This window comes from Gossypium arboreum, chromosome 5 (genome assembly GCF_025698485.1).
Source record: "Gossypium arboreum isolate Shixiya-1 chromosome 5, ASM2569848v2, whole genome shotgun sequence".
Classification (NCBI taxonomy): Eukaryota; Viridiplantae; Streptophyta; class Magnoliopsida; order Malvales; family Malvaceae; genus Gossypium; species Gossypium arboreum.
Genome location: NC_069074.1, coordinates 1,827,629 through 1,946,703, shown reverse-complemented (window position 1 = coordinate 1,946,703; position 119,075 = coordinate 1,827,629). Strand labels below are relative to the sequence as shown.

General features: G+C 32.7%; 10 protein-coding genes, 1 long non-coding RNA gene and 1 other non-coding gene across 13 annotated transcripts; 5 read left to right on the top strand and 7 right to left on the bottom strand.

The window, feature by feature from the left end:
* The first annotated feature begins 19,484 nt into the window (after positions 1-19,484).
* LOC128292824 (uncharacterized) lies at positions 19,485-20,219 on the top strand. Its single transcript, XR_008282760.1, has 2 exons — positions 19,485-19,572; positions 20,045-20,219. It is a non-coding gene; the product is annotated as an uncharacterized LOC128292824 (long non-coding RNA).
* Positions 20,220-26,320: 6,101 nt separating this feature from the next.
* Positions 26,321-28,343, bottom strand: LOC108488876 (E3 ubiquitin-protein ligase RSL1). The gene is made up of 2 exons (XM_017793155.2): positions 26,961-28,343; positions 26,321-26,473 (listed from the first exon to the last, which is right to left on the bottom strand). The coding sequence occupies exons 1-2, from the start codon at positions 27,893-27,895 to the stop codon at positions 26,392-26,394; spliced, it is 1,017 nt and encodes a 338-aa protein (XP_017648644.1). The 5' UTR covers positions 27,896-28,343; the 3' UTR covers positions 26,321-26,391.
* Positions 28,344-28,425: 82 nt separating this feature from the next.
* On the bottom strand, positions 28,426-31,203 carry LOC108487154 (uncharacterized). Its single transcript, XM_017791417.2, has 5 exons — positions 30,951-31,203; positions 29,748-30,711; positions 29,310-29,510; positions 28,968-29,163; positions 28,426-28,884 (listed from the first exon to the last, which is right to left on the bottom strand). Exons 2-5 carry the CDS (start codon positions 30,615-30,617, stop codon positions 28,700-28,702), a joined length of 1,452 nt encoding a protein of 483 aa, XP_017646906.1. The 5' UTR covers positions 30,618-30,711; positions 30,951-31,203; the 3' UTR covers positions 28,426-28,699.
* A 713-nt stretch (positions 31,204-31,916) lies between these two features.
* On the bottom strand, positions 31,917-35,744 carry LOC108489679 (suppressor of mec-8 and unc-52 protein homolog 2). The gene is made up of 11 exons (XM_017794375.2): positions 35,494-35,744; positions 35,229-35,369; positions 35,066-35,115; positions 34,778-34,892; positions 34,589-34,637; positions 34,375-34,464; positions 33,873-33,941; positions 33,666-33,789; positions 33,153-33,511; positions 32,560-32,943; positions 31,917-32,469 (listed from the first exon to the last, which is right to left on the bottom strand). The coding sequence occupies exons 1-11, from the start codon at positions 35,538-35,540 to the stop codon at positions 32,185-32,187; spliced, it is 1,713 nt and encodes a 570-aa protein (XP_017649864.1). The 5' UTR covers positions 35,541-35,744; the 3' UTR covers positions 31,917-32,184.
* Positions 35,745-36,461: 717 nt separating this feature from the next.
* Positions 36,462-39,366, bottom strand: LOC108487135 (eukaryotic translation initiation factor 3 subunit K). The gene is made up of 8 exons (XM_017791387.2): positions 38,976-39,366; positions 38,364-38,420; positions 38,076-38,126; positions 37,899-37,961; positions 37,373-37,423; positions 37,230-37,296; positions 37,027-37,109; positions 36,462-36,917 (listed from the first exon to the last, which is right to left on the bottom strand). The coding sequence occupies exons 1-8, from the start codon at positions 39,099-39,101 to the stop codon at positions 36,714-36,716; spliced, it is 702 nt and encodes a 233-aa protein (XP_017646876.1). The 5' UTR covers positions 39,102-39,366; the 3' UTR covers positions 36,462-36,713.
* A 12,063-nt stretch (positions 39,367-51,429) lies between these two features.
* LOC108489178 (sucrose synthase) lies at positions 51,430-55,807 on the top strand. The gene is given in 13 exon segments (NM_001330054.1): positions 51,430-51,475; positions 52,124-52,230; positions 52,331-52,457; positions 52,548-52,699; positions 52,789-52,981; positions 53,140-53,571; positions 53,651-53,824; positions 53,909-54,025; positions 54,122-54,288; positions 54,392-54,616; positions 54,709-55,272; positions 55,371-55,509; positions 55,594-55,807. Coding segments are annotated over 12 exon segments (2,418 nt in total). The 5' UTR covers positions 51,430-51,475; positions 52,124-52,132; the 3' UTR covers positions 55,624-55,807.
* Positions 55,808-59,416: 3,609 nt separating this feature from the next.
* Positions 59,417-67,911, bottom strand: LOC108489537 (uncharacterized). Its single transcript, XM_053027836.1, has 11 exons — positions 66,705-67,911; positions 66,029-66,305; positions 65,727-65,912; positions 65,075-65,209; positions 64,488-64,952; positions 61,700-63,988; positions 60,964-61,169; positions 60,710-60,865; positions 60,241-60,472; positions 59,683-59,995; positions 59,417-59,520 (listed from the first exon to the last, which is right to left on the bottom strand). The coding sequence occupies exons 1-11, from the start codon at positions 67,460-67,462 to the stop codon at positions 59,513-59,515; spliced, it is 5,025 nt and encodes a 1,674-aa protein (XP_052883796.1). The 5' UTR covers positions 67,463-67,911; the 3' UTR covers positions 59,417-59,512.
* Positions 67,912-71,440: 3,529 nt separating this feature from the next.
* LOC108488991 (auxin-responsive protein SAUR76-like) lies at positions 71,441-72,039 on the top strand. The gene has a single exon (XM_017793232.2). It carries the CDS (start codon positions 71,495-71,497, stop codon positions 71,864-71,866), a length of 372 nt encoding a protein of 123 aa, XP_017648721.1. The 5' UTR covers positions 71,441-71,494; the 3' UTR covers positions 71,867-72,039.
* A 1,042-nt stretch (positions 72,040-73,081) lies between these two features.
* On the bottom strand, positions 73,082-74,414 carry LOC108488016 (protein SMALL AUXIN UP-REGULATED RNA 12-like). 2 transcript variants are annotated; one of them, XM_053027837.1, is made up of 2 exons: positions 74,221-74,414; positions 73,082-74,005 (listed from the first exon to the last, which is right to left on the bottom strand). In XM_053027837.1, exon 2 carries the CDS (start codon positions 73,946-73,948, stop codon positions 73,457-73,459), a length of 492 nt encoding a protein of 163 aa, XP_052883797.1. In that variant the 5' UTR covers positions 73,949-74,005; positions 74,221-74,414; the 3' UTR covers positions 73,082-73,456. The 2 variants fall into 2 exon arrangements, with proteins under 2 accessions (XP_052883797.1, XP_017647825.1); XM_017792336.2 differs by having other exon boundaries at positions 73,422-73,956.
* A 1,612-nt stretch (positions 74,415-76,026) lies between these two features.
* On the top strand, positions 76,027-76,099 carry TRNAA-UGC (transfer RNA alanine (anticodon UGC)). The gene has a single exon. It is a non-coding gene; the product is annotated as a tRNA-Ala (tRNA).
* Positions 76,066-79,429, top strand: LOC108487510 (uncharacterized). The gene is made up of 8 exons (XM_017791866.2): positions 76,066-76,421; positions 76,659-76,740; positions 76,955-77,022; positions 77,689-77,807; positions 78,476-78,582; positions 78,807-78,856; positions 78,933-79,015; positions 79,096-79,429. Exons 2-8 carry the CDS (start codon positions 76,683-76,685, stop codon positions 79,208-79,210), a joined length of 600 nt encoding a protein of 199 aa, XP_017647355.1. The 5' UTR covers positions 76,066-76,421; positions 76,659-76,682; the 3' UTR covers positions 79,211-79,429.
* Positions 79,430-79,568: 139 nt separating this feature from the next.
* On the bottom strand, positions 79,569-82,537 carry LOC108487509 (probable flavin-containing monooxygenase 1). The gene is made up of 5 exons (XM_053027838.1): positions 82,026-82,537; positions 81,670-81,910; positions 80,618-80,796; positions 80,164-80,516; positions 79,569-80,076 (listed from the first exon to the last, which is right to left on the bottom strand). Exons 1-5 carry the CDS (start codon positions 82,488-82,490, stop codon positions 79,734-79,736), a joined length of 1,581 nt encoding a protein of 526 aa, XP_052883798.1. The 5' UTR covers positions 82,491-82,537; the 3' UTR covers positions 79,569-79,733.
* Positions 82,538-119,075: the final 36,538 nt, after the last annotated feature.

Below are 119,075 nucleotides of genomic sequence, written 5' to 3'. Positions count from 1 at the left end.
TTACTTTATTAAGCTACCGGTAGTCGATACATAATCTCAAGGACCCGTCTTTCTTTTTCACAAACAGAACCGGAGCACCCCAAGGTGAATGACTCGGTCGAATAAAACCTCTATCAACAAGCTCTTGCAACTATGTCTTTAACTTTTTTAATTCTGTAGGAGCCATACGATATGGAGCTATGGAGATCGGAGTAATTCCTGGAATCAAATCTATAGAAAATTCCACTTCTCTTTCTGGTGGCAATCCTGGTAATTCCTCTGGAAACACATCGGAAAATTCACATACCACTGGAACTGCCTGTATTTTTGACTCAGATACTTTGGTGTCAAGTACATAAGCCAAGTAAGCATCATACCCTTTTTTGACATATCTCTCTGCTGCCATTACCGAAATCATATCAGATAACCCCTCTGTTTGATCAGATTTAACCGGGAGCAACTCACCATTCTGACATTTTAGCACAATATATTTTTGTCTACAATTTATTACCGCATCATGTTGGGTTAACCAATCCATGCCCAATATCACGTCAAATTCATCAAATGGCAGTAACATCAAATCAACCGGGGAACAATAACCTCTTACCATTAGTGGACAATTTTTACAAATTTTATCCACCAACACAGACTGGTCCAGGGGGTTCGAGACTTTAACCACAAATTCAGTAGGTTCAACAGATAAATTTTTAATAATTGCAAGTTTAACACATATATATGAATACGTAGAACCAGGATCAATCAATGCAGTAATATCAGTATCAAGTAAAGAAAATGTACCAGTAATAACATCGGGTGCTGAGGCATCTTCTCTGGCACGAATGACATATGTCCTAGCAGGTGCTCGTGCCTCAAGCCTACCTGCAATATCTTTTGTAGCTCATCGACTACCACTGACATTACCGGATGGTCGAGGTGGTCTACCTCTCGAAACTGGATTACTCAGCTTCGATATCTGTTCAGCTTCTTTTTCACCCCTTTCTGGACAATCTCTTAGAAAATGGTCAAAAGAACCACATCGGTAACAAGCCCCGCTCTTTAATCGACATTCACCAAAATGAGCTTTATTACAGTTGTAACAGTCAAATTATTCAATGGTGTCGGAAACAGTGATTCGAGATCACTAAATCCGACGAGTAATTTTAGAAAATTTAACAAATAATAATTATAGGCCAAGCACGAACTTAAAAGAATTATTTTTTAATTAGTGAATTTTGCGACTTTAAAAGAATTAATCAAGAAATTAGGGTGAAAACGAGGTATCGAGACCTCAGATTCATAAACCGAGCCATAAATACTTTTATAAATATTTATGGAGTGTTATTAAGTTAGTATTAAAGTTTCGTTAGAAAATTTTAACGTTTGGTTAGTCAATTAATTAAAAAGGACTAAATTGAAAATAGTGCCAAATTTATTAAATTGTGATTAAATAGTTTAAGTGATTAAAAAGGAGGGATTTAAAAGGCAATTGGACCCAAATTGTATGGACTGGACGGTTGGGCAAGAAAATCAACAAAAAAGACAAGGATAAACAAGGGCAAAATGGGAAATTTTGTAAATTAAACATATAAAACAAGACAAATTTGAAAAATCTAGAGATATCATCATTTTTCTTCAGCAAAAACGCCATGGGATGTTTGAAAGCTGCTGGTTTTTCATACTTTGACATATGTGAGTTCAATTCTTGCCCTTTTCTTTGATATTTTTATGTTTTTGTGACTTTTACAATTAGGTCCAAGTGTTAATTCATTAGTTTTTGATTTTATGAACAAAATTAAAAGCTATAATTGATAAGTGTTGGCTGTTTATGATGATATAAAATAAATTTGAAGCTTTGATTTTGTTGTTTGATGATTTTATCAAGTAATTTCAATAGAAATTGATTCTAGGACCTAAATTGTGAAAAAGTTGTGAATTAAGGTTTAGTGTTAAAATTCTGATTTTCAAAGGTTGTGTAATAGTTTAGAATGATGGAATAAAATGTTAATTGAGAAAAATTAGCTTAATAGATGGGCTAATTGAGCAAGGACTGAATTGTATGAGCTGTGAATTTTAGAGGAAAAATGGTAATAAACATCTTGAACTAAAACAGTTTTGGACAGCAGCAGTAGGTTGACTTTGAAAAATCACCATAAATTGTATAAATTGAATTATAGGATGAATAAAATATGAAATTAAATCTTATTGAGTCTAGTTTCTTATAGAAGAAACGGTGTAAGCAATTAAATTGTAAATTATGAGATATAATGAATTTTGTGAGACAAGGTTAGAACGAATTCAGGTTCCCCTGTTTTGACTTTGGAAAATCACCAAATATTGGATAAAATTAATTAGAGGCTCAAATTTATATGCTTAGAATCCTTAATGAGTCTATTTTCAATAGAAATCAATGGAAACATTATCCGAGTTCTGTACTATGATATAATTAATTTTTAGTGAAGAGAGGTCAGAACCGTAGGATAGTGAAACAGGGGAAAATTAAATGCATAAACTGTACTAATTGGCTAGACCAAAAATTCTGAAAATTTTATGGTGGAATGATATGTGAGTCTAGTTTCAGGGAAAATTTACGGATCTTAATTTCGAGCTCTGTAGCTCGAATTATAAATGATTGAGTGACTATGACTCGTGTGAACAGCTTGATGTGAGCATTAATAAGTAAATTGTTAAATTGTACTTACAAGAATGTTATATACATTAAGGATGTGGAATGGAGAGGAGGAGGAGGAAAACAAATGATATATGTTTATAAGAAAACAGTATGAGAATGATACATATCATGACATGTATATATATGACTAGTTTCAATATGATGCTTGTTGGGTTTGAAGTTGGATTGAAATGTCTAAGGCAAGTATTTTATTCCGCGCATCTGAAATGTGGTATTTTATAAAGATATGATCTAGCTTTAAATATATATGCTTGATGATTAAGCTGAAAATATTTGGTAAGATGATAATCATGGTATAAAAGTATAAGTGGTACCATAATAGACAAGGTAAAATGAGTATGAGAGACATATGTATGATGACATACAAATGCTATGTTTGTAGTTTAATTGAGAATGTTTAATCATTAAATGAATACCATATTATATGCTTTTGATTTTGTATAAGTGTGTAAGAGATTAAGGTCGACCAAGGCTTGGAAAATAGCTTAGATATTGACCACACAGGCAGAGACACGGCCGTGTGTCTCAGCCGTATATGGAACACGACTTTAGGACACGGGCGTGCGATGTGGCCGTGTGCCCCTAAATTGATGATGATGTCATAAAGAAAGCTCCACGGACAAGGGGCACGGGCGTGTCCCAAGCCATACAAGTGTGTGAAATCCCACGGCCTAATCACACACAGGCGTGGGTACTGTTCACAAGTAAACTTTTAAAAAAAATTAATTGCTTAAAAATTTTACGAGAAATCAGTTGAGCTCCGACTTGATTTTAATGTTCATGTTGGGCTTCAAGGGCCTAAATAAAGGTCGTTATATATATATATATGATCTCAGAAAGTGAATAGTAATGTTTCGATTAATCTGTAAATGTTCTGTATGTATTGGTAACACTCTGTAACCATGTTTCGGCGATGGATACGGGTTAGGGGTATTACATTTAATGGTATCAGAGCTATGGTTTAGTCGGTTCTCGGACCAAATGTAGTATATGTGAAGTCTAAAAACACATGTCATTAAAATATATGATAGTGTGATATCTATCGACTCAAACGTAGTATATATGAAGTCTAAAAACACATGTCATTAAAATATGTGATAGTGTGATATCTCTCGACTCTAATGAAATTTGTTTTACTTATAGAAAGAGATGTTTTTCAACCAAGCTAATTCTGATAATGCTAAAAGCGATACTCAAGTATACGAGTAGAAAGTTGATTATGATGAATCGGTATAAAAAAAAAAAGAAGCATGAATAAATGTTTTATAATATATGTCGATGATGAATATTATGTTATATGTATTATTAAAAGCAAATTATATTACTACATGAAATATTATGTTGATGACTAAATTACAAAATATATGAAAGTAATATATGAAGTACATGATAAGGATTATTAGAGAATTATGAATGAATAGTGAATTTTGAAATATAGTACATGTATTGAAGATACGTAAGATATAAGTATATGAATTATTGGTACAAGGATTAAATTGTAAAGCATGTAAAAGTATTATGCGAAAGGTGTAAAAGTGATATGCATGTATGAAATAATTTGCCCAAGTAGACAAGATTAGAACTACTAGGATGTTAAGGGACCTCAGCATGCTCTCTGATTATTAGCACGCTAGAGCTCTTCAATATTAGCACGCCGTTGTTTCTCGATTATTAGCACGCCGTTGTTGCTCTCGATTAGCACATTTGTGCTCTCGATATTTAGCACGCCGGTGCTCTCGATATTTAGCATGTCGGTGCTCTCGATATTTAGCACGTCTGCTCTCAGATAGCACTTGATTGCTTTCGCTCATTAGTGCATAATAATGCACCTCTGCTTAAGTCCTGTATATCCAAGTGTTCTATCTAGTCTATCGGGCCTCTCATAAGTAAAAAGTAAACAATTTTCGTTATAAGGTAAAAGATTATCCCGATTAAAAATGTTAGTTATGATGAAGCAGAACTCGTAAAAGTACAGATAAATGTTTTATAATACTTGAGAATAATAAATGTTATATGAGAAAATATATGAAAATTAAATTATGAGGCTTTACGATCTATACCCCTTTACTAATACAGTTATATGCAATGAAATTCATGAGATTTATATTGATTAAATTCAGAAGCGGAAAGTGAAAAGCTCAATGATTGAACATTTGATAATACAGTCAGAACTGAGAATGAGTTAATAGGTAAAGATGGGTTCTGAATAGAGACATCAAATTTTTCTGAAAACTAGTTGGGATATACAGTACCATTGTTAAATAAAAAAGTTATTTATAGGAAAATCGATTTGTTCAAATATGGAATTTACAGAACGATTAACTGAAAATTTCTTCCGAATTAATTTCTTGAGTGAACTGAATGATGTGAAATTATTGATGACTATACCAGTCAATGAATTGGTAAATGAATTGCAAAAATATTTGAATATAGCTATTATTAATAGGTATATTACAATAAAATTTTTTTGTTGGGGATTTTATGGGTGTCTTATATATACTGATATTTTCAGAAGTATATGCAACTGTTCATGTTTGGATGCTATAATCATTATATGGAAAAGGTTAGATAAATATGCTAACAGATAGAAATTGTCGCAAGTCTGATTGATTCACAAGTGGTATTACTCTATCTTTCTTGGTTATCCAAGTCAATATATGTGATAAAATACTTTATACTAAGATTCACATGATATTATCTTTTATTTTTGTTGGTGGAAACTCTGAATGGTGAATGTGCAATGTTATTCTTCTGGACTCTCTCTGATATGTTATCAATTTTTATATTATTCAATATAGACCATATCTGGGATATGGCATCAGTGTGATATGTGATCTGTGTAAGACCATGGCTGGGCTATGGCTTCAGTGTGTGATATATGACTATATGCAAGACCATAGTTTTACTATAGCATGGTGAAAACGAAGTACTCAATCCCGAAATTGTTCCCTAAATTGATTAAGAAAGGTAAGTGACAAATGGACTTAAGAGATTGAAATTGATTAATTGTTGATATTGAGTTGAACTAAGTGAATTCATTGTTTGAAATTATAGATGGCATAAAATATTGATAGACTATATAAGTGTATTAATTTTGCTTGAAGTGAATTATGTGAAAACGATGATGTTATGTTAATGATGAATGTCAAGTCATATGTGTGTAATTATGAGAGTTAAGTTAGAGGCTCTACGACCTCACCCCATTACCAGAGTTGTAATTATGACAAAATTTCATTAGAATTATGTTAATAAAGTCACATGTGTAGAATTGGAAAGTATAGTGGTGAAGTGATTAGTAAAGCATACAGAGACGAGAATAGTTTGAAAAGTAAATACAGTTCTGGAAAAAGGTATTAGAATGTTTTAAAGATAATTCGAGGTATGTAATGTCATGGTTAGAGAAGAAACTAATTTCGGTAAATTGACTTATTCAGATATGATGTCTAAAGAGTGTACTTACCGGAAAATTCTTTTGAATTGATTTTTGTTAATGAATGAAATATTATCGGATTAAGGATGACAGAATTAGTCAGATGAATATGTGGCTGTTCATTTTCTGATGAAATTTTTATTGTATAAGAATGCTAGTTAACTAAAATGTTTGATAAGAGCAACGTTGGTCTGATTAAATTATGATTGGGACTTCTTCATTTTTCTTTGCTAAACTATTTTGTTATGTTTGAGATAAAAGTAAATGGTGAAATTCATGTGAAGCTATTATTCTGTTTTTACGGGTTGTTACTCTGCATTATATACATATTGGAAAATCTTGATTATTTTGTGAATGTTGATCACATGATTGGCTTTATTTGATGATGATTTTATTCCAACCCAGTTAAATGCCAAAGTGGGGTTTTCTTTGTGAAACTGAGAAGCTCAGAAATGTGATAATGGGTGGTAATCTCAATAAGTTTGGAGCGAATTTATTTCTGATGTTGAATTTCAGGTCGAACATGATTTTTGTTATTATTGTTATCTCGAGATAGAATGTATGTATAGATGAATCTGAAGTTTATATAGAAGTTTTTGCACAAGGCTCAGTAGTAGTTAGTCTGCTCATCCAAGAGAGATAAGATGTGCAGTTATGTGAGTTAGTTGTGCTAGTGATTGTATGTGTTTAATGATATTTTGGGTTCATATTCAGACATTGATTTGTAAACAGGTAAAAGACAAGAAACCAAGTGTATTTAGTACTAATTCAGTCAGTGATGAGACGAGTAAGTTATGAGATAGAATTGCCATAGATTCGTATCGGGATTGTCATTCTCTCTAAAAAAAAAGATGTTATTTGATTGTGGTTGATCATTCGAGAAAGAAAGATTCGTATGATCATTTCAGTATGTACAAAATTTTTATTGAACAAATCAATTGAGTATAAGTAATTATGAGAGAATAAGTGAGATCTTGATGATATGCTCAAATCGTATGCTACTGATCTAAAGGTTATTGGAAAGAGATGTTTGAGATTAATTCGGTTGTGATTCTGAGAAATTCTGTGGAAGTTTTTCATGAGAGTTGAAAGCAACTTTTTCTGGTAAGATTTTCGGGGACGAAAATCCCTAAAGGGGGAAGAGTTGAAACAGTCAAATTATTCAAGGTGTCGGAAACAAAGTGATTCGAGATCACTAAATTGATTTAGTAATTTTAGAAATTTTAACAAATAATAATTATAGGCCAAGCGCGAACTTAAAAGAATTATTTTTTAATTAGTGAATTTTGCGACTTTAAAAGAATTAATCAAGAAATTAGGGTGAAAACGAGGTATCGAGACCTCGGATTCATAAACCGAGCCATAAATACTTTTATAAATATTTATGGAGTGTTATTAAGTTAGTATTAAAGTTTCGTTAGAAAATTTTAACGTTTGGTTAGTCAATTAATTAAAAAGGACTAAATTGAAAATAGTGCCAAATTTATTAAATTGTGATTAAATAGTTTAAGTGATTAAAAAGGAGGGATTTAAAAGGAAATTGAACCCAAATTGTATAGGCTGGACGGTTGGGCAAGAAAATCAACAAAAAAGACAAGGAGAAACAAGGGCAAAATGGGAAATTTTGTAAATTAAACATATAAAACAAGACAAATTTGAAAAATCTAGAGATATCATCATTTTTCTTCAGCAAAAACGCCATGGGATGTCTGAAAGCTGCTGGTTTTTCATATTTTGACATATGTGAGTTCAATTCTTGCCCTTTTCTTTGATATTTTTATGTTTTTGTGACTTTTACAATTAGGTCCAAGTGTTTAATTCATTAGTTTTTGATTTTATGAACAAAATTAAAAGCTATCATTGATAAGTGTTGGCTGTTTATGATGATATAAAATGAATTTGAAGCTTTGATTTTGTTGTTTGATGATTTTATCAAGTAATTTCAATAGAAATTGATTCTAGGACCTAAATTGTGAAAAAGTTGTGAATTAAGGTTTAGTGTTAAAATTCTGATTTTCAAAGGTTGTGTAATAGTTTAGAATGATGGAATAAAATGTTAATTGAGAAAAATTAGCTTAATAGATGGGCTAATTGAGCAAGGACTGAATTGTATGAGCTGTGAATTTTAGAGGAAAAATGGTAATAAACATCTTGAACTAAAATAGTTTTGGACAGCAGCAGTAGGTTGACTTTGAAAAATCACCATAAATTGTATAAATTTAATTATAGGATGAATAAAATATGAAATTAAAGCTTATTGAGTCTAGTTTCTTATAGAAAAAACGGTGTAAGCAATTGAATTGTAAATTATGAGATATAATGAATTTTGTGAGACAAGGTTAGAACGAATTCAGGTTCCCCTGTTTTGACTTTGGAAAATCACCAAAAATTGGATAAAATTAATTAGAGGCTCAAATTTATATGCTTAGAATCCTTAATGAGTCTATTTTCAATAGAAATCAATGGGAACATTATCCGAGTTCTGTACTGTGATATAATTAATTTTTAGTGAAGAGAGGTCAGAACCATAGGATAGTGAAACAGGGGAAAATTAAATGAATAAACTGTACTAATTGGCTAAACTAAAAATTCTGAAAATTTTATGGTGGAATGATATGTGAGTCTAGTTTCAGGAAATATTTACGGATCTTAATTTCGAGCTCTGTAGCTCAAATTATAAATGATTGAGTGACTATGACTCGTGTGAATAGCTTGATGTGAGCATTAATAAGTAAATTGTGAAATTGTACTTACAAGAATGTTATATACATTAAGGATGTGGAATGGAGAGGAGGAGGAGGAAAACAAATGATATATGTTTATAAGAAAACAGTATGAGAATGATACATATCATGACATGTATATATATGACTAGTTTCAATATGATGCTTGTTGGGTATGAAGTTGGATTGAAATGTCTAAGGCAAGTATTTTATTCCGCGCATCTGAAATGTGGTATTTTATAAAGATATGATCTAGCTTTAAATATATATGCTTGATGATTAAGCTGAAAATATTTGGTAAGATGATAATCATGGTATAAAAGTATAAGTGGTACCATAATAGACAAGGTAAAATGAGTATGAGAGACATATGTATGATGACATACAAATGCTATGTTTGTAGTTTAATTGAGAATGTTTAATCATTAAATGAATACCATATTATATGCTTTTGATTTTGTATAAGTGTGTAAGAGATTAAGGTCGACCAAGGCTTGGAAAATAGCTTAGATATTGACCACACAGCAGAGACACATTGTGTGTCTCAATCAGATATGGAACACGACTTTAGGACACAGGCGTGCGATGTGGCCGTGTGCCCTAAATTGATGATGATGTCATAAATGTAAAGCTCCACGGACAAGGGACACGGCGTGTCCCAAGCCACATAGGCGTGTGGAATCCACACGGCCTAATCACACAGGGCGCAGGGTACTGCTCACAAGTAAACTTTTAAAAAAAATTAATTGCGAAAAATTTTACGAGAAATCAGTTGAGCTCGACTTGATTTTAATGTTCATGTTGGGCTTCAAGGGCCTAAATAAAGGTCGTATATATATATATGATCTCGTAAAGTGAATAGTAATGTTTCGATTAATCTGTAAATGTTCTGTATGTATTGGTAACACTCTGTAACCCTGTTTCGGCGATGGATACGGGTTAGGGGTATTACAACAGTACTGGCATCTCGGTTTAGGAGTGCCAACATTGCCAACACTGGTCACTGATGGAGTAGAAGGCCTTGGATTAGTGCGTTGAGAACCTCGCTCTTTGCCCGAATACCCAATGGCTAAAGTAGAACGATTCTGATACTTCTTCAATTTCTTTGAAGCAGAAAACTGGGATTTTCCCATCGGTCTTTTACTAAAAATTCGAGCTTCCCTCTCAGCTTGTTTCTTTTCTTTGCTCAATTCTTCTGCTTTATAAGCTCTCTCTGCCAATGTAGCAAACTCTCGAATTTCAAGAATTCCAATCAGTAGTTTAATGTCTTCATTTAACCCTTCTTCGAATCGTTTGCACATTTCAGCTTCTGACTGTACCCATTCTCGAGCATATTTAGTCAATTGAACAAATTCTCTTTCATATTCAGATACTGATCTGTTACCCTATTTCAACTCAAGAAATTCTTTTCTTTTCTGATCGAGAAACCTCTGGCTGATATATTTTTTTCTGAACTCGGTCTGAAAGAATTCCCATGTAATTTCTTCTTTCGGAACAACTGAAGCTTTAGTATTCCACCAATGGTAAGCTGTGTCTTTTAGCAGTGAGACGACACATTTTCATACATTTTTCTGGTGTACAAGATAATTCCTCCAAAACCCGAGTAGTGTTTTCTAACCAGAATTCAGCCCGTTCGGCATCATCATCAACTGCTGCTTGAAATTCTTCGGCCCCATATTTTCGAATTTTATCTACTGGAGCTTTCCTTTTCGATGATTCGGGACTGTACCTTGTGGGATCTCGGGAACCGGTGGAGGAGCAGGAGGGGGAGCTTGAACTTGCTGCACTACAGGGTTAGTTCTTAAGTATTGATTAAACCATTCATTCATCATTTGAAAGAAGGCTGTTTTTGCCTCCTCTCCTCAACCCTCTGTCTCGGGCCTTCTACTGCTAGTTTTTTCTCTTTGTACTGAAGCCGGAGTATGACTCCCAGCTTCCTCAGATTGAGCTCAGTCGGATGACATTACTATAAGAAAAACACATTTTAAATGGTCAGGAGATATCACACTATCAATAATAATTTAAATGGCATGTATAGCTAATCCTGTAGTTGCTACATCGATCCTAGAATCGTCTAAACTGTAGCTCTGATACCAATAAATGTAATACCCCTACCCGTATTCATTGCCGGAATAAGGTACGAGGCATTACCGGAGTTTACGAATTAAATTTTTTTTTATATTCAATATAGCCCCTTTATAAATATCTAACCTTCCCTACAATATTAAATCGAGACCAATCCACATCAACCAAATCAATTCAACATATTTTCAAGATAAATTCATGCATATTTTTAAGATAACGTCATCACATATCTAAAACCAGGTTTGTTAACCATACTAATGGCTAACTTTACATTCATTTCACGTTAACATTTACTTTGTTAGCTTATACATGCCATTGATTTCCAAAATAAAGTTTCTTTATATACCGAAATCCTGAGGTTGACAGTGTGATGTGTCTCCGACCAAATCCGACCTCCGAGCTCTTAACACTACAAAACAGGGAAAAAGTAAACGGGGTAAGCACTTTGTGCTTAGTAAGCTCATGTAACAAAAATTATACTTACCTAATATTTTCAATACAATATAATAAACATTCATATATCCATTCAATACATTATTACCCTAACATGCACAAACTCAACATTCAAGTTAGTACAATAATTTCCATGTATCAATAATATATATACCATGATTGATGAGCTCGTCAATATCATGATTTCCATTTCCTTGTTATTTTTCCATATTTATCCCGTTGAATTTATCGGAATTTCGATGGATTTTCAGAGGTACACATTTATTGTACAATTCCAGTCCGTCAATTCATATTCATGTGCACATATCCATTTCGAGAGCACACTCATGAACCTCAACCTTGCGGTGGGATTACCGGTCAAAGCTAAATCCCATGCAATATAAACTCATAGAGTATTGTCGGGATTGCCACCCAGGCTAAATCCTCGCAACGACAATTACTCTAATGAGCTTGGATCCAATTACCAGTCCAAAGCTAAATTCAGACCTAATTGGATTACCCGTCCGGCTAAATCCATTTTACACATATTCTTTGGAGGGCTATATCAGATAGGATTACCCGTCCGGCTAGATCCTTTACCGTCAATTCCTTTTCAAAGATCCATCGAATTTTCCTTTCATTCAAACGGGATTTCTTCCCATTCTATGAAATATATCAATGTTTCATAAATTTCCATATAATGAACATTCAAATCATATTCATATAAAAAACATGCATTTCAAGCATTTAAGAATATAATTCAAGTTACACGAACTTACCTTAATACTTGTTTGTAAACAATAAAAATCTACTAATCTTGAACTTTTTCCTTTCCTCAATCTAGCTTCGTATTTGAATCTTCTGGATCTTAATAAATAAATTTAATTATCAATTTAATACATTTCATGTTCATATGCAACATTCTCTATAATTCAACTATTATTTATAGTTCATTCAAAACTATCTACTTGAGTCATAGTCACTAAATTATTTATAACTTGAGCTACGGAAATCCAAACTAATATCCGTTAATTTTCCCTGAAACTAGACTCATATATCTTTTTACCATAAAATTTTCAGAATTTTTTGTTTAGCCAATAAGTACAGTTTATTCTTTAAATTCACCCCTGTTCTACTGTCGACAGTTCTGACCCTTCTTTACTAAAAATTAATTATCTCTTCATACAGAATTCAAATAATGTTCTTGTTTGTTTCTATTAAAAATAGACTCATTAATAATTCTATACATATAAATTTAAGCCTATAATTGTTTTTCTTAAATTTTTTATGATTTTTCAAAGTCAGAACAGGGGAACCCGAATTCATTCTGACCTTGTCTCACAAAATTCATTATATCTCAAAATTTACAAATCCATTGCTTACACTATTTCTTCTATGAGAAACTAGACTCAATAAGTTTTAATTATATATTTTTTTCATCTTATAATTCGATTTCTACAATTTATGGTGATTTTTCAAAGTTAGTATACTGCTGCTGTCCAAACTGTTTTTGTGCAAGCTGTTTATTACTATTTTTCCCCTAAGCTTTTAATAAATGATAATTTCGTCCCTACTCAATTAGCCTCTCAATTGAGATGATTTTTCTCAATTAACATTTTATTCTATCACCTTAAACTAGTTTACAACCTTTAGGAATCAGAATTTCCGCAATAGACTTTAATTCCAAGCATTTTCACAATTAAGTCCTAAAAATCAATTTCTATTGAAATTACCTAATAAAATCATCTCATAAACAAATTTAAGCTTTAATTTAATTCTATTTCATCATAAAATTACAGCACTCAACCATGGTGACTTTCAATTTCATCCATGAAATCAAAAACTAATGAATTTAATAGTAGGACCTAGTTGTAAAAGTCTTAGAAACACAAAAATTACAAGAAAAAGGCAAGGATTAACTCACTTGGTGCAAAAATTATGAAATACCAGCTTATATAACCCTCCTATGGCGTTTTTAGCTGCTGGAATTGAAGAGAAATGAAGAGAAATCTAGATATTTCCTATTTAGTCCTAGCTTTATTTAGTTAATTTTGCAACATTCCAATTTTACCCTTAGTTTATTAATTTTTCTGCTGATTTCATACCCTTGCCGTCCAGCCCAAATAACTTTTGGGTTTAATTTCGTTTTAAATCCTTTCTCATTAGACTCTTAAGCTATTTAATGATTCTAGTAACTTTTACACCTATTACAATTTAGTCCTTTTTATTTAATTGACTACCCAAACATTAAAATTTCCTAACGAAATTTTAATACCACATTAATAACATTTCATAAATATTTATAAAATTATTTCCGACTTGGTTTTACGAGATAGAGGTCCCGATACCTTGTTTTTACTCAATTTCTTCAATAATTTCTTTTTTCTAACTAACCACTAAATCGGTAAAATTTTTCTATCAATATTTTCATACGATTTTCCTATCATATCAATTTTCATGCAAAAATATTGAAATAAATTTCTCTTTAAATCGAATCTATGGTTACGAAACCATTGTTCCGATAACCTTGAATTTAGGCCATTACAACTACAAATTGTTTTATTAGTGCATTCGATCTTGTTTACATGGCAATTGCATTCGCATATCATGGTTTCAAAGTAAAAAATATATCTCTTGCACTTGATATTATTATTCAAAAGTTTTCAAAAATAAGGCAATATTTCATGTTTGGAAATTCGAGAAATCGTGCCCTAACAAGCTGGGTTTCGATTTACCGTTTGACCAAATAACCGAATATCTTTTTGAAATTTCAATGCATGAGTTTTGGAAATCATGAGATGATCTTGGTTTCGAGGTTTGCATTGTCGTATCCTAACGTACTGGATGTAATATTTTATTTCTTCGGAACAAGAGAATCTTAGCATCCAATTCGAGTATATTCAAACACTTTAAAATGGGATTGTATTTTTAAAATCATTTCAAATTTTCGACATTAGGATATTAATTAATCAATTAGATACCAATTTTGAGCGTTGCGAGGGTGCTAATTCTTCCTCGTACGTAACCGACTCCTGAACCCGTTTTCTTGACTTTCGTAGGCCAAAATTAATATTTTAAATCAAAACATTTTATTAGGTGATCCGATGACTCCATATTTTGTTTTAAAGTCGATTCCCGTTTTTTAAACTTAAAATGGTTTATCGCATCATTTTTCTACTTGAATTTGTTTATATCGTTTTTAATTCATCAACATTTAACATGTATAATATTTAACAAAAGTTTTGAAAAATATTTAATATATATAAATATTTACAAATATCAAACGAATGATATTAAATAAATTACATATATAAAATATTCATGCACAAACCAATGCACAATATTCCGATAAATGTTTTTATTATTTAATGTAAAATTACATTAATAGTTATCCAACTATGATTTTTTTTCCTTTTTGGTTACACAATTTTGAAAAGCTACAAAACAATCGCTCAACTATTTAATTTTGTCTTTTTTTTAGTTACCAACTGGCTAACGTTGAGATGGAAACACCAAAAAATCCAAGATTTCCGCCCAAAAATCTAAGATAGTTGAGGGATGAAAAAATAAATTTACTAATAGTTAAGTGATCATCTTGTAACTTTTTATAATTAGTGACCTAAAAATAAATTTATTAATATTTGGGTGACTATTTTGTAACTTTTCATAATTAGGTGATAAAAAAAATAAAGTGGTGTAACACCCCCTACCCATATTCGTTACCAGAATAGGGTACGAGGCATTACAGGAGTTTACGAATTAATTTTTTTTTACTCAATATAACCCCTTTATAGATATCTAACATTTCCTGCAATTTTAAATCGAGACCAATCCATATCAACCAATCCAATTCAACATATTTTCAAGATAGATTCATGCATATTTATAAGATAACCTCATCACATATCAAAACCAAGATTTGTTAGTCATACCAATAGGTGACCTTACATTCATTTTATATTAACATTACTTTATTAGCTTATACATGCCATTTATTTCCAAAATAAAGTTTCTTTATATACCGAAATCTTGATGTTGATAGTGTGATGTGTCTCCGACCAAATCCGACCTCCGAGAGCTTAACACTACAAAATAGGGAAAAGGAAACAAGGTAAGCACTTTGTGCTTAGTAAGCCCATGTAACAAGAATTATACTTACCTAATATTTTCAATACAATGTAATAAACATTCATATATACATTCAATGCATTATTACCCTAACATGCACAAACTCAACATTCAAGTTAGTCCAATAATTTCCATGTGTCAATAATATATATTCCATGATTGATGAATGATTTCCATTCCCTTATTATTTTTCCATATTTACCCCGTTGAATTTCTCAAAATTTTCGATAAATTTTTAGAGGTACACTTTTAGTGTACAATTTCTAAGTCCGTCAATTCATATTCATATGCGCACATTTCTATTTCAAAGAGCACACTCCCGCGAACCTCATCCTTACAGCAGGATTACTAGTCCAGGCTAAATCCTCTGCAACGATAATTACTCTAATGAGCTTGGATCTGAATTACCAGTCTAGGCTAAATTCAGACCCTAATTCGGATCACCCGTTCGGGTTAGATCCTTTTTACCGTCAATTCCTTTCCAGAGATCCATCGAAATCCATTCCATCCAACAGTGATTTATTTTCTTTTTTATCAAATATTATCAATATTTCATCAATTATCATACAATGAATAAATCATATTTACATCAATAACATACATTTCAAGCATTTAAGAATATAATTCAAGTTACATGAACTTACTTCGATTCTTGTTCGTATACAAAAATCTACTAATTCCTAACTTTTTCCTTTCTTCGCTTTAGCTTCATATTTGAATCTTTTGGATATAAATAAATAAATTTAATTATCAATTTAATACATTTCATGTTCATATGCAACATTCTCTATAATTCCATTATTATTTATAGTTCATTCAAAGCTGTCTACTTGAGTCATAGTCACTAAATTATTTTTATCTTGAGCTACAGAACTCAAAATTAGTATCCGTTAATTTTTCGTGAAACTAGACTCACATATCTTCTTACCATAAAATTTTAAGAATTTTTTATTTAGCCAATAAGTACAGTTTATTCTTTAAAATCACCCCTATTCTGCTGTCTGACAGTTCTGACCCTTATTCACTAAAAATTAATTATCTCTTCATACAGAATTCTGATGATGTTCTCGTTTATTTCTATTAAAAATAGACTCATTCAGGATTCTAAACATAAAAATTTAAGCCCATAATTATTTTTATTCAATTTTTTATGATTTTTCAAAGTCAGAATAGGGGAACCCAAATTCATTCTAACCTTGTCTCACAAAATTCATTATATATCATGATTTACAAATCCATTGCTTACCCCGTTTCTTTTATGAGAAACTAGACTCAATAAGATTTAATTTCATATTTTTTAAGCTTCTAATTCAATTTCTAAAATTTATGGTGATTTTTCAAAGTTAGTTTACTGCTGCTGTTCAAAACTGTTTTAGTGCAAGCTGTTTATTACCATTCCCCCCCTTAGCTTTTAATAAATAATAATTTTGTCCCTACTCAATTAGCCTCTCAATTGAGCTGATTTTTCTCAATTAATATTTTATTCTATATGTAACAGCCTAATTTTCAGTGGTGTCTGAATTAGAGGTTTGAGATTATTAAATCTGACGAGTGAGTTGAAAATTTAATAAATTAATACCTATGAGTCAAATGTGAATATAGAAGTATTTTTGAATTAGCGAATTTGGTGATTTAAAAGAATTAATTAGATAAATTGGGTCGAGAATGAGGTATCGAGACCTCGGCTTCATAAACCGAGCCATAAATATTTTTAGAAATATTTATGGAGTATTAGTAAGGTATTATTAAAATTTCGTCAGAAAATTTTGACGTTTGGGTGGTTAATTAAATAAAAAGGACTAAATTGAAAAAGGTGTAAAAGTTACTAAAAGGATTAAATAGCTCAATTGTCAAATGAGGAAGGACCTAAAGTGCAAATAAGCCCAAAGGAGATATTTTGGGCGGCAATAGCTGAGAAAAAATCTGGAAAAAGGTGAAAGAAGGGCAAAATTGGAAAATTACCAAAATTAGCTAAATAAAAATGGGATCAAATTGGAATATCTACAATTCTCTTCATTTTTTCTTCATTATCATCAGGAAAAACACCATAGGAAGGGTTCTATAAGCTATTATTCCATAATTTTTACACCAAGTGAGTTAATCCTTGCCTTTTTCTTATAATTTTTGTGTTTTTAAGACTTTTACAATTAGGTCCTACTATTAAATTCATTAGTTTTTGATTTCATGGATGAAATTGAAAGTCATCACGGTTGAGTGCTGTAAGTTTATGATGAAATAGCATGAAATTGAAGCTTTAATTTGTTTATGAGATGATTTTTTTAGGTAATTTCAATAAATTGATTTTTAGGACCTAATTGTGAAAATGTTTGAAATTAAAGTCTAGTGCTGAAATTTTGATTCCCAAAGGTTATAAAGTAATTTAAAGTGATAGAATAAAGTGTTGATTGAGAAAAATCAGCTCAATTGAAAGTGTAACACCCCTTACCCGTGTTTGACGTCGGAACAGGGTACGAGGCATTACCGGACTTAATCACTAATCATCGTATAAAAACCGATTCATAATTTCACTCTAATTTAAAAATTTTTTAAACTCATTCATGTTGCCCCTTAAAAAAGAGCTTACAAGGCCCATATCATGCTTTAATTCAACCACACACGTAGGCAAGTATGCACATTCATAAATTGCATCATTTAATTAATAACATAATCAAGACTATCTACATTAAATGACTTTATATAATAGAGACCTTCAAATAACATAGGTCAGTATTTTAAGCCAATTCCTAGCAACTTAATAACAATTAAACGAGTCTCCATACACGCCAAAGACTTAAAATACTTTAAAACCTTTATATATCGATCAATAGTTTGATAATGTGATTTAACCTCCGGCGACCTCCAACTCGAGCTAACATCTTCGACATATTGAGCTTGGAAAGCTTGAAAACCCTAGCCATGGCTTCCCCCATGTAACACCCTTCGCCCGCATCCGACGCCGGGACGGGGTTCGAGGTGCTACCTGACTTTTACTAACACTTCCATACTAAACAGGGCCATGAAATCTCAAATAATTAAAAACTTTTATTTTCACATACAATCTGTCCCATATACGGGCTTACGAGGCCCAAAACATACATCCGGAGTGGTTCGGGACCCAACCAAGAACTCATGAAAAACTTAAAAAATCTCTTGCATCAAGGCTTCATATGCCCGTGTGGGTATAGAGCACACGCCCGTGTGCTAGGGACACGCCCGTGTCCCAAACCCGTGTCCAAAAACCTGGACAAACACAAGGCTATTTTCCAAGCCATTTTGTCACACTCACAATAGATACACGCATACTTATACAATAACATACAACATGGCAAAATTAGGTACTTAAACATTCCTAACATGTCATGATTATGGCAATTTCACATGCAATAGATATCATAGATTTTACTCACATCTTTACCACATTCATACTATAATCATTATAAACTCATCACATAATACCATAACACATGCATGCATAATTAAAATAGACTTACAACCCCGTAATCAAAATAGGCCAACACATATGGTTAAAGCCATATCACATACTCTAATATTTAAACTCCTATACATGCCATAGGTTCAAAGTACTTGAAATCACTACACCAATAGCGTTAGCTTGACAATGTGATAATATCTCTGACGGTGTAACAGCCCGAATTTGGGCCTAGTCGGAACAGTGGTTTCGGGACCACTATTTCGAGGCAAGATAAAATTATTTTAGTATTATTTTATGTGTTATAATATAATTTTATAAGTGCATGTAAATTTTGGTAAGTTAATTTTAGCAATTTCTAGTCTAATTTCGAAAAAGGACTAAATCGCGTAAAAGGTAAAAGTTGTGTTTTAATACCTAAAGGTGTTAAATTGCCTTGTATCTTAAATTGGGGTATTTAAAGTGAAATTAGGCCATTGAAAGTGTGATGGCGGCCATGGGAGACAAAATTGTTGAAAAGTCAAAATTAGGTGAAATTTGGTCACCAATTTTGACTAGTTTTATTATTAACAAATCAAAAGAAAAAGCTATCATTTTTCTCTTCTCCTTCACCGAAATATGCAGCAAAGAAAGGGATTTGAAGCTGGAAAATTTCAGCAACATATTTCCCTTGCTTGTAAGTGATTTTAATGTCTTTGCTTGATGATTTTTACATTTTTGGAACCCCTAAAGCATGAGCTTTCATATGAGGGGTCTATTTTGCAAAATGATGAAGAGTCTAGGGTTTTTCCATGAGAGTAAATGTGTTGTTTTCTGTGTTTTTATGGAAGATTATGAGTCCTAGTTGTCTAATAAACAACTTTTGTGAAAGAAATTGAATGAAAACATCTTAAAAAGGGCTAGATTGCTAAGTTGTAAAATGAGTTGTAAATGTATGAAATAGTTGAAATTATGAGTTGCTATAGTTATGAAAATGGTTCATCTAGACTCAAGGAGTAAAGAAATCTGATAAAAATTATTTTACGAGCCTAGGGGTAATTTGGTAATTTTGGCAAAATATAGGGGCAAAATTGTAAAAATTTCCCAAGTGTGTCAATGGACTAATTTGATCAGTACATTGTTTTAATAAGTTGAATGTGATATTTTAGATGATGAAAATCGAGATTTGGACCTAGAACAGAAAGAAATCGATTAAGGGATAATTACGTCTTTTTTTTTCACCTTTGTGGTATCGAGGTAAGTTCATGTGTAAATAATGTAGCATAATTGTTATTTTTAAGTTATTGATGTTAAATATATGATATGCTGGTTTCTATCATGAAATATATGCTTTGTGGTTATTTTGAATAAAATGCAAGTTATGTGTATTATCCGTTAAATATAAAGTGCTACCGAGTATTGGTTTCGGTATTTTACTAAGATGGCAAGGAGATGTATTCGAGGAAAATCCCGTTTGAACCTTAGGAATAGATTAGGATACAAGTGACATGTCACTAGGATGGTTGAGCATCCGAACTCGTTGAGTTGAGTCCGAGTTCACTTATGGATGCGAATGTTCGAACTCGTTGAGCTGAGTCCGAGTTCGTGAGATGTAACTAGGCATCCGAGCTCGTTGAGTTGAGTCCGAGTTCACTTATGGATGAGAAGGCCCGAGCTCGTTGAGTTGAGTCCGAGTTCACTTATGGGCGGGTTACATGGTAGCTTGGCTACATATGTGGCACTTATGTGCAAACTTTCCATGTATCCGAATTATATTTCGATGTGTTCAACGGGTAAAATTCTACTCAAATGGAGGAATACTCGAGATGAAAGGGACGTATTGGTAAATGTTGTGAAATGGATACTTTGAACAGGTATGTACTTAACCCTCGAGTTGAAAACTCGACATAACAACAATATGGTAAGATGGTAAATGAAAATGTGATATGAATGTCTCGGTGATGATTATACAAACGATGTTGTATTAATTTTGTGAACAATGATCATGAATAAGTAATTTAGCCTTGACAGATTTGAGTTACTGCAGTAGTGTAACTTTGAAAATACACTAAAAATAGTGGAAAATGAGTTAGAGACAGAATAAAATATGGGATTAAATCTTAATGAGTCTATTTTCACATGAAAGAAACAGGGGAAGAAAAAGAATTCCATATTGTGTGATATTTGAATTCTTGTGAAACAGGGTCTGAATGAATTCGAGATCCCCTGTTCTAACTTTAGAAATTCACCAAAAATTGTACAAAAATTATTAAGAGTCATACCTTAAATTCATGGATTCCTTATTGAGTCTATTTTTAGGGTAAATAAACGCCATGGTTGTTGGAATTTTGTACAGGGAGAAATTCGGTTTGTAGTGCACAGGGGTCAGAGTGGTAATACCCCAAAATAGGGGAGACTTTAACTAATAAACCGTACTAATTGGCCCAACCAAAAATTCTAGAAAAAAATTAGTAAGTAGACATATGAGTCTAGTTTCAAGAGAAATAGACGAGAACATTATTCGAGTCTTGTACTATGAGATAATTGAACTTTAGTACAGAAGGGTCGGAACTGTCAGACAGTGAATCACGGGTAACTTTGAGGAATAAACTGTACTATTTGGCTTAACCAAAAATTCTGAAAATTTTATGGAAGAAAGGAAAATAAGTCTAGTTTCAGGGAAAATTAATGGAACTTAATTCGGAGTTTCGTAGATCTAGATATAAATAATTTAGTGATCGTTGCTTAGAAATACAGCTTGTAGTGAACTTGAGAATATGTTGTAAACATTGATAAAACAAGTTAATGAGTGCTTGTTGTTTTCATATGAACTTACTAAGCGAAAGCTTACCCCCCTCTTCTTTCCCATATTTTCTAGAGTTTCCAGGTTAGCTCGGGTTGGAGGCCGTCTCATTAACTTGTTTTATCAATGTGATAATATCTCAGGTTAGCGAAAGCACTCATTAACTTGTTTTATCAATGTTTACAACATATTCTCAAGTTCACTACAAGCTGTCTTTCTGAGCAACGATAGCTTTTTGTTTTTGATTTGTTAATAATAAAACTAGTCAAAATTGGTGACCAAATTTCACCTAATTTTGACTTTTCAACAATTTTGTCTCCCATGGCCGGCCATCACACTTTCAATGGCCTAATTTCACTTTAAATACCCCCAATTTAAGATACAAGGCAATTTAACACCTTTAGGTATTAAAACACAACTTTTACCTTTTACGCGATTTAGTCCTTTTTCAAAATTAGACTAGAAATTGCTAAAATTAACTTACCAAAATTTACATGCACTTATAAAATTATATTATAACACATAAAATAATACTAAAATAATTTTCTCTGGCCTCGAAATAGTGGTCTCAAAACCACTGTTCCGACTAGGCCCAAAATCGGGCTGTTACACCCCATGCTAATTTCTGCCTCCATGAAAAAGATGAGTCAATTTTGGCTTTATTTTTCCTTTTTATTTCTTTTAATTACCAAATGACTAAAATGCCCTTAAGGCATTTCTTTAAAATTTTGTCCTATTCATGCCCATTTTTGTCCAAACAAAATATAATGGTCCAATCAAGTACTTATGAATTAGAACACATATTTTGTAACTTTTTCAATTTAGTCCTAAAAGTCCAAGTAAGCATTTTATCAGTAAAATTACTTAACGATATTTTTACACAATATTTTAATCAATAAATAAACCTTAAAAACTTAATTGAAATAAAATTTTCGACTTTGAATTTGTCCGTTTAGGCCCTAAATCGGGATGTTATAGCAACTTCTGTAAATAAGCCCTAATAGGTAAATTAAACATGCAATCTATAAAATTTCTTATCAATACTCTAACACATGCATCTAATCACTCGGTAAATCATAAAAATTAATCGAAATAAACTTTTCTATCTCAGATTTGTGGTTTCGCAACCACTATTCCATTTAGGCCCTATTTCGAGATGTTACAGAGAGGCTAATTGAGTAGGGACGAAATTATTATTTATTAAAAGCTTAGGGGAAAAATGGTAATAAACATCTTGCACTAAAACAGTTTTGGACAACAGCAGTAAGCTAACTTTGAAAATTTACCATAAATTTTAGAAATCGAATTAGAAGATGAAAAAAATATGGAATTAAATCTTATTGAGTCTAGTTTCTCATAGAAGAAACAGTGTAAGAAATGGAATTGTAAATCATGAGATATAATAAATTTTGTAAGACAAGGTCAGAATGAATTTAGGTTCTTTTATTCTGACTTTGAAAAATCATAAAAAATTTAATAAAAATAATTAGGGCTTAACTTTATATGTTTAGAATCCTGAATGAGTCTATTTTCAAGAGAAATAAATGTTAACATCATTTAAATTTTGTATGAGGAGAAAATTAATTTTTAGTGAAGAAGGGTCGGAACTGTCTGACAGCAGAACAGGGGTGACTTTAAAGAATAAATTGTACTTATTGGTTAAACCAAAAATTATGAAAATTTTATGGTAAGAAAATACATGAGTCTAGTTTCAGGAAAAAATAGCGGATTTTAATTTGGAGTTCTGTATCTCAAGATAAAAATAATTTAGTGACTATGACACAGATGGATAGCTTGAATATTCATACAAGTAAATAGTGAAAATTATGGATAATGTTACTTACAAGTGTGTTATTTATACTAAGAATGTGGATGGAGAGGAGGAGGAGGAAAATATACATATATATATGAATAACTTGTGTATAAATTGATCACATGCCCGATTATAATCGATAAATGTTGAATTAGAAATGATATAATGTTTTATTTGGAATATTTATTATGAAATTATGATTATTGCTATAATACAAAAATTGAACTTGTGAGTTTATATAACTAAATTTTAGTGACCATTTGTTAATATTATTAAATTTCAATATTATTTTATGAATGGTGATTAATATTTATGTATGTTAATTGTTGAAAATAAGTAAATTATGTACAAAAGTTATGAAATTGAACTGAGTATTTCGAAGGAACGGATCGCAGAAAATGAGTACGATCTTTCAGTAAAAAAGATGAATTGATAGTAAATTACCCAAGTAATCCGAGATTCAGCATTTGTTGCTAATTCTCGTGTTTGCTTTCTGTTTAGCTCTTACGAGCTTTCGTTAACTCATATGAGTTTCAGTTAACCCTTTTAGGGTTTCAGTTCAGCTCTGATGAGCTTCAGTTAGCCTTCGGGCTTCCATTTAGCACTGTGCTTCAGTTAGCCTTCAGGATTCCGTTTAGCACTTGTGTGCTTCAGTTAGCCTTCGGGCTTCCATTTAGCACTTATATACTTCAGGTAGACTTTGGGATTTAAATCACGATGTACTCAAATCCGTAAACCGTTCCTTGAATGGACAAGTTGGTAAGTCGTAACTGTAACGTGTGGAAAAAGAAATGTAAGTAATTATGTGATTTCGTCATTCAGAGATTGTGTTTGACAGGATATGTTAGTAAATTATGAGTATGTGAATCAAAGTGACAGAGTTTAAACACCTAATGAGGTTGAGCTCATTTACATGAATTTGTCATTTGAAATTGTGATTGACAGGAAGAAACAATGAATTGCATGCTTATAAATGGTTACACATAATTATTTGAAAAACAAGAAAAATGACGGTTATTGATATATGGAGACATGAGACATTGATATATGAATGTGGAATATGTTTGATAAATGTGTTCATTCATAATTATGGAATTATGTACCTCATGTGTGCTATTTGCATAAAGATGATATTTCAAATACTTTGGTGAATAAAGCTTAAATATGAAATAGTATGAAATCAAGACAAGTTGTTATGAAAATATATTTAAATTATCTGTAAGTGCTTCGTACTCCTCGGTAATACCTCATACTCTATTCCGACGACGGATACGGGTAGGGGGTGTTACACTATAACTTTAAACTACTTTATAACCTTTAAGAATCACAATTTTAGCAATAGACTTTAATTCTAAAAATTTTCATAATTAAGTCCTAAAAATCAATTTCTATTGAAATACCTAATAAAATCATCTCATAAACAAATTAAAGCTTAAATTTCATTCTATTTCATCATAAAATTACAGCACTCAACCATGGTGACTTTCAATTTCATCCATGAAATCAAAAACTAATGAATTTAATAGTAAGACCTAGTTGTAAAAGTCTTAGAAACACAAAAATTACAAAAAAAATAGGAAAGGATTAACTCACTTGGTGCAAAAATTATGAAATACCAACTTAGAAAACTCTCTTATGGCATTTTTGGCTGATGAGAATGAATAAAAATGAAGAGATTTCTAAATATTCCAAATTAGTCCTACTTTTATTTAGTAAATTTTGTTATTTTCCCATTTTGCCCTTATTTCAGTAATTCTCCTGATTTTTCTCAGCTTATGTCGACCAAAATACCTCCTTTGGGCTTATTTGCTCTTTAAGTCCCTCCTCATTTGACAATTGAGCTATTTAATTCTTCTAGTAACTTTTACACCCTTTTTAATTTAGTCCTTTTCATTTAATTACGTACCCAAACGTTAAAATTTTCTAACAAAATTTTAATACGACATTACCAACATTTTATAAATATTTATAAAAATATTTCCTACTCAGTTTTACTAGATCAAGGTCTCGATACCTTGTTTTTACCCAATGCTTTCAATAATTCCTTTTTCTAACTAACTACTAAATCGGTAAAAAAATTTTATTGATATTTTAATACGATTTTCCTATCATATAAATATTCATGCAAAAATATTAAAATAAATTTCTCTTTAAATCAGATTTGTGGTTACGAAACCATTGTTCTGATAACCTTGAATTTAAGCCATTAGAAGTGGTGTGACTACTAATATAGTTTATCTTATTATTTATTATTATCATTTTGGCCAAAAGTTAAAAATTTTATTTTATTTAATCTTATTAATGCACCAACTGATGAAATTAGATGAAATGAGTTAGTACAGAGAAAAAATTTAACCAATGCACAAAAGAATGTTGATTACATTGGTTTTTTACTTCAACAAGGCCTACCGGCCAAACCTGTGGAACCAACTACCCTCTCATCAATTTAATATCAACTCAATTGTGAAACAATTAAAATTTATTTATTTTTATAAAATAACAAATATTATTTTAAATAATGACATAATTTTATATAAAATAAATTTTACATAAATTTTTCATTCACATCATAAATATATCATAAATTAATAATATTTATATAAAAAAACAAAAATATCAATTTATGCTACCTGCATAAGTCTACAGTAGTATGGCAGTGCTTGGGTCGACAATCTTTCCAACAAGTGTTATGAATTTAATGAATTTGGAACTTTACTTTTACGTATAGGAAAATACAATAGTTTAAAATGGTAGATTGCTTTTGCTGCTGCATCAAAGTGTTACGTTTTTTTAAAACATATATAAAAAATATATAATAAACAAAAACCATTGTCAGAAATATGATTAGATTAACAAAGAGAATACTCTGCAGAAGGAAGCATATATATATACGAGGAATATTAACGTTTACAATTGTAGCAATAATGATGATGATTATCCACTTGGGTTGTTCCACAGTCGTAGCAGAAAGCACCTCCACACCTGGTTTTACATATAATCATCAAAGATTAGCAAAGAACAGAACATGCAGCACAATCGATGAATGTTCAGGGTTGTTAGGTAATTAAACGAGCCTTCAACAATATTAAGGTATTATTTTCGTGTTGAGGTTTTGTCTGAGTCTTGCAAGTCACCGATGAAAAGCTCTTGATGGAGAAAAGAGATGACCCAACATGAAAACGATACATATTATTATTATTGACGGACAGACCGGCTGTCAGACGACCATATATTCAACACTTTCTCCCAACGAGATCGGCCCCTCAACAAGGTTCTTTTCATGAAAAGTGTCAAAGCAATAGAGTATTATAAGCCAAATCTTTTTGAAAAATCGTAGGAAAAACACACACACACACACATATGTGTGTTAATGCCATCAAAATCCCTCATTCAAACAGTAGCTATCAAACCCAGAATTATATGCCTGTAAAAATGAAGGGGAAAAAAGAAACCGAGAACCAAAGCTAACCTGCATCTCATGAACCTACAGCCCTGGGTTCTCTTAACGACGAATCTACAGTTTGGGCACCTAGCCCACTTCTTTTCTTTAGCAAGCTTCATCAACATAATATCTTCCTTTTCTCTTTCATCTTTATGCAACCTTTGAAATTCCCCACATTCAAGCTCAGCATGCCATGGAACTTTACATTGCGCACAGAAAAGTCTCCTACAATTCGGGCATTCCGATTCCTTCACGGCCTCTCCTCCATCATCGATCAAAAGCATAGAACAATCTTTGTAAGGACAATAAAAACTTTGAAGTCCTAAAACCATGGCCTCGCATAAAGCATCCCCCCACCTATCAAAAACTTCTTTAGGGAGTATATTGCGACAGTACTCAGGTTCTAATAAACCCCCACAGTTTTCAACGGGACAACTTATAGCCGTAATCCTGTCTTGAAGTTTAGACGCCACGTATTTGATCATGCAATCCGTACAGTAAGCGTGAGAACAGCCTTTGATGTTGAACGACTCGTTAGGTTGCTTGGGTTCGATGCAGATTTCGCAGGTAAAAGATGGGTTTTGGTTAGTTTTGGAGTTTGATGACTCTCCTGCTTCAGTAATGGAAAGATGAGAGAAGGGTTTCTTTGTTTTTTCACGTCTTTTACCGAAAACTGTCTTTGGGGGCTGGAAATTAAGTAAGAACAAACCATCATCGTAGTTGTCGAGATCGATGAAGTTAGTATCGGAAGTTATGGTGGAAAGCTTGATGGCAAGTTGAAGGTCCCTTTCTTCACTGTATTGCTCGACAGAGATCGCGTTAGTCTTGGAGTTGCCTTTGCCTTTGCCTTTGATGGGTGTAGAACAAAACGAATCGCTTTCAATGTCAACGATAACGATATCCTTTGAAAACCCTGCTCTGCTTCGCTTCTTTATTGAGATTTCTTCATCGATGGTAGCCATCAAGAAAATGGTAGGCTTTTCTTGAATTTGAACCCCGTTTTGCTTTAGGGGATTGTTTTTTTTTTTTTTCCGAGTGGTTTTCTTAGCTCTGCCTTTTCCTTTATTGGTGTTCACATTCACGAATCACGATGCGACATACTCGACTTGAGATACTACCTCCTTGATTACGTCGTTATTGTCGATAAATAATAAAATATTACGAATTTATGAAGATTGGCTTCTGTTAAGTAAAGATATAAACAGCATGGAAACTCTTCGATCACCAAATAGGCTGAATTGGTCAAGTCAAGTAGGGTTGGTCATTGTAAAGTAGTCTTACTCTATTTGTGTCTGAATTGAATACACAAAATTAATAACACTATATATTTTTCAAAAAAAAATTATTTATTTCACTTTATTTAAAGGTAATACCTAATCTGATATCACTTTTTAATATGACTTTATCTTAAGAATCAGCTACATTAATAATTAATTTTAAACGCAACTAAGGTTTGTTTCAAATTCAATAAAAAATATGAATAACGCAGCTCTAATAAAAATATTGCTTTCACATTATTTTTGATATGTATATAATCTTTTTGCAAGGAATAAGAATAGAAATATTTACATAGTAACTGAATGGTTTGTTTGACAACTGTAGATACATATTTGACCCAATGCCCACTCGTCCACCAAATAACAATCCATCATCCACATGCATATAAACTATAAACCATAGAGTCACAAATCATCCAGGGCAAGAAATGCACCATGCACTCAAGCTGTTGCTTGTTTCACAAGCTGCTTCGCCAAATAGTGCCGGAACTAAAAGCGTAGGCTGGAGTACAGGTTATGTAGTGCAGCATACAAGGGCTCAGCAGCTTTTGGTCTGTCCACGGTCCCCAGTAATATGTCGGCAGTGGTGAGATACGGATCACCATAGAACCGTAGGTTGGTATCCATTCTTGTTGCAACAATGTTCCCTTCCAATGACACACCAACAAACGCCCCTGCAAAATTTGCAACAAAACGGATTTGTCAAATCCACTAACTAGTCAAAAGAAGGGTATATTTACATTGCAGGATGGAATACCTTTGCTACAACTATAACTGTAGCACATGCCGGACCCACTATCCCCGGCTCGAAGATCTGCTTCCAGCACTCTCCCCACAGGTCCTGCAGCAGCACTGCAGCCAGCACCTAGAGAAAAATGCATTCGACTACAAAACGTCTTCACAGCTTTTGAATCATGAAGCACAATTATGAAATCCATGAGCTCGCCTCCGATCTAAGAAACACATAAAAATAATACTTAGTTGATAGATTATGCATGTAAATACTTGTGCAACCTGGAAGGCAATTGACCCTTAGCTGCCTGGCCTAGACATGTATATTCAGCTAGGGTAGGTATATTTTTCTTGATTAAAAGTTCACCTGAGCACCCCATCCTAAACCAACAGAGCACAAAGCTGATGGGGCAGACCATGTTCCATCTGACCTTCGAGCAATAACAAGACCAGTCCCAAGTTTATATGCAACAAGAACTCCAGCTTTAACAACAGTTAAAATAGCTAAGCCTTTGGCTCCTCTCAAGACAGCCCATGGTATAGATCTCTCTGGATTCAACCTAGCAACCTGTCCAATTCAAAAAATGTTACTAGAAGCTTCTAACAGTGTCAAAACATACTCTTCGTGTAAATCCAACATACAAAAGATTAGTTTCACTACGGAATGTCTTCTGGTAGATGATTACTGGTGCAAAACCATCTATGTGAACGCTTAATTTAGTTGGAAGTGTGATTATAACATCAATTAAAGTTTTGGACATATAAATCTATCATCGTTCATGAACAATGAAATGTAGGATCTTACCTGGCAATAGCTTCTCAACGTATTGGATGCTTTGTAGATCTCATGTTCCATGGACAAACCAACTGGTAAGTTCAACCAACCACGTGTACAGGTCCAATCCATGACATCATGTTTTGCTACTTGGACAGCATTGCTAATGGTATTGATAAGAACACCCTGCAACGGATCAAGCCTATCATAGCAAGAATCACACACCCTCTGGGGATTTCTTTCCCTAAATTTAACAGGTAGTAAGCACCTTCCCTTCGAACATGCTCTGCAGAAAATCCCTCCACAAAACCGGCAATGATGTCTGCCACGTGTAAGTGCAGTAAATGGAGCACTACACTGCATGCAAACTGAAGTAGAACTATCCGGAATCCACTCCGGAGGCTCAGCTTCTAAAACCTCTTTATATGCGTTATAATCTATCCCACTTGACTCCAGAAGCGGCGGAGCACTTGGTATATAAACAGAGGAGTGCAAATATGTATCTCCATTCTTTTCAGACCCCAGAAATGATACATTAGAACTTTGGTATTGCTGATTCACACAAGCACCAGGGGGTCCTTTATTACGCCCAGTTACGATTGCAACTAACCCACTCAACACATTCTTCAAGTTCACCTCAGGATACAAGCCATTTTGCATTGACTTAGAGACATCATCACCAGAATCGTATTCTCCATCAATAAAATCATCGGACTCAGCCCGAAACTGATAGAGGTAATCGTTTTTCATCGACTTTGAGCCTAATGGGACAATACTTTTATCTTGTGGCACAGTACAAACAGCATCCCTATAATCATCATCGAATTGAAAGGCGTTTTTATTTCCCTTTTCTAGCTTTGAAAGGTATGAAAATGAAACGCCACCCTCAAAGGTTGCCATGCAACCAAACCACCAAGAGGCAGATTCCAAAGTTCAAGAAGCAATTTCACGGCAATTCAAAGATTGATACCCGACTTAGCCGCCTATAAAAACCCTAAACAACAAAAAATTGCAAGTTTTTGGCAAATTAAGTCGCGAAAAAAAATCTATGATAAAAGAAAACACTTTTCTTTGCTTTCCTATGCATAAATCAAAGGGAGATTTTTTCAGAAAAAAAAAATCAAACTAAAACAAGAATTCCTCGAATTAGGGTTTAAAGATGTTGATTTTTCCAGCCTGATATATTGTTTTGGATTCGGAAATTGAAAATAGAAATTGGGATAAAATTCGTACCTTTTTCGTATCAGACTATCAGTATATGGTGATAAGATATCCAACTGAATCCTTGTTTCGAAGTCTTTAACTTTTAATCTTTAATATTAAATTATATGAACAAGAACAATAAGAAGAAGAAGAAAAAGAACGGGTTTTATCGTGTCGTATCTTGCTTATGGTGGAAGTCGTTCGAGGATAGAGAGAGAAAAAAATGCCCTCGACACGAAATCTCAGGGAATAAACTCAAATAAAATAAAAGGGAAATATGATAAAATTACTCTATGGGGTGGCACTTGCGAGATTGGTCAGCTTAGATCCTAAAATTCTAGCCCATATATTAGCTTTGGGCCTTAGAGTACTAATTGGCAATTAGTTACTTATATCAAGCCGTGGGCTGCTTAGAGCTAGGGATTGTACTCTCGGACAAATTCCTACTCCATAAATTAGTTCTAGGCCGATTAGTGTGAGGTTGATGGTAGGAATTCGGTTGGTTGGGTGAATAAGTTTTAAATTTTTTGGATTATTTTTGTTTAAATTAATTTGAGTTTAGATTATTTTAGTTTTAGATCGTTTTTATTTTTTAACCATTTTGGATATGAATTAGTTTAGGTTTAAGTTTAGATTTGAGACTTAATTTTAGGATTGATTCATCAGAATCATTTTAAATTGAGATTCATTGTGTTTTGGTTCAAATCAAATCACATTTTTAAATTTTTGGATATTTCAGTTCAAACTAATTTTGAGTTTAAATTATTTTGAGTTTGGATAAAATTTACTTTTAATTTTTAATTATTAAATCAGACGTTAATGCTCTTTATATCCTAAAACATTATTTAAAATTAATTTGCTTTCTATTTTAACGATGAACTTGGTCATTATTCGAATCCCACTTAATGAATATTACAAAAATTAAAATAAAAATGATTGCGATTGAACTCTAACTAAACTCTAAATCTATTCTGTTAACTTCTAATGAGACGTAAATTTCATATTGAACTTCCATCTCTTAATCTTATTTTATGTAAGAAGCACAAATGAAATGATTCAAAAGCATCCTGCCTACAGTTGGCAAAGCAAAAAAAAAGCCTCAGAACACTATAATAACGACTTTAGTTGGCATTTCATTGCTCTAAAATGATTTTTCCACGAATTTTGCACTCCTTGCCAATGACTTACCTTAATACAAATTAACACATCAGCTCTAAGAAATAGTAGCTTTCCTTTACCTTTCTGGTAAAGGAACTGCAACTTTTTAACCTGATATCCTAAGTTTCTTTCCAGGCTGTACATCATCGCTATGACTTCCACCTTCACCACCACCTGATTCTTTCTCCATCTTCTTTCTTGCCAGTATTTTGTTAATCTTGTGTAGCTCGTTGTTGAGCTTCTGGTCCTTGTTTTGCTTCCTTGTCTTCCTTCCATCTTGCATCTTCACACCAAACTGGAATGCTGCCTTTGGCATTGCTTCCTTCTGCTCATTGTACGTTGCCCATTCCTCTTCTGTTTCAAAGTCCCATCTATGAAGACGACCCTTAGCCTGTTACATTGTAGTAGACCAGTCTAAGCATCACCATTACCCAAATAAATGAGGAACAGCTATTAGTTTAAGGTGGAAAAATAGGCTTACTCGTCCTCCCATATCCATTTTGGACAAGTCATCTTCATCATCGCTGTCAACAATCTCACGGTTGTACTCCTGATAACCAGGATAACATTCAGAGTAACTCTCAGATATGAAATTAGGATCTTTCTCACGAGCATCCTTCTCCCTCAATTGTTGAAGCCTTTGGTCATCCCGCTTGAACACAGATCCCAATCCTCGGTCCTTCTCTTCTTGAGTCATATATCGTGGATCTTGTGGAATGTTTGATCCAGCTTGTACCTCATAACCTTGCATGTTAGCCTGTAGGTATTGCTCAGGATAAGCCAATTGCTCAGCATATTGGTAATCCTGCCACTCTCCTTGGTACCCACCAGCCAAGGCCTGTGTTTGGAGGGCATCGTAACCATTCTGAAACCAAACAGACAAAAAAGTGAATAATGAATAATTTGTATACCAGAACTTAATTTTAATAAAAATTCAAGTAGCTAAAAATGAATTAGAAGTAATTTTAAGTAGTTAAGCTCCAAACAAGTCTATATAATTTCATTTTATACCTTTTGCACAGCACGTTTCTCCTGCATTTGGAAAAAGAATAACAAAATGTAGAAACAACTTACCAGTTCTTGCCATTCCTGAGGAGCAGCAGAGGGCGACACTGGGCCATAAGCAGGTTCAGGAAAGTATGAAACTCTTTCTTTATGTCGAGGTGATTCTTCCATATCCTCTGAAAGAGGGCTCGGTACTGCATCTTTCTCAGGACTATTATAGTCAATGCCTTCCCCCACAAATATATCATCCTCTTCTGCTCTAGCAATAGTCGGGCCTTGCTTCTCCCTTGAATCAAGATGATTTTTCCTTGGAAGGGGGGGAGGCGGGGGCAAAATTTCCTTCTCAGTTCTACCATTAGACACTCCATCATTAGGCTTTGATGACTTTTCCTCTTCATAGTATTCATTACCAAGAGATGAAATCTTCCCTATAATGAGAAAAATAAAAAGATATATATTAAAAAGCATAACAATATGCACAGATAAAAAAAATATGAAACATATACAGTTGTTGATCCAACATTAACCCATATTGGAAAGTTAGGCTTCAAATTACAATAGAAAACTAAATATAGCAAACACCTTTGGCATCCCTTTCCTTCTTTTTCTTCTTGAGAACCTTCCCAGATGACCCGAGGCGAAGATATGACAGAATTTTAGCAATTCGATCAAGCACAGAACCATCAACATTGACAGTAACCATTTCCTGCACAAGAAGTCTTATCAAAAGCTGAATCACTATCTAGAATCAAAATAAAAGTTGTCCAAAGAAATTATCGATATACAGACATCAGGCACTGGACAGTCAGCTTTACTCCTGTGCAAGGTGGTTGGAATGTCATTAGAATAGCCACCCTCCTGAAATAAAGAAGGGAAATTCAGTCAGGAAATAGGAATTATAGTATTAAAATTGAGAACCATAAACAATGCTCTACAGGCAGTCATGCCTAAAAAATTTGGCACAATTATTCAATTATAGTCTCAAATACTTGTAAAGTAACTTCAAAGAAAGTTTTTACTTCAAATTTGAATATGCATTGAAGTTTTATGTAGCAAGTGAACGACCTAAGAACCATAACAGCCAGTGTGTTATGTGGTAAGGAAAATGCTTCACTGGCAGTCATGCCTTCCCAGGAAAAGAATTTCTAACATATAATAGCATGCGGGTATGTTTGCAAACATGTACCAATTACAGCACAGAGTGCTCAAAGTTCATGAATGGAGAAGTACCGATAGTATCCCTCTTTAAATAATACAAACGGAATAGAATGGAAATGTCTAAGATTCTCACCATATTAAAAATAAACGCCATTCGACCAGGTAGAAACATTTCATTTGTCTTCATAACAGTTTGAGGTTTAACTATCCACTGATACACTGACTGAAAAAAAAAAGGAGAGACATCAACATGAACAGCTTCCTAAACCGACGGCATCTTTTTTTTTTTTCTTTTTGTAAACTGTATTGGAAAAATTATTCCACAACTCAAGATGAAGTTATTGCACCTTTGCAGTGGCTGTTCGAAATGATAATTGCTGGTCTTCTTTTGATTTTCTGTTGGAACAAAAAACATTTGTTTATAAAACAATTACAAGATTATTAATTGCGCAATTTAAAGATAACTTGGAAATTACTGAAACTTCAATATGATTATAGCCCATCACCTAATATAAACAAACATTGTACTTTATTACCTCGACTTTCCATCGGTTTCATCCCCGGCTTCAGGCTTCTTATCAATCTCACTCCTAACTTTGTTAAGCAAAGCATAATCCAACCCCTTGACCAAATGAGTGTGTTCCACATCACCTAAATGTTGGAGACACCGTCAAGATTTAAAAAAAAAAAAAACCAAAACTGAAAAGGCAGCTAAAGTGCTAAACAGAAGCGGCAAGTTCCCCCGAAAAGCCAAAAATAAAAAACAAATTGCACGCATCAACCAAGTCATTAAAATTTCCAAATCCTAAGACTGAAAAGCCCACCTCCAAGGTACTTGCTCTTTTCAATGGATATCTTGTGAGCATCAGCTGACCTAGACACATCCATTAAAAAAAAACAATTAAATGATTAATAGAAGCAGAGCATCTTAAAAAACCTAGGATATGCATCAAATTAGGGATTTAAGAAAAAATGGTAGAATCTCACCGAAGATCGACGGTTCCAGGAGGAGCAACAGCATGAAAAGAACCTAATTCAGTTGGCTCATAATCTGGATTTTGATCCTCTCTTCGCTCTTTGGCTCTGTCTCTGTACTTTGGTTGCTCTGGTTCTTCCGCTTTCTCCTCTCTGCACAATTAATGTCATAAATCTATTAAATAATGAAATTGAATGGAAGATTTCGCATTAAATGTCCATTTTTACGAGGATTAGAGAAAATGAAGCTATGAATAAGAAAGAAAGGGATACTTACTTGCGACGAGCGATTTTTTCCTTGTAGTATTTCTTCGAGGAAGTCATTGATAAAAAATTTGTAATTTGTTACAGAAAGTTAAGGATTCAACGCTAGTGAATAGACGAATATAAGAGTTTAGGGTTTTGATCTTTTAAATTTGTAATTTTCTCTCTAGTTAGGGTTTAAATTGCGAATGAAGGGGAGACTAATGAACGAATAAAGATTGGAATTTGGATAGAGCCGAGAGGACGAAAGATGTTTAATTACATAAATGCCCCCCCTTGTTGGATATTTGTTGGATTCCAAATTTTGATTTTGAGCCTTTGGGCTTTGGATCGGTTCGTCGAAACTTGAAAGCCGCCACCTGTTTAATGTTCCCTGCAAGCAAACGCAGCGTTTTGCACTCTTTATTTCTTGTTACGAATTTATCATTAGACAAATATATCTCATGGACTTTTTTAATTTACTAAGCATTAAAATTTTCTAATGACTAATAAAATTATCAAATTTTATATTTATATAAATATTCTTTTTTCACAAGAGATTTTTTTAAGAGAATAAGGTTATTTGAGAACCTTGTTGTGGCTCTTTTTTATATTTTGTTACTCCTCCTTTTAATTTGATTTGATACTTTCCTTTTCGTGCGTTGACCTTTCTCTTCTACCAGTCATGATTTATGAGCCAAACCCAAATCACTTTTGGTGCAAATCAGATCCTTTATTTCATTATTAAAACAGGTCATGCCCTTTTTGGCTTGTACGAGATCCTCGTTTTTTTTTTTTTTTTTGCTTGAAAGTTCAATTGATGCCAACAAATTATATAATTAATACATTATTTATTAAACGCAAAAAAAAAATCAAAATAATTGAATTTCTAACCAATACTTAATGGTAAAGCAACTTCTAGTTCCACTTCTCAAAGAAATTCTCTGGCTGTTTCAAGAAAGAAAAATCCATGAACTCAGAAAGGTAAAAGCATAATAACAATTAAGAAGAACGCGCAGTAAATAAATATATTCTGAAATTCTGATGAGTGAAAAAATAGAAATAAAAAGGAACCGATTCAAAGCTAATCTTTGGGGTGGCTTGACAAGTCTATCCTAAAATAGCTTGTTCTCAGCTATATATATATATATATATATATATATATCCAAAACAAAAAAACAAAGAGAATGGTCCCAATGTCATCGAAAACATGGCACAAATAACTCCAAAAAATTGTTCATCCCGGCTAGAGGCTTAACCAAGAATGGGGAAAATACGGGTGATGTGCTCCAATGGAACACTATCAGCAGCGCTTTTCTTCAGCTCAGGATGGTTAAATTCGTTTCGAGGTAGGACTATAAGTTGACCCCTGCCATGACCCTTCTCAAGAATCCAACCGCTGTTGGCCGCCTGGTGTTCAAGGAATTTGTCCAAGGATAGACCTTCGATGTTAATAGCCTGTCCCACACCCAAAACTAATGCATAAGTTTGACATATCACACATATAAGTACAGATAGGGACAGATTCGATAGTCTGAACTCACAACTACAAATGCATATAACATACCTCAGCAAGTACAGGTCTTGGAATCTTCTGGTAAGTCAGGGAGAGGACATGAATGGCATACGTCTGGATTGCTTGCTCAAAACCTGCATTCAATCCTCTAGTGAGAGCCACACACACAAAAAAAACAAAAAAAAACAAAAAAAGAAAGTGGATGCATTGTTTATCAATTCAAACAAAAAATTCATCTCATCACATTTTATTACCCGGTACAGCCTCGACTATATGACGATTTTTAGCTGCTTCATCCCAGAACTGACGAAATCTTCCTGTCTACAAATGCAGTAGGTAAAGTACAATCATCAATCCCATCACTGTTCACAAATTACTGAACAAAGAAAATGCGTACCTCCAGATAGTGAGAAAGAACAATCAGTGTCTTGAACTGCTCCTCCATTTGCTGATAACAAATACAAAGTGTTACTTAAAATAGCAAAAAACTTGATGTCGAACATAATATTTTCCGGTAATGGTAGAATGATGACAAAGGAAGAACTTTAGACTTTACAACAATCATGCCTTCCACAAATGCGTGTCTTACCCAAATGGTTCAGAAAGTGCATGCATGGGCAATACACATGACATTAACTACTTATCTTGGCCTACTTCAAATAGCAATAAGCAGGATTTGGACGGTTCTACGGGAGATAGGCAGAAACTTTCAAGTTTAACAAAGTACAAATATCAATTACAGGTTTGTCATTCACATGTAGGGTATTGTAAAAGAGTTTAAACGTTCAACAAAACTTGACTTAGACCAAAAGAAAAGACAGACAGCATATGCCAACACCCAGTCAAAAACACAATTGATTGCTGATGTGCAGATGTAGTTCGAATGGAAATCTGAAAAAATATATATACTACAAGATTGATACCACTCGCTCAGGAATTAAAAAGAGACAGAGGCTGAAATCTGGAGCTGGCATTGCCATGAGAGCCTGCAAAAAAGCAGGAGGGAAGAAGGAAAAGGAAGCATTAAGAACAACATATCCTAGCCTACTAACAAGCTGATACATAATTCTACATAGGTATAAAGAAGAGCTTAAACATGCCTTAACCAAAATGCGTGCAACAATTTGTGTGCTCATACGCTCAGGCTCAAACTACAGAAACAAAGAAAATATAATATTAGTAACACTAACAACTAGAACAGTAGTAACTTTTCAAAAAAAAAAGTTGTGAGCAGTAAGCGACTAAAACTGCAAATAGAAAATTAAACCAATTAAAAAAAAAATCACATTCTACAAGAATATAGAGACTTGGTGTTCTCTAGCTTCCATTCTCTTTTACATACACACAGTGAACCGTAAACAAGACATAAGAAGAGTGAATGGCAGTACCTGGTAGAGGCGAAGAAGGCAGAGATTAGCATCCAGGCTATACGTTTGTGATGAAACCTGATAAAGACAGATTTTGTAATCATTTGAGCAACCTCCAGTAGATGTGAGTTGCCCTTTTAGGGTTCCAACACAAAACACTTTTTTTTTTAAACAAGTATTAACAGACTGAAGGGGTTCACCCACATAAGTTACATTCTAACATAAAAAAAAAAAGTAACCCATCGCTATGTCAATTTCATGGCTAGAGGACGTAAAGAGAAGCTCGAAGATTCTATCAAATTTAAAAAGGATCTCATAACAATTCAATCTAAGATGCTAACAGCTGACCGTAAGAAGCAGTTCGTTATTGAATGCCCGAACTTAAAAAGATTAAAGAAGCAAAGAAATTCAGGTCGCCGTAATGGCAGCATCTAACCAAATCAAAGCTGATTCCGACATCATCCAACAAAATATAATAAGACCCAATATTCAGATTCTCAAATACTTCAAATCAAACACATAAAAGAACCATTTTGTTCTCTTTTTTTTTTAAAAAAAAAAGGCTAAAATTTTATCCCATACGATGAAAATCAATAAAATCTAATGAGCTCATTAATAGAAAACGAGAGGGACCTGTTCATTAACGTAGTTCTCGAGATCAGGTAAGATGTCGGGATTGTAAGGATTGACGGCTACAAGCTGCTCCACTGTGTATGAAACCTGTTGTTGCTGCTTTGGAGTTTCTCTTTCTCTTACCATTTTTCTTTTGTCTTTGTTTCTTTGTCAGACAGTTTAGTTGGCGAAGGAGATGGCTAAGGCTTCGATTAGTTTACAGGTTCAGCGACGGGAAATCCAGAGGCAGGAAGAGAGTGAACGCCGAAGGGTTTAAATTAGGGTAAAGCTAAAGCCTTTATCGCTGCTGCTGCTTGGCACTTTAGCAACGAAATAGGTTAAAGTACTCTTATACCCCCTCTATTATTTCTTACCCTATAGCCAAAATAAAAGGAGTTTTTATATATCATAAGAATTTTTAAGCTTTAATAAGAGAGATTTTTTCTAATATTAAGATCTTGTCGCTGCATATTTTATTTTCTCGAACACCAATCACACGAAATTTTAATGCTAATTTAATTTGTTTTTATAAGACTCAAGGATAAGCTATGGTCTAAATAGATTAGTCACAACATTGTAACACAAGTTTGTATCAATAGGAAAAAAAAATCTATACCGAATCAGTAGAAATTTTATGCATGACTTAATTTAGGATTTTTTTTCTTCTTTTTTAGAGCAAAGAATCAATGTGAATAAACATGTTTTTTTTTTTTTATAGAATGCTTCCTTTATTTTTTAATTTAATATCTATTTTTATTTATAATCTCAAATCCATAAATCGTAAAATAAATATATTTAATTACATTTAAACCTATATATTTATTGTCGTAATAATAATAACAATACTAATTGAACTAGGGTCAACTACTTTAATTTTCAAACGCTATAAGCATATGATTATCAAATTATAAATTCAATACATTATCTTATTTAACTCATTTAATTTGAATGTAAAATAAGATATGCTAATTCTATTATTCATATTAATTTTATATCAGTAAATTCAAATTTAAAATTTTCCTTAAAAATTTAATTAACTCCGGTTTAGTTCTCTTTCCAATACAAGGGAACATTACAAAACAATCGAATAATGACATAGGTCAAAGCTCTACAATTTTAATCGGCAATTATCCACTGTGATTCTTACAACCAATAAATAAATTGGCTGTGCAAGAAACATAGCTTGAGCACCTGCTTCCAAAACACAAATGGTCTCTTGTCTGCTGTTCCAATTGGCATGTCGAACATAAACCATCAGTTTTTGTGGGTAGATTGTTTAAAATGACCATTCATGCAAGAATGAATGCTTAGGCACATAGAAAGAACCCCAAATTACCTTACTCCATCTCACTTTCTCCGATCTTGGCCTAAGCTCCTTCCATACATTGCTTTCCCTATACTTTTGCCCTTGAATAAGCCAACCTCCATGTTGGAATATCTAAATTATTATATTATATTATAATAAATTTAAAAATATATACATAATATATTTTTTTGATATATAAAAATGTCATAAAACAAAATTATCTCAAGATTTACATAAGCAAGAAACTGGTCTTGAGATTACTAGCTATATTTTAAAAGCTTGATACTACAGAAAATATTAATACGAACACATCAGTCAGTCACTACTGGGCATATATTCAATGTGGATTGTAGGATAAGTAAAATGACAGGCCCAGAATCTGCCTTTCTCATTTATAGCTTTGCCACCCCATTCTTTTTCTACTCCGGAATGTTCTCTCCTCACCTTGCATTTTCTTCACATTGATTCAACCCAGTTTATTCGTGGTTTCCCAGCCTCGTGAAAAAAAAAAAAAAAGAGTTTGGGCGGACTCAAATTCCATCTGGGCTTTTTCATTATCAAAAGCCCAAACTATGGATTAATTCATCTAAACACTTTCCTCATAAATAAACCTCAAATCTCAATCCAAAAATTCACCTTCCAATCTTACTTCAAATTTTATTTCTACGTGATTATTATATACAAGGTATAATTTGAGGGGTTTCAAATGAGATTATTAAGACTCAAAATTCGATATTTGCCTATTAATGAATATCGAACCAACTCAGCTAATCCTGGGTTTTTTTTTAAATATTTGAATGGAAAATGTTTCGTCACAAGGAGAACAAAATTATGTATGAAATGGAAAAAACAAAGATTAAGATATTTTTGAGATAAGCATTGTCGTCTAAAGCAAATATGGATAAATTGTCATATTGTCTCATATAATGAAGAAATTCCTACGTCAAATTTTTGGGTCACCCTTTGCCTACAAAATTGGAGCAAATGTTTTTTTCTTATCAGAAATTGAAAGAGTCATAACCCATCAATGTTTTTTTTTTTTTTAGAAAAGAAAAGACGAAAACAAAGAATCTCGAAATAATTAAACTGAATGAGAAAATAAAACAGAAAAGCATAGTCTAAGACGTAACTAGAAGAACCAGTTCCAAACTTGGTGACCCAAGTCAGTGGGTTGTTGAGCCCCCACTTAACCATGCAAAAACTAACATCAAACAAGATTTAGGCTCACGCTACAATATTATTCAACCGGTCATACAAAAGAATCCGAATCTATGAGTGTATAACGGTTTCAAATCGACCCCAAAAGAAAAACCCATTTTATTTACATCCATCAATATCCTCCAACATATAGTAAAAGTTGAAATGTTAGATATTTTTGAAGAAATAGCCGGCACCTCATCTGATTTGATTTTAAACCCAATACGAAGACAACAACAAGCCAACAATTAGTAAGTTCACCGATCCAACTCCCAACAGCAAAAAAAAAAAAAGAAAAAAAAAAAGCACAACTAAATGGGAGTCTCATGTTGGTGACGCTTGGAGTGTAAGAAAAGTCATTTAACCAATGACAAACCTAAATTTAACAAAAGATGCCCACTCTTAATCATATCTCTGCCCTCTCAAACTATATATATATATATATATATATATATATATAAAAACAGCCCACCCACTGTGATTTTTTTTCTTCTAATCTTATATGATCATTGGTCCTGACTTTTATATCATACAATCATAAAAGGGTTAAGTAATAATGAATGAATGTCAATGACCCAACATATCTTTCATGAGCCAAAAAACAAATATATTTACTTGGTGAAAAATAAGTTGATTGTCCATTTTTCTTATTTCTTTTTCGTGTTTATAATAAACTAAATATAAATTTATATGTTATTGAAGAGTATGATGATAGCACTTCATCAAAAAAAATCATTTAAAATTATCTTTGAAAACAACTTTTAAAAATAATTACTCATATACATTTTTGATGATGAATTGAAGACCATCTTTTCATGCGTTGAAAGCACGCAAAAACCTATATGCTTTGACCTGAAAACAATGAAAAAGTAATTTGTTTTTTTGTTCTGTTTGCTTTATTTATTTGTAATTAGATTAAATATGTATTCTGATGCCTGAGGAAAAGGGCTTCTGGAACGCCCTTTTCGTTTTCTTCTACCATCTTCCATAAATATGAAACTAGCAATGCCCAATCCCTATTCCAATATTTAGTTCAGTCCATTGTCTGATTGTCATCAGAGTTCGAGAGCAAACCAACCGGACTGTCAGCGTCTACACATTTCAATTCCCTACATGTTTAAAATGTTAACACATAAATACACATATTAAACCAAAATAAATTACCCTTAATAAATACCGACAACGACATGCCATGTTAATTTTTTTGGGTTAATATATTTTTAGCAATTTTCTTATATTAGGATCTAAATTTTTTTTGTCTATATTAACATATAATATTTTTTTTTAAAAAAATTCGGGTCCAATGTGGGAACAGTTACAATGTTTAGAGACTGACTTAGACATTAAAAAAGTTCAACTCTCGATGTAATAATAACTACCTAGTTTATATCTCAATGTAAGAATAATTACTATTTAATAGACTATATAACCAACTACGGATCCTTAGGAATAACAAGGCTGATCTTTTGAATCTTTCTATTAAAATTGTTGGCCATTGAGTAGTGGTGGAGTCAGGAGTTAGTAGGAACCCCGATCTCTCTAAAATAATTTTTTTAGATTCTTTTATAATTATAAAATTTTAAATAGTAATGATAAAATTAAAATTTGACCCTAAAAAATAATAAAAATTAATCTAATCAATCAAAAATTATAAAGATATAAATTATTAAAATAATAAAATTATATTTTTAATATCATAAAATATACAATTTAATTTCAATTCTCAAAAAATTTAACTTTACCCATAAATTATTTTACTCACCACGTGAAAAGAAAAGAAAAAAAAAACAGCCATATTGAAAATTACTTTTCAACGACAATGATATTGTAAATTCAGTCATGGTCTACATCAGGGTGATGAGTTTGAGATATTTTTGAGGATTCCTCATTTGTTAACAATGTTAACTCCCATTCACTTTGTAACAATCGTCAGTTTCAGCATTTAGGCAAATTGCAAATTACAGCCCCAACTTAAGAGTAGACCTGTGAGGTTTTTTTATTTAATTATTGCTATTTGTAAAGGGTTTTTAACAATGTTGACCGTATTAAAAATTTAAATATAAATGAGTACAATATATTTTAAAGTTTTAAAAGGTAAGATTAATGATAAATTTAGTTCTTAAAGTTTACTTATTTTATTACTTTAGGTTTATTTTTTTTTGTCATTTTAGCTCTAAACATTTAATATTTAGTTAAATTACATTATTGAGATTCAGACATTAACGTGAGTGTTGAAATTTTAACAACACTTACACAACAATCTATGTAAACTTCATAAAATTCAAAACACATTTAAGAAAAACTATTCATATCAATATATAAATATATGTTGATTATTTGATAGGTGATCATGTCAATGCTATCAAAATTTTAATAATTCAAATAATTTTTCTATTAAAAATAAAATAAATTGACTGACTTTTAAAAGTTAAATGGTGGAAATAATAAAAATCAAAATAATAAAATAGATAAATATTAAAGGCTGATGTTTATACCTAAAACATATTTATAATATTCATATGGTCGGTAAAATTACCCATTTAACTTGAAATTAGAGCTGTTAGGTAGATCACCAAATTCCCCAATCAACTGCAAAATAGTTGGCCAAGGACTTATCCATATTGGATTTAGGTTGAGGGTCCTACAAAACAATTTGCTAAATTTTTTTTGGACTGTCAGTAAGGTATTAAAAAAAAAATTCCATTGGTAAAAGACTTGCATGGTGATTGGTGGGATAGGCTGGTTCCTACCCAAAGGCGGAAACTTGTGGTGGTGGTACTGAGATGTTGTACTCTTAATTAAAAAAAATTCCTTTTACCTTTTTATTTAATTTATCCTAAAGAAATTGATTTTTTTAACTCCAATCAATGATGTAAATTTCCAATGGTGGGTGCATCTCCATTAATTATGGATTTAAATAAATTATCTATACAACTATATATAAATTCCCAATAGATACCTGTTCATTTCTTTATATGAAAGTATTATGTGTAGTCTAATGGTCAAATTTTTTATATTTTGCTTAAAGTTGAGATTTAATTATATTCTTTAATTTTAATATATTTTGATATTTTTAGTTTTTATAATGTCATTAGTTTAAATATTTTATTCTAATTAAATTGATAATGTGATTTTTTAAATTTATTAAAACATTAAAATTCACATTTAAATTCGGGTTTGATAATGTTAAAATGAACCTGAATTTTTAATTCAAAAATAGAAAGACTAAATTCTTGAAAATAAAAGTATGAAGATTAAATTTCAAATATATAAAGAGTACAAAAACTTTGAGCAAATTGTAACATTTAAATTTTTACATTATAATTTAATGAAAAATAAATAATTAACCCAACACAAAGTATGAATCAACCATATACTAATTAATAATTTAAATTTGATTCTATCCTCCTTTTCAAAAGGGTGTTTTTTCAAATAATGTGTACAAATAATTATTGGCATTAAGCAATAGGCATTAATTCGTGAATTCTAATGTATTTTTGTGAGTTTAAGGAAATTATGTTATTAGTAAAGACTTTTTTTTTTAGGAAATTAGTAAAGATTGTGTTGATGATATTTGTTAAAATTAATTAAACTAGTTTTTATTTTTATTTAAATAAAACATTTGGTAATTAATATGATGATAATTTTATTTAAATATATCGTACTCGTGTAAAAAATAAAAAATTTAACTCCCATATAATACAATTTAATAAGTAACAAAAATCTGAATATTTATTTACACAATTTCATTCTTTTTAATCATCGTAGTTGTCAAATACAAGAGCATTTATATAGTCATAAATTTGAAATAAAAAACTATTTAATTAATAAAAGTACTTAATAAAAGGTAATAAGGTGAGATATTTTATGTGGGACAAAGTTGATCTCTTTATTTGTCTTGTTACAGTTTACAATAAATGTTGTAAAATTAAAACTCACGTACCTTTAAAATAATAAGGAAAAATTATTACGATTAAATTTAAAAATGATAAGTGTCTTATAAAAATATAATAATATTAAAAATATATATAAAATTTAATTACTGTTTATAAAATAAAAAATACATTATTAATATATTAAGTATACATCCTAAAATAAATATTAATATAGAAGTTTAATAATATTTAATCTTAAGAGCTTATAGACTTGTAAATTTATTTGATGGTGAGATATCAACATATTACTTAATTTAAAGGTCTGTATATATTTTTCAGATAATTTAAAAAAAAAAGTTTTACTGCATAAAAGGTTTCGAATTGACGTCAAATTTGTAATTCACCAAGTTGGCCAATAAAAATCTAAGTTTTATGGGTGTTGTACGGCAAAACCTATATTTATATACTAATTCAGACAAAATTAGCTAAATATGTCAATCATAAAGAACAAACATGGCGACCAACTTGTTGAGTCATTTTTGTTTCATTACATCCAATTAATTCATATACTTAATTTTTAACTAAATATCTCAACCATGACTCACTTCAGTGATTCTAAGCACCACATTACAATTATAAGCGACACGTTAATGCAACCAAATTATATTGTAAATGCTCCGCCTTCTATTTGTATTCATCGTCCAACTCTAAACTTAAACAAGAAAATTAAATTTAAATATACAATAAAATTATAATAATTACTTCAACTAACCATATTGCCGAGATATTAATAAAAGTATACCCTTTGTTTTAAAATCTTTAAAAGATAATTATAAATCCATATATGATCCATAAACGGGTGTGAGATTAAAATGTCTCGTTTATTTTTATATTGATATTTGAAGTATTTTATCAATGTTGATGTGGTGTTTTTCATTTTTTACTGGAATAAAAATAATTTATTAGTTAAATGAAAAAAAATTATAGTTATAATTTTACATTAAATGTTTACAAAAAAAAACCCTCCCGTTATTATTATTATTTACCGACCTTCATCTCCGATTTACTGCAATATCATCTCGCCAACCCAAGCATTGCATGTTTTGACGTGTAATAATCAGTGTTCCTTTCGTTGCCGAAGCTAGTGCTGGTGCATGTCATACAAACGATACTTCCTATGACGTTCAGTTCCTACATAGCTCGTGCAGCGTGCTTCAAACAAGCAGCCATGCCACTGACATTGATGGTGAAAAGGCGGTCAAACGCTGCAAAGTCTAGTTCAAGGACGGTTTGAACCGAGTTGCTAACTATCCCACGGTTATCGAACATGATCAAGCCGCCCATGGTTTTGGACCGTCCACTGGACTAAATTATTCACTTGTTATTCATTGGGAACATCGTAGCAGTTGCATGTATGAGCACTTATGGGAGCATATGGATTCGAATAGTTTTTGGCCTAATTCATCTTGGATATCAGCGATCACGATCGTATGGACACCATGGACGGTGGTTTCTCCACTGCCGAGTGCTCCGCCGGTGTTTATGGCTATTTTCCTTTATAGCTTGTTGTACATTGTAGAGAGAGAGAACGTAGAGAGAATAATTTTTTTTTTAATATTCAACAATTAAATTTAGTTTTAATAATTACTTTTCTTTAAAAGAAAAAAATCATGTAAAAGCTACGTAACTGTTGATATAGATAAAAAGTAAACACATAGCCTTGTTTTAAATGTCAAACCATTACCAAAAATACTTCGAAGTATCAAATTAAAAAGAAATTGTACTCAAGCTCACTAAATTGTTAATAAGTTTAAGTTTTAGTCATCTAATTTTAAAAAGTTACAAAATAATAATTGAATTATTTGAAAGTTTTCATTCAAGTCATTGAACTATTCTAAAATCTTTATTTAAATGACTAGACTATTAAATGTTTTTTTTTTAAGTCAAGCTAGCAAGCTTTAAGTGACGATTTGATAATCGGTGTGATAGATAAAATACCATTGATGAGTAAAAAAAATACATTAGATTCAAGTTAATCTAATGGTCAATATCTGATATCGGAGAAGAAAGTTGTTTGAATTTTAGTTCGTACATTCATAATGCACAAAGTTATTTTATAAAATAAAAAAACTAAACTGTAGAAAAAAATTAATGAAAGTTTTCAATTGATATAAACAATCCGAACAAAAAATGTCATACAATAAAAATTTAATAATTCAATAATTTAAATAAATTTTTTAAATAATTAACTGATAAAATATAAATTTACTAATAATTTACTAACCTTAAATATTATTTACCTAAAAATTCAGTGTATTAAGCTTTGTTTTAACAATCTAACAAACAAACTTAAATATGGAGTCCAAATGGTCCAATGGTTTAACGGTGGGAGTTATCTCTCGGTCTGAGTGTACGGCTCTGCTTAAAGCTTAATTGCAAACCGACAATATTGGCAGCTATTCTGCGTCAATTTTTATCGTCTCTCCGTTCCTCAACTCCCAAGGCCATTTTAACTACGTACGGTCTTATAATCTTATACAATAAATGGCTCAAAGGAATTTATTGCTGTCTCCTTGTTCCCCTCCACGTGATCCGCATTTCACTTAATTTCCTTTCAATCCCTATTTTTCCCGTCTCAACATTATCCAAATTCCTCCTTCATTTTATTTCATGCTTAAAATATATACGAAACCAGTTCATTCCATAGGTTTTTTTTTTTTCTAGTTCAATATTTCATCTTACAATAAAATCATTTTTAATGTTATAAAGTCTAAAATCAACATAGCGTTAGTATTAACTAAACAATTTATTTACTAATATTAACCACATATATGAAGTCAACATTAAATGATAAGCCACATGAGGTTGGGGGTCGAAAATTAAATATCAGATGACCCCAAAACCACAACACCTACCCAATGGATTGTCCAGGAGACATTATTTTCTCTCTTTCTCAAAATCCCAATTACCCCCTCAAAATAATAAGATAAGCTTGTTTATACACCTTGGATGATTAAATTAAATAGTATATTTATTATAATAATTAAAATTGTTATGCTTATGAAATTATTTATTTTCGCAGTGGTACTTTTAAGAAATTGTCGGTGCACTGAACGCCACGTCGGACATCGATGAAATCTTCGGCTAATCCGGTTTTATAGTTCGCTGTTTTGCACTTTCATTCGACGGGACCCCACCACTTGCCAGCTAGACTTGTTTATGAAGGAACTAAACTCAGTATGGTTACTCATTTCCAAGACCTACCAGTCATATCTAGCCACCTTGCTAACCGAGTATATTTGGTTTTGTTTTCGTTTTGAAAATGGGCCTTCCGACAATTGTGACCCCACCCTATGCCGTAACTGGCGCCCCGTGACTTTCACGCTGAGCTGAGAGTGCTTAATTTTCTGTAGATTTTTTTAATTTATCCAAAAAGAGGGAAATTTTAAAATTTAAATTATTAAGGAAGTCGAAATGACTAATTCCCCCCTGCAATTGTAAACGATTTCGTGGCCGACTCTTATTTTATTGGGATGGGAACAGTACTATATATATAATCTTTAGTTACCATTTTAAAAATAAGTTTGAGGAAGAAAAAATAAACAAAGGTTAAAAATAATAATGAATCCAAATGGTATTTCACATTTTTTATGAAAATTCAAAACAATTTTATAAAATATTTCTAATACAAAGCTACATTCAACTAAAAACTTATAAATAGATGAATATAATTGAGCAATGCCTTTCTTTACATGAACAAGTAATGCTTTTAAGTTATCACGTTATAATTGATGATTTTTTCTTATAAAATTTAACATGTAAATAAAAATTAAGACTAAATTCAAAGTTTAAATTTTTATTAAATTTTTTGGTTTGGTGTGATATTTTAGAATAAAAAATAATCATTTGATAGCAATATAATTAAAATAATTTAAAATTTTAAAAATAATTTTAACAATGTTAATAGTAAATTTTAAAATTTAAAAAGTGAATAGACTAAATTAATAGAAATAAAAGTATAATAATTAAATTCTGAATTTATGAATAGTACAGGAACTTATTTCAAATTTTAACCAAAAATCAAAATATAGTAATCTTAAATAAGCCAAGTGATCTAAAAACGAGGATGAAAATAAGAAAGCGGTATTGTCAAAGTAATAACAAAACCAGGGGTGGTGAGGTAAGGACGGCGGAGGCGGTATTGAATTTTTATTTTTTAATTTTTGAATTTATTTATTTATTAGGGTTTAGACAGGGTTGTTCTATAAATATTTCAACATGTTTGCTAAATAAGGTGAAGTGAAGATTAATATGAATCTAAATGATTTAAATGTTAACTCTTAAAATTTGAAGTTAATCAAGATTTATAATTCCAATAAGAGCCTTTTGTGAGTTTGGTTAATATGAAGTAATCTTAAATTAATTATAAATTAAAATATGTGCCATGAAAATAGAATTTTGCATCATCCATCTACAAATATTATATCTTTAAAAGTATCTTTTTTTAGTTTTTATATCACCACATTTTATGGTTATATTATAAATATACTATGAGTTGATAAAATGTAACTTTATAAATAAACTCAACTCAACTAAAAGTAAAATTGTTTCTCTATGGATTTTCTACATACAGAAGGCGGGGCCCATTCCTCTTCCCTATTTCTTTTAATCTTTTTAACTTCGGGACGGATGATTAAGCTCCAGAATTATTTTATTATTAAATTTCATTTCAAATAACTACAACAAGAAGCGGCATTCTCCTTATCCACAGTCTTTTTATTTAATTTTTATATATTTTTTATCAAATTACTTAAAATAGATGGATAAATTATTATTTGTTAATTTTATTGATGTAAATAAAATGTAAGTATTTAATTAAATTTTAAAATAAAAAATATATTAAAAGTTAAAAATCATTAGAATGGTATATATATATATTTTAAAATTTAATTAGATGTTATCATGTTGTTCATGTAGTAATTTATGTGTATATTATATCAATAAAGTTTGTTAATATTAATTTTTTATTTATGTATAAAATTAAAAAAAATTAAAAATTAAAAAAGAATTAAAATGAATTAAAGGACCAAAAAACAATTATGCGTTTTGTAGAAGGGGGCATATGCTTAAGAAGATCCTTTTACAGTTTTGGGGAGTTTAGTTTGGTGGGAAAAAGGATGTTAGTTGATGAGTTAGGAGTATATAGTACTATTTGTTAGATCACATTCAAGACATTAACCCAAAAATTTTAAATAAAGAAAATCACATTCAGAAGTAAGAAAAAAACACAAATTTTGACTACTTTTACTCTAAATTTAATTTTATTGGTTACTCTGCATAAACAGAAAACAAAAAGAAAGTCCTGGTTGTGTTGATCACAAGCGCCTGCCTTTGACCCCACTAAAAATTTCTGCAGTTCCTGACTTGGGTACCTACACTTTTTTATTTCATTATTCTTTTACACTGCAAAAATTATAAAAATAATTAAAATAATATTAATAAAACAAATTGGCTAATATTTTTGTTTATTTATTTCCAAGCATTGTAATTAAATTTTTACCATGTACGTACGGTTCAAAGTTGGATTCAATTAATCTAATACCTACTTTTTACCATTATGGTAATGTATAAATTTACTTAGCCCCCAAGAAGTAATCACACAAATTCAAGAGCTGCAATATATATTCCATAAAAGGAAATTTTGCTCTTTAATTGCTGCTTAATTAATTTACAACACTGTCTTTCCTTTTATTTATATTTTTGGCCAACTAGCTGCTTCTTTTCTTACCAGTCCCTTGATTCTCACCTTTTTTTTTTCTTTTTTTTTTTGCAACGACAGACACATTTGACTTTTCTTTACAAACGTTAAAATTAATGTCGGAAATTACCATTCATCCTAGAAAATTCTGTCCGTTTATCGAACTCCTCAGATTCTCAAAACTTTTTTTTTTAAAATTAAAAAAGGTTTTTAAGTTTTAACCGCAGTTATTTTTTTCTATTTTAATTAATAAATCAATAATAAGTTGATATGTTTTTTACCATAATTTATCGGCTTTTCCTTCTATAAATTCCCATCTCCACTCCAGCTTCTTCCATTGTATTCTCCATTGCGTTAAACCCCTCCATTCATTATTTACGTTAAGGTGCTCTTTTGTTTCTCCCTTCTTTCTTTTTTTCCTTCTTTTCTTTAGTTTAGTGTAGTTTTAATATTTGATCCTCTGTTCTTTTTTTAGCTTTAGTTCATTGATCTATAGCTAAACTTTGAACCTTTTTTCTGATGAAGAAATTCACTTCATTCCCATGTTGCTCTTCTTATTTGTCCTTCTGGGGTTCTGTTTTTCTGCCCATTTTGCTACCCGAATTTCTATAGTGAAAGAACTAAAAGTCTGTCAAAATTAAAACCATGCTTTCTTGTTGAACAGGGTCGTTTCTCTGCCCAAATTTCTGTAGAAAAAACAGTGCCATATGATCCACTTAGAATCCTGGTTTTGAGGATTTTCCCTTGAACTGCATTAAGATTTCATTTTCTCTTTTTTACTTAAATGACTAAATTTACTAGAATAAAGGACTGGATCTCATAATATTCTGTTTCAAAACTTGGTTAAACAAGAAACAGTGTTTGATTAAAGATTAAAGATATTCCATGTGGTTGGTGGATTTGGGAAAATTTTGAAGCCTTGTCGAATTATGTTGGTTTTGATCATTTGGATAATCTCTCCATCCTTCCTTTGTTCACACTGACTCTGTTTTTAAGCTCTGTTTTCTTTTTTTCTTTTTTTTCCTTTTTACAGTTCAAAGAAATGGCTGATCGTGTGATCACTCGCGTCCACAGTCTCCGTGAGCGTTTGGATGAGACCCTTCTTGCTCACAGGAACGAGATTTTGGCCTTGCTCTCAAGGTAATTCGAATCTGACCCATCAATGACTGTTGCCCTGCATGGTGTTTTTCTTTTGAGATGTTTACATTTTGTTTATAAAATTGTTGGTTTTTTTTTGTAGGATCGAGGGCAAAGGAAAAGGAATTCTGCAACACCATCAAATTATTCTAGAGTTTGAAGCTATCCCTGAAGAGAACAGAAAGAAGCTCGCTAATGGTGCATTTTTTGAAGTATTGAAGGCTAGTCAGGTATAAGGAAAACCCATTTTATCCATTTCTTTTTTCATTATTTTGGGGGATTACAAGGTGTTGATTTTAGGGTCATTTTTGTGGTTATAGGAAGCGATCGTGTTGCCTCCATGGGTTGCACTTGCTGTTCGTCCAAGGCCTGGTGTTTGGGAGTACATTAGAGTGAATGTTCACGCCCTTGTTGTTGAGGAACTCACTGTTGCTGAGTATCTCCACTTCAAGGAAGAGCTTGTTGATGGAAGGTAACTATATGATCTGTTTGTATATGTATATTTGAGTTCATCTGATCTGTTGGTTGGTTTTTAACAATGTTTCTTTGCATTATTTGTAGTTCAAATGGAAACTTTGTTTTGGAATTGGATTTTGAGCCCTTCAACTCATCATTCCCCCGCCCAACTCTTTCAAAATCCATTGGTAATGGTGTGGAGTTCCTAAATCGTCACCTTTCGGCAAAATTGTTCCATGACAAGGAGAGCATGCACCCTTTGCTCGAATTCCTCAGAGTCCATTGTCACAAGGGCAAGGTATGCCTCATTTGCTTTTATTGCAAAAAAAATCTGTCAGAATTTGTCAGTGGATAGATCAGACAGATTTCTTGCATGCTGATACTAAGATTTACTAGATTCGTAGTACTGTCTGTTTTTTTTTCTGGATTTAAAATGCTGAGTTGTTCTTTTTGCAGAACATGATGTTGAATGACAGAATTCAGAACTTGAATGCTCTTCAACATGTTTTGAGGAAAGCAGAGGAGTATCTTGGTACCCTACCTCCTGAGACACCATGTGCTGAATTCGAACACCGGTTCCAGGAAATCGGTTTGGAAAGAGGTTGGGGTGACACCGCAGAACGCGTGCTCGAGATGATCCAACTCCTTTTGGATCTTCTTGAGGCACCTGATCCTTGCACCCTTGAGAAGTTCCTTGGGAGAATCCCCATGGTGTTCAATGTTGTGATTCTCACTCCCCACGGATACTTCGCTCAAGACAATGTTTTGGGGTATCCCGACACCGGTGGCCAGGTTGTTTACATCTTGGATCAAGTCCGAGCTTTGGAGAATGAGATGCTCCTCCGTATAAAGCAACAAGGACTCAACATCACCCCTCGAATCCTCATTGTGAGACTGCTAGTAGTTTTAATCCTTCCTTTCGGCTTTTTACTATTTTGTATGCTCATATCTCTGTTTCCTCTTTCAGATTTCTAGACTTCTTCCTGATGCTGTCGGAACAACATGCGGTCAACGACTTGAGAAAGTATACGGAACAGAGCACTCGGATATTCTTCGAGTACCCTTCAGAACAGAAAAGGGAATTGTTCGTAAATGGATCTCAAGATTTGAAGTCTGGCCATACTTGGAAACCTACACAGAGGTGAAACTCATGAGCCATTGATTCATTTTGTATGACGGTAGATCACATTAGTTTTATTTACGAGTAAATATGTTTGTTTCATAGGATGTTGCTCATGAAATCTCCAAAGAGTTGCAAGGCAAGCCAGATCTGATCATCGGAAACTACAGCGACGGCAATATCGTCGCCTCCTTGCTCGCACATAAATTAGGTGTCACACAGGTTTGTTAGAAACTAATTTGCCGGATCTTGTATCTTCTCGTATATTCGGTCGGGTCGGATTACCTTACAATGACTTGGTTTTTCACCCTTGTGTAGTGCACCATCGCCCATGCTTTGGAGAAGACAAAATATCCAGATTCAGATATCTATTGGAAGAAGCTTGAAGACAAATACCATTTCTCTTGCCAATTTACAGCTGATCTTTTTGCAATGAACCATACAGATTTCATCATCACCAGTACTTTCCAGGAAATTGCAGGAAGGTAATAAATAGATGATTTAATTCTCAGTACTTGAGATATTTTATTAATGCTCGGCGGATAATGAAGATCATTAACATTAATAAAATTCTCAAATGGTTTTCAGCAAGGACACTGTTGGTCAATACGAGAGCCACACTGCTTTCACTCTTCCTGGTCTCTACCGTGTTGTACATGGTATCGATGTGTTTGATCCCAAATTCAACATTGTTTCCCCTGGTGCTGATATGGAGATATACTTCCCTTACACCGAAGAGAAGCGGAGGTTGAAGCATTTCCATCCTGAGATCGAAGACCTTCTTTACAGCAAAGTTGAGAATGAAGAACACTTGTAAGTGCAAGCTTTTTTATATGTTTTAGCAGAATCCGATTGTGGGAACATATCCCGTCTGAATTAATGATTTGTCCCTGATTTTCCTACAGATGTGTGCTCAATGACCGCAACAAGCCAATTCTGTTCACAATGGCAAGGCTTGATCGTGTCAAGAACTTAACCGGACTCGTCGAGTGGTACGGCAAGAACGCAAAGTTGCGTGAGTTGGCTAACCTCGTAGTTGTAGGTGGTGATAGGCGAAAGGAATCTAAAGATTTGGAAGAGAAGGCTGAAATGAAGAAAATGTTTGAGCTGATCGACAAGTACAACTTGAACGGCCAATTCAGATGGATATCATCTCAAATGAACAGAATCCGAAATGGTGAACTTTACCGATACATTTGCGACACGAAAGGTGCCTTTGTACAGCCTGCATTGTATGAAGCCTTTGGATTGACAGTTGTGGAGGCAATGACTTGCGGTTTGCCAACATTCGCAACCTGTAACGGTGGACCAGCTGAGATTATTGTCCATGGGAAATCTGGTTTCAACATTGATCCTTACCATGGTGATCAAGCTGCTGACATACTCGTCGATTTCTTTGAAAAGTGTAAGAAAGATCCATCTCACTGGGATAAGATCTCCCAAGGAGGCTTGAAACGTATAGAGGAGAAGTAAGCTCTCACACACACACAATAAAGAAAAAACCATTTTCCACTTGGGTTTATATTGTTTAGTATTTGTTGTAACGATTATAAATTGTCTGAATCAGGTATACATGGAAGATTTACTCGGAGAGACTATTGACCCTGACAGGAGTGTATGGATTCTGGAAGCATGTTTCCAACCTTGAACGCCGTGAGAGTCGTCGTTACCTTGAGATGTTTTATGCTCTTAAGTACCGTAAGCTGGTAATTCACATGGTCACATCCCCATTCTGTATAAATGTCCTTTATTTGGCTTTAATTACATTGTTGGTGATTTGTAAAATGCAGGCTGAATCAGTTCCATTGGCAGAGGAGTAAATTGAAGCTGTTAAATAACATTGGGCCGGTTTTTCTTGGAGAATAATATTCTGTTTTGTAATTTCAATTGGAGAAGCTCCTTTGTATTTCATCTTGTCTTTTCCTTTTCCTTTTTTCGCCGGCATTGTTTGAACATGGGGTTGTGCGCCCGTCAATTCCAGTTAAATATGGTGACTTTTGTTTTTCAAGTTCCTATCTTTTTTATTTTTATTTTTTTAAACGCTTATAGCCATTAGCGATGCTTTCAGATGTACAAATAAAAAAATAAAAAAATTGAGTATTTCTAAATAACGTACATTTGTATCATCACGAGTGAGGTCAGCTTCAATCAAACAGTAATTTAAGTGAACAAGTGGATGGACAAAAGCTTTTACTAATCATTTTGTTTAAAGAAACTGGGGAATCTAAATTTGATTTTTGACTTGTTCTCCTATGCGTTTGGCAATTAGGTAACGCAAACCCACAATAATAATTGTCTATGAGCATGGCATATAATATGCTAATGCTGGCTCTCTTTGGGCGGCATGGATAAAAGCATATTTGTTCTTGCTGCGAGGAAATATTGAAAACTTGCCGTTGCAACATTTTTCATGGCATTTGACTGGTACTTGTTCATTGCAAATGGAAATCTTTAAGGCCACCATGGAATGGGTTTATTTATTTGATATGGCAGGAAAGGAATAATATGATCCATGGTAAAAGTCCCAGGCAATTTCAAAATTTATTTGTTCAGCTAAAAACATTGATTAGAGATAGAATGATTGATAGTAAAATAGTTGTAAATTCTCAAAACCACAAAACCAACTAACAATTTTGTTGTCGAGAATAGAGATTAGGAGAGATGACTCTGTAATCAGATTTGATATGTAACAACAGTTTAATTTCTCTATTCATACCAACAGTTTATTTTTTTCTCAAAAATGAAAAATCCGGTTATGAACTTCATGACACACTCAAAAGATTTGACCTTTCAAAACTCACTAACTGTACACTGCTATCATACCTATGCTTCACTTCCTCTCCTCACATGCATTTACAAATATTTACCTAAAATACAAAAACTAGGCAGGCACCATTACACAAAACTATGACCCAAAAATGCAAAGCACTTTGTGGCTAAGGCTGCTGCTGCTATTCTAACCCTACAATTCTTCTTTGAGGTTCTTGTGCTCTAGAGGTTGTCTTGGATATACAATAGTTGCCAACAATAAAGCAAATGCAACACCCACTACTCCACTAAATGGTTGAAAGGGGTAAGCTTCAGTTACCCACAGAGGATGGTTGGCCTTATAAATTAGGAACCCACTCGTTTGTAGAACAAAACTTGAAGCCATTATTCCAGTCCGCAACCCAATTGGAACCGAGAGGCTGCCCTCATTTCTTTGCCGAATGCCTGATAGAGCTAATGATAAAAGCCATAACCCTGGTATCGCCATTAGAGACCTACAATTTCATTGAACCACAGTATTGGCGATTGTTAGCATTGACCTTTTCTTTTTCTTTTCAAAAATTAAATTTACAGATCTATACAATGTAATTGCACCAAAAGAATACATCATAATGGAAAAAAAGCGGAAACGAATTGCAAGAGAGAAAGATAATGTCACCTCTGGAACAAAGAAAATGCAAGTCCTGATATAATAATTCCACAATGATAGCCAAAATCTGCAGCAATTTCATCAGGTAGCCATGACCTAAAAACCAGTTCTTCAACAAGCACAATGCCAGTTGCAGTAGCAATTCCTCGAACAGCAAACACAAGCAGTTTCCCATAAACTTTGAGCCTAGCCAATAAGTCCAAAGAGGATGGAAGAGGATTTGAAGGCCAAGACCAACTGACACAGCCAAGCAAAGAATTTACAGATTGTATTGACACTACGAGTATGACTCCTCCAATCAAGCCCATGATAAGACCTTTGATCTGCAAGCAATAATATAGATATTAACTCACTCTATCCATTACAATAGCAGCTGATATCCATTAAAGATAGGATTTCTTCTCAGAATCAAACCCCTAGTCGACCAAGCACGGAAAAGCAACAACCTCGAAGATATAAACCAACATGCATTGTAAGAATCAGAAGCTAACATAAGAGATAGATATCAATAACCCTTCAACTAGATTTTTCCTTTTTCCCAATAAAAAGTTTAAGCAAGAATCCATACCGTTGATGATGTCAACTCCAGTCCATACTGCTCATGTGGATTTTGATAGCCACGTATTCTTTTACCCCATAACATGACAAGTATCATGAGAGCAACATAAAAGCCAAGAATCGAAACAAGTTCAGCAAACTTGGCGGAGTTTTTGGTCCAGCTCTGCACAAGAGCTGGAAGCAATGGAACAATAACTGGTGACCACAAAACAAGAACCATGCTGACAAAGCCAAGAATCCTTTGGAAAGAAAAAGCAAGACACGAGGAAAAGAACAACATTAGTACAACAGGAGATATAAATCAGGAATGTCAAACATGTATGGCGACTTTTAAAAGTTCTAAAACATTTAGCATAAGCCTCAACAAAATTGATCCAAGTTATTCTTAATTATAAATCGAAATCAAATGCGTAGAAAGAGAAAGTTGGGAGGGTTAAAGCAAAGGTGGTCGGGAAGGTTGCCAGCCACTTTATACCTTTGGTATAAGGGGCGTTCAGCTATATGCAGAAATGTGATAAGCCTATCTGTTAGACTCATTGCACCACGTATACCACCCCAAAGCAAAGCAATTTTACCAACTAGCCTCAACACACCCCCTTTGTCCCAAATCTGCTAACATAGCAACCAATCTGCTGACAAAGACAAGTGTAAGTAGAGTTCCGAAGAAAACAAAACAAACAGACAACTTCAAATACAACAGAAACGTATATCAGGCATATGATAAGACCTTTCTTGATCCAATTCACCATCCTCCTTCATAGGCACAACAGGACCAGCAACTGACAAGGCTTTCTCAGCAAGACTAGTGACCATGTTAATTTGGTGTTTGTCAGCTACTGCTCCCTCAGGAATTCCAGGCTCCTTATGTTGATGGCCTTTCTCCTTGAAGATCCTGGATGAACTTTCTGCAGTTTCATTTTCTTCAAGTGGTTCCTTTGCATTTTATAGAGCAGCAAGAATGAGAACAATACAGTCAGGATAAAAAAGAGGAAGGCACAATCAACATGCATGACATATAACAATTAAAGTTTAAAAGGATGAAATAAAAACCTCTTAAAATGAGTCAGCATTTCTTTGGATGCTCTTGGTACCAGATTGGTCAAAGACTAGAATAGGTTTTTACCATTTTGGTGATGTTCCTAAAACTAGTACTAGTTATGGAACCAATCAAGATTCAAAAGGTTCTTTGGGAAAATAATAGATAGAAGTAATTAAATAAAAATAAAATATTAAGCATGATTTCTATGTATTTGTATGTAAAAGGTAACAACAAAATTCAATAGAAGTATGGAACACCTTGCCGATAATAATATAGTTGAAGACCTTTTTTACTTTAAATGTAGCTTAAACTTATAGCAACAAAACAAGGATACCCCTGACAAACAAGGCTTCTGCAGGTGGTTTAAGCCAACAAAAACATAGAAAAGCTAGTATAAAAATTCTAAAGAAATTGACTATTACCTTGTCTGGCAGTGGCGCTAGCAAAGCCGATGCTCCTAGAGCAGCTGTAACAGCACCAACCATGACATCATCCTTGTTTAGGGTTTTCAAACCAGTTTCTACCACTTCTTTGCTACTAGGGCTATGCTAAGTACCATTTTGACTAGTTTCATAAACTGGTGATTGATCAATATTTCCAGTCCGCAACCCAATTGGAACCGAGAGGCTGCCCTCATTTCTTTGCCGAATGCCTGATAGAGCTAATGATAAAAGCCATAACCCTGGTATCGCCATTAGAGACCTACAATTTCATTGAACCACAGTATTGGCGATTGTTAGCATTGACCTTTTCTTTTTCTTTTCAAAATTAAATTTACAGATCTATACAATGTAATTGCACCAAAAGAATACATCATAATGGAAAAAAGCGGAAACGAATTGCAAGAGAGAAAGATAATGTCACCTCTGGAACAAAGAAAATGCAAGTCCTGATATAATAATTCCACAATGATAGCCAAAATCTGCAGCAATTTCATCAGGTAGCCATGACCTAAAACCAGTTCTTCAACAAGCACAATGCCAGTTGCAGTAGCAATTCCTCGAACAGCAAACACAAGCAGTTTCCCATAAACTTTGAGCCTAGCCAATAAGTCCAAAGAGGATGGAAGAGGATTTGAAGGCCAAGACCAACTGACACAGCCAAGCAAAGAATTTACAGATTGTATTGACACTACGAGTATGACTCCTCCAATCAAGCCCATGATAAGACCTTTGATCTGCAAGCAATAATATAGATATTAACTCACTCTATCCATTACAATAGCAGCTGATATCCATTAAAGATAGGATTTCTTCTCAGAATCAAACCCCTAGTCGACCAAGCACGGAAAAGCAACAACCTCGAAGATATAAACCAACATGCATTGTAAGAATCAGAAGCTAACATAAGAGATAGATATCAATAACCCTTCAACTAGATTTTTCCTTTTTCCCAATAAAAAGTTTAAGCAAGAATCCATACCGTTGATGATGTCAACTCCAGTCCATACTGCTCATGTGGATTTTGATAGCCACGTATTCTTTTACCCCATAACATGACAAGTATCATGAGAGCAACATAAAAGCCAAGAATCGAAACAAGTTCAGCAAACTTGGCGGGAGTTTTTTTGGTCCAGCTCTGCACAAGAGCTGGAAGCAATGGAACAATAACTGGTGACCACAAAACAAGAACCATGCTGACAAAGCCAAGAATCCTTTGGAAAGAAAAAGCAAGACACGAGGAAAAGAACAACATTAGTACAACAGGAGATATAAATCAGGAATGTCAAACATGTATGGCGACTTTTAAAAAGTTCTAAAACATTTAGCATAAGCCTCAACAAAATTGATCCAAGTTATTCTTAATTATAAATCGAAATCAAATGCGTAGAAAGAGAAAGTTGGGAGGGTTAAAGCAAAGGTGGTCGGGAAGGTTGCCAGCCACTTTATACCTTTGGTATAAGGGGCGTTCAGCTATATGCAGAAATGTGATAAGCCTATCTGTTAGACTCATTGCACCACGTATACCACCCCAAAGCAAAGCAATTTTACCAACTAGCCTCAACACACCGCCCCTTTGTCCCAAATCTGCTAACATAGCAACCAATCTGCTGACAAAGACAAGTGTAAGTAGAGTTCCGAAGAAAACAAAACAAACAGACAACTTCAAATACAACAGAAACGTATATCAGGCATATGATAAGACCTTTCTTGATCCAATTCACCATCCTCCTTCATAGGCACAACAGGACCAGCAACTGACAAGGCTTTCTCAGCAAGACTAGTGACCATGTTAATTTGGTGTTTGTCAGCTACTGCTCCCTCAGGAATTCCAGGCTCCTTATGTTGATGGCCTTTCTCCTTGAAGATCCTGGATGAACTTTCTGCAGTTTCATTTTCTTCAAGTGGTTCCTTTGCATTTTATAGAGCAGCAAGAATGAGAACAATACAGTCAGGATAAAAAAGAGGAAGGCACAATCAACATGCATGACATATAACAATTAAAGTTTAAAAGGATGAAATAAAAACCTCTTAAAATGAGTCAGCATTTCTTTGGATGCTCTTGGTACCAGATTGGTCAAAGACTAGAATAGGTTTTTACCATTTTGGTGATGTTCCTAAAACTAGTACTAGTTATGGAACCAATCAAGATTCAAAAGGTTCTTTGGGAAAATAATAGATAGAAGTAATTAAATAAAAATAAAATATTAAGCATGATTTCTATGTATTTGTATGTAAAAGGTAACAACAAAATTCAATAGAAGTATGGAACACCTTGCCGATAATAATATAGTTGAAGACCTTTTTTACTTTAAATGTAGCTTAAACTTATAGCAACAAAACAAGGATACCCCTGACAAACAAGGCTTCTGCAGGTGGTTTAAGCCAACAAAAAACATAGAAAAGCTAGTATAAAAAATTCTAAAGAAATTGACTATTACCTTGTCTGGCAGTGGCGCTAGCAAAGCCGATGCTCCTAGAGCAGCTGTAACAGCACCAACCATGACATCATCCTTGTTTAGGGTTTTCAAACCAGTTTCTACCACTTCTTTGCTACTAGGGCTATGCGAAGTACCATTTTGACTAGTTTCATAAACTGGTGATTGATCAATATCGATTATACTAGTTTTCCCATGATTCTTTTCCCTAGATACCTGGGTTTCATCAGCAGGTTTAACTTCACTTATATACTCATCATGAACCGTAGATAGATCAAAATACTTTCTCAGACCAGCTAAGCTAGATCCTATAATAACACCAACTGGCAGCACTCTCCTTAGATAACTTGTGCTCTGAATAGCAGATGAAATAGCCCTGACAACATTCTCTCCATTAACAGTTCCGGCTTTTTCTGAGGAATTGTCAATAACATACTCTTTGCCCTCAAAATCATTAGGCTCCTTATAATCTCCAATGGACAGAGAAACTGCAGTTGCAACTGTTTCAATATCCATAGCAAGTTGAGATTCCATTTCTTCCATGTCAGATGCACTTAGCCTGCGATCAACTTCCACCCTCAAAGAATCCAATATAGTGACTTTTACAAGCTGCATCAATTCCTCTAATCCCTTACCATCCTTTCTAGAATATCCATTTGTATTGTCTATGGTCTCAAACTCTCCAAAAGGGTTGTGCTGTCTTTCAGTATCTAATATCACATATGATGGTTCGATGTAATTTTTGATTTTGCTAACTCCAGCAGCTGGAGCCTCAGGCTCTCTGCTATGAGTTGTAACATCACCAGCAGAATCTCCATTCTCTCCTGGTTGTTCCAAGAGCATCCACTGACCTTCTTCTGGAAAGTAGTCAAACAATAAAGCAGTAGTCGTATCTACATCTAGTGGTTTGGTAGTTTGTTTTGAAAGCAAATATCTCTGGAAGTACTCACTATGAAGAAAGTCCTCATATTGACTTGCATTTATATACGAGGGAGTGCTATTTATGGGTCTATATGAATAATCAGCCACCATTTTACAACCAACTATATGATCATTGTTTATTGGCAAATCCAAACTATTGCCAACAATTTGTTCCTGAGAATCATCACTACCATTCCCCTCTGATGAAGCAGGACTTTCTGGGGACTCCTCCTCCAGCCGTTCACTTGTTGAGTCATCCCCTAAGTCTGAACTATTACCATGATCATTATGAATGGGAGGATCATGCAACCTATCAGAAATCATACTCTGGTTATCTTTACTGCCTTCGGTTTCTCTCAATTTGTTATCATTTTCACTGCCCTCTTTTTTTCCAAATGTACCTTGTGTCTCAGGAACAGAATTGGTATTATCAGTCCTAAGCTCACGTCCATCATGAGAACCATTTTCTTCTTTTTCTTCCTCAAATTGAGTAATCATATTTTCTAACACACCAAACACACTGTTAACAGCTACTTGGGTGGAATCATCCATCCCTGTCAGAGCATCTAATGCTTGAGAAACATTGAAGGTTGGAGCATTGGAATCAGTGACGGTAGACTTATTTTGATCGGGTGGATGTTGCAGATCTTTTTTCCGATTATCATTCCTTTCACTTTCCTCTGGCTGGGCTTCAGAAGATCCTGATGGTGCCGCATTATTTTCATCAGTCAAAGAATCCACGACTTTTTCTTCCTTTTGCCGGGGTCTATTATTATACTTCATTTCAACTCGATCTACTCCACCATCTGGGTCTGCTTTGGACTCAACAATTTCGTCTGTGCTACCTTCCTTTTCATCTTGGGTAGTCAAATTAACATTAGTTACTGATCCTGGTTCGATTGAGTCAGCATGTAGAGAAGCCTTTTCACTGTTGAGATCATCACTTTCATGAATTTTTCCCGTTTCACTTGCATCCTTCCTGACTGAAGAAGAAATATCACCTTGATCTCCACTTATTGATTGAGATTGACCTACATCATTGGAGCTTTGCATATTGTCTAACGGCCGAGATTCTGATCCCTGTCCAGCAGTAGCTTTCTCTGAGCCAACTTGATTGTTATCAGTCCCATCTGCCAAACCCTCAGTTCTTTTTATCTCATCTGTAGAATGAGCATCACTAACACTTTCGTGGACTTTTGATTTAAACCCTGATTGCATCTTGGGAATCCTCTCAATACCTTGTTTTAAGTTTGTGCCTTGAGAATGCATAATAACAGATACAGCTTCTGTGAGTTTTTCACGAACATCTTCTGGAACAGCATCTTGCAAGGCTTTCAAAAGCGTCTCACCTTGATTAACAGCAGCCAGGACCTGTATGTACATAGATTATTTAACACACTAAAGTTTATGTCACCAAATTCTTATTTTCAAATACCTAAAGTTCATGTTTCCAATTTCTTAAAGTCATGTCTGCTAAAAATTGATACTTAAAGAACCAAACATGCCACACCATAAAAATAATCAAAAAATGGAATAACATCATATAAGCTGAATTTCCACTGAAATACTTTTAAAAGGAAAACAAATATAGATACAAAAAAAAAACCAAGAGGAAAAAACATAAAACGATAAAAGAAAATCAAATATGAAAAGACCCCAAACATTTAAATTACTCGTTCAAGAAATATACTATATATCACAAAACATGTACAGTTGACATATTCCTTTCCGACAAGCACACACGCAGAGGAAGTCCTTTAGCATTAGCTTATCATATTGATTGTTCAAAGATGAATATGTATACACATTTTTAAACCCAGAATGATAATATATGTGAGATAAAAGAAACTGCAATGTTTATAAGCCCTACCTTCTGCTTCTCAGCTTCTTTCAAAGTTCCAGGCATGGTTACATCAAGCATATTCATAGCTACTTGTGCAGTTTGTAAAACTTGCCCTCTTTCACCATCTTCTAGTTCAGCTTCCTCTTTGGCCAACTCTGCTTCAAGAGGTTTGGACTGTGCTAACATATCATTGTGCACTCTATGCAATCCCTTCTCTTGAAGTTCCATGTCCTTGAGTGAATCTTGTCTGGACTGAAGGTGGATGCTAGGAGCTGTATCACCATCTTCTAACATGCCTCTTCTAGGACCAACGGAATAGCCATTTACAGAATTTAATCTGGAAAGATCCAAAAGCTTCTTAGTGTTTCCACCTTTACCAGTCAACCCACCTTCTGTGAAAGCGAAGCCTTTTGAAGGATTGATGGTGATGTCAACATCTTTTAGAAGAGGATGACGGCCCTTTAGAAGTCCAAGCTCTACCGCAGTAAGCCACTATATAAACCAAATGATACCAATGAAAAAAAATCAATAGCAATATTTATGGAGAAACTTTTTCTGGATCAAAGTCGAAGTTCCAAACCCTCAGATGAGAAGAGAGAAGATGAAAATATTACCTCAATAGTAAGATGATGGCACCACGATACCGTAGCTCTAGATGATGAACAAGAACAGAGGAGCAGGCTGGTAAAAGGATTTTCTGCAATCAAACCACGTGGAATGGAAAATAGTGGAACTGATCCACCATCATTCTGAAAAATAAAAAAGTTCAAAAGAAATTAGGTTTTCCTTCTAAATTTCCTCCTTCACAAGGGAGTTAGGTTCTGAACCAGTGTACACACATGCAGAGGACAGAAACAGGATAAGTACAAGCAATTTCAGGGCAAGTCCTAAAAGACATTTTCCCAATGAGAAGGCAAGATTATATAGCTAGGTTAGGTAGTTAGTTTTTAAAACAAGGTTAGAATGAAATTTGGGAGTTTACCACTGTCTTCAAGGAACTCTAGCTCAGCTCAGTGACTAGGGTTTAATGACACAAAGGAGATATTCAACCATAGCAGTTCTTATGTATGTGTTGCTTCGAACACAGATATACATACGTGTATAGCATGAAAGGAACAGTTTTCATACAAAATAAAGTTGTTTGGCTCTAAATACATCAGAAGAAAGAAAATTATTTGCTCAACATTTACCATTAAAGCAGGAAATTTTAATAATATCCATTTTCAGCAATTACACAAGAGTGTTTTTTCAAGTTGTAAAAGGTACCTGTATGTAAAGAACTGGAATCTTAACTTTGCCAACTAAGCTTCGTGAACTACATTTTGAGTAAAAGTCTTCTATGGCCTCAAAACCGTAAGAGACCATCGATATTGCCTTATCAAAGTCACGAACAGATTTGGCTGATAAAGCCTTTTCCACATCAAACCCTTTTGCTCGGCCTAGAAATAGTTCCTAGATCATTCATGGGTCAAATTAATTAGTATGGAATGATCAATGGATAATGAAGCATGCATAAACACTGAAGTGATTTTGAGTGAAAAGCTGCAATTTTTGAAGCAATCACCAACCTTATTAGATCGTAGAATATCTACAAGACCACCAGTGAGTTTTTCATTTAAAGCAATGTGATAAGGAGTCAATCTTGTAGCTTCCTCCAAGTCAAAAGGATTATCTATGCAAGTCGCAGCTGTCAAAGGTGTTTTCTCACCAGCTTCAGCCAAGTATTTTGTCAAGATGTTTGCGCCATATCCCCAGCCAACACCCATCAATGTGTTCCATGGTCTTGCCTTATTAACAAACTGTATAGCAGTTGAGATATCATCACTGTCAGCAGCTGTAAACAACCTACATAAATAAAGTCGTTCAGTAAAAATGGCCTTTCAAGAAACTTCAAGGAAAACCAAAACACCCAGCTTATATAAGATAATTCTTTTGGTCTAGAAGCCTAGCTGATAAACTGATCTGTGCTAAAACATATGATCTTCTCTAAGTAAATACTTCCCACTTACTTCACACGCATTACAAACATGTTATCAATGCCAATAAACGAAAGAAGTAATGAAATAAATGATGAAACCCTTTGGGTTACATGTTCTGCCTCACCAGACAATCTAAAACCTTGCAGAAAAGCTTGTATTGCCGTTTGTTCAGCTCTAATTTTATTGGTTACTGCTGTTTTCTCCCTAAACCGAATCACAATACTCACTAAACAAATAAATTTCACTTCAGAACTCAATAGCTTACCGAGGAGTGGTGAGTGGCGAGCTGGCGCAACCTCGAGGATTCATAACAACCGGAAAAAACCCACAAAAAACTGCCTCCTTAACAAACGCCTTCACCTTGTCGTCCATACTACCCTCCGCCGTTCCCGGAACCACCAAAACTGTCGTGTCCAATCCATGTTCCTCGCTCAAGTCTAACTTCGCCGGCCAATCAATTGAAATTACACCGCCATCCTCCGTGTTTATACAAAGTCTCTGGTATTCCAACTCATCCGGCTCCTCTCCCCTGATTCTACTCGCCTGTATCATCCTCCCGCTATTTAGCCTCACGAAATGCCTATCTTCTTTCACCAACCTCTCGTTCACATCCTCCATCAGCTCACTCCCTTCGAACGATATAGAAGGGCATCGAAGGATGACGAATCGATTAAACGGCGTCGGACTGGTGAACAAAATCCACTCTCCAATATCGCAGACATTGTTTTCACCTCCGGAAGCTAAATTCAGCCGCGACGATAAATAAAGAGCGACACCGGAAGTTAGACCCAAAACCGGCGTGAGAAGATCGAGCGAAGGAAGGTTCTGGAAAACGTTGTTATCGAAAGAGAAATTGAATTGGCTTTGGAGAGTGGGGTTTGAGCGGAAGAGCTTCAAACTGCGTCGTTTCCTGTAAACGCGAAATTCGCGGATTTGGAAAGGATTTTGAGGGGAGCAAAAGAAGAGGTTGTCGCAGCGGTTTGGCGTAAGACGGAGATTACTGTAACTGGAAGAGAAGCTCATTTATTACTATTTTTTCCTTCGGGAAGGGGAGGGGGAGGATGTGGTAGCGGTGGGGAAATGAAAATTGAGATTCGAGAAGCTTATATTAAAGATAGGACAAAGACCGGGGGGTGGGGGGGAAGAATGGCGAAAGAAAGTTCGAAAAAAGAGTGGATGGTGATGGTGATGGCGATGGAGTGGTGGAGGGTGGTGAGCGGTGAGTGGTGAGTGGTGAGGGGAGGCTCTACGGTTTTAGCCGCGAAATCAAGAAAACAACATATGGCGCCTGTTTACCGGTGAAGGATGATGGATCCCACATCGGTACTGTGGGTCCCGAAAAGAGCATTCTCTGACAAAAGAACTAAAATGAACCGTTACTAGAAAGTTTCGTAGTCGTCGTGTTCAAATGGTATAATTAATTGCAGCTGGTCTTCATCGGGCAATGGAAATTGGATCCTCTTAACCGCCTTCACTTTTACTAAAAGGCGGAAAGGCTTTCACCTAAATCTAAACGTTAGGCCTACAGAGGCTGACGGTGTTAGCCCATGTGATCTATTCATTTTCACGTTTGTTGTTGGAGATTGGAATATATGGCCCAAAAGTCCTTTTTGGACTTCACAGAAAAGTCTTTCCCTTCCTGAACTCAACATACAAACATACCGTTTAGAGGGGATTCAGGACACTAATGTTTGGACTACCTAACTCAAACATTTGGATCCTCATTATTTTTAAGCATTGGACACAAATTGCTGATGCAATTTCACACTTAAACATAATACATGATCTCCGACTTCTCTAGCTGGTCGTGATGATGTTATTTCAAGCTGGGCAGTTAATGGGAAATTTAGCATCAAGAAGGTTTATAGCAAGCTTACCAAAAAATCGTATAAATAATATTTTTAAATGATACTTGTATCCCTCTTTAAACCCTTAAATCAAAAGATAAAATGTGCACATTCAAACCTATGTACCTTTAATTATTGCAACCACAATGATAACAATTAAACTAAATGTTAATTAATATTTTATTCTATCTATAAATTATATATATACACAATACAATGAATTCATGTAACAAAATTTTAAAGCCCGTTTCAATTTTTTTTTTTTTTTGGAATTAACTCCCAAATCTGACTAATTGACAAGTAATCCTAATAAACTTGTTTATCTAATAGAATCCAATGTTCAGAAATATATATAAGAAGACAAAGGCTGTCGTTTAAAATCAGTTAACACTGGTAATTAGTAGCATGATAATGCTAATCACATGCTACATGTCCTCTATAATCATTCAATCATCATCATTAAGCACATGCACAGATGGATCCCATAGGTGAGTGCCACCTTTCTTTTTTCTTCTTTTTTTTTTTGGCTCCTTCAAACTTATTTAATTTTTAAATAATTTTCAATCTAAAATTAAAAAAAAATTATTCTAATCATCCTTCAAAAAAATGATTACTTTTTATTTCAATCTGATCTCAACATAATATATTCTTTAACTTTCGTCCTCTGTTGACATGCATATATTAGCAAAGATTTAGGTCTCAATCGAGAATAGACATTTCTTATGTCTTTTAGAGACATTTCACTTCTTCCACGGTACATGTTTTTGACCAACCGAAAATTGACATATTAGTAGAATAAGTTCAAAAGTGCAAACAGATCCTGTTGATTTTCCCACGTATAGGAGGATCTTGTTTCCCAAGAAACAATCAAAGTTGCATTTCTCATTCATTGATTCTTGACAAATGAATTGGAAATTTGTGTTATTTTCGATACATCAAAAAACACATAAGTCTTCGATAAATAGATATTGTTGGAATAGGGACAGAAATATATAGAGAGGGAGATATAAACTCCACAGTCCATTCCCTTCTCACCACACATTTTTTTTCCCTATCTTTCTATATTAATCTCTAGTTTAATTTAAAAATATTAAAAATATTTTTTTTTAATAGAAAAAAATAACATAAACCGACTACATTAACTGGCTAAAATTAATTCAACATCGACACATTACGATCAGCAAGCAATAAGCCTTGCACTAAAATCGGGGATTCTTCAAATAATTGTAAACTTGAATTTTTGGTTACAACATACTTATTAGCTATATGATCAGTAATTCATTATGATTTCTCGATATATGGTGAATTTTAGATTTTTTGCCTCCTCAAAAATTAGTGTAACAAACATAGTTTCACCAAACTACTATTAATGCCTCCACCAATCAAAAGCGATTCCACTAGAAGTGCACTATTACAATTTATTTATACCTTTTTGAATCCAAAAAGGGTTTTACTTTTTGAAATTTCTTAAAAAAATATTTCTAATAAAATAACGTAAACCAGGTTTTTCTTTTTACAATAATCGGATCGGTCTTCTTAATACACAGTAATATATTACAAAGTAATTTATAAACAATAACAGATTATCTATGAAATCTTAAAAATGTTAGTAGACTCGTATTTTCACGGGTTACTAATTTTATGGTAAGAATCCACATGAGGAGGGTATGGTCGGGTGTGATTGAGGCTCATTTATTAAGTTAGTGGTTCACAATATTTTGGGACATTAATTTGATTCCATGTGTCCCTCACATGCCCTTGTTCATTCGCCGCAAATTGTCTTTATGGACGGATTTTCTTGATTGAAACCCTAAATTTTGTTAATCCCCTCATTATTAAATATTGTTCCCCGAAACCTCATTTGCTATTTTCATATTCATGTTCTTCCTTTCTCCCATCTTTATTCTTAATCATTTTCTTAGTGTATATGCTGATCATTCTTATGGGTTTTGTTTTAAAGAGACATCTGATATTAATAAATTCTTATTAAGTTTTCAATCTTTTCCATTTGCAATCATATTCAAAAGAAAATCTTTTAACTTTTGTGAAAGGTGCATTCTTAACACCTGAATTTGTTACACTATTTTCTAATCTTTTGCTTTAGTTCCATTAAAATAAATAAAAACAAGTTTTTATTGAGAAATGAAATCACATGCTCAAGTAATGAAAACAACAACTCTCGTCATGGCCTTTGCATGTAAGGTTGACGAGCAAAAGCTATGAAACCAAGAGATTCATGGCATTTTACTATGTATATATAAAAATTCTTCCCGGATCCTTATCTTTGTTATTGACATTTGATTTACATGCATTGTTTATTTAGGTTAAAAAAAAGTTTAGCCTTCATTCATCTGAATTATTATATTTAATTTAACTTCTTTATTTTTAGAATCATATAATTTAAATACTCAAAAGAAAATCAAATAAAAAGAAATATATTTGGGTAACATATTTTGATCCGAACAAAATGATATTAAATTATACAAAGCTTATTATATGAATGAAAAAATTGTAATAAATATATTTAATGATAAAATGTAGCTTTAGTTATGATATTTTCGGTAACTACTTAAGTTGGGACTTGAAGGAGCCTTTAAATAATAAAAATATTATGGAGGTGTTTGTACCAAGGGTTGAATTGCATTTGAACTCTTCTACTTAAAAAATAAGCAAATTAATCCATATGTATTAGATCAAAGAACTAACTAATTATTCTGTTAAAACTAATTTATGTATCTCGAATATCAAAATAAGATATATGTGACATACTACATATAACTTTTTGATTATCATGCTAACCATACTAGTTTTTAATAATGAAAACGAATGAAATAAAAAAAAAAAGACTATTTTAATCTTTAATCAAATATATAATTCTTAATTTACTCATTTTCAAATGTCATAAATAATCTAATATCACTCTTAATATAAAGAGGTGGATGATTATTTTATAGGTAGATAGATAATTAAGGAAGAGAGGATTATTAAAGAACGCTCAACGCCATACGTCAAAGAAGTGCGGCCCACTATCTTCCCACAATTACCGGACCCCACACGTGGGCCCAATAGATCTAGCTGCATTTAAGCAATTTACAATTTCACCCTTCTTCAACTCTTTTTATAAATAAACGAGCCTTCTTCCCCTTTTCTATCTAAAGCTCTTTGAAAATCCATTAAGCCTTCCAAAGAAGAAAAAAAAACAAAGACAATGGCGAAAGGCCGCGACAAGCTAACGAAGCTTAAGTCAGTTCTCAAGAAGCTAAACTCATTCAACAACAAGCAAATCCGCCCTATGTCGAGCTCAGTAGCGGCGTCGGCTTCGGATATCGACAAGGATTCATCGTCGGCAAATCTCCACCCCGTCTACGTTGGAAAATCTCGGAGGCGATACCTTATTAGCTCCGACATTATCAAAAGCCCTTTGTTCCGTGAACTCGCGGAATGGTCGTCGGGCGAAAACGACGCCGTCATCAACGTGTCGTGCGAGGTTGTCTTGTTCGAACACTTGCTTTGGATGCTCGAAAATGCTGATCCTCAGGCTGAGTCCTTGGAAGAACTAGTGGAGTTTTACGCATGTTGACGGCTCGTGCAGACCAAAAAACGAAACATTTCCCGTCCGGTCATTCCCATGGTACCGGAGTTGTATATTATGTAATGATAATATTGTAGAGCATCGCTGTTCATTCTCATTTTTACTTATGTAACATATATGAGAGATTAATGTTCATTTTTTTTCATAATATTTACAGAAAATGTGTTTTATTTTTATATATGGATTCAATGATTTGATCCGAAACAGAAAAGAGATGTGAATCGCAATCTGTATATGAAACATAGCCAAAAGGAAGAAATCTTTACCTCAAACAAATTAATAATGCTTGAAAAGTACAGTACACACAAACTTGGGCCTCCGCATCTTTTATGTTTGGTCTTCCTTTTTCTTTTCTGACAATGTCTATTAATATGAGGAAACTATTTTACAGTGGATAATATATACTAAAATTTTCTCCATCCGATATAATCTTTTAAATAATGGTACTTTCAAAAAAAAAAAAATTCAAAACATTGATAAAAACTTGAATATACCCAAATCAAAACCGTATTAGTATCCTGTGCTTATCTTAAAACTTGATCTCATATTTATATTAATATTTTTTCAGTAGAAATAAGCATTAAGCAAAAAAAAAAATCAAGCGAAAATTCTACTAGACTGTAAAATTTCTTGAATAGAAATCGGTACTCGAAAAGTGTCAAGTCCAATAAAGTATAATAAACAAATTTAGCCGATAAAACTAAGTTCTGAAAATAAAATAAAATAGATATAAAATAATTTAATAAATTTTATTTAACAAAATAAAACTTAAAAATAATTATTCACACGATAAAAACCACCACTCCCCCAACTTCAACAAGTACCCACATTTTGTATTAAAAAATCCAAGTACCCACTTGTTTTTATTTTTATTTTTATTTTGTCAACAATAAGTTTTGTTTTATTAATTTTTCCTTATTGCATTTCTTCCATTTTCTTTTTTCTCTTTGAAAGCAATTTTTTCAGGTGTTAATGGCACTTTGACTGATTGTTTAAATTTTTTTTTCTGTATCATCTATTTTTATCAGTAATCATCAACTTTAAGAAAAACTAATTAGAAAATATATATTTTATTTTTTTTTATTTTTTTCACCCATGTGACATAAAACTAGTATTAGTTAATTCGCTTTAGATTGGATTCTAAATCAAGCGAACAAAACCACAATCACAAAAAAAATAATAAAAAAATCCACCCTTTGAATATGGAATTAACAACCTCAATAAATTATCACAGAAATTTCAATTTCTCTTCATGGGAGAATAGAATTTCACATGGAGGAAAACCATGCATGGTTGGCCTTTTACAAAGAATATTACAAATTTGTAAGGAAAGGGGTAAATTAAAATACATACTCCATAGGAGGAAAAAACCCGACACCGGATAAATAACAACATTACATAAAATTCAATGATATAGAACTTCTGATAGTAGGAAAAAAGTTTAAGACTGTTAATGAAGATAAAGCAATATGAACTTGTCCCATGAGCATATACGTGATATATATGTGTGGAGGTTGGGGGGGGAGAGAGAGAGAGAGAGATATATTGGTAAATAAGTTTAAAAATGGTTTAATAATGCTAAAAACAAATTAGGACATGTTCAGAAACAGGGCTTCCTCCTCCAACGTTGTGACTCTTAGGTTGGTTTTGATCTATGTATTTGAGGAGATATTTGAAGGTCTCAATCTCACAAGGGAGAGTAAGGGCACCATTGTGATCATATCCGAATTCCTCCTCAGCTTGTTGGAGCAGTATTTTGAAAACTGGGTGGCTAAGGTAGCTGGTGGGGATGATGAACCTTCGAAGCTCAGGCCCTACATACACTGCGAAATATCCTTTTGGAACATCAGGTGCTGGTTCAGGGCTGTAGCATCCATCCTCGTCGGAATCGCAATACCTTTTTTCTGTTTGAACTTTGTTGATTGATCCCGACACATCCCCGTGGCCATGGTTTCGTTGTGAGTTGTGGGAATTTGGTCGAGACCTAAATGTCGCAGTTTGCCATTTTTGAAGCATCCCTTTGAGTCTAACGATCTGCTTGATTCCCGTCGACTTGTTGCCATGATCCATTGTCGACTCTTCGAGGGTGATTGTGAGAGGAAACCAATGATCAACTGAATCAATTCCCTTTTAAAAAGAAAGCAGGGTTTTCATATTCATGACGTGAAAATTATGATATAAAGAAAAACAATTCCCCTAATATCAGATACTGCATGCAAATTTAACCTTTAATTTGCACATAAATTCTTATCTTCCTTGTCAACTCAAACCCAACCCAGATTTTATTAGATAAAAAAAGGAGTAAAAGAAAACCAACAAAAAAAGAGAGAAAGGGTTGTTACCTGAAAATAGGGGGAGGAAAAGCAGAGAGCCTAAAGAAGGGAAGCCATTGCGAAGGAGGGAATTTGGTATGGTGAAGCAAAGTTTGTGCAGTGAGAGAAATGGGAAATGATTCCAACATCAAACAGGGATCCCCAAAAAAGAATAAATATGTATTGGTTACAGAAATTTCAAAAGTTGTTGTTGTTGTTGTTTTTTTTTTTTTTTTTTTTTTTTAATTTTTGAGATCTGATTATTACTAGTAAATTCGTTGTTTCATTGATTTGTCTGGTCCAAAATTTCTTTGGGTTACGCGACTGTGCCGGAGGTAGGTATGAACTGTTCTTAGTCATTAGTAAAATAAACAACAGAATTGAGTTATCTGAAATGAAAACAGATATCGTAATTATAGCGAAATTTGCGATATACCGCATCTTTAGTCTGTTATAGTTTTAGAGCAGAATTAGATAGACTTAATAAATAATAAATTCAATTGTTTTTTATTTTATTTAATATTATAGTATTATTTATCAAAAAATCTAATTATATTTAATACTTAATTTAAAATAATTTACTAAACAAAATTTACAACTTAAATTCAATCATTAATTTTTCAGTTTATCAAATATAACCTTAGTCTTAAGTAAATATAGAATTTAATATTTTTATTTTTATTTTTAAAATTTAATTATTTTACCTTTTAAATTTTAAAATTTAAGTTCAACTCTTTACAGTTAAAATCATTTTTTTAAATTCAAGCTTATTACAATATTTTTTAGTCACATAGCTACACCATATGAGTATTTTTTATTTAAAAAAGTCGTGTAAAAATTTTAACAAAAAAAACAGTGTTAACAACAATACTTGAATTATGAAATTTGAAAAGTAAATGGATTGAATTCCTGAAAATAAAAGCATAGGGAGTAAATTCTAAATTTGTAAAAAGTATATGGACTTATAATATATTTTAACTCTAAATATATACCCTTCCACTACTCGAGCACGTGTCTGTACCAAATACATTGTTGACCTCCATGTTGACTCCATTTAAAGTAATAACTCGGCAGGCCACCCACTCCCAACACCTTTGGATAAGACTGTTCGTTCTTCCTAAAGGGAATCACCACCCACTCTTAAGTATGAACACTCTCATAATGTAAACATCCCATGATATAATAAATAGTCCATTTAAGTACAATGACATCGCATTTATAAGGTCCAATGATATATGTCCATGAATCTTATCCTTTATACATTTAGTTGGGTTAAATGTTTATCCGATCATGTCACATCAATGAACAAGAGGACCTTCCCTATAAATATCCCGAGGAACAATAAAGAAGGGATTTATCTTTTGGCATCTTAAAATTACTTTGAGCAATTATCTTCTTAATCAATTAATTCTTTTATCCTTATCCCGGCTCTTGATCTCTTTAGATGAATTAATCTCCGTTGCACTACCTTGATCTTCTCCTTATCTTCCTTTCTTATTGTAATTTCATATCAATAATACGTTTTTATGAACAATATAGTATAAATTAGTGTAAATTGTGACAAGTAATTTTAGAGTTATTAATTATGTGGTGTTGAAAATAGAAGATATTTGTTGAAATGGAGTAAGATGTAATGATCTTAAAGAAGAATCATTACTTCAGCGTCAATTATGAACTAAAACTTCTCTTTGAACCCAAAAAAGTAATTTTATGAACAAAATTGTGAGATTCAATAAACTGAAGCATGACGTTGCACTTGACTCAACTTTAATAGGTGTTGTACTCAATTTAAAAAGAAAAACAATAAAGATTTAAGGAATTTTTGAGAAAAGGAGCGGGGATGTAGCTCAAATGGTAGAGCGCTCGCTTTGCATGCGAGAGGCACGGGGTTCGATCCCCCGCATCTCCATTTCGGTATTTTTTTCATTTTTTATTATTTAGCGTGAACTGTAAAGATTCTCTTCTCTCCATCACAGCGTCGTTTAGTTTTGCCTCTCGACAAGTGTGGTCTCGATCTCTCTTCTTTCTACCTTACTGTCATCCTCGAATACTCGTCTCTCTTTGCGGCGCATATTATTATTATTATTCAAAAGGTACGTCGTCGCCGATGGCGGCCCTTTGTCTCGGAACGCTTCAAACCCAGTCGAAGCGCTCCTAGTGAAGTCTAAACACTACTTCCATTGGACCCAACCCCGGTTTTAATTCCCTCTCTTTCATCTCGTTGCAGAAAGGTATATATATTTCTTCTAAAGTTCACTTCTCAGTTAATTTCTGTCGTTATTTCCGCTTTCTGGAGGTTTGAGTTATATCTATATGAATAACCAGCGTCTTAGCTGAATGCCCAGTTAAGCTTTATTGATTAATTCGCTTCACAAGATAGTACTTTTCGGTATGCGATATGCGAGTTAAAAGGTTTTGATTTTTTTTATTTAAGTTTCTAAGCATATTTAGTTTTCTCCTTTAAACAGGGCGCTCTTTTACTACATCAAATTATGTTAACTTCAAGGCTCTCTAGAGTTGGATTTCGGATCGTCAATGAGCTGTCGAGAGGTTTGCTACTATTTCCAATTTGGGTTTTTTTATTATTGTTCAGTTTTATGGAAATTGGCATTATTAATATAGAAAAATTTGATACGCCCTTGTAGTTTCTAATCTGACCATTTTGCTTTTTAATCAGGGTGGTATGTTTTTTGGGTTATACCAATGCATGATTTATGTAATGATTTTTCATATACTTGACTCCTAATTTCAGTCTTTTTGATAGGTGGATATAGGTGTATGTCAAGAACAAGATTTAGACAAGGGCATTGCGGACAATGCCAGCGATCTCCGGTCAGTGGGTATTATTTTCGTATATTTCAAAATGTTAAAAATATAGTTTGACATGCATATCTAATATATTTTGAGTCACTGAAAGAGCAGCCTAAGACATTGGGTTGTAGTTAACCCTTATATTCGTTGTTATTGACGATGTTGAACTTAATCTAGTGTTTATGACATGCATCTTCCTGTTAGTTATCTTGAATGGTGGAGATAGTTATGTTATTGTTAACCTAGTAGTGGACAATCCTATTAAAATTAGGGGAAATGTGTTGATTACACTAGGCAATGAGCTAATGACATGATTATGCTATGTTCTAATTAAGCCGATTCTTCTGTAGACAGTCTTGAAGATGTATTTGTTGTTCACGTCTACGAATGATTATGTTTTTTAGATTAGCTATCTGAAAAGAATGTTCCCTTCTCATATCTACAGAAGAAATCCAGGTAGTAATAAGTTGAAGGTGATAATACTTGCCGGAATATATCTGTGGTTGGTATTGGTATAAAAATTGAAGACTGATAGACAAATAGTCCGTATAGCAATTTACAGAATTGGATGAGAAACTGATTTCATTTTTAGCTATTTTATCTGTAAAAGCAGGATTTCATTTTCAGCGAATTATTAGTGAACTTTTCCCTCGATCTTTTTCTCTTTTCTTCAATGTTTTTGGACAGGTTGAATTACTACCAGAAACTAGAGCCTTCTTCCAGGGTGCCATATTTCAAAAGCATCATGATTTTTCTACCTTGGGTTCCAACAATACTTCTAGGGGAGGGGATGAACAGAAAGAAACGTAAGTTCTTTATATAAAACTGTATTAGCATGGTGCTTATGACTGTTGGATGAAGTTGTGAATCATTTTCAATGCGAATCTTATTACATTGATGAATTATTTTTAGATTGTATAAATCTTCAACTCTCTTATATATATACACACATGCAAATATAAGAATAGCCAAGAAAACCTATTTTGATTTTCTACTTCTTGGAGAGATGATTATGTAACTTCAATCCAGTTTAAGTTAATTCTATGCTGAGACTACTTAGGAAAAGCATTTGCTTGTCAAGACTTGATAATATTTAGACATTTTTATACATACTTTAAAGCAAACTTGAACCTTGGTGGTGGATTAATGCCTCAGCTGATAGGGGGTAGGGTAGCATCCAGAGAACCTGAACCCCTCAATGGATGGACTTTTGTCTAAGCATGCATATGTCTTTAATCAGTTGTGGATTTTGTTGCTGCTTTTTCTGGTCTATTGTCTATCTCTGCACAATCAGTATCATAAACTTGAGTTGGTGAGAGATTCAGATAGCAATTCATTCACTGACAACGGAAGCATGGAGTTTGAGAGCCCCTCAACATTGTTCTTTAAACACTTAAATGGTTCTCCATGCATTTAATCTGAAACTGATTTTTTTTTTCATTTTTTATTCACATTGGATTATATGATTTGTCAGGATATCTGTCACATTTGTTTCAAAGGATGGAGAAGAAATCCCCATTCAAGTGCCTATTGGAACGTCTATGCTAGAAGCAGCTCATCAAAATGATATGGAGCTCGAAGGCAAGGCTTATGATATATTGTTAATCCATTAATTTTGTAGCATTCCTTGGACTAATTCTTTTACTGAATTCCTTTTAAAATGATGTTTGTCTTGAAGCATATTTTGTTCACGTGAAGAACATAATGTGATTTTAAAATCTCCTTATTCTTTTATTATACAAATTAACACATTTCCTTATTCTTTTTCTTCTAAAATTAATGTCTACTTGTATGTTATACTGCAGGAGCATGTGAGGGTTCACTTGCCTGTTCAACATGCCACGTCATAGTGATGGTATGCTAAGGACAATGTGTTACCAAACATGCTGTTGATTGATTCATGGGTAATTAATATTGACCTCTTTTGCTAGGATATGGAGCACTATAATAAATTAGAAGAGCCAAGTGATGAGGAGAATGACATGTTGGACCTAGCGTTTGGGCTTACAGAAACGTGAGTTCGTCTGTCATGGACTGGCTAAGTTTTTTTTTTTTTCTCTCTTTAATTTGATCTAAATGGATTTAACATGTCAGGTCTCGACTGGGATGCCAAATTATTGCAAGGCCTGAACTTGATGGAATTCGTTTAGCAATCCCTGCTGCCACTCGAAACTTCGCAGTTGATGGGTATGTTGCAAAACCACATTAGACAAATATACAACGCCTAACCCTGTTTAAATGAGCGTACAGAATCCGGTCATCCAGTTTTGTAGCTTCCCTATCATATTGGATCAGCAAGCATCTATACCATACTGAAAGTCTTTGTTTTGGCATTAATTTTATCTTATTAAATTCCTAATAATCCCTGTGACATTGATTTTATACATCAAATGATATCATAGTTTCTATGGCCTCATTTATTTCTGAACCTTTCTGAACTTTTCTCTTAAAACGTTTGTTCTGGTTGGTTGCCTTATGATTGACTTTTGGACTTAATATATAAATATATACACATATACATAATATATTGCAACAGGTTTGAGTCTCCTCTGCATGTTAAGAACATATTTCTTTCACTTATTCCTTTTTTTCCCATTTACAAATTATATAAAAAAACACAGGACATTGAAATTGAATGACACTTTACGATGAATTGATGATCACTTCTACTTTTTCTTCACTTATTTTTTGAGATGCAAATTTAAAAAAGAATTGAGTATTATGATGAATTATTAGTTTTTGAGGCGATAATCCTGACTGCCATAAGGGCTAAAAGCTTCTGCGAACCAGCTTCTTTTCCTCCAAGAATTCCACCCCATTTCTTCACAGATATCATCCCCGTGGTTGATGCTAAACGTGGAAATGCAGTGCCTCTTGTAAAACCTGGTTATTCTCCTCGACACCTCCATCTCCTTATATATCTGTTCGAGCATGTTTTCAGCACTCGGGAGCTTAAACTTCTCGTCCACGTATCGAGCAAGCCACATGCTACGCAGCTCTGATGTGTGAAGGTTTGCGGCACTTTCGATATAACCCACAAAAGCTATGTTGGGTATCAGTGGGTGGATTGTACCTCTGTCAGAACAGGAATTAAACATTCATTAGTCCCAAAAACCTCACACCAAACCCTCAAACTAAGCTCTTTTAATATTATGTTTATACCTATACAAGGGCATGATTCCTGAAGGATGATATTCGATTAAACTACGGAAAGGGTCTGGTAAGATAGTTTTGAGTTTCTTCTTTCCATCATAACCAGTTGCAAGGATCACAACATCGGCCTTCATTTTAGTATTGTCATCAAACTCAATTCCTTCTTTCCAGAACCACCAGTTGGATGATCTTTTGAAAACAATGTTTCCTTTATCAGCCTCGGTGAAGAAATTTTCTGGCATGATGGCCATCTGACAAGATGCATAATCTTCTTCAAATGGGTGGTCTGGTTTCAAACCATATTTCCGTAATGGAAGTTTCCAGAGCAAGTAAGACTCGATGAATTTCGAAACCCCTCGCCTCTGCCAACAAAACACCATATTATATCAGCTTATAGATGTGTATATATATACATAATGTATTGTCTTTTAAAGGGTTTTTAAGTTAAGAAAGGTTGACTCACCAGGGGAGACAAAAGGTAGCAAAGCATGGTCCTGAGAAAGCTTTGGTTGGGTTTTTCATGGAGGAACTGAGAAGCTCTTGTAGAATAGAACAAGAAGAAGGGCAAACCCCACACTGAATAATGTGGAACAGTCCAGTGAAGTGTCCTTACTACCATGGTACATGGCTGACCTTCAGGCCCTTTAAATCATCATTTGGAGTAAAAGTTAACACCGTAGTTAATTATAAAAAATCAAAGGATTTGTTTCCATTAATTATACCCTAACTTTTTCCAATTTAATTTTTGGGGGCTCAGAGTATTTTGAAAACATGTTTCTATTTTGTTTTGTTTTAAATTTACATATTTGGCAGAACGAAAAAATAACTTGAACAAGTCTAAAATTTCCCATGTTGGAATTCTAATGGTATATGATTCAGAAACGTTGAAAACGTTATTAGTCAAAAAAGTGGAAAAGCCTAGAAGTCCAACCCTACGTGATGAGATGCTTTTGGTTGGTAGTGTGTTTTGACCTTTGTAGTTTTAACCCAAAAACACAAATCCATGCAAAACTCGACCTTCCTATTGTGGGAAAATCATGTTCCCTCCCTACCAACCCCATGTATCACATTACGGCAAATTATACACCTTTTTATCTTTCTTCACAAACCCTAAATTTATCAGATACAACAACCGCAAACACCATTCTGTAGGCAAATCATTTCCCACTAAGAATAAGAGCATGCCTCATGCACAAACCTATTTATTTATATATATATATATATATATAGAGAGAGAGAGAGAGAGAGAGATTGACGTGTATAAGATTTATAGATATAAAAAAATCATCACTCTTGCCAAAAATATATGGCTATTAAATAAAATGAACAGATAATGGTTCTTTTTGGGCTCTCTAACAAATTAAATAAGTAGTTCATCATATGACTTGGTTATAGTGACTATCTAGGTGAAGAAATGCACCATATGCTTAAAGAATATTTGAAACTGTAAATTACTTTTCAATAATTTTAATTTGGTGCGATTAGTATACAAATATAATAGAGAGAATTAATCACCTTGGTTTGCTTCTGCACATTCTACAGCTAGATCAATGGCTGATTTTTTGTAGCCAATGACTGCAACTTTTTTTCCTTTCAGCAGTTGAGAAGCAGCATCCTTGTCCAGTTTGCAGTAATCAATGGAATGAAGGACCTCGCCTTGGAACATCTCAGGACCTTTGTTGTGTGGGAAACTTGGAATTTTGGGTATATCCCCATATTTTCCAATGCAAACAACCACAAACTCAAAGGCATACCACTGAAAGTAATTAAGGGCCAAGAAGATAACAAAAATAAACCGTTTTTAGCTGGTTGTATTAGCTAATGATTTACGTAAAGCATAGATGATATAAGATATTATACAAGCAACAAACCTGTAGGTTTTGTGAACCATTAGTTTGCACTGCAATCTGCCAAACAGGGTGGCCTGGTAATGGACTCCCAAACGCCCCACCATTTCCGCCAAGCTCGGTCGTTCCTTGTTGCCCAACAAAACGTAGCTCCATCACCTTTGAATTGAACTTGACGAACTTCAACACATCAAAGTGCTTAGCATATGATTCCAAGTAATCAACTATCTCAACATGAGTAGGAAAACTGGGATCGTCTCTGTTAGGCCACGGGAAATCCGAAAACTCGTAATCCTTAGGAGCCGATTGCAGCTTAGTGGAATTATAAGCACAGGTTCTCCACACCCCACCTATTGAATCCGAGGCCTCGAAAACAACAGGGTTATGGTGATATAGCTGTTTTGCAGCTGCGATGCCGCTAACACCAGCTCCAATGATACCAATCTTGGAGATGGTAAGAGGAGGGTTTTCATAGTGATTCTCAGCCATAGAAGCTTTGGGAGAAAATCTTTGATAGAAATCAAGGGAAGGGCTTGTGGGTGAAGAAAGGTGAGAAGTTGAATGTTAATTTATAGCCTGCATGAAACGAAGAGAGGTCATTGTCAAAGGCACGTGAATTGAAGTAAGAGTTTTGGCATAGACGGGGAAAGGGAAGGGAAGACCAATATTTCCTTGCTTAATAAAATATGATAACACTTGTTAATGCGAAATTGGTTCGTTGGAGAAGGGAACTTTCGCCAACTGATTTCATAGTTTTAAGTAACTGATACAACTTTAAATTTCTTGGCATCTTCAAATCATACTCTACATTTCTATTTTGTTCATAGTTTCATTTAATTTAATAATTATAAGCTATATATTTTCAATTATTAATTATAACAGTCAAGGGTTCTCTTTATATATTTCTCCTTAATTTATATAACTTTATTTACTATAAAAAATAAAATAAAAAGTTTACATTTTAATCTCTACTCTAAAAAAAAAATCTAAAATCACCCTTTTAACATAACTATATAACCCAAGAAAAAAGCATTAATCTTTAGTGATCACCACCTGAATGGGACAAATAGTACTTTTTCTTCATAAGATGTGAAAACCTATCTTCCTAATTAAATAACCTTGTTTTCCATTCAAAAAAAATCACTTTTGAAGAGTCAAATAAAGACTTATTTATTATTACAAATATGTTTGAATAGAGACCTGAGAATCTCATTATTATAGTAATTAAGGTTTTGCCTATCAATACCAAACCCCAATTTGCTAATTATAATCAATTTGTTCTTGAATTCCTGCATTTTATGTAAAAAATTAAACGAAGCACAACCAATTTTTTTGAATATAATTGTTATTTAGTACGTACGTAGACGTAGTAGTTATATCATACCCTTCTCTCTTCCACATGCAAATGATATATTTTCAATTTCCTGGAAAAATCTAGTTTCCTTGCACAAATCTGCTACGTCGGTCTGAAATCGTGCCATTCATCATGTTCATTTACAAAACTACAATATGTACATACTATTTTTTACAATTTGATAATGTGGTGGAACATTGACTGGAAATTTAATGGAAGCTCGTGGGGATGTTATTAGGTCCACACCAGTTTTACACCTTTGAATGAGGGTTAAATTATACTATTAGTCCCTGTACTATGGATAAATTGTTGGTTTAATTCATCTACTTTAATTTTATTAATTTTAGTCCCTATACTTTTCAAATTTTGACCCAAACAATAGCAATTAAATTTGTTTGGTTAAATTATGCTATTAGTCATGAACATACATTCTTAGTCTCTATATTTTTCGAATTTCAAAATTCTTGTATCAACACAATCAAACAAACATTAAATTAATTAACTGGTTTTTTTGAGTAATTTGTAAAAATATAAAGTTGACATTACAATACATATGATTATATGTTTATCACATTAGATTTTGGAAATAGTAAAACTTAATGAATTTAACAGTTATCAATTAATTAGGATTAGAATTTTAAAATCGTGAAATTGCAAGTACTAAAAATGATCGAATTAAGATAGAGGGAGTAAATCCACTATTTATGCAAAGTACGAGAACTAATAAAAAAATTTGAGAGGGCTGTTTAATTTTTTAAAAAAAGTACACATTTCTGGAATTTTTTTTTTTTAGCTCCTTTAGAAAACAAAAGAGAAAATGGTATAATTTTTGGTTCAAGGTTCAAAGTTGAAACTATAGTCAGTCCTTGAAGGTTATGTAGGTTCAATGTTCCAACTTTTCAACAAAGGTAATGTGTTACAGTTATGAATGAAGTTATTTAAAGAGGTCGTGCAAATTTCGGGTCTAAATTAAGTTTCAGATAAACTGACTATGACGAGTGAAAAGCCTTGATTTGGAAAAATAATAACTCAATATCTAGACAATTAAGGAAAAATCTAGTTACATGCACCCATGTATCATTAGGCCTAGTTTTAATTGCATGCAATGTCAGCATTGACAGCCATACCACAAACCAGTAAACTGGACTAATATAATTGGGAAGTCCAAACTGAACCTAATTTTGTATTTCTAGAAAGAAAATAATAGAAAAAAAAAAATACATAATGTGAATTAAAGTAGATTTGACTAAAGGAGTTCCAATTACACAATACCATTTTAATGAATTAATTTATACAACTTGCTTACACTATTAACATGTTGATTAGTATGACCTAAACTGTGGAAATAGATGATCAAGTATGCCTGGCATTTGCCTCAACAACTTCCTTACAAGTCTAGTGTTGATTATTGTGAATGAATGTAAAAGGATATTGGTTCAATTATATTAAAGCGCATTATTTTTTTATTTATGAATTTGAAAGGGATTATAAGTAATTTTAGACATTGTATTAAAAAGAGTAGATATGATCCGAACATATAGTAAACTATAATGAAATTGTTTAAGAAAATGGAAAAATATTATAGATAGGAAAAAAAATTCTCAATCCGTTCTCTAACATGTATATATATATTTTTCTTTTAACATGTATATTTTCTAGTTATCAAGTAATATTTTTAGTATTAGATTTCATTGTTTTTATAACATGTTAAATAAATTAAAATTTGTTTAAAAATCAAGTCATTTTAGATTTGGAGTTCTTTAGCTAGGATTTTTTTTTTTTGAGTTGAAGTTTTTTGTAGTTAAACCATTTCGAGTTTAAGTCTTTTTAAGTTTGGACCAAATTGGGTAAAAATATCTATAGTCTCAGGTTTTGTATCAGATCGAATTTTAGTCTTTTCAAGCTTAAGGAGGTTTGAGTTTTTTTAAATTGAAATGTTTTCAAATTTAATTCAATTGGATAAGAACAAGTTCGAGTTCAAGTATAATTAAAAGAATATCTTATGCATCACATAAATATTTATTTATTTATATGTACTAACAATTAATATTTTTAAAAGAGAGTATAATTAATCTTGGTAAATGGTAGAGCTGAGTAATTTTAAGTTTGCTATTTTTCAATGACCAATTAACTAATGAAATCGCCATATGTAGACATAAGCAATGTGAGATCGGACCTGAAAACTCAAGGCCATACTTCTTCACACTTAATTTGATTTCAACTTGAAAATATTTGAACCTGAAAAGGTTTAAACTCTGAAAAAAAAAAATTAATCTTAAAATATTTGAAATAATCTGAAAAATCTTAACTAAAAAAATCCAAATTCAACACCAAACATGAAAAATTAGGGATTTGTGTCGTTTTCTGGGATATTTAAAGAAATAAGTCGATTTTAGAGAGAAAAGAAGAAAATGCATCATATTGGATGCATTTTTTTGCTGATGTGGCTAAAAGCGTGCTCTTTAGGACGTATTTTCACTGTCACGTCAGATGAAAACGTGTCGTATAGGGTGTGTTTTCTGACTTTCTTAATACATCAACTAATTTGGTTAGATGGTTAAATATTAGTTGTTTTTATTTTGAGTTTTGGGTTCAATTCCTCTTCTACTCACATTTATATTTTTTATTTCATGATATTTTAAGCTTTTTATTTTTTAATTAATATTTCTATTATATTAGCTCTTCTAGTTAGATGGTTAAGTAATAGTAGTTTTATCTTTATCCTTGAGTCCCAAGTCCAATTCCTCTTTTAAGCACATTTGTATTTTTTTAATTTAATGTTGTTTCAAGTTTTTAATTAGTGTTTTAATCAATAAAAATATTTTATCGAGTTTTTTAATTTATACCTCTTTTATTTATATAAATTAATGATTATATAATAAAATATATTTTTATATGTATCATTATGTTAAATATATTTTATTTTTTAAAACATTAACTAATTTTTATGTATATATCAATTATTTATATGTAACACATCTAACTCGTATCCGTCGCTGGAACAAGGTTACGGAGTATTACAAGACAACAAAATAGTCAATCTGTAACACCCTAACCCGTATCCGTCATCAGAACAGGGTTACGAAGTATTACAGACAACAAAATAGTAAATCATTCAAATCATACATTAATACAAACATAATCAAATTACTTGGACCTTAAGAAATTCAAATACTACCCAAAATACAAAATCAAAATGAAATTAATCGGATAAAAAATACATCAAAACCAACCTAATATGTGTCTAACCAATGTACCCTTATTCATACCACAATTATATACAATTTAATCTCAAAATACACATTCAAGCAATACCAAATCAAAATACTTAACAAAGTTACCACAACCACAACAATCAAATATATAAGCCACACATAGTAGCATAACAATTATACCTCATTCTCATACCCTTTGCAAATTGGTTTTTTGCACAAAATATCATTCATAACATTTACATAAGCCGAACATTAACCAAAATAGTATAAGAGCCTATACATGCTATAAAATTTAAATTTAACGTTTCAAAAACTACATAGATAAATTGGATAGTGTGACTTGAGTGCCAATCCGATTGTCCAACCTTTCGAAAATCTACAATGACATTAAACAACACAAGCAAGTTTAATGAAGCTTAGTAAGTTCGACAAGATAAACAAAAATCTTACCAAACTAACTATAATAAATCAAATAATAATAATAAAACATCCATGACAACTCCCTATCATTCACAGCTTCAATCGATAAATACATCCGTATTCATATCAATATAAAAATAAATAACATGTTTTTCAAATTCATTAAATAAATTATCTTATCGAGATTTTTCCATTCGAAGAACGTGTAACACCCCTAGCCTGAATCCGTTGCTGGAACAAGGTTACAGAGCATTACCGGAGTTATAAATCAAACAGACAGAAAATGCAAACATTTCATAGCATATAGCATTCATGTCAAAAACTAATAAAAATTATACATATATTGTCCCTTATACGAGCCCTCGAGGCTCAAAATACTCATTAGAAACAAATTGGGACTAAATCAGAAACTCAAAAAAAAAATTCGAAAACATTTAATATTTTCAACACGACCGTGTGACTTACACGGTCAAGAGACACACCCGTGTCTTAGGCCGTGTGGGCATTCGAAATAGGGACACACAGCCGTGTCTTAGCCCGTGTCCGTGCCCGTGTTAGTATATTGACTTGAATCACACGGCCAAGTCACACGCCCGTGTGCTAGGCCGTGTGAGCATACTGACTTACATTCTTAAAAGATACAAGGGACACACGGCTGTGCATGAAATACTATTATTTAACTATCTCCCAACAGAGCTAATGTGATAAAAATATTAATTAAGAAAAACAAAAAAATTTAAAATAACATGAAATAAAAAATATAAATGTGAGTAGGAGAGGTGAGTCAAAAACAATACTAGTAACATTTAACCATCTAACCAAATAGTTAATATGTCAAAAAAGTTAGAAAATACGCCCAATAAAATGTGTTTTCATTGCAATGCGTTCAATAAGGGCGTTTTTGTTTTCTTTCTCCAAAATCAGTCTATTTCTTTAAATATTTCAAAATCAGCCCTGATCTCTAATTTTTCTTTAAATTTGTCAAATCTCTTCAATTTTTAGGAATCTAATTTAACATTCATATAAAATTCGGTAGTGACAACAAACAGTAGCGGGATGGACCCTTCCCCTACAGGATGAGCATTACACAGTTGTTGCAATAAGTATTGAGAGGCCAGTTTTTCCAACAGACAAGACTTTGGCTGCGAGATTTGAAATTAGAAAGGGTGATGGCTTCCAAGTTCCACCACACCGCCTGGGCAGCTTTCCTTGGCGACCACTCTGCTAGTCTGGTTTTTAAACATTCCGGTCAATTGTTTTGTTATTTCTGCGGCAGCCACATACAAATCCACGTGCATAATTTTTGGTGAAAGGGAGTGGTCATAATGCACCATAATACCATCATTTTGCTTTGTGAGGAACAGAACAACCCAATTTTGAAGAATCAAAGTTTTGTTCTGTGTTCTTGCCCCGAAACGACCATGGAACATACATCACTTTAGGTTTGAAATCATGTTTTCTCAACCACCAAAATTAGAATCTCCTTCACATTGCTGTTATCCGTAATTGAATTTTTCAAATTCTAATACTTGTGTTTCAATAGGTTTTGATTTAAGCAATCTCACACCCCCCGACCTTTTTTTTTTTTAAGATAATGTAGGATTCTCGTTTGAATTTCTCGTTTTATTTTCCTTAAAATTTTATAAATAATAAATATATGTAATTAATATAAAAATAAAATATTAATAAATTTCATTTAAACATATTTTTTATCATTTCTAAAGCAAAATCTATTATTTTTAGTAACTTGCTATCCCCAGTTCATTTTACAATTAAATTAAATTAACAATAAATTTTTTTATAAAAAATATCAGACTTTTTAATAAATCAAAAGACAAGTGAATGTGTTATACATGGATTGTTTTACGTCATGATTTCTCTACTTTGTTTAAAATTAAAATTTAATATCTATTCTTTAATATTATACATAATTTGGTTCCTCTATGTTATATTTAGTTTTATTTGATAATATGTTTTGATATAATAAATTAAAATATTTTTGAATCAAAGTTAAAGTTGAATAAAATTAGCAAAATGATAAAATCAAGTTAAAATTATTTTAAAACAAGTCAGTATTGCTCCAAAAAAAAGTATTGATACTTTTTGACCTAATATTGATACCTATTCTAAAATCGATACCAAATTGACATTCTGTTTTCAATTAATTACAAAAAGTATCGATACATTTTACCAAGTATCGTTGTAAACTAATTTTAAGGGTCACTGCATTAGACATTAAATGTAACACTCCTTACCCGAGACTGTTGCCAGAATCGAGCACGAGGCATTACTAAACTTATTCTATCCCTTAAATAGGTTTAAATTGTTTATTTAAGCATTTCGGAATGTACTGCCATTCTGCATCGTATTCGCCTAAAAATTCATATCTTGAGTTCCGAAACTCGAAATTAAGATCCGTAAATTTTTCCTAAAACTAGACTCATATATCTATCTACTAATTTTTTCATAGATTTTTTGACTTGGCCAATTAGTACAGTTTATTAGTTAAAGTTTCCCCTGTTTCAAAACTCGACTGCACTAACCTCTTGTTACTACAAACCATGTTTCTTCCTGTACAAAATTCATATCACTAAGCCGTTTGTTTCTCTTAAAACTAGACTCAACAAGGATTATAACCATATAAAGTATACCTTCTAATTAGTTTTGTACAATTTATGGTGAATTTCAAAGTTGAAACAGGGTTCCAGAAATCGCTCTGACCCTGTTTCACTAAAACTCAGATATATCATGAAATATAATACCTTTACCTATTTTTCTTATTCCATAAGAAAATAGACATAATAAGATTTAATTTCATATATTATTCATCTTCAAACTATGTTTATGCAATTTTAGTGATTTTTCAAAGTTACATCATTGCTGTTACTTGAATCTGTTTTTAGGTTACTTTCACATTTTCATAATTTTCATGTGATAATCACCATTCAATCATACATATTAATAAACATGCATATCATCGGCCATTTTATTAGCTAATCACTAGCAAGTATTTACACATCATTCATTGTTCATATTATACCAAAAGTGGCTAAGTTTCTATACATGCCATACACAAAACAAAACGTCTAATTATACCGAAGTTATTTCTTTGATAGTGTGATCGGCCTCCGACGTTTCCTTCGATCCCGAGTGGCTAGATAAGTACTATAAGAAGAAGAAAATAAAGAGATTAAGCACTAGGCTTAGTAAGCTTACAAGCAAATAAATCACAACATTCAACATAATGGATAATTATGCATAATATCATCTAACATCATAAATTTCTTTACTTCTCAATTTCTATCTTCTTCTTTATTCCCTTACCTTCTTTCTTACGACCTTTCCTTTTCATAAGTATAATCTACTTTTCCTTTGCTGTTAATTCACTGTAATTTAACTCGTATCCTGACCCGTTGAACCACTCGGAATACTAAGGATACTAGGGTCGTTCTGTCTATCAATATCTCGCCAATGCCATGTCTTTGACATGGACTTACATGAATTATTCTGTCTCCAATGCCATATATAATATGGACTTACATGGCTCAATCCTGTCTCCAAAGCCATATTTCTAATATGGACTTACATGGCTCATTTCGTTCATTCTGTCAACCCTAATATCCTAACATTCCTAGGGTTCAACCGGCTTTCTAACACTTTTCCTCTGTCACTTCACCTTAAATTCGACTTTAAATATTTTCATAACATAAATATATAAATGCTGAAATTGACAATAATAATGTAAAATAAAAGAATATTGCATTTATTTACTGTAAACTTACCTCGATACAAAATGTGACTAAACTTTACAATTTAGTCCTTTACTTTTCTTTTCCCGATCTACTCTCGAATTTCGCTCTTCTTGATCTATAATAGCAAATTTAGCTTATTTAATATCAACATTTATCAAAACAACCCTTTACTCAAACTTTGAAAAAATTACATTTTTGCCCCTAAACTTTCACATATTTGTACTTTTGCCCCAAGGCTCGTAAATTAAACTTCATCCTATTTTCTTATGTTTTATGACATACTGATCATTTTTCCCTTCTATGGCAACATCAAATTCACACACTAACATGTACTTATGACTATTAGGTATTTTTACCGATTAAGCCTTTTTACTCGTTTTCACTTAAAACCAAGTAGCACAAGTTGTCTAACATAATTTAAAACCTCATATTCCATCATAAAACATCAAAATACACAAATTTCACCTATGGGTATTTTTCCAAATTTGATTCCTAACTTAAATTATTGTTAGCATAAGCTTTATCGAGCTACCGGGACTTCAAAAACGTAAAGATCATTAAAAACGGGGCTTGGAATCACTTACTATGAAGCTTGAAAGTTGAAGAAACCCCAGCTATGGAGAGAGGTAAGGTTCTGCTGGTAACTTGAAGAAGATGATACAATTTTATCATCTTTTTACCTTTTATTAATGTTAATAACCAAATGACCAAAATGCCCTCCTTACTAAACTTTCAAAAATTCCTTCCATGTCCTAATTTTGTCCATGAACTTAAAATTGGTCAAATTACCATTTAAGATCTCCTAATTAATATTCCAAAATAATTTCATACTAAAAACTTCTAGAATGCAAGTTTTGCAAATTATTCGATTTAGTCCCTAACCTCAATTTAAGCACTTTATGCATAGAATTTTATCACGAAATTTTCACACAATCATGTAATCATACCATGAACCTCAAAATAATAATAAAATATATATATATATATATATATTTTTTTTTTTTTACCCTGAATTTGTGGTTTCGCAACCACTGTTCCGTTTAGGCCCTATTTCGGAATGTTACATTAAATGCTAATAGTATCGATATTCGTAGAAAATATATCGATATTTTTTGTTGTAGGTTAATTTAATGATTTTGATATTTTCATCCTCAATCACTCTATTAATATTTCCAACAACCATAACAGTTAGAAATAAATTAATCAAGTTAACCAAGAAGTTTATTTTGATATGTTGAAAATTAATCAAAATTTTACAGCAAAAATTTCTTATGTAATCAGTATTATTTTTACTGAATTACACTTCTAAATATGATTTAGTAAATGACCCTAATTTTATTGGACTAATATTTATCGGCTCAAAGCCCATTATGCTAATGGGCTGTGCTCAAAGCCCTTACTCCACTTTTTCGGCCCTACAACCTTTCTAGGATTTAAAGGGCTTTGTCACTAATTATCCAGTTTTCGGCTTTTTTATCAAAATAACATAAATAATTTAATTGAGTATCAAAATGACTCACTTTTTTAATTAAACACGAAAATGATCTTAAATCTACAGTAAAAGTTAGTGGAGCCAAATTATATGGCGCCACCAACTTGTCACATTAGAAGGGAGTATAAAAAAGTTAATTTTTTGGTAGAGCCATGTAGAATAGCGCCACCTGTATAAACACAAGGGAAATATTGCAATTTTTAGAAAAATTGGCTCCACTAAAAAATAAAAAATTGTTTTGAAGTCCCTTATTTTTCTAGAAATTGCACTATTTCCCTTGTATTTATATAGGTGGCGCCATTCCACATGGCTCCACCAAAAAATTAATTTTTTTATGCTCCCTGCTGACGTGGCAAGTTGTGCCATATAATTTGGCTCCACCAACTTTTACTGTAGATTTAAGGTCATTTTCGTGTTTAATTGAAAAAGTGGGTCATTTTGATACTTAATTAAATTATTTGGGTTATTTTGATAAAAAAGTCCCGCTTTTCCCATTTTCTAATTACTCAAACCACTTTTTCTTTTAAGTTAATTCTACAATACATTCCCAAACTATAACTTCTATTCCTAATTGATTTCTAAACTTCAAAAATATTCTAATTATATCCTAAACTATCGATATTATATTAGTCAAGTCCTTATATTATTGAAACCGTTAATTTAATCATTAAATTAATTTAATCATTAAATGACATGTAAAATCTTATGTGACATAATTTAAAATATTTTTAGAAAAATTAAAATATTGCTACATAAATTTTAAAATTTAAAACTAAAATCAAAGTAAAACCGAAAAAAAAAAAAAGAAAAGAGAGTGAATGATAGTCCATGTAAAAGTTTTGAAAACCTCAAAAGCAAGAATTTTTCAATATCTATTTCTACAATATTTATTTTTTAATTTTTGTTTTAAATTAATAAATTATGTCACATAAAATGTAATGTCTCGTTAAGATTAAATTAACAATTTTAGTGATGAATGGGCCTTGTTGATATGACATTTTAAAATTTTAAAATTAATTTAAAATGAAGGTCATAACTTGAGGATATTCCGTGCAATTAACTTTTTTTATTTTTATTTATGTTAAACTTTTTAAAATTTTAGTGGATAGGAGGAAAGGAAAGTATTATACCATTAATTTTGACAGCAATTGTTCTTTATATATATATATATATATATATATATATTTGTTCATTAATTTTTTCTATATATTTATAGAGAAATGAAGTTTGTTTGATTTTGATATTTTAAAGATACCCATCTAAAATTGGTGTGGAATGAATGGGAAGTGCATCTCATGGGCTCCTACGATTAAGTACAAATGTTTATATATTTTTAGTTTTTCAATATATTTATTGAAGTGAGTCCAATGATTAATCTATCAATAAGGAAAAATTTATCACAAGTTTTAAAATTATTATATACCCAAAGCAAATTTTAAACTCCATAATTTATATTGCAATAATATCACTCATTAAACCGTTTAAAAACAAGTAAAAAGAAAACAAAAACATTATTTTAAATGATATTATTAGAAAAATATATATAAATTAGAATAACATTGTAAATAAATTATATACAACAATATGATCTTCTTATTCAAAACTAACTTTATAAGATAAATAGATAATTTATAGAATGGATTATTAATTCATAAGCCTTATTAATTATTAAAAAGGCTGTAAATATATTAATAATAAATAAGTAATTAATTTTTATTAGACGTTTATCTCGCTCCCACGTGTGTTACAGTCATTACACATTCTACAATCACATATACGAGATCTTGATCTAAAATATAAAATCACTCATTTATTAGCATATATTTTATTTCCAAACTATTTTACAATTAATACCCTTTTATTTTTGAATTTATGCAATTACCCTAATTTTTACAATTTTTGCAATTCAATCTCTTAATTAGTTAATCTATCAAATTAACTAATTTTCTCAAATCAATAATCTATCCAAATATTATAGGCCCTCATACAGCCCCTAATAAACTTAAAATTCACTATCAAACCCTAATATTTTGATATTTTCACAATTTAATCCTAAAATCAATATTTAACAAAAATCACTTTACAAAATCATCACAAAACACAATCAAAGCTCCAAATCCATATTTTTCATAAAAAAAAATCTAATATTTATCAATGGAAACTTCAAAAATTTTTAACAGAATCAGAAACGAATGTACGAGTTAGCTGGACCTAGTCATAACTATTTCAAAAACATAAAAATTAAAAGAAACGGGCAAAATTTACTTACCAGATCATCAAACCAAAGTTGGCCGAATACTAAGCCCTAGCTATGACTCCCTTCTTTAACAATTTTGGTGGAAAAACAAAGGTTAAAGAAAATGATGACAAGTTTTATTTGTTTTACTTTTCTTTTAATTATTAAATTACTAATTTAACATTTCTTATAATATTAAAATTCATCCATTTAATGTCCACATTTGTCAATTATTTTTAAAAATGGTCTAATTTCCAAATAAGTCCCTTTTCCTTATTCAATAAACTATTTAATCACTCAAATTAAATAGTGGCGAAATTTTACATCTTTTACAATTTAGTCCTTTTTAATTAATTAACTATCGAAACGTTAAAATTTTAAAACGAAACTTTAATACCACTTAATGACACTCCGTAAATATTTATAAAAATTTTTACGGCTCGGTTTATAGAAACGAGGTCCCGATACCTCACTTTTTAAAATCACTTGACCTTAAGGCCTTACCACTTAAACCTAATAAATTGTTATAAAATATAAATTACCAAATCAAAAATCTTTTTAAAGTCATATTTGACTCGTAAATATTTTACGAGCTTACTCGCTGGATTTGATGGCCTGAAAACCACTGTTTCTGACACCACAAAAAAATTGAGTTGTTACATTATATACAATATTCTTTTATGTGTATTTTTTATATATAATATTTATATGTCAAATATTTATTTTCTCCACCTATATTGTGGGTATTGTGATTTCTAATATTATAAAATGAAATAATTATTTCAAATATCATTATTATTTTTATATGTAAAATATTTCAACTATCATTATTTTTCATTTACATTATGAGTATAATATTTTAAATATTTTTGTATGTGAAATATTTTAATTAATATTTCAAATATCATTATGTTTATATGTAAAATATTTCAAATAAACATATAAAAATATATAATTTTAAAATTTACCACACCCATGATATGGATTGAAAATAAATATTACACGATAAAAATTATATTTACTAAAAATAATATTTACAATAATTATTTGATTTTATAAATAAAAATTTATTAATTAAAAGATAAATTAAAAATAAAAAATTTTGAAAATAAAAATAAAAAATGTGCTTAAAAAAGAAATTGAACCTGTGATAGCCCTAAAATGACCCTAGTCGGAAAGTGGTTTCGAGACCACAAAATTAAGTCATAAAAATAATTAAATGTTATATTCTGTGATTATTACATGTGAAAGTGCATGTGTGAAAATTTCATGCTTTGATTTTGTCAATTGTGAGTGAAATTATGAAATAGGACTTATGTGAAAATTTCTGAAAATGCTATAGGCTAATTTGTAGTGGCCAAATAATTTGTAGAGCAAAATAGGAGGAGTTACATGTCAAACCTCCCATTTTATGTGTAGTGGCCGGCCATCATGATGGAAATGAATAGAATGTGCATTTTAAATTTAGCACTATCAATTTAATGGCTTTGTTATCATAAAATAAGAATAAATAAGTTAACAAAAGGATGAAAGGGAAAAAAGCTTGTCCATCTTTGTTCTTGATAGCCGAAACTAAGAGAGGAAGAAAGGAAAAAGCTCAGCCATTTGATCACCTTTGAGTTAGAATTAAGGTAAGAAATGCATGTTAGTTTTTGAAATTTTAGCATAGTTTAAGCTAGATACCAAGTCCCTTACTTAGCCCATGCCAAAATTTTGAAGTTGGTGGTGATATGAGTATTCGGCTATGGAAGATGTTAAAGAGAATGGTTGTTGTTTCATGTTCTTTTGATGAATAATGGTAGATAGGTGAAGTTGAGCCAAACAAATGAGGATATATGTGCATTAGATGCTAAGTGGGAAAATTGGCTAACATGATGTGTGTACTATGGCCGAAAGGGAACATGAATAAATTTCTTTTTAATGAGCTATACATTCGGCTATAGTATGAAATGCAAAGAAATTTTGATGTTGAATGTTTTAAAATGATGAAATAAAGATTATGCTTAAGTGAAATTATAGATATGTGATGATTGATTGGTGATATGCATGTTTAAATAACATGCATGCAAAGAATGTGTGAAAGAATGAATTGGTAATAAATCTGCTTGGGACAGCAGCAGTAACGTGAATTTGGAAAATCACCATAAATTGTGGGAGTTGAGTGAGAAGCTTAATAAATTATGTAATTAAATCTTAATGAGTTTATTTTCTTATAAAAGAAACCGTGTAAGCAAAAAAATTGCCGATAATGAGATATTTGAAGTGATGTGGGATAGGGTCAAAATGACTTCTAGATCCTCTGTTCTATTTTTATAAAATCATTATAAATTGTACAAAAATGTTCATAATATGAAATTTATATGTTTCAAATGAAATAAACGAGAACATATTTTGAATTCTGTACAATGAGAAATTTGATTCGTAGTGAAGAGTGGTCGATTAGTCAAACAGTGAAATAGGGGAAACTTTAATAAAAATCTGGTATTGATTGGCAAAACCAAAAATTCTGAAAATTTTATGGATAGAAGATATATGAGTCTATTTTCAGGGAGAATTAACGGAAATTGATTTGGGGTTTTGTAGCTCCAGTTATAAATGATTTAGTGACTGTTGCTCAGGAAGACAACTTACAGTAAAATTTTGATTATGTGGTAAACATTGACAAAAAAATTTGTTAATGAGTTACTTATTGATTTCTTATAAGCTTACTATGATCTGTAGGTGTGGAAGTCATATATATTATATTTTGAAAGTGATGCTTGAATAGTCGAATAATGACTAAGTTTAAAATTGTTGAATTTAAGCTCAAGAGCATAGAGGGGCAAATTCGGATAGGAAAAAAGAGAAAGTAATCGAATAGCCGTTGTAATCGTTCGGCAACATTCGAGGTAAGTTCTTAAGTGTTTAAGCTTGATTCCTTTTTATATGCCTAAGAGTTAAATTAATATGGCAAAGAGAATGTAAATTTTATTTAGTTAATGTGCCGAATATGTAATGATTTAAGGCTATAAGCCGATTATGGCTATTATGCTTGAGTTGAATTGGATTTAGAAATTTGATGCACTAAATGAGTGTTACAATGAATAAACTATGCCGTATATGTGCTGGTAGAGATATTACCATTTGTGATTATTAAATATCTAAAGGAAACCATGATGTGTATAAAATTATTATTATGAGTCCTTTGTGGTAGCCAAATGTGGCTTGGTAAAGTGATTAAATGTGAACTTCGATGAGGTAACTGTTAGTGATCGATGATATAAGTTATGTATTATAATATACATCCGGGTTTCAAACTTAGCAGGCGTAATGCCGGTGAAATGACATCGGACTTAAAGGTCTAGCAGGCTTATGGCCGGTGATGAAATCAGGTTATTACCTAGCTGGCAAATTGCCGGTAAACTATTAAAAGTGTGGTGCTATAAGACTATGGGCTAATACGATATGTGTATTCGTTCCGTAAAGTAAATTATTCAGGTACGAACAACCTAATTAAGTACATGTGAATTAAATGAATTTGATGATTGATGTGAATCGAACATATAAGAAATGGTTTCATGTTTATGTTCAACTATGAGACCTTGTGTTAAATCGACAATCGATTTCGTTCAATACATTAAGTTGGTCAGGTATGCGATATGTACTTATGCATGTTAAATCGATTGGAATTGAATCATGAATGTGAATTGAGAACCATAGGTGAAAATGCTTATGTCATATATGTGAGTAAGGGTAAAACCATTGTAAATTATCGATAAGGATGGATTATGTGCGGAACCATCTTATAATTGCTAATTTGAATGGTTGCATGCGAATCAGTGAGCAAGATGTATTGTATTGAGATGATGCTTCAGTGAAAATATACATATGTTCTTTGTGTTGAATGAACATTAAATTAAAGTTATGAGCCGTATGTGACTAGCATATCTAGTCGAGTTTGATACTATTAACTGATGTACTAAGATATGTGTTCCAATGTGCAATTAAACCCTATGTGGTTGAAAGGATGAAAATCTTTGTTTATAGATATGTGTTTCAGTTATATATGATTGAAGTATAAGTTATGAAAGTGGGAAAGAACAGGTGAATTGTTTATCGAAATATGATATCCGGGCTTAAAATCCCGCAGGCTTCGTGCTGGTAATATAACCGGGTTAATATATCCGGGTTAAATCCATGAGCTTCGTCTTTGGTATTATATCCGGGTTAAATCAGAATGACCTAATTTTCGGTGGTGTCGGAAATGGTGATTTGAGATCACCAAATTCGACAAATAATATTGAACAAGATAGTAATTTAATATTTATGAGTCAAGTAAGAATTTAGAAGAATTTGTGAAATGGTGAAATTAGTGAATTAAAAGAATTTATTATGTCAAACGGGTCAAAAACGAGGTATCGAGACCTCAAAGTTGAAAATCGAGCTATAAATATTTTTATAAATATTTATGGAGTGTCATTGAGTTAGTATTAAAGTTTCGTTAGAAAATTTTAACGTTTGGATGGCTAATTAATTAAAAAGGACTAAATTGAAAATAGCGCAAAATTTATTAAATTGTGAGTAAATAGCTTAAGTATTTAAAAAGATGGATTTAAAGAGCAATTAGACCCAAAGGTTAATGGCTGGACGGTTTGGGTATGAAATAAGCAAGAAAACAATGTGAACAAGGGCAAAATTGGAAATAGCATAAAAGTTAATAGTTAAATAATGATGTAATTGAAAAATCCAGACATTTCTTCATATTTTCTCAGCCAAAACGCCATAGAAGGTCTGGAGAAAGCTGGTTTTCATATTTTTACATCATGTGAGTTTAATTCTTGCTTTTTCTTGATAATTTTATGTTTTTATGACTTTTACAATTAGGTCCACTTGTAGAATTCATTAGTTTTTGATTTTATGGGTGAAATTGGAAGTTACCCTGGATGGATAAGGAATTTTATGATTAATTATTATGAAATTTAAGTTCTAATTTCATATTAAGGTGGTTTTATTAAGTGATTTTGATAGGAAATGATATTTAGGACCTAATTGTGAAAAAGTTGTGAATTGAAGGTTGCTGTTGAAATTCAGAATATAAAAGGTTTTGAAATAGTTTATAATGATAAAATAAAGTGTTAATTGAGAAAAATTAGTTCAATTGATGGGTGAATTGAGCGGGGACTAAATTGTGAAACTGTAAATTTTGGGGTAAAAGTGCAATTTCGAAATTTGAACAGCATAAATTTTGAATTAAAATAGAAATCAAATAAATGCTAATGAGTAGAAATATTTTATATTATAGATCAAGAATCCAAAGAAGAACGAGGAAAAGAAAAAGTTATGAATAGTCCCTAAATTTCAATATCTTCTACAAATTAGCTGTAAGTTCATATGGTTGAATTTAGATGTTTATTTGTGAATGATTGAAGTTTATAATGTGTTATTATATACGAATTTGTTGTGGGATTGTGTAGATTTTGTTAATGAAAGAATAAATGTGGAAATGCAAATTAGGAAAACGCAGGATTGAGTACGTTCAGATCGTGACGTGTGATGAATTGATTGGATAAGACCATGGTTGTTCCATGGCAAAGTGTGAAATGTAGGTATGGTATCATCCATACTGAGTTGTGAAATGTAGGTATGGTATTATCCATCTTGAAATGTGAAATGTAGGTATGGTATTATCAAATCCATCTTGAGTTAAGAAATGTAGGTATGGCATTTCCCATACCGAGTTGAAAATGTAGGTATGGTATTTCAATGAGGAAAACCATACTGAGTTGTGAATCGTGGCATTGAGCAACGACGTACTTAATTTCGTAAGCCGCTTCCTAATTTGATTATAAGAAATAAAGAGAAGTGATCCAAATGAAAGAGATTGAGTAGTTATTCTTGTTGAGCTCAACTATGTGAATTATTATAACAATGGTTGTGAATCGCAGGAAACTTTAGTAAATGTTTTGATATTGTTTGGAAATATTATGTTTGGTAAGCATTACTTTTAACCTATGAACTTACTAAGCTTCAATAAGCTTACTTGTGTGTGTTTAATATTTTATGTAGATTGACTTGAAGTGAAGTGGGTAGATCGAATCAACACAATAAAGCACACTATCCAGATCAATTCGGTAGCTTTTGTTTTATGTTTGAAGATTTATATGGCATGTATAGAGTTTAAATGAAGTGAAGTAAAGATGTTATAAACTAGTTAACAACATTTTGTACTAAAAGCAGTTTTTGGTTAGTAGCGTAGTTTGAGTTTGAAAATTTACCATAAATCATGAAAATCTAATTAGAGGTTGAATAAAATATGAAATTAAATCTTATTGAATCTAGTTTCACATAGAAGAAACAGTGTAAGCAAAAGGCTTTCATATCGGAGATATCTGAATTTTGTGAGACAAGGTCGAGTGATTTTGAACTCCCTGTTCTGATTTGTAAAAATCATTAAAATTGTAAACAATTAATTAGGAGTCATACTATATATGTATGGATTCCTTATTGAGTCTATTTTAATAGAAATAAACGTATTGGTTATTTGAATTCTGTACATGGAGAAATTTGGTTCAGTAGTGAGCAGGGTCGAGCAACCGAACCACGAAATAGGGAGACTTCAACTAATAAAATGTACTAATTGGCCCAACCAAAATTCTAGAAAAAATTAGTAAGTTATATGAGCGTAGATTTAGGAAAATTTACGGATTTGGATTTGAGTTTTGTAACTCGAAATATGATTTTTTTGCATCAGAATGCAGTTGGACAACTTATCCGGAAAGTGTGATATAAATTGTTTAAATTTGTTTAAGTGCTCAAATAAGTTTAGTAATGCCTCGTGCTCGACTCGTGACGGTCTCGGGTAAAGGGCGTTACATTTATTGGTATCGAGCTTGGTTTAGCCGATTCTCGAAATATGTATGATGTGAAAAGTATCTAGAATTACATGCCATATAAATCTGTGATAGTGTCTTGTGTATGATCCGATCTAATCCTTGTTTTTATTATAGATTATCTTCGATTTGAAAAGATGTCGATAGACCAAAACAAACCGAGCAAGAAGAAGTTAATAGCAGTACAAACCTCTGAACAAGGAACAAGTAGTGAAGCTCCAATTTCATTGATGCGAGAACAAGAACTCAAAAATATGATTTATGGATTCATGAATCGGTGGTATAATGAGAATGTGCGAGAAAGAAATCGACTCGCAACCTCCTCCCCTATCTCAACATCTGTAGTACCCCGGTTGCTCCTCCACCTCCTCCGATAACTGAATCTAGCAAAAGAACACCAATTGAAAAACTCGAAAGTTTGGAGTGAAGAATTTCGAGGAGATCGGACGATGATCCGATTAAAGCGAGTATTGGTTAAAGAGTTTGGAGAGAGTTTTAAGCAGATGATGTGTTCTCCGGAGGACTATTTGGGATGTGCGTTTCGCTTATTAAAAGAAGAAGCGTATAATTGGTGGGAAACCATTGAGGCAAAGTGGTACCTGCAGATAAACTTACAGGAATTCTTCCAAAACGAATTTAAGAAGAAGTATGTGGGAAAGAGATATTTAGACAAGAAGAAGAGAATTTCTTGATATTCGACAAGGAATAAAACAATGGTAGAATATGAAAGAGAATTTGTGTATCTCAAGAGATATGCTCGGATGTTGTACCGATCGAGGAAGAAATGTGCATTAGATTTGAAGAAGGGCTTAATGATGAAATCGAATGATGATTGGAGGTACAGAGATTCGAGAATTTGTGATTCTGTCGATCGAGCTTAAAAGATGGAAGAAGTGTATAACAGAAAGATGCAAAGAGAAAGAAGAGGTAAAGAGGTATACAAAAGAAGTTTCTCTAGACCAACTTCGACTTTTCCGGTCAAAAAGTTCAGAGAAGATTCTGGTCGACCTGTTACAATCCCGGAACGATCGAATAAAAGTAAAACGACTCAACAAGATGTCGGAGTAACTAAGAAACCAGCAGCTAGTGTTAGTAGTGTGCAAAATATTCCGAGACTTAGATGTAAAAATTGTGGTAGATTTCATATTGGTGAGTGTTGGGGAAGAGCCGAGCTTGCTATAAATGTGGTGGAACTGATCATTTTATTCGGACTGTCCTCAATTATTAAAGAAGATAGAGAACAAGGGAGAAGCAAGCAAATACTCCTCGTAAAGGTAAACGTTCGGTCAAAGTAGTCTTCTTTGGGACTGTTCATTCGGGAACGAGAGATCTGCAGACTTGATCGAGACAAGAGTACAAAGACGTATATACGCTTATCCGGCAAGGGAAGAAGCTTCGCTCCGGATGTGATAGTGGTAATTTCTATCTTTTGATGATTCTGTATGCTTTAATTGATCCGGATCTACACATTCATATATTTACCACCGCATTAGTGTCGAAAAGAAAATGACTGTTGAGTCCATCGACCTTGAATTGCAAGTCACTAATCCACTAGGGCAAAGTGTGTTGGTTAATTTAATATGTCGGAATTGTCCTTTGAAAATACAAGGTCGTGAATTCTCTGCTGATTTAATGTTGTTACCATTCGAGAATTTGATGTTATTCTTGGAATGGATTGGTTGATTGAACACGATGCCATAGTGAATTGTAGAGAAAACGGATTGATTTAAAATGTCGACGGGAAATAGTTTCAATGAGTTTGGGGATAAAAGAATGATGTCGAATTATTTCACCTTTACATTTCGGAAATTGATTCGGAAAGGTAATGAAGCATTTTAGCTTATATTCTTGATACTCGGGTTCGAATTGAAGATGGAACAATTGTCGATTGTTAATGAGTTCTTGATGTGTTTCTGAGGAATTACCGGTTTACCCCGGATCGTGAGGTTGAATTCACAATTGATGTAATTCCGCACAGCTCAATATCAATAACACCGTATAGAATGGCACCGGTGAGTTAAAGAGTTGAAGACACGATTGCAAGAGTTATTGGATAAAGGGTTCATCGAATCGAGTACATCACCTTGGGGCGCTTTTGTCTTATTTGTGAAAAAGAAAGATGGTTCGTTGCGATTGTGTATTGATTACGAGCGGTTGAACAAGGTAACAATTAAAATAAATATCCATTACCTCGTATCGATGATTTGTTTGATCAACCTGAAAGGTCTGCAGTTGTTCTCAAAAATAGATCTTAGATCTGGGTATTATCATTGAAGGTTAAAGAGTGTGATGTGCCAAAGACGCTTTTGAACTCGGTATGGTCACTACGAATTTTTGGTAATGCCTTTTGGTTTAACGAATGCCCTGCTGCATTTATGGATTTAATGAATCGAAATTTTCAGTCTTATTTGGATAGATTTGTGGTGGTATTTATTGATGACATATTGGTCTATTCAAAGATGAATCCGAACATGCACAAGACTTGAGAATTGTACTACGACTTTGAGAGAAAAGCGCTTATATGCGAAATTTAGTAAATGTGAGTTTTGGCTTCATGAGGTTGGATTTTGGGTCATATTATATCACCAAGGAATTCGTGTGGATCCAAGTAAAGTTTTGCAAGTGGTAAATTGGAAAACACCAAGAATGTAAGCGAAGTGCGAAGTTTTCGGGATTAGCAGGATACTATCGCCGTTTTGTAAAGAATTTTTCCATGATTGCTTCACCAATGACTCGTTTATTACAAAAGAATGTTGAGTTTATGTGGTGCGATGAATGTCGTGAGCTTTGATCGATTAAAGAAAATGTTAATGAAGCTCCGGTCTTGACTCAACCGAATCGGTATATCGTATGTTGTGTACAAGTGATGCATCTTTAAGTGGTTTGGGTTGTGTGTTAATGCAATCGGGAAAGGTGGTGGCTTATGCTTCACGGCAATTAAAACCACATGAAAAGAATTACCCTACACATGATCTTGAGTTAATGCAATTGTTTTTGCCTTAAAAATTTGGAGACACTATTTATATGGTGAGAAGTGTTATATGTATACGGATCACAAAAGTTTGAAATACTTAATGACTCGAAGAACCGAACTTAAGACAGAGACGATGGTTAGAGAGTTCTTTGAAAGACTATGATTTGGTTATTGACTATCATCCAGGAAAGCTAATGTAGTTCTTGATGCCTCGAGTCGAAAGTCATCCTTGTTTGCACTTCGGCAATGAATGCTCATTTGGCTCTTAATGAAGAAGGTGTTGTATTAGTAGAATTGAAGGTAAAACCAATGTTTCTTCAACAAATTCGAAGCTGCAGAATGAAGATCCAAAATTGGTCTTGGAACGGCAAATGGTTCGGGATAATTTAGATTCGAGTTCAAGATTGATGATGAAGGTATATTGCGCTATCATAATAGGATTTGTGTTCCAAATAATTCGATTTAAAGAATGATATTCTTTCTGAAGCACATAATAGTATGTATTCTATTCATCCGGTAGTACAAAATGTATGATGATCCGAAAAAGACATATTGGTGGCTGGTATGAAAAGAGAAATTTCGAATTTATTGCAAAATGTTTGATTTGCCAGCAAGTTAAAGCGAGCATCAAGTGCCAACGGGTTTATTACAACCTATTATGATTCCCGAATGGAAGTGGGAGCATATTTCAATGGATTTTGTGTGGGATTGCTCGTGACTCCAAGAAAGAAAGATTCGATATGGGTGATTGTTGATAGATTGACAAAGTCAGCACACTTTATTCCAGTCAGAACAGATTTTTCATTTAATAAGTTAGCAGAATTGTATGTGTCAGAGATTGTGAGATTACATGGAGTTCCAATATCTATCATTTCAGACCGGGATCCGAGGTTTACTTTAAGATTTTGGAATAAATTGCAAGAAGCTTTAGGCACCAGATTGAATTTTAGTACAGCATTTCATCCTCAAACAGATGGACAGTCAGAGCGAGTGATTCAAATTTTAGAAGATATGTTAAGATGTTGTATACTCGAATTTGGTAACAGTTGGGAAAGGTATTTACCGTTATTGAGTTTGCTTACAACAATAGCTTTCGGTCTAGTATAAAATGACACCATTTGAGGCTCTTTATGGTAGAAAATGCAAGACTCCATTGTGTTGGTCTGAATTGAGTAAATCAAAAATAGTTGGGGTTGATTTGATTCGAGAAACCGAAGAGAAAGTCCGGATTATTCGAGATAGTCTAAAAGCTGCTTCAGATCGTCAGAAGTCATATGCGGATTTAAAACGAAGAGACATAGAATATGCAGTGGGTGATCGAGTATTTTTAAAAGTTTCACCATGGAAAAGGGTGTTACGATTTGGTAAAAAGGGAAAATTAAGTGTAACACTCCTTACCCGAGACTGTTTCCAGAATCGAGCACGAGGCATTACTAAACTTATTCTATCCCTTAAATAGGTTTAAATTGTTTATTTAAGCATTTCGGAATGTGCTGCCATTCTGCGTCGTAGTCGCATAAAAATTCATATCTTGAGTTCCGAAACTCGAAATTAAGATCCGTAAATTTTTCCTGAAACTAGACTCATATATCTATCTACTAATTTTTTTCATAGATTTTTGAATTGGCCAATTAGTACAGTTTATTAGTTAAAGTTTCCCCTGTTTCAAAACTCGACTGCACTAACCTCTTGTTACTACAAACCATGTTTCTTCCTGTAAAAAATTCATATCACTAAGACGTTTGTTTCTATTAAAACTAGACTCAACAAGGATTATAACCATATAAAGTATACCTTCTAATTAGTTTTGTACAATTTATGGTGAATTTCCAAAAGTGAAATAGGGGTTCCAGAAATTGCTCTGACCCTGTTTCACTAAAACTCAGATATATAATGAAATATAATACCTTTACCTATTTTTCTTATTCCATAAGAAAATAGACATAATAAGCTTTAATTTCATATATTATTCATCTTCAAACTATGTTTATAAAATTTTAGTGATTTTTCAAAGTTACGTCATTGCTGTTACTTGAATCTGTTTTTAGGTTACTTTCACATTTTCATAATTTTCATGTGATAATCACCATTCAATCATACATATTAATAAACATGCATATCATCGGCCATTTTATTAGCTAATCACTAGCAAGTATTTACACATCATTCATTGTTCATATTATACCAAAAGTGGCTAAGTTTCTATACATGCCATACACAAAACAAAACGTCTAATTATACCGAAGTTATTTCTTTGATAGTGTGATCGGCCTCCGACGCTTCCTTCGATCCCCGAGTGGCTAGATAAGTACTATAAGAAGAAGAAAATAAAGAGATTAAGCACTAGGCTTAGTAAGCTTACAAGCAAATAAATCACAACATTCAACATAATGGATAATTATGCATAATATCATCTAACATCATAAATTTCTTTACTTCTCAATTTCTATCTTCTTCTTTATTCCCTTACCTTCTTTCTTACCGACCTTTCCTTTTCATAAGTATAATCTACTTTTCCTTTGCTATTAATTCACTGTAATTTAACTCGTATCCTGACCCGTTGAACCACTCGGAATACTAAGGATACTAGGGTCGCTTCTGCTCATCAATATCTCGCCAATGCCATGTCTTTGACATGGACTTACATGAATTATTCCTCTCCAATGCCATATATAATATGGACTTACATGGCTCAATCCTGTCTCCAAAGCCATATTTCTAATATGGACTTACATGGCTCATTTCGTTCGTCTCTGTCAACCCTAATATCCTAACATTCCTAGGGTTCAACCGGCTTTCTAACACTTTTCCTCTGTCACTTCACCTTAAATTCGACTTTAAATATTTTCATAACATAAATATATAAATGCTGAAATTGACAATAATAATGTAAAATAAAAGAATATTGCATTTATTTACTGTAAACTTACCTCGATACAAAATGTGACTAAACTTTACAATTTAGTCCTTTACTTTTCTTTTCCCGATCTACTCTCGAATTTCGCTCTTCTTGATCTATAATAGCAAATTTAGCTTATTTAATATCAACATTTATCAAAACAACCCTTTACTCAAACTTTGGCAAAATTACATTTTGCCCTAAACTTTCACATATTTGCACTTTTGCCCCAAGGCTCGTAAATTAAACTTCATCCTATTTTCTTATGTTTTATGACATGCTGATCATTTTTCCTTCTATGTCAACATCAAATTCACACACTAACATGTACTTATGACTATTAGGTATTTTTACCGATTAAGCCTTTTTACTGTTTTCACTTAAAACCAAGTAGCACAAGTTGTCTAACATAATTTAAAACCTCATATTCCATCATAAAACATCAAAATACACAAATTTCACCTATGGGTATTTTTCCAAATTTGATTCCTAACTTAAATTATTGCTAGCATAAGCTTTATCGAGCTACCGGGACTTAAAAAACATAAAGATCATTAAAAACGGGGCTTGGAATCACTTACTATGAAGCTTGAAAGTTGAATAAACCCCAGCTATGGAGAGAGGTAAGGTTCTGCTAGTAACTTGAAGAAGATGATACAATTTTATCATCTTTTTCACCTTTTTATTAATGTTAATAACCAAATAACCAAAATGCCCCTCCTTACTAAACTTTCAAAAATTCCTTCCATGTCCTAATTTTGTCCATGAACTTAAAATTGGTCAAATTACCATTTAAGATCTCCTAATTAATATTCCAAAATAATTTCATACTAAAAACTTCTAGAATGCAAGTTTTGCAAATTATTCGATTTAGTCCCTAACCTCAATTTAAGCACTTTATGCATAGAATTTTATCACGAAATTTTCACACAATCATGTAATCATACCATGAACCTCAAAATAATAATAATATATATATATATATATATATTTTTTTTTTTACCCTAAATTTGTGGTTTCGCAACCACTGTTCCGTTTAGGCCCTATTTCGGAATGTTACATTAAGTCCGAGATTCATAGGGCCATACGAAATTCTGGAAAGGGTTGGTCCTGTGGCTTATCGTTTGGCTTTACCTCCGGAACTTGAGAAGATTCACAATGTGTTTCATGTGTCTATGCTAAGGCGGTATAGGTCGATCCTTCACACGTAATTCCCATACCGAAATTGAGCTTCAAGCAGATATGACTTATTCGAAGAACCAATGAAGATTTTGGCTCGTGAAGTTAAAGAATTGCGGAACAAAAGAGTACCATTGGTTAAAGTATTATGGCATCGACATGGTATGGAGGAGGCAACACTGGGAAACAGAGGAGTCAATGAGATCACAAGATCCAAATCTATTTTCAGTAACAAATTTCGAGGACGAAATTTTAAAGGGGAGAGTTGTGTGGCCTAATTTTCAATGGTGTCGAAATGGTGATTTGAGATCACCAAATTCGACAAATAATATTGAACAAGATAGTAATTTAATATTTATGAGTCAAGTAAGAATTTAGAAGAATTTGTGAAATGGTGAAATTAGTGAATTAAAAGAATTTATTATGTCAAACGGGTCAAAAACGAGGTATCGAGACCTCAAAGTTGAAAATTGAGCTATAAATATTTTTATAAATATTTATGGAGTGTCATTGAGTTAGTATTAAAGTTTCGTTAGAAAATTTTAACGTTTGGATGGCTAATTAATTAAAAAGGACTAAATTGAAAATAGCGCAAAATTTATTAAATTGTGAGTAAATAGCTTAAGTATTTAAAAATATGGATTTAAAGAGCAATTAGACCCAAAGGTTAATGGCTGGACGGTTTGGGTATGAAATAAGCAAGAAAACAATGTGAACAAGGGGCAAAATTTGAAATAGCATAAAAGTTAATAGTTAAATAATGATGTAATTGAAAAATCCAGACATTTCTTCATATTTTCTCAGCCAAAACGCCATAGAAGGTCTGGAGAAAGCTGGTTTTCATATTTTTACATCATGTGAGTTTAATTCTTGCTTTTCTTGATAATTTTATGTTTTTATGACTTTTACAATTAGGTCCACTTGTAGAATTCATTAGTTTTTGATTTTATGGGTGAAATTGGAAGTTACCCTGGATGGATAAGGGAATTTTATGATGAATTATTATGAAATTTAAGTTCTAATTTCATATTAAGGTGGTTTTATTAAGTGATTTTGATAGGAAATGATATTTAGGACCTAATTGTGAAAAAGTTGTGAATTGAAGGTTGCTGTTGAAATTCAGAATATAAAAGGTTTTGAAATAGTTTATAATGATAAAATAAAGTGTTAATTGAGAAAAATTAGTTCAATTGATGGGTGAATTGAGCAGGGACTAAATTGTGAAAACTGTAAATTTTGGGGTAAAAGTGCAATTTCGAAATTTGAACAGCATAAATTTTGAAGTGAAATAGAAATCAAATAAATGCTAATGAGTAGAAATATTTTATATTATAGATCAAGAATCCAAAGAAGAACGAGGAAAAGAAAAAGTTATGAATAGTCCCTAAATTTCAATATCTTCTACAAATTAGCCGTAAGTTCATATGGTTGAATTTAGATGTTTATTTGTGAATGATTGAAGTTTATAATGTGTTATTATATACGAATTTGTTGTGGGATTGTGTAGATTTTGTTAATGAAAGAATAAATATGGAAATGCAAATTAGGAAAAACGCAGGATTGAGTACGTTCGTATCGTGACGTGTGATGAATTGACGGATAAGACCATGGTTGTTCCATGGCAAAGTGTGAAATGTAGGTTTGGTATCATCCATCTTGAGTTGTGAAATGTAGGTATGGTATTATCCATCTTGAGTCATGTGAAATGTAGGTATGGTATTATCAAATCCATCTTGAGTTAAGAAATGTAGGTATGGCATTTCCCATACCGAGTTGAAAAATGTAGGTATGGTATTTCAATGAGGAAAACCATACTGAGTTGTGAATCGTGGCATTGAGCAACGACGTACTCAATTTCGTAAGCCGTTTCCTAATTTGATTATAAGAAATAAAGAGAAGTGATCCAAATGAAAGAGATTGAGTAGTTATTCTTGTTGAGCTCAACTATGTGAATTATTATAACAATGGTTGTGAATCGCAGGAAACTTTAGTAAATGTTTTGGTATTGTTTGGAAATATTATGTTTGGTAAGCATTACTTTTAACCTATGAACTTACTAAGCTTCAATAAGCTTACTTGTGTGTGTTTAATATTTTATGTAGATTGACTTGAAGTGAAGTGGGTAGATCGAATCAACACAACAAAGCACACTATCCAGATCAATTCTGGTAGCTTTTGTTTTATGTTTGAAGATTTATATGGCATGTATAGAGTTTAAATGAAGTGAAGTAAAGATGTTATAAACTAGTTAACAACATTTTGTACTAAAACAGTTTTTGGTTAGTAGCAGTAGTTTGAGTTTGAAAATTTACCATAAATCATGAAAATCTAATTAGAGGTTGAATAAAATATGAAATTAAATCTTATTGAATCTAGTTTCACATAGAAGAAACAGTGTAAGCAAAAGGCTTTCATATCAGGAGATATTTGAATTTTGTGAGACAAGGTCAGAGTGATTTTGAACTCCCTGTTCTGATTTGTAAAATCATTAAAATTGTAAACAATTAATTATGAGTCATACTATATATGTATGGATTCCTTATTGAGTCTATTTTTAATAGAAATAACGTATTGGTTATTTGAATTCTGTACATGGAGAAATTTGGTTCGTAGTGAGCAGGGGTCAGAGCAGCCGAACCCTGAAACAGGGGAGACTTCAACTAATAAACTGTACTAATTGGCCCAACCAAAAATTCTAGAAAAAAATTAGTAAGTAGATATATGAGCTTAGATTTAGGGAAAATTTACGGATTTGGATTTCGAGTTTTGTAACTCGAAATATGATTTTTTTTGCATCTGTAACGCAGTTGGACAGCTTGTCTGGAAAGTGTGATATAAATTGTTTAAATTTGTTTAAGTGCTCAAATAAGTTTAGTAATGCCTCGTGCTCGACTCCGGCGACGGTCTCGGGTAAAGGGGGCGTTACAAATCCAGTAGGCCTAGTGCTGGTATTATATTCGGGCCTTTGAGCCTAGTAGGCTATTATGCCGGTGAGACATTATTCGGGCCTTTCGAGCCTAGCAGGCTATAATGCCGGTGAAATGATATCAGGCCTCGAGCCTAGCAGGCGAAATGCCGGTGAATGAATAAAAGTCTAAGGTTAAGGCACCTCGTATTAGTTTGACAAATGAATACATTCAATACGTTAAGTGGGCCAGATACGCACTATGTACTCATATGTGAGTTTGATTTGAATGGAATCACAAGTGTATAATATGATACATATGTGAATAAATGTTATAACTATATCTATGACCATGATACATTTGGTCAATGTGTGAAAGTATTTGATTTATTTATGTTTTATGAATTCAGATTAAATGTTATAAGAATGCTGAATGTGTATTATGTGCTTGTATATATTCGGCCAAATGGTAATATACCTAGAAAATGGCCTTTTGAGAAATTGAATAATCGAAGTATAATTGCATTTAATTGTTTGCACTGCTTAAAACTTACTAAGCTTATGAAAGCTTACTCCGTTTGTTATGTTCTTTGTTTTATAGATTGTTGGCTCCAGTTACTTGCTCGGGTTGGAGTTCGCCGGAGATATTATCACACTGTCGAGTTCACGCTATTAGTGTAAGTAAATCCTAGTATTTCGAGTGTATGGCATGTATAGGGTTTTAATGTTGAGTATATGATATTATAATTTAGCCAAAAGTGGTGGCTTGTATTGATAAAGTGTTTTGGCCATGAAAATAGGCCTATGTTGGCTAGTGATGTTTTGGGCCTCGTAAGCCCATATATGGACAGATTACATGTGAAAAGAAAAGTTTTAAATTGATTGAAATTTTTCGGCACTGTTTTTGTGTGATTGACTGAGTTTAAGTTGGGTAACACCTCAAACCCTGTTCCGGCGAGGGATACGGGTGAGGGGTGTTACATTTAGTGGTATCAGACTCAGACTAACATAGTAAGTATAAGAGTCTAGCTATACATGTCGTAAGTAAAGCGTGATAGTGTGATATCTCCCGGCTTTTATAAATTGTTTTGCTCAGGTAATGATGTGTTCCAACCGAGCTATTATTAATTGATCCGAAAATGCTATTGATCAGATTGTAATATATTTGTGATATGACGGAATTGAAAGGTACGAAAAGAAGTTTATGATATGTGTACATCAGTGTAAAGATATGTATAAGATTGTATAAAGTAAATGGTAATGAAAGATCAAATTGGGTGGAACGCAAGGAATTAGTACAATCATTCACTAATGAATTGACAAAAAAGACCATGGTTGGACCATGGTAATACATGAGATAGATGAGCTAGTGTAAGACTCGTCGGGGACGTGGCATCGGCTCGACTTATGCTAAGCGTAAGGCCTATCTGGGATAGGCATCGGCACAACCCAGTGAGTGCTAGTGTAAGACCCATCGGGAATAGGCATCAGCACGGGTAGAACAAAGCTAGTATAAGACCATAGTTGGACTATGGCATCAAGTAAGCGATGTACTCAAAACCGTAAGACGTTTTCCGATTTGATAAATATTGACAGTGATCAAGACTAAATGTGGAAACTTGATAAGACATTATTGGAAATTTGAGTAAGAGAAATGAAAGTTTGAATTGTGATAAATTTACTTATGTTTTGTTAATATTCACATGGAATAAAGTTGCGTGTATTACTGAGATATGTGAAAATGTATCTGTAATGAGCTGGAAATTTGAAATGTTTGAATCAATGTGCGTAATATTATGATGATGAGTGATAAAGTTATCTGTGTATACAAATATGAAAGTTTCTTTCGAGGCTTAATGACCCCACCCCCTTATCAGTGTTATTATTATAAGATTTCATTGTAGTATGATCGGAATAAATTTGAGGATAAATTCATACGATGTTATTCTTCTGTTTCTATTGAATGGTATTCCATCTTGTAAAAGTATATGAGATGTGATAGTTCAAAATGAGTCCAGAGTAACAGTTATTTGATTTTGGATGATTGGGACATATAAGATTTCTGTTAATGTTGTTATTGTTCTGGTATGGAATAAGTATACAGATGGATTAAAGGTTATGTAAAGAATCTTTATATGAACTCCGATTGTGAAATGTTTGTTTATCTGAGTTGTAATAGATTATGCAAGTATATGGAATAAAAGAAATCAGTGGTATTATAGAAGTGGTTGTGAGATAGAATTTCTATCCAAATTGAATCAAAATTTTTATTATTTTCTAAGAGAGAAATATTATTGGATTATGATTTATCATCTGACAAGAAAAGATTGGTAAGATGGGGTTTGCATGTACAATGTTTTATTTGATGAAGTGACTGAAGTATCTATAATGTGATCTATTAGGGTAGACCAAAGTTCCGGATTTTTGGTAAAAAGAGATACATGTGAAGAATGGAAAATTGTGATTCCGAGAATTTTGTGAAAACGTTTTTAGAGTGGAAACTATTTCTTCTGGTAAGATTTTCGGGGACGAAAATTCCTAAAGGGGGAGAGTTGTGACAGCCCTAAATTGACCCTAGTCGGAAAGTGGTTTCGAGACCACAAAATTGAGTCACAAAAATAATTAAATGTTATATTCTGTGATTATTACATGTGAAAGTGCATGTGTGAAAATTTCATGCTTTGATTTTGTCAATTGTGAGTGAAATTATGAAATAGGACTTATGTGAAAATTTCTGAAAATGCTATAGGTTAATTTGTAGTGGCCAAATAATTTGTAGAGCAAAATAGGAGGATTTGCATGTCAAACCTCCCATTTTATGTGTAGTGGCCGGCCATCATGATGGGAATGAATAGAATGTGCATTTTAAATTTAGCACTATCAATTTAATGGCTTTGTTATCATAAAATAAGAATAAATAAGTTAACAAAAGGATGAAAGGGAAAAAAGCTTGTCCATCTTTGTTCTTGATAGCCGAAACTAAGAGAGGAAGAAAGGAAAAAGCTCAGCCATTTGGTCACCTTTGAGTTAGAATTAAGGTAAGAAATGCATGTTAGTTTTTGAAATTTTAGCATAGTTTAAGCTAGATACTAAGTCCCTTACTTAGCCCATGCCAAAATTTTGAAGTTGGTGGTGATATGAGTATTCGGCTGTGGAAGATGTTAAAGAGAATGGTTGTTGTTTCATGTTCTTTTGATGAATAATGGTAGATAGGTAAATTTGAGCCAAACAAATGAGCATATATGTGCATTAGATGCTAAGTGGGAAAATTGGCTAACATGATGTGTGTACTATGGCCGAAAGGGAACATGAATAAATTTCTTTTTAATGAGCTATACATTCGGCTATAGTATGAAATGCAAAGATATTTTGATGTTGAATGTTTTAAAATGATGAAATAGAGATTATGCTTAAGTGAAATTATAGATATGTGATGATTGATTGGTGATATGCATGTTTAAATAACATGCATGCAAAGAATGTGTGAAAGAATGAATTGGTAATAAATCTGCTTGGGACAGCAGCAGTAACGTGAATTTGGAAAATCACCATAAATTGTGGGAGTTGAGTTAGAAGCTGAATAAATTATGTAATTAAATCTTAATGAGTTTATTTTCTTATAAAAGAAACCGTGTAAGCAAAAGAATTTCCGATAATAAGATATTTGAAGTGATGTGGGACAGGGTCAAAATAACTTCTAGATCCTCTGTTCTGTTTTTATAAAATCATTATAAATTGTACAAAAATGGTCATAAGATGAAATTTATATGCTTAGACTCCTTAATGAGTCTAGTTTCAAACGAAATAAACAAGAACATATTTTGAATTCTGTACAATGAGAAATTTGATTCGTAGTGAAGAGTGGTCAGATTAGTCAAATAGTGAAATAGGGGAAACTTTAATAAAAATCTGGTATTGATTGGAAAAACTAAAAATTCTGAAAATTTTATGGATAGAAGATATATGAGTCTATTTTCATGAAAAATTAACGTAAATTGATTTGGGGTTTAGTAGCTCCAGTTATAAATGATTTAGTGACTATTGCTTAGGACGACAGCTTACAGTAAAATTTTGATTATGTAGTAAACATTGACAAAAAAATTTGTTAATGAGTTACTTATTGATTTCTTATAAGCTTACTATGATCTGTAGGTGTGGAAGTCATATATATTATATTTTGAAAGTAATGCTTGAATAGTCGAATAATGACTAAGTTTAAAATTGTTGAATTTAAGCTCAAGAGCATAGAGGGGCAAATTCGGATAAGGAAAAAGAGAAAAGTAATCGAATAGCCGTTGTAATCGTTCGGCAACATTCGAGGTAAGTTCTTAAGTGTTTAAGCTTGATTCCTTTTTATATGCCTAAGAGTTAAATTAATATGGCAAAGAGAATGTAAATTTTATTTAGTTAATGTGCCGAATATGTAATGATTTAAGGCTATAAGCCGATTATGGCTATTATGCTTGAGTTGAATTGGATTTAGAAATTTGATGCACTAAATGAGTGTTACAATGAATAAACTATGCCGTATATGTGCTGGTAGAGATATCACGATTTGTGATTATTAAATATCTAAAGGAAACCATGATGTGTATAAAATTATTATTATGAGTCCTTTGTGGTAGCCAAATGTGGCTTGGTAAAGTGATTAAATGTGAACTTCGATGAGGTAACTGTTAGTGATCGATGATATAAGTTATGCATTATAATATACATCCGGGTTTCAAACCTAGCAGGCGTAATGCCGGTGAAATGACATCGAACTTAAAGGTCTAGCAGGCTTATGGCCGGTGATGAAATCAGGTTATTACCTAGCTGGCAAATTGCCGGTAAACTATTAAAAGTGTGGTGCTATAAGACTATGGGCTAATACGATATGTGGATTCGTTCCGTAAAGTAAATTATTCAGGTACGAACAACCTAATTAAGTACATGTGAATGAAATGAATTTGATGATTGATGTGAATCAAACATATAAGAAATGGTTTCATGTTTATGTTCAACTATGAGACCTTGTGTTAAATCGACAATCGATTTCGTTCAATACATTAAGTTGGTCAGGTATGCGATATGTACTTATGCATGTTAAATCGATTGGAATTGAATCATGAATGTGAATTGAGAAGCATAGGTGAAAATGCCTATGTCATATATGTGAGTAAGGGTAAAACCATCGTAAATTATCGATAAGGATGGACTATGTGCGAAACCATCTTATAATTGCTAATTTGAATGGTTGCGTGCGAATCAGTAAGCAAGATGTATTGTATTGAGATGATGCTTCAGTGAAAATATACATATGTTCTTTGTGTTGAATGAACATTAAATTAAAGTTATGAGCCGTATGTGACTAGCATATCTAGTCGAATTTGATACTATTAACTGATGTACTAAGATATGTGTTCCAATGTGCAATTAAACCCTATGTGGTTGAAAGGATGAAAATCTTTGTTCATAGATATGTGTTTCAGTTATATATGATTGAAGTATAAGTTATGAAAGTGGAAAAGAACAGTGAATTGTTTATCGAAATATGATATCCGGCTTAAAATCCCATGAGCTTCGTCTTTGGTAATATAACCGGTTAAATCCCACGAGCTTCGTCTTTGGTAATATATCCGGTTAAATCCATGAGCTTCGTCTTTGGTATTATATCCGGTTAAATCCATGAGGCCTAGTCTGGTATTATATTCGGCCTTTGAACTTAGCGAGGCTATTATGCGGTGAGACATTATTCAGCCTTCGAGCCTAGCGAGGCTATAATGCGGTGAAATGATATCGTGCCTCGAGCCTAGGGCAAAATGCCGGTGAATGAATAAAAGTCTAAGGTTAAGGCACCTCGTATTAGTTTGACAAATGAATACATTCAATACGTTAAGTGGGCCAGGTACGTACTATGTACTCATATGTGAGTTCGATATGAATGGAATCACAAGTGTATAATATGATACATATGTGAATAAATGTTATAACTATATCTATGACCATGATACATTCGGTTAAGGTGTGAAAGTATTTGATTGATTTATGTTTTATGAATTCAAATTAAATGTTATAAGAATGCTGAATGTGCATTATGTGCTTGTGTATATTCGGCCAAATGGTAATATACCTAGAAAATGGCCTTTTGAGAAATTGAATAATCGAAGTATAATTGCATTTAATTGTTTGCACTGCTTAAAACTTACTAAGCTTATGAAAGCTTACTCTGTTTGTTATGTTCTTTGTTTTATAGATTGTTGGCTCCAGTTACTTGCTCGGGTTAGAGTTCGCCAGAGATATTATCACACTGTCGAGTTCACGCTATTGGTGTAAGTAAATCCTAGTATTTCGAGTCTATGGCATGTATAGGGTTTTAATGTTGAGTATATGATATTATAATTTAGCCAAAGGTGGTGGCTTGTATTGATAAAGTGTTTTGGCCATGAAAATAGGCCTATGTTGGCTAGTGATGTTTTGGGCCTCGTAAGCCCATATATGGACAGATTACATGTGAAAAGAAAAGTTTTAAATTGATTGAAATTTTTCGGCATGGTTTTTGTGTGATTGACTGAGTTTAAGTTGGGTAACACCTCAAACCCTGTTCCGGCGAGGGATACGGGCGAGGGGTGTTACAGAACCTGACACTAAAGGATGAAATCACTATTATTTAACTATTTCCCAATGGAGCTAATGTAATAAAAATATTAATTAAGAATAACAAAAAAGCTTGAAACAATATGAAATAAAAAATATAAATGTGAGTAGTCAAAATAATAATACTAACATTTAACCATCTAACTAAAAGAATTAATATGTCAAAAAAGTTAGGAAAAAATACCCGATAAAACATGTTTTCACTATAATGCGTTTAATAAGATGTGTTTTCATTTTTTTTCTCTAAAATCTATCTATTTTTTTAAATATCTCAAAATCAGTCCAGATCTCTAATTTTTCTTTAAATTTGGCAAATCTCTTCAATTTTAGCCTAAGGGAATCTAACTTAAAATTTATATAACATTCGGTAGTGACAACAAACAGTAGCAGGATGGACCATTCCCCTACAGGATGAGCAATTACACAGTTGTTGCAATAAGTATTGAAAGGCCACTTTTTCCAACAGACAAGACTTTGACTGCGAGATTTGAAATTAGAAAAGGGCGATGGCTTCCAAGTTCCACCACATCACCTTGGCAGATTTCCTTGGCGACCACTCTGCTAGTCTGGTTTTTAAACATTCCGGTCAATTGTTTTGTTATTTCTGCGGCAGCCACATACAAATCCACGTGCATAATTAGGTTTGTAAGGAACAGAACAATCCAAATTTGAAGAATCAAAGTTTTGTTCTGTGTTCTTGCACCGAAAAGACCGTGGAACATACATCACTTTAGGTTTGAAATCGTGTTTTCTCAACCACCAAAATTAGAATCTCCTTCACGTTACTGTTATCCGGAATTGAAACTATTGGAACGTCTATGCTAGAAGCAGCTCATCAAAATGATACAGAGCTCAAAGGCAAGGCTTATGATATATTGTTAATCCATTAATTTTGTAGCATTCCTTACTGAATTCCTGTTAAAATGATGTTTGTCTTGAAGCATATTTTGTTCACGTGAAGAACATATTGTGATTTTAAAATCTCCTTATTCTTTTATTATACAAATTAACACTTTTCCTTATTCTTTTTCTTCTAAAGTTAATGTCTGCTTGTATGTTATATTGCAGGAGCATGTGAGGGTTCACTTGCCTGTTCAACATGCCACGTCATAGTGATGGTATGCTAAGGACAATGTGTTACCA

Excerpts from the sequence above, each read along its gene's own strand:
- LOC108488876 (XM_017793155.2), bottom strand. The coding sequence starts at position 27,895 with ATGGCTACCATCGATGAAGAAATCTCAATAAAGAAGCGAAGCAGAGCA. Across the intron at positions 26,474-26,960 it reads TGTAGGTTCATGAGATGCAG|GTGTGGAGGTGCTTTCTGCT; the intron begins GTTAGCTTTGGT and ends ATGTAAAACCAG.
- LOC108487154 (XM_017791417.2), bottom strand. The coding sequence starts at position 30,617 with ATGGCAACCTTTGAGGGTGGCGTTTCATTTTCATACCTTTCAAAGCTA. Across the intron at positions 29,164-29,309 it reads GTTTAGGATGGGGTGCTCAG|ATCGGAGGCGAGCTCATGGA; the intron begins GTGAACTTTTAA and ends TGTGTTTCTTAG. Across the intron at positions 28,885-28,967 it reads CAGTTATAGTTGTAGCAAAG|GGGCGTTTGTTGGTGTGTCA; the intron begins GTATTCCATCCT and ends CAAATTTTGCAG.
- LOC108489679 (XM_017794375.2), bottom strand. The coding sequence starts at position 35,540 with ATGACTTCCTCGAAGAAATACTACAAGGAAAAAATCGCTCGTCGCAA. Across the intron at positions 34,465-34,588 it reads TTCGAACAGCCACTGCAAAG|TCAGTGTATCAGTGGATAGT; the intron begins GTGCAATAACTT and ends TTTTTTTTTCAG. Across the intron at positions 32,470-32,559 it reads AAATGGATATGGGAGGACGA|GCTAAGGGTCGTCTTCATAG; the intron begins GTAAGCCTATTT and ends ACAATGTAACAG.
- LOC108487135 (XM_017791387.2), bottom strand. The coding sequence starts at position 39,101 with ATGGTAAGAGAAAGAGAAACTCCAAAGCAGCAACAACAGGTTTCATAC. Across the intron at positions 37,424-37,898 it reads TTTTAATTCCTGAGCGAGTG|CAAATGGAGGAGCAGTTCAA; the intron begins GTATCAATCTTG and ends ATTTGTTATCAG. Across the intron at positions 37,110-37,229 it reads TATAGTCGAGGCTGTACCGG|GTTTTGAGCAAGCAATCCAG; the intron begins GTAATAAAATGT and ends GATTGAATGCAG.
- LOC108489537 (XM_053027836.1), bottom strand. The coding sequence starts at position 67,462 with ATGAGCTTCTCTTCCAGTTACAGTAATCTCCGTCTTACGCCAAACCGC. Across the intron at positions 66,306-66,704 it reads TCGCCACTCACCACTCCTCG|GTTGTTTACAGCTGCTGACA; the intron begins GTAAGCTATTGA and ends TTATTTATGTAG. Across the intron at positions 64,953-65,074 it reads GCCATCATCTTACTATTGAG|TGGCTTACTGCGGTAGAGCT; the intron begins GTAATATTTTCA and ends TGGTTTATATAG.
- LOC108488991 (XM_017793232.2), top strand. The coding sequence starts at position 71,495 with ATGGCGAAAGGCCGCGACAAGCTAACGAAGCTTAAGTCAGTTCTCAAG.
- LOC108488016 (XM_053027837.1), bottom strand. The coding sequence starts at position 73,948 with ATGGATCATGGCAACAAGTCGACGGGAATCAAGCAGATCGTTAGACTC.
- LOC108487510 (XM_017791866.2), top strand. The coding sequence starts at position 76,683 with ATGTTAACTTCAAGGCTCTCTAGAGTTGGATTTCGGATCGTCAATGAG. Across the intron at positions 78,857-78,932 it reads CATGCCACGTCATAGTGATG|GATATGGAGCACTATAATAA; the intron begins GTATGCTAAGGA and ends CTCTTTTGCTAG. Across the intron at positions 79,016-79,095 it reads GCGTTTGGGCTTACAGAAAC|GTCTCGACTGGGATGCCAAA; the intron begins GTGAGTTCGTCT and ends TTAACATGTCAG.
- LOC108487509 (XM_053027838.1), bottom strand. The coding sequence starts at position 82,490 with ATGGCTGAGAATCACTATGAAAACCCTCCTCTTACCATCTCCAAGATT. Across the intron at positions 81,911-82,025 it reads ATGGTTCACAAAACCTACAG|TGGTATGCCTTTGAGTTTGT; the intron begins GTTTGTTGCTTG and ends AATTACTTTCAG. Across the intron at positions 80,517-80,617 it reads GCTACCTTTTGTCTCCCCTG|AGGCGAGGGGTTTCGAAATT; the intron begins GTGAGTCAACCT and ends TTTTGTTGGCAG.